The sequence below is a fragment of the Camarhynchus parvulus genome, chromosome 20, assembly GCF_901933205.1.
Source record: "Camarhynchus parvulus chromosome 20, STF_HiC, whole genome shotgun sequence".
Classification (NCBI taxonomy): domain Eukaryota; kingdom Metazoa; phylum Chordata; class Aves; order Passeriformes; family Thraupidae; genus Camarhynchus; species Camarhynchus parvulus.
The window spans coordinates 10,343,976-10,468,508 of NC_044590.1; the positions used below are offsets into that span (position 1 = coordinate 10,343,976).

The following is a 124,533-nucleotide window of genomic DNA, read 5'->3' on the forward strand; positions in this document are numbered from 1 at the left end:
GAATATTTAGCTCCTAACTCACCTATTTCTGAAGTGTGTGAAACAGAGAGATTTTGCGAGAAGATAAAAATAGTAAACAAAAGGAGCTATTCTAATTTCCAGGTTTTTCATTGCACAGATGCTCATGTGTAAGAATTATTCACTCAAAATCCACACACCTGCAAGGGAGTAGCTGGACCTGTGTCAAACCTTTAAATTGGGTATTTCCCAACAGAGAACAACCACTCAGCAACTGCACCCATTAAAAACAGGGGACGTGAAAAGACTCTCCTGATCCCTTTAACTCCAAGAAGAGAGGAGAGGGGAATTCTTTTTTAACATGCAACATCAAGACCCAAAAATAAAGTTATTCCATTCCCCCCTGTAGCCAACCACACAGCCTCATTCATCTCTCCTGGTGCCTTATTCAGGCAACACTTTTAAACACATTTGCTCTTTTTACAGCTACTTACGTCTCTCCTTTCACACCATCCTCTCACCATTAAAAGTCTTTTTGAAGTGTCTTGGAGTTGGAATATTTGGGCAGTTCCCAACCCACAGCAGTGCACAAACATCTTCTTATCCAGCTCTGGGACAAGTTTTAGTTCCTGAGGTGGTCAGGGATAGCCGCAGGTTGCACCTAACCAACAGAACAATCTGACCTGAGCCTGTTTCCAACAGGAAATGAGAGCATCAAATCCTCCAGGCACAATTTCAGGCATTTCAAGTGGGAGGAGGCAGGGAATAAACTTGTGTTAATTTAGTTATTGCTCCTATTTGAAATGCCTGTGTCCTGGCAGAGGCCTGTCCTCAGCTGCCTCCCTCAGCCAGTGCAGTTAGAGAAAAGCAAGGAGCACAAATCACCTGATCTTCCCTGTGAGAACTGATTCAGCCTTGTGCTTCGGGGTGCTGAGGCAGATGTGCACAGGTGTCACCACAGGTGACCAGACTGACCCATTTAAGGGCCATGACCCAAAGCTCAGGTGGCTTCTGCAGTGTCCTGGCAGAGCTGCTGTCCCTCCCCAGCATCACAGGCTCCTTTTTTCCTCTGCCTACAAAATCCACTCAGTTTTCAAATAACACAGCATGCCTCTCCTCTGTGCCTGCCAACAAAGCTGCTTTGTCTCCTTTGCACTTAACAAGACAAAGAAGATGGTTAACAAGAACTTTTGCAGATATGTTTTATTTTTATTTTTAAGACCTTCGGAAGCCAACTCATCTGCTCTCATGGGCTGCTTGCTGATACGTCTCACTTTATTAGTGACTTTGGCCTTGGGTGTCTCAGCTGTTTGATCAATACTGCAGGGGGTCAGTGATATTTTCTCACTTTTAGTGTCTCCCTGCCTTTAACTTTGTCACCTGATGAACAGCACTACCCCTGGAACGCTTATCTCGTATCGATTTTCTGCAGGCTCCTGCTGCATTTCCAGCTGTCCCACCATTTCCCTCCCTGTCACCACATGCCCATTTAATGTTAACTTATCCCCTTTCTCCTAGGCTTTTCATTCTGACGGGGTCTTTTGCCTCCCCCCTCCCCTGCCCAACAGCAGATTGTCAAAAAAACAATTTCCTTTTTTCACCTGACTCATTGTTATCCTTCAGCCGTTCGTTGTTTGTCAGCCCTGGCTGGGCTCAGAGAGGGGCTGAGTGGAAGCAGATGCTGGAAATTCCCCTGTTCCCAGCCACACCACCCAGCCTGGCCTGGAGGGCTCAGATTTACCATAGAAAGTTTGTCTCCCTCACCAATAGAACTTTTCCTCTCAGCTCCATAGCTGAGAAAGCAAAACAAAATTATCTTTGCACAGCGAGGTAGAACAAACAGTATAATAAAGTTTAATAAATGGTACCAATTGAAAGGCCAAAGCTGGTTTTGGGGAACACTGGAAAGCAGAGCCCTCCTTAGGGCAGGGAGTGTTTAATTCCACTGTACCTGGCCATGGGATGGAGAAGCCTCTCCAGCCATGCCTGGAAGCAGGGAGCTGCTTTCAAAACTAGCAAGGTGCTGCCTGAAAAGAATCAACTCATTCCATTCCCAGCATCTGAGAAATTTACCCACAAAGAACCACTCCTGCAAGCAGGCTGATTTCCAGAACTCTGCACTTTCTGCCCTGTGCACTTCACATTTGGTCAGGGCAGAGTATTGTTCACATCTTAAGATGAGACTGACAGAGTAATTTCTAGTGAGAGAACCTTAGAAACGTACCTCAATTCAGAAATATCTAAAAGCAAACCAAACTAACTCATCTAGAATTAAAAACAAAACGAAAAAGAACCATAAGATCTAAACCAGTATTCCTGATTTCGCATTCCAACAGAAAAATAAAAAGCAAAATAAGTTTCACCTGATGTTTGACATGTAAGAGTTCAGTTTATGAAGGAAAAAGAAAAAGGAAGCAATGATTTGCATAGCTCTGTTTTCAGTCCCATAGGTGGGAGTCCGTTGGTTTCAGCAGAGCAGATCTAACAGGTTTCCATGCGGTTTCCTGTTACCAGCTCTGATCTTCAGCCTTTCAAAGTCCTGAGCTCAGGGCTGGAGAGATGGTGAAAGACAATTGCTTACCTTGTTCTACTTTTAATGTATGTCCTTGGCTTGAATTGCTCCATTTTTAGGCAAATAGCACAGTAAATCTCAAGGAAACTATTCCACTACCTGAATTAACATAGGAACTGTCCTCTGCAGTACTTAGTCCAACATTTTCCTGATTTTTACCTTTTGAAACGTATATTTTGAATGAACACACCCCCCTTTAACGGTTGAATGTCCTACCACGGGTTCAAATGCTGCCAAGGAGATCTGGGGCACTGAGCAGTGAGTGGGGCTGGATCATCCCCACATCCAAGAATTAACCAGAAGGGAGAATTGATTTGTAGCCAAGCAGGTGAAGCCATCATTTGTAGCCCAGCCAGGTGAAGCCATCCATGTGTAGCCCACCCATCACTAAGGCAGCGGGGCTCGAGGTGGAGGAGGTGGTCACCACCATGTAGTGAAGCAGCAGAACATGCAGGAGAGCCAGGGAACGTTTTTGACCAGGAAAGGGTTTCACAGAAGCTTGTTCCCCACTGGGACTGTGGGAAAGGAACCACAGGCACGCAGCACACTCTGCCCAGCAGGACAAGCAGAGCCCAGGGATGGAGCAGGAGTGCAGTGGTGGTGCTGCTGCCATCACCTGCCACCAGTGCAAGGATGCTCCACAGGTCCTGGCCTCCCAACTCCCTGCTGCAGCAGCCACCCAGTCCCAAAGGAAGTTATGGACCGGTCTCACCCTCTCCTTTTGTCCTCTGCTGGGTGAGAACAACACACACACTCAGGACTGGGGGGCAGCTTGTCCCTGTCCTGCCCATGAGAAGATTTCAAACCCCTGGGGTCTTCCTGTGCCTTTCTCTGAGCCATCCCAGAGGATGGAGCTGCGTGGCTGAAGGGCCACCTGCCCAACACTGAGCCTGTTCTGAGCAGCTGTACCCCCTGCCCAGCCCTCTCAGCCCCTGCCATTAGCCCCTGATTTAATGTCCACGTGCTTTTTTTATTCACCTAACAGGTTTATTCCTTTGTCAGGTGCAGCCTCACGTGGGAGGGCTGCGCTGGGACGTGCACAGCAGGATTTATTGTGCTAACAGGTTTGTTCCTGGAGCAGCTTTTCGCTCCTGCAGGCTCCCAGGCAGAGGGAGGCAGGAGGCTCCTGCTCAGAGCGAGCCTGCATTGCCCTCCTGCGGCCAGCGCCCGGCTCCAGAGCCCGCACATTAATCATAGCAGCAGGAGTGTAAAATTCAATTTTACCTCTCCATTCATTCTGAGATGAGTTGAAGGCCGGCCTTGTACATATAAAGCACACTTTACTTCATCAGAGCCCTGGTAACAAATGGAGTGTCTTCTTGGGGGAGTTTAACCATCAAAAAGCAGTGCGCCGTTTAATTCCACGCGTGCCGAGGGTCAGAGCAGGAGCTCTTGGCATCAGCAAATGCTTCAGCCCTCAGCTGTGCAGTAAACTATGTTTTAGAGATTGTTCCTCAATACAAAATGATCAGTCCATTTATCTGCTAAAGCAGCCTGTCTCTTTGCTCAGTCTCCCAATATTTTTTCCGCTGACCTGATCTGGACAATAAACTAAAGTCATCTTAAGATATTCACTGTTCAATTTGTTACTTGAGTGCCTCTGGGTCTGGCTGGCTCTGCTGTCAGCATCCCGGGCTCCCCAGCCTTCCCCATTGACCCCTGGTCTGCCCCAGCTCATGGGGCCAGGCTCTGGTCCCAGCCCTTGCCATGTCCCAAACCCCCAGCAGATGTTCTGCCCTGCATCCCCCCACACCAAACACACCTCAGCACTTGTGGAAGGGTTTGGGGCTCTCTGTGAAGCTGCTTTTGCACAGCTGCAGCCACAGTTTTCCCCAGGGTGATGTGGTGCTGGTTTCCTTTTATGAGAGGAGCTGATCTGTGCTCAGGGAGTGTCCCGGTCCCCTCTTTGCACTCTGACCCCTCTCCTGGAGCTGGTGACCCACCACAGTTTGAGTGAATGCATCTGAGGCAACATGCAGGGCAGGAATTTATCACTTATCTCCTCCTGTAGCTGGAATTTTAACTGCTTTGCAGGAGTGTGGTGCAGGAGCTCACCACCCTCACACCTCTTTGCACACTCACGAGCAAAGGCAGTGAAATGGATGTGTCCCTCTCCCTCAGAAGGGGATGGAACTCGTGCACAGCCCAACCACTGCTGCCCATCAGCATCTCACTGGTGTCTGAGCTCTGGGCTTCAGTGTTAGAACTGCTTTGCCTCTCTCTACATCACTTTATGATGGAGCTCTCAGAAACTCAGTTCCACAGGAGGTTTCGCAGCACCTCAGAGAGCTGAGCTGGCTCTGGCACCACCACCTCAAACTCACTTTTCCCTGGCTTCCCTCCCTTTCCTCAGCTATCTCAGTGAGCAAACTGGGTGCCATGCACCTTATCCTTTGGCATCAGCAGTCCCTCTGCACTGCATGGAGGATCAGACACCTACACAAGGCTGTGGTGTCCCCTGTAGGAGCCAGACACCCCAAAGTGAAACCCTCACAGACACCCCAAAGTCAAACCCTCACAGACACCCCAAAGCCAAACCCTCACAGACACCCCAAAGCCAAACCCTCACAGACACCCCAAAGCCAAACCCTCACAGACACCCCAAAGCCAAACCCTCACAGACACCCCAAAGCCAAACTCTCACAGCTCCCTGACTCACACCCTGAGCCCTTTCATGCAGGGAGCTGTAAATAACTCATGCAGGTTTACACTACAGTCATGAGGGATTTAATCTTTAAAGATGTTAAAAGAGCTTCCAAACCACCAAACCATCCTGGCTGCACAGACAAGACACTGCCTGGAGAAGCTGCTCCTCATAATCATTAATTTTGATTCCCTTGCCATTTTTCATGGTGTGTTTGCCCCGTGTTGCCCATGGGGAGCTCCATATCATCTGTCCAGCATCACATAAGCAGCAAGATTTTAACAGCAGCCTGCTGACTGCAGCTTTCTCACTGCTTCCCACCTTCCCAACCCTTCAGCCAAAACAGCACCAGCCTGCAGGAGCAAATGAGAGGTGCTGGATGTCTCTAGAAGGATATTTTCATTTCACTGCAAAGGCCCAGTGAGTTGGACTCCAAAGCACAGCTTGAGGAGCCACACCTCAACAGCCAGGCAGTGGCAGACAGTGCCATAAGCTTAGTTTGTGGGTTTTTTTCACTGAAAACTTTCATTTAAAACATTTTTGATCTATTTTCCCAAGAAGGATCCTAACCCTTTATCCATGTTTTGAAGTTTCACTCTGCTTCTTTCACAGTTTTTTAAAAAGAAAGGGGTTTGAGGAAAAGCTTCCTTTGCAGATCTGCAATGGAAAAGCACAGCAAGGAGAGGGATGTGGCAAAATACTTTCTGCCACTCAGCCAGAGAGAGTGAAGTGAGGAAAAAAGTGCAACTGAAATCAAGCACAGCATTGAGAGATCAGTCAGCACTGAGAAATATCAGATGTCAGCAATCTGCTCCTTCCAGCTTTAGAAAGAAGAGTTTTCTCTCAAACCATCTCAGCCAGTTTTGGCGACAAAGCTCCAAACATGCAAACCCACTTGCCAAAACCATTTTTGCCTTCCAGAAAGCATCATGTTGGTGGGTGTCAATAAATCTGACAGACACTGCAGGCTCCTGCTGCTGCGGGAGATAAAATTTCACCCGTATTTACACTTCAGTAAAATGAACTACAAGTGGATTTACCCAGAGAGAGACAAAGTCAACAGCAAAATTCGCATGTTCCAGTTCCTTGTTTCCAACAAAAAAGTGATTCCAGAATAAAAATCTGGAGGGAGGAGGAGAATAGTCAATGTTTATCTACCAACTTCAGTAAAAACACAGCAAGCAGCCTGCTGCAAAGTGGTGGATAGAGCCTCTGGAGTCCTTGAGGGTGTTTTTCCCTGGAGAACCCACCAGGGGAAGAGCTGTGATGGTGACAGGCGCTGTGCCTGACTCTGTGGCTGTGCCCTGGGCAAAGCTCTGTCAGCTCCACTCTCCTCTCACTGCAGCTGATGCAGGAATTCTGGCAAAGCCTAAAACTCCTGTCTTGCCAGAAGTTATTGCTTGCTTAGGTACAAGGGCTCCTGGAAAGTTTCCAAGCCCTAATGGGAACTTCACTCAAATGACTGAGTGGTGGGTTCCCACATATTTCAGCCTCCCCAGTCCCTGAGATTTCCTGCTACAATACATCTTCCCTCTGTATTCCACTCCTCACTCTCACAAGACAACCCTTAAATAGACTCCAGAGGACTTTGTGACAAAGGGACAAGAGCTGGGGGTGTCTGGGAACAGCTTTTGGATGGAGAGCAGCAGGAGGACATGGAGCAGATCCAGAGCAGCAGCTGCTCCTACCAACATGCACCAGCCCGTGCTGCCTTCATTCCCTGTTCAGTTGTGAGTGCTTCCCTTGGATCTCCTCACTCATCTTCACAAACCTTCCTTGTGGCACAGCACATCCTCAGGAGGCCTCCAAATGGGGCTGAAATGGAAAGGTGGAGCAATGAATCACACCAAGGGCACAAATACCCCCAGAGTAACCTCCACACTGCTCCCCTGCTGCAAATCCTGCCCCCAGAATGGCACCAGTGGGGACATTCTGAGCAGGGGGTCACGAGGTTTGAATGGGGCCATTTGCTATTTATAGAATTCACCGGAAATTAGCCTTTTCCACACATATTTTGGGGACAGGATGAGGAACAGAACACAACATGAGTCTTGACAACCGCTTGGAAAAGCAGTGCTAGGGGATGTGGAGACCTTACAAGCATCACCATGTGGGGACCCTTGGCCAGACAAAGGGGCAGTGGCAGCCTGGTTTCTCTGCACAGCAGGAGAGATGTGTCCTGCTGCCAACAAGAAGCACACAAACACCAGCAGGACCGTCTCCTTCTCTCCATGGGGAGCCCTGCAAGGCAGCTCAGGTCTCCAAACCCTGCACTGACTCCCTGCCATGGTGGCGCTCAGCCAGGCAAGCTCTGAGGGCAGGGTTTGTGCCAGAGCCAGGAATTTCCTCCTCTGGAAATGCCCCAGTGCAGCAGCTCCCCTGCACACAGCTGCAGGGGGAACAACTTTCTGCTTCTCTAGCTAAACCAAGAAGCTTCAAGGCTTCTCTGATGGATCCCTCATTACTGTAACATGCTGCTTTCCCACCTGTGAGATGCAAAGGGTTAAACCAGCAGCAGCTGCAATTTCCAAAAAGACAGATTTTGAGTAAGACAAGACTTGTTCAGCAGTGCTGCAGCTCTGACACGTGCCCCCTCTATGTGCCAGGCTGGCCAGCATCCCCAGGGAGCTGCAAAGAGCCTTCCTGGTGTCCTGGCTGCTCTGACAGCTCCTAATGGCCACCACTATTTCACACTGCCCAGGCTGGATTTACACCCAGAGCTGCCTCTGTGATGGATGTTCCACCAGCACTGCCCCAGCCTGTGCCAGCACAGCAGGGCCAGGCAGATCCTGCTCCCTGTGGCAGGACTGAGCATGATCCTGGCTCTCCCAGGTCCCACAGAGGCCCTTCCCTGCCCTGGCTGCAGCAGGGTCTTTGCACAGCTTGTGAAACCCTGATATCTCCCCAGACACCAAAGGGAGAAGCAGCAGGAGTTCCAGAAAACCTGGCTCATGGAATATTTCCTGACATCAAAACAGAATCCTCTCTCTGCCAACAAGCATCTGCAATAAACAATCTATCTCTTGGCTGAGGGAAGCCAAGTTCTTGTGATTTGTTGCTCTCTGTCCTGCTCTCTCTCCTGTTAGCTTTGACTTTTCCAAGCAGTACAGGATGGAAACTCTACCAGGATCTGGTGGCTGATCCCTGCTCAGGTGGGAGACCTTGAAGGAAGCCCTGCAGGCAGAGGCTGCACAAGCAGAGCAGGACTCACTGCAGGGACACCCACCCACTTCCATCTGTGGGAGGACATCAGAAACAGCCCAAGGCCAGGAAACATCCTCCTCTGACTGCTTCTGCCTCAGCTTTTCCCCCCTTGTGCCTCTGCCTGCAGCACCCAGCCTGGGAGGAGAGCACAGGGAGCAACCTTGGAGAGAAGGAAGCAGCAAGGGTGGGATGTGCAGCTGCAGCAGCTCCTGATCCCACACTGAGTTCTTCAGCAGGGATTTCCTGGAGTGGTGCTCCTGATGCTCTGTGCACTCCAGAAACTGCAAGGGACAGTTCAAATAAATCTGCAAGACAAGTTAAATGCATTTGGTTATTTTAAATTCTAGCTATTATTTTAATAAGGCGAAAAGAGGGATTTTTTTTCCCTAGGAAATTTTTTATTGGTCATAATTGGCAACACAGCCAAATTCAACCCCTTCATCTCACAGCCTTGCACATCCACAGCCCTGTAAAGCCAGTTCTGGAATGGAGCAGGAAGATATTCTGCATCCTCTGAGACAAATCACATCTGCCATGCTGCCACAAACAAAACAGGGGGAGTTCTTAGTTTGGTTTGGGGTTGTGGGTGGGGGGGAGGGTTTCCTGCATGAAACTGTTAATTTTGTTTATTGCAATAGTGGCTAGAATCCAACAGAGCTCAAAGATTCCTTCGTACTGAATATGAAGTGTGGACAAACTGCCATTTTCTATGACTCAGGGTGTAAGTGAAAGAACCACTACACAACGTCCTGGTTGGGAATTTTGGGGTTTTTTTAGGGCATTTTGTTTGTTTGCTTTTAAATCAGCAGGACATTCAACCCCCTGGGTTTTTCACTCATCTCTACACCTCAAATACTGCCTTTATCCCACAGCCACCGACAGATTTGTCCTTTACCCTTTCTCATCCCACTTACTATTAAATTAATTAAATATTAAAACTGAAGAATAAGGGAAACTTTTGAAGAGTTGGCAAATTAGTTTTTCCTGAGATGCTTTTTGAAACCGGTGCCTGCCATCTACTGGCACTTTTCTCAAAATGCAGCCAAAAACTGGATAGAAGAACAGTTTCTCCACAAGCTACTTACCTCCATCTGGCAACTTTTTAATTCCAAATTCACTTACTCTAAGTGCTGAGTTGGGGTGTCGACTTTCTTTGCCAATTGTTGATTGTGTGATCACTTGATATAGATGAACATTATGAAATTAGAATAATAAATCTGTTTCTAAGACAATTACCAGAATCCTGGGATGTGCACAGTTTTCCATGACGCTGATGCTCCCAAAATTCTGAAAGGAATTCTGAAAGGCTCCCTGCTCTCTTCTCTCCCTCCTTCCCTGCAACCAAAGCTCCCAACTTTTAATTACTTGTCTCTTCAGATTAACCAGAAAGGGCTGTGACTGTTTTCCCATTAGTTTATCAGAATTACTTTTACTCCACAAAATGGGAAACATATTTCAATTAATATTTTCTTGGCTGAATCTTTTTCCAGTTTAATTTGATTTTCTTCTAGAGCTGACAATACTAAAGTCCTGAGTAGAAACATTGACAGCACTTTCTGAGGGGCTTGAGGAGTTGCACCTTTTTTTTACCCCACAATCATTTGATGTCAATAGGTAGTAAATTTACTTTTTAAAAAATCTGTCACCTTGCCAGCAATGGAATGACTTCTATTCCAAGCAGCATTTTGATTCAACAGACTGGTAACCTCATTCTCTAAAAGCCAGGGTTCCAATCCTTAAATGTTCCCTAAACTCCTGACAACCATCTTCAAATGACTCTAACCTTGCCCACAACAGCCTGTTACTGCAGCAAAGAGCCACACCAAGGCAGTGAGCCACCTCCTTACACAAAGCTATTTAAAGCAGAATGCTCTGTACTAATCTAGCAGGGAGCTGGAGGCCAAAGCTTTAGAAAATAAAGAGATTTGCAGGGGTTTTTAAAGTTTTCTGTCTTCCAACACCTTCCAAGGGCCCACATCTCTGATGTGAGCAGTGTTTTCTCTCTAAAGGTAGTCTTTAGAGAGAAGGTCTGGATCTTAATAACATTTGTTCTTAGCCTGCATCTCTAGTGTAGGGTCTGCCTGTTCTGGGTGTGGAGATACCACAATAGTTTGTAAAACTGCTAAAAAGCTTCAAATTTTTGTTTGTTTGTTTGTTTATAAAGACCTATTGCACTCATTCTTACCTAACCATGATGGTTTGCAGCGTGTGACAAAGCTGGCACATCCCTGGGTTCTGACCTCAGCAGGACTCACCATCACTCCTAGAGGAAATTCTGCAGCTGTGCAGCCAGGTAAAAAAACATCTGGACAAGACAGGTCTCCAGAGCCATCCACAATTCTCAGAGCTGGCAAATGCAGTGGCCACCCTCTGCCAGGCCAGCCCCACACACCCACCCAGCCCCCCTGGAAATCACCCCCTGCTCAGGCCCAAGTGACGCATTCCCAAGGTTCCTCAATTCAACAGTTTTATTTTTCTTAAGAATACTTCCAGAGGACAGAAAAACACAGACAATTGACAAGTCTTCATATTCAGCTCTTTCTCTGATCCTTTAAGAGGAAAAAAACCTGCAAATGAAATCTTTTTAGTGAGTTCCAGCACTGCTCTCAGCTCTGGCTAGGAGACAGTCCCTGCCCCGAGGAGCTTCCAGTCTAAGAGAGTGATTGATACAAAGGTGAGGGGCACAGGGACAACAAGGAGGAAGGAAGGTGACAGAGTTTTCATGCTGCTGGTGCCATTCCTGGAGACTGGTACATGTGTTTGTGCTGGCAGTCAGGATGGACACACTGAGGAGAACACACAGTGCACGTGGCACAATGTGTTCTCTCTGCAGGTATCTGGAAGGGACAAGGTAAAGAAGCTCTCAAGAAAGTTTTCAAGGCAGTCCTGTGATGAGGAAGGCATTTTTTCTATGTAGAAATTTTTGCCTATTTACATCCTTTTTTTTTAAGAAAATAAAACAGTTAATATGCCAAAAAACACATTCATCAAATCAGTTGAATTACAAAAATAAAATTTTCAAGCGATGTCTTTCTAAAATAAATATCAATAGGTAAAAATGGAAAACGGAAATAAATAAATATGTGTATCCAAGCTGTCTTGTTAAAACACAAACAAGCATAATTCCTTACTGAAAAGTAGCCATGGAATCCCAATTAAAGCAGCAACTGTTCAGAGCATCCTTCTCCTCAGTAACAGAGGAAAACAAGTCCCAAGCAGCAAAGAACAGATTTGTAATAAAATAAAAATAAAGGACTGTGTTCCTTATAGGAAAGTATAGAACATTTCCTTCTTTGCTGATCAACAGAGGCTAAAAACAGAGTTCCATGATATTCCCCAATGAAATTTACTGATATTTCCAGCCAGTGGAAGGTCAATATTTTTTCCCTCATAGGATAAAAAAGAAAAGCCCTGTCTGTGAACTTGATTGATTGTGAACATAGATCTTTATTCCCCTGATTGAGCAGAAAATTAATCCATCTTAAAAATACTGAGCTGCTCTTTCTCCCCCTCCCCAAAGAGCAACTCCCATGAGCAGAACCCAGACATGTGAGTCCCCAGGGACTGCTCAGCACAGCGAGCTGGGCCAGCTCAGCCTCGGGCAGGACACTTTTACTGCTTGGGAGCACAAGCTGCACCAGTTTGGGATGGTCCAACAGGAAATCCATGTTTCCATGGCAGCACCTTGCATTTCAAGGGGTAGTTGATTGCCCTGAGCTCCTGCTGGCAGGAGCCAGGCTCAGTTTGGCCGGTGTAAGTCACAGTGCTCTGGGTGACAGGAGGCAGGGTACCCTACTCCCCACGCTCATAAGGCAGTACCACTCCAGGAAATCTGTTTCTTTCTTGAAGGTTTCAGGTTTTTTTGTGGTCCTGTATGTCCTCTTACTTTTTAAGTTGTTTTTCTACCTATTTAAAAGGAGCAACATGCCCAGATTAACAAGAGAGGTCAAGTAGGCAAAGATTAAAATGTCCACAATGCAAGCTCTAGGTTTACAATGTACTGGTCATGCATAAACCCCTACAGATCCTGGCAGGCATTTAAACATTTAGGTTGATGGAAGATCAAATTGCTAATGAACTGACTGCTGAATGGACTGTAGCCAGCTTGAAATCACTGGTAGGTTCTGCTTCTGATGTCACAATAACTGAAGTTATGTCAGTGGTCATCTACTTTAGCCCTTTTTGCTTTCAAGGAAAGATGCTGCAAGAAAAGAAAAGAAGAAAAAAACTGCTTAGCAGATGCACCACAAATTAGGAAAAAAATCAACTACAATGCTTTCTATCCTTAATCACAATTTAAATAAATTCTAACACAAATATCCACACCCATCCAACCTCTGCTTGTTACTGACATGACTAAAATAAACCCATTAAATAAAAACCCACATGTACCCCAAAGTGATATTCTGGCTTGCAATAAAATAACTCCTAGTTCTTCTGTACTAGTTGCAAGCATAGGAACAATTTCCCACTGGAAGCAATTTTCCAGGTGTAAAAATGCACAGAAAGATGTGTTCCCAACAATACATCTGCAAAAAGCACCAGGAGAATGTATGTGAAGGACAAGATTTTGACAACTGTATTTGCACTGGATCTTTGGAACCTCTGTGCCCTTAAAGACCTTCAAATGTGGAATGAAATATGAAAAGGGTTCTGCAAAACTTGGAATGAGAAATAACTGAGATCAAGCTGTAGAAGAACATTTTTTAACAGAGTCCTATTCAGTGGTAATTAGTTTTTAACTTGACAAAGGAGTAAAACCTTTCCCTCCTTTTCACAAAGGATTTTCACAAAGATGCATCCTTCAGTAGAAAAAGGGTCTGAATATCTGTAAATTAACACGAACTTGTGTGATTTGCAACAGTTCACTTATTCAAATTTCACATGTATGACTGAAAGTTTTACACAAAAGAAATATTTCTAATTTTCAAACATTTTATAACGATACCCAAGACTTTTGGCTGATATGGATAACTGACCAGGCTGGAAGAGAATTTTCCTCAAAACCATCCTTGAAAGCTACCATTTATTTTAGGATGAAAGCAATGATTAGATCACACTGCAAACTGCCTTCACTTGATCAAAAGCTAAAAAATTTGGTAAAGATTGGGTTTTGATGTAATTTCCTAAAATATCTAGAGCAGTAGTAGCACTACTGTGAAAAACATGTTCCTTCATTCAAGATAAGTCCTCTTTGCTACCACCTACCTAAAGGAAAACCTCACCCCAAACTTCAGCCCATGGAGAGGTCACAACAGGATTTTGTGTGGGTGGGGGCTGCTAAATGTAAATTATGTTCAAACTGTAAATATGTGAGTCAAAGGGCTAATTATTGCAGGAGCAGATTTGATACAACATTGGCTCAGCTCCTTTTTATACCATGTCTGCAGATCATCTCCCAGCAGCTGAAGGCTCAAGGCTCTGCCCCACAGGGGAATCACTGCCATTGTCAAATGTCTTATAGGAAAAAGGCAGAAAATATTCAGCTACTTAGCAAGTCCATTTATAGATGGGAATTGTCTGCATAATTGAGATGAATTATCCAAGATGAGCATAAAAAACCCTCTCTCAAGTCAATCACATGAACAAATGCCAAACTGTTGGGAACTGTAACCACAGAGGTGTCCTAAGGCGGCCCCTGCACCACGGGATTCTCCATTTTGACAAAACTTCAAGTAAATAAAACAAACATTAGCTTCTCCAAGAAGTCAAATAGTGAAGCAGATGTATAAATTAGACACACACCACCTTTTTCATAGGTCTGTTATGTAAATGCATTTTCTCACTCAGATTTTGGAAATGTTTCATTAATGTAAAATACAAAGCTCAGTAGATATTAATGTACCAAGAGAAATTCAAACAGAAGATCAATTTGGTAATCTGTACAGTATTTATAGGCTATGTGGTACCAACAGCCCCAGCTGAACTAACATTTAGATAATATTTAATTCAGTTCTCAGAATGACCAGTGAATAAGTCTGGATTGACAGATTCACATGGGACAGTTTAGAGATTGGTAACAACAACTAAAAGATACTTATAAATAAAAGGTATCTGTGTCACACACAGCAATTTGCAATAAAGCTTTGCACAAACAGCAGCTGTTCTTTGCCATTTCATATTTGAATAGATCAGAACTGATTTTTTTGCAGTAAACATAATTAATGCTCAGGATTTTCACAAACTTTTGCAAAGCATGCAAAGGCTCTCCTAAAATTATTATGCAAAGTGTGATCACTGCCTACCTACAGTGCTGCTCAGGGAAGTGCTACCAAGGCCTATATTGAAGTGTAGAATGGCTGAAGGCTTCATTTCCCAAAGTGATACCATGGTAAATGTAACTTCACCAGCAAATAGATCTCATTTTGTAACTCTGAGATCCATTGGCTGGATCACAGGGAAAAACACTTCATGCATCAACTTATTAAGCTCTTCCTTTTTGTTAAAACCACTACAATGACCAGAGCCAACTTAATTTCTGTCCCATTAGACCAAGCAGAACATAACCCCTCAGAAAGGTCAGACACAAGAGCTGCTGAGCAGCAATGGTACCGTTTGGCCTTTATGGCGATTCCGTACCGTTCCTTGCTGGTAAAAGTGAGGGGCCAGCTCCAAGAGCCAGGAGGATTCCACAGCTGTCACATCTCTCATGTAGTATTTAGCAGTCTGTATGACTTCATTGTAGACTACCCTGGGAGAAAGGAGACAAAAATGAATAGTGTTTGCTGTCAAGCAATGAGGGAGAGATGATTAACACATATTTAGACAGTTTCACAAATATGCTGCCAGAGGTGGCACTAACAGAGTGACAAGAGAGTCCTTAAGCTGTAATTCAGCCTCCTGCCTCTTTCTCTCTGGTTGATCAGAGTTGTCCACATTAAAAAATCTTCAGATTGCCATAAAAACAACCTCACATACTACCAGACCATATGGGTGCCAGGTATACATGAAAGGTTTCTTATAATAGGGTCAAGGGGGACTCACAACTGATGCTTTGGAAGACAGAATATGAATTACTCTGTGATATCAGAAGGGAGAATGTCCAAAGCACCAAAGCCCTGCACCCACAACAAGGAGGGCACAAACCCCAGCATGACTATCCCTGGCGCCAGTCTGCAGACAGGTGAGATAAGCATCAGAGGAAGAAATCAGCTTTAACTCCTGCCAGAACATCTCCTGGGAAGAGATTTAGGAACATCCAACCATGGGACTCATCCCCACTGCCAGCACAGTCAGGTTGCCAGCATGGACAATCTATTTCTGAGGTCACCTTCAGTAGGTAAGGTCTTTTTCCCCAAGAAGTGCAAACTCCTGCACTGAAGGGGCAGCTACCAAATCCTTAAGTCACCACCTGCCTTCTACATAGAGCAGAGCTGCAAACACCTGAGGTTTGTGGTTTCTCATTAATTGGTATTTAGCTCTCAAAAGCAAAGAGGAAAGAGTCCAAAATTCTCTTTGCCAAATGCATCCTGAGACATGGCAACTAACACAGCTAAAATTAAATCAAAGGAACACAAACCAGAATGGAAACACATTTCCTATACACTTGTAGCAGAGAGAGAACTGAAGCCCTCAGTCGAGGATGGCTGCCCAGGCTGCAGCAGCACTGGAATTTAGGTTTCTGACTAAGTCCTATGTGACAGGATGACACCAGGCCAAGCTTATCCTTCTAAGTCTCAGCAGCAGGCAGTGCAGGATGGAAGTCCAAATACCCCAGGCTGATCAAGCTGACCTGAGAGCTCCACACACATTTCTGTTTCTTATCTGAGGACCTTTGACCTGCAAATGGAATGATCACATCCCAGCTAATGGGAAGCACAGCCAGTTCTTTCCTCAATCTCCACATCCATAACTTTTCACATCATGTTTTTATGTGTAAGCCCTTTCCCTGCAATCCATTTACCATTTCTGCAGCACCTGTTTGTGGTGGTGTTTGTGGGTCCCCAGGACAAGGGAAGAGATGAGAATCTTGACTCCATGTTTCAGAAGGCTGATTTATTATTTTATGATATATATTATATTAAAAGAAAATGATACACTAAAACTATACTAAAAGAATTGAAGAAAGGATTTCATCAGAAGGCTAGCAAGGAATGAATAATAAAATCTCCTGACAGACTCGGAGAGTCTGACACAGCTGGCTGTGATTGGCCATTAATTAAAAACAATTCACATGCTGGGTAAACAATTCTCCAAATCACATTCCAGAGGAGCAAAAGATTCCCAGCTTCCCAGAAGGAGAAATCCTGGCAAAGGTATTTTTCAGAAAATATGTCAGTGACACCTGTTTGATAGGATATTTCTTAATAGGCCTAATACAGTAAATTAACCTTAGCTCTGTTTAGGTACAGAGACTATTTGGAGAACAATCTGTAGTGCAAGATGTGATGCTCACTAAACAGGGTCACCTGGCTCTGCTTTCCACCCTCTGCAGGTTTCTTTGACAGTCAAACATCACTCTATTCCCCTTATTTATTTGGATACTCCCAAAAAATGTTGCAAAGGAAACACTACTTGGATTCTCCCTGTGGGAACTATGACCTTCTACATCTATTCCTCCACTGATGGAGAGAAGCAATTTAATTTGGATGCTGCAAATCCCTTAAAAAACCCCAAAGAAGAGGAAGCAGCTCTAACTTACCAGCGTGGAGGTTTCTCTGCATACAGCACTGAGCTGGGGTGGATATGGAGCTCGTGGTCATCACGGATAGTCCTTGAAAACAAGATACTATATCAGACTGTGCCTCTCTTTATTGCTTAACATTTGGTTCCTTTCTGCCCCAGCATGAAAAAATAGCTCCCCAGTTTAATAAAAGCAAGAATGAAAGGGCTGGAGTAAATTAACAACATTTGCATTTAATGAACAGATGAAACAAGGCTTAAATGCTGGCAAAAGGAACAATCAATAATTAGATGTTCTAAAAGAGTTTTATCTACATTAAATGAAAAAGTAGCATTTCAGGCCTTTACTCAGCGCTCTGAGAGTGCTATAACACTACTGCACTACAACTGTACTTGCTTAACTTAAAGCAATCTAACGACTACCAGTAGCAGCTTCCTTATTAATAATTTTAGTTATATTTGCCAAAGAGAAGAGATAAACACTTGAGGCAGTTTCCAAACACAGAACTTCAAATATTTAGTGCATTGATTGGCACATGTTCCTAATTGCAAATTAGGAGAAACATCTGCTTGTTGATTAAACTTAGATTTATTCATCAGGGGAGCTTTCCAACCAAGCACCAGTTGTAGTGAAACTGTATATAGTCACCTGTAAGCTCCTGTGGAGTGGAATTTAGCTGCATTAGCAAAGAATCCAGAAACTATGCACCTCAAAACAGGATCTGGATCACCTGGAAAAAAGAATTTTCCTGTAAGATGAGTCAATGGAAAGGCAAAAATCCCTGAAATACCACTTACACTCTGAAAAGTTGTTTGAGATTATTAGCAGGCTTTGACAGCAAAGGAAGGAGAGCAGACAAACCCTGCAATTCCTTTTGACTTCAGTTTCACAGCAAAGCAAAAATTGCTGCCTAAAAAATGAATGTTGCCACCTGTGTCTCCGTGAAGAGGTTCACAGTCCCTAAAGCAGCCCAGTGTGACAGCTGAGCACTGAAGGCTGATTTTTCAGAGCAGGTAGAGACAAGTGCTAAGAACCAGTCCCTGTACTCAGGCACACACACACCACAGCTGGAAATCACATCCCAAAGGCTGAACAGCACTTTGAACAAAAATGGCCTTTTGGAAAAGACAAAGAGGGAACAGGGTGACCTATTTATGAGTCTTTTGGAAAATCTGTCCATTAAATAGATAATCAGTGGTTAAAACTTTTGCTGGAAATCTCAACTAATGAAGACTGGACTAAAATTTATTTGTACAAATAGGCTAAAGTGCTCATCTGCAGCCATTTTTAGGAAAAAAAATCTGGTCTAAATTAACATTATTTTGAGGCCAGGATAAAAATACTTCAAAGCTTACAAGAAAAGCAGGGAGCAAACTGACAGTTTGGAAACTACCTTCACTATGTATTGGACAAGACCTTAAAAAAATCACCTTCACTGGACTTCTTTGGCACTTTAAAGCGGACGAGAAGTTTTTTCAGCTGCTCTCTTACAACAGAAGCTCTCACAAGCCCTTTGTAGTTCAGAAAGTGTTCCTGACACCACTGGGAGCTCTTGCTGTGCTGTACAGTGAGAAGAGAAAAAAATCGCAATGAGATACCATCAGCAAAGCAAACCCAACTCTTTTGGATAGCCTTGTTTTGTTTTAATTCTGGTCTCCTGCAACACATTTCTTGTGGTTTTCCTTGAAAATTACCTATTTACAGAGTAACTAACAAGGGTATGCAACACTAGTAACTAAAAACCATGTCACAACCAACTTGTAAATAGCAGCAGATCAAATGCTATGGAGTATTTTCAAACATATGCTTCATTTCTTCATATGTGGTGAAAGAGAAGAGCATCAGTCATTCCATTTAATTCTCTCAGATCATAAACTCGTCTGTTTTCAACCTCAAAATGTAAACAACCTTTTCAGTGCTGTTTTCCTTGGTCTTCTCTCTGCAAAGAACTGTTTCTCCAGAAACCAGCAGTCCCTCCAAGAGCTTTTGCATCTGGCTGGTTCTAAGAGCATTACACAGACAGAAAGTGTGAAGGGCAACACTTCAGTTGGTGCCTGCCTGGCTGCTTTGTGGCTGGGGAAAAAAAAGTCATGTTTGAACACTTGGGTGGTTGTACTGCTTCAACTCAGCACTGCTGCAAGTATTTTACTACGGAAGTGGTTTATACCAGCAAAATATACTTCTCCCAAATAGGTGTAGCAACTTCAAAACTATTAAATAAACCTCAGCTTACAGAGCAGTACTAAGGTTGGTGCTAGACCTCAGGGTATGATGATCAATGAGTTAATTTAACACCAGAAAAAAAGAATGCTAGAATTAAATGCAGATTATCATCAGTAAAACATGAGAAAATATTAATTTCATTGGAAATTTGGACATTTGTTTTCCCCAAGCCCCAAGACAAAATCCCTATCTCCTTGAAAACACAGCTGCCTACCCTTAAGATTTCCATGCTGTGCCCCAACAAAATTCTCTTTTACTCCTTATTCAGAGGAACTGTGGAAGGTCTGTGGCAAATGGTGACCAGAGAGTCATTTAATGTAGCCTTATTACTTGATAGGCTTGGTAAATCCTCAGCTTTGAGAAATTTCTGCATCCAAAACTTCCAGATTCAGAAATGAGAACCTCAAGTTCCTCCCACTCCTGCAAATCCACATCCACTTGAACTGACTTACTTTGACAAAGGCTTCATAAACATTCAGCATGGTCAGATGATCACCTTCCTCCACAGCAAACTTTCTGTGTTGCCTGGCCTGCAGAACAAGAAATACCATTATAGGCAGACTGATTATTGCTGAAATCATGTCTGACATGCCCAGTTCCCTTCAGCTCTGTATTTCCTGGGCACTGTTAAATTCTGACCATCTAGGGCAGCTCCTCTAGGCAACAGCAATAATTTACTAGCCCCCCTAAACTCAGGAACACTTCTAAAACTGAAATTGGAAAAATGAACAGATAAAGAATCTCCATTCATTAAAATTAGACTATTAGGAATTTGCTACATCTTTCCTGTTTTGTTCATCTCAAAAGGAAATGGTGTGTGGGGAGGTTTTGGGGGATTTTTTTTTTTTTGCAAACCCTTCCACTGACCAATATTAGTTTATAACCTTTCATGTTCCTGGACCTCAGAAGGAGGTTTTTAGCACTACTAAAAGACTCCAAGGTTCCCCTGTTATTTGGTTTCTCCTTTTACCTACAACAAACAGATACAATTCCAGACCTTATTTTATTTTCAAACAAAGTTGCAGTCTGTAATAGGCACCAGTAAAAAACTTGCCAGAAGTCTAGAAATGTGGAACCAACAAACAGAAGAGGAGACACAACTGAACTTACAGCTTGGTTTTTTTGATTTGGAGGGATCACAAAGATGTTTTGAATCTGCATCATGGCAGCAATTGTCAAAATCTCTTGGGAGCAGCCAAAATTTCCTGAAGAGTAAATGGAGAAATTCAGTAAAGGAAATCTTCCATTCAATTTACCACCATAGACAATAAAATTAAAAAGAGGCAGAATATGTTTTTTATAGTATTTAAAACAAAAATACATAAATTCCTAGATTTTTTTTAGTATAAGAGTGAATGTTTTCAGTGGAAAACTTAAAGAGACAAATGTTAGACTTATTAGACTGTGAAATGTCTTAGACTAATTACTTAATAGAAATTTTAACCAATTCTTTTCACTGCAGACCACACCAAGATGAAGTGTAGTTTGAGTTTAGCAAATGTCTAGCAATGCATTACTACTACATGACTGTGAAGAAACTGATCTTTTTCCTCCTACCTGATTCCAGAAGCATCTTTGCAAACATGGGATTCAAAGGAAACTCTGCTATTCTCATCCCAAGAGGCTCTGTTAACCGGCAGTGCATGTCCAAACCTGCAGCACATTCAGAAATGCAGCTGGGACACAGGCAAAACAGCACAGCAAGGCTTCTTTTACACTTAAACTGTACTAAAGAGCAGAATTCCAAGCTAAAATATAGCAAATGCACCTTAGAGTTGCTAAGTGTATGTTACACTTAGCTTAAAGGCAATCCATGATACCCATTTACTCTCCCATAGGTCACCAGATTTATTTTTCAAAAATACTTGAACACACAAGTTTTTTAATTTTGACCAAGTTTCACTCTTACTGTCAATAATTTTTAAAAAAACTGCAGTCCAAGTCAATGCCATGGCCAGATGGGATATTGGCTGTTAGACCTCTGATCCTCTTTTTAAATATTTAGTAATATCTTTGTTCATGGGGATGTAAAGCAGATGAGAATGAAAATGGGGATAAACATGGAAGAGGCATTATTGCAGAAACAGGAAGCACTGCTGATGGTAGGGTGTCATTTTTCTAAGCACATCTGTCACAGATATATTTTCTGAAAAATCCTTTTGCCAGGATTTTTTTCTCCTGAGAAGCTGAGAAGCCTCAGAGGAAAAGAAAAACAATAATTATCTGCTGCTGTGGAATGCGACAGGTGCATCTTTGATTGGTCCATGTGAGTTGTTTCTACTTGATGACCAATCACAGGTCCAGCTGTGTTGGGACTCTGGTCAGTCACAAGATTTTATTATGATTCCATTTCCATTCCCTTCTTTGCTAGCTTTCTGATGAAATCCTTTCTCTTTCTTCAGTATAGTTTTAATATATAATTTTCTTTTAATATATCATAAAATAATAAATCAGCTTTCTGAAACATGGAGTTAAGATTCTCATCTCTTCCCTCATCTTGGGACTCCTGCAAACACCACCACACACATCTACTTAGGTCAGGGAGAAAAATAATGTATTATTATGTAAACAAGAGATGCACAGCTGATGAAGCTTTCCTACAGTTAGTCTGCCTCGTGTATCATCCACTCAACTGCCAGTCATGCTCCAGCTGTAGCCTTTTCCCTGGAGATGGCACAGGAGGGAGGCCTGACAGCTTGATCTGTGATGGCCAAAGCAACCTTGAGCAGCCCTGAACATTTACTGTTTCAGAGGTTTGGCTCCCTCCAGTCAAACCCCTGCAGCAAGGGTGACCCATGCGAAGCACAGCTCACAGTCTAACTCTGAGCTTTATGCTGAGATTTCAGGGAAAGATTTAAATGGAAAAGCCTTTCCTTTGCAAGAGGACATAGAATTAAAAAAACACAATACACAGTGAACAACAGCAAGGAAAAAAAAGGTTGCTAAGAAAGGCAGCAAAGAGTAAAAACTGAAAGAGAAAACTTCAAGAGGCTAAGTTGTATGTGGCATGACAAAGAGGTAAAGCACAAGAGAAAGGCTGCACAAGCAAGGGTGAGTGAGAGCTCAATAGCAGGACTTTGGGGCACTGCAGGTTGCATAACCAACCACAGCAAAGAGACCTGAGGAAACACAACCACAGCTCTCACATTATATAAACACAATATTTGTCAGACTGTGTGGTGTAACAAAGCCACAGCTGCACTGCAGCTCTGTTTCACAGAAAAAAAGCAAAACCACAAATCAGGTCAAGGAATGAGGTCTCCTATAACTCATGTAATCATATCTGAACCCACAGATCTCCCCAGCCAGTGTTTGTTTTATTCTTTGATATGCTACCAACTGATGACAATGTAGTGATTCACTCACACACCCCTACACTGTCCAACAAAACTACCAAGCTCTTCACAAAATGTCACAGAGTTTTCCTCAGAAACAGGTACCAAAGGCAGCTTTTGTGCAATGGTGAACTAACACATTTAAACACAAAGTCACAGCACCTGCAAAAATTAAGGCATGACAGCTTTCATTTGACTAGTGCCATATGAGAAGTTTAAGTTCTACCACAACTAAGAGCTTAGATAGGTTTTCATCTACAGAAAGACAACTGCATTCCTAAGTAGGAAAAAGGAGAAATTTCCATATATTTATGCACCACTTTCTACAGGTGCACCAAGCCAAAATCCTTTGGCTTCAGCTGTATCCTACAAATGTCAATACAATTTTGCATGATCTATATACGGGTTGTGCACAGATCTATTTGTAGTAATAATCTTGAATATAGCCTGCAATGGATATTAGTCTGGAATAGGTGAAAGTTTCCTTCAAATAATCCTGGAAGCAATCACTGAATCCACATATATACAGGAAATTAAAGATCTTAAAAAAGGATATTATAAAGATTTTAATTAAATGGGCTCAGGAGAGATTATTCAAGTACCATGGCACTAAAATGTTTCAAGTAACAACTACTAGTATGTGACAGGCTGAGGGATTAAAACTATCCTTTTTAAACTTAGGTAGAGTGGCTGTTTCTGATAGGTGACAACTCTCACACAAATCTTCAACAAAGACCTCAAATAACCCTAAAAATAAAGCCACTTTTTGCCTGCTTATTTACCTCTTAAATTATGCTTAAAACCAATAAACTCCAACTGACAACTCAGACTCTCGAAATGGCATCAAAGGAGAAGGCTGAGGAGAGATATTCCTGATGTAATCAGTTTGCACCACTGTAAAAATAATCCCTCTACAAACAGTGATGTGTTTATTCAACACAGCTATCTCACCTTAGGAGCATCTCCTCTGCACAAGTTGGCACCATGCTGGCACAAGAGGGGCTGACCCCAAACTGCCTTTTTGGATGTGGCTGCAATGCCAATGATGAAATTCATGTTCCTACTTGCACAAGAGAAATTTAATCCTCACTGCACCTGCAAATGTTTGGGCAGCTTCACCTCTGCACTTTATATAAAATCTTTGCAATAAACCACCTAAAACTTAACTTCACGTTAAACTTCTGCAAAAACTGAAGAGTATCACACACATTTCCTTCCATCTGAAACACCAAGATCAGCACTTCTCTGCTCTGCTCCAAAGCTGTACAGCCAAGAGAATAAGAGCTCTTTGAAGCTACATGAGCAAGAACACTTCTGCCAAAACATCATCCAGCTAATCAGTGAGTTTATTGAACTTTCCTCTCCATTTCCCTAAGGTGGTTTTGGCTGTGAATTCATCCTTGCAACACATTCCTGAGCCACTGTGAAGGTCCTTGTTCCAAGCTTGCAGAGGTTGCCAAGAACCAAGTGTCTTAAGTGAAACCCTCCTTTGCGAGATGGAACTGAACCAGCACAGGGCAAAATCCTGGCCAAGCAGAGTTACAGCTCCATGAGAATAAAAAGAGAGCAGACTGCCACAAGTTACAGCACAGCATCTGTGAGTGGTCTAAAAACAGCCACAAACCTCTGGAAGCTTCCAAAACTTACACAATCTCCTTTATGCTGCCTCATGTTTACATTAATGGAGCAAACATTGTCAACTCTGAATTAGCTACAAACAAGGAGCTGAAGTCAAACACAGCTTAGTTTTGACTACTTGGCCTCACATCAAGTTTCTGTTTTGTTTAGTTTGTTGCATTCAAAAAGATTACACAGCTGTCAAAAAAACCTCAACAATATAACAGTTCTTTGTATAAACAAAATTAGGCAGCAGGCATCCCACTCACCACACAAAAAGGAGTTGAAAACTGTGTATAAAAACATATTACTACAGTGTGATCTGAGTGTTAAAAGTAGCCAACAGCAGCATAACGAATAAAAGCAGAATGAACACGCTTAGAATCAAAGACTATCTCAAGTTGGAAAGGACCCACCCATAAGGCTCAAATCCAAGTCCCTGCTCCTCACAGAACCACCTAAAACCAAACCATATGCCAACAGTGTTGTTCAGACTCCAATGAATTGGAGAACAAGCTGTGATTAGTAAGAGAACAGAATTTTAAAAAAGATACTTTTAAGTAACCAAATAGTAGAAAAGTACTTTGAATTACGCTCTCAAGATCTGTCAGACTAATGTCTTCTTTTCATTACAAGTTTGTGTGTATCTGTTGACCTGTCCATAACTGGCAAGTTCAATACTAAAACTAGAGCAGAGTCTTTGCAAGTGGCATGCATTTAAAAGCATGAAAAGCCAGAAAGCTGTTCACTGAACCACATACACTGCCTTGAGAAACATAGTTCCAGTTCATCCAGGAGAAAATGTGCTTGTTTTAGGGATGATCAGGGGTTTTTGTTAGTGGTTGTATCCTGTAATCACAGCTAATAGAATCAGAACAGTTTGACTTGTTGTGGGTTTGAACTTTGCCTCAGCTGCAGGACCAACAGCACAAACATGGAGAGTATTACACTACAGCAGGTGTAGCCTTTCAGCCACAGCCCATCCTGCATCCAGAGCAGAGAACAGACTAGAATTCATTTTAAAAAAATGTAATTAAATTAGCTCTTAATAACTTCTGTCAGTAAAACCTTCAAAATCATAGCAAGGAGGCAGTTTGAAAACTATCACACTCTCTCTGGGGTTTCATGCACAGCCTCCAGGGACTGAGCTCTACCAGTTTCAGGCATCACATTTGACTCACAATGCTTAGGCAGAGTTCCAGCACACACACAGCAAAATCAGATAATGACTGCAACGTGTTAACAGGAAAATTTACAAAAGACAGACTGTGCTTTTCAAAGTCCCACTAAGGAACAAAGTTGCAATTCTATCAGTCTTGATAAAGTCTGGGTTATTACAGTCAAACCTTTGCTTACAACTTTTTCTGTTTCTATCTGCAAGTGTTACATGTTTCCATTGCTGGCACAGTAACATGAAATAAAAGACCACCACACCAAGTCTTAGGTATGTAACAATTTATCTAACTGGGTGCAGGTAAAGTTAGTGTCTGACTCCTCTACTTGTCTAATTAGTGTCCAAACTCCATTTTTATCTTCATACCACCCTGTAAGGACTGAAGGAACACAAAAGGATCAGCCAGGGAAAAACCACCCTCATCAGCTCAGAGCCCTGTTCCTAGCAAGAACAAATAGGTGGTTTCCTTTCATGAAATTGCAAGGAAATACAGATGAGATATCTATAAAATACTCATTTGCCCAATTTAAATAGTTAAATTCTAGTTTAAACTCCATTGGTGCTGTTTGTTTGCTTATCCATCTGAAATAGCCAAAAGAAAAGACAGTAAATCCAGAAGAGACTGAGGTACACCCTAAAAACCCACCAACCAAAGTTTGCACCAGTCACACCTGTGTTTCTCCTTCTTTCTCACAGCACAGTTCTGAAACGCAAATTGTATTAATGTCCATCCAATCACCAAATACAAATTACAGGGTTTGTTCACAACTCCTGTAATATAGCTCCAAATAAAGCAAAGCATTAAAATCTCACCTCCTAAAGCATACAGCAACTCTAAAGCTTGCACCATCGACTGTGCAGGGGGTGGCTGTGAAGAGAAAATGTGCATTGATTGAAGTTATCAGCACAGAACATGAATTCAGACCTTCCTCTTTTGCAAAATCCTTAACTACCTACTCTCTGCTGCAAAATGAACAAAGAGCTCTCACACTCGTCCTCCTTCATAAATTCAGTGCAAAGGGACTGCAGTTAACAATTCTACAGAATCGTAGAAGTTTGTCTTTTTAAGACTTTCCTGACTTCTCAACAATTGAAACATCAAACTCTGGAATACAAATGGTTGTTTCTAAGTGGTCACACACACATTTGCACTGTTGGTTCCCAGGAACACAGTGCTGCCTGACAGGGGACAATGAGCTACACTTTCCAAACCAGCAGGGCAATGGTGAATGGTTCTGTGGCTATCCCCAAGCCATCCCCTGATCTCTCTTCAGCCCAAGGAAAGCTGGCAGCCTTCAGAGCCTGGGACTCACCGAAAGGAAGGGGAACCTGAGCACGTTGTCAATCCCCAGAGCCTTGAGCTGCAGGATGACAGGGGCCAGGTTGCTGCGCTGCATCTCCGGCACCGTGGACTTGGGCAGCTTCTCAAAGTCCTCCTCTGTGGGGGGAGAAAAACACAGCTGGGGACTGAGCTTCAGCTCCCATTCTGTGCAGTCACCACGACAGAATCGCACCCATTTCAAGTTTAAATTATCACATGTGGACAATTAACAGCTGTTTAAAGACAATCTCTATCCTAAAGATGATCTTTCTCCAATTACTTTATTTTACATTACTTTTAGTTAAGTAGAAATTCAATGGTTTTGGCTACAGTTTTGATTTTGTAGTTCACCCACACACATTTCAATTTGAAATGTTATAAATTCTTCACAGAAATCTGGAAATGTTTTGTTTCTCTTCTGTTTAATGGTTTTGTCAGAAAAGAAAAGGCAGGGTGCAATACTACAAAAAAAGCATATTTTTAAAGAGACATGGAAAAGTTTCAAAGCAGCATGCTTTCAGTACAAGAACACTATTTCTGTAACTACTCAAATAATTTAAAATATATATTTTAAATAAAGATTAAGGATGGAAAAACAATTTATTTAACAATGCCTTTTTAAAATCACATTCACTATAAAATCCAAGTCTGGAAAAATACTCCATGTAAGGATAAAACTTTCCACTAACCAACTGTTCTGCAGTAAAATAAAAGGCACATTCTACATTATTTTCACCCAAACTATTTTAATTTCTACAAAACCTTTTTCTATCTCAAACCTTTCCTAGGACAAAGACAGTGCTGTTTCTCTGCTGTTGTTCACTTTGTGCACTTTCTCCTTTTCTTTCTTATTTTTTCCTCCTTTAAAACACTTCTTAAAGCACTCCCTAGACCTTGAGCTCTTGAGCACACAAAAATATCTTCAGTGTAGTCACAGTTTCTCCAGTAAAACACTCACAAAGCTATGTAAGCTTGGGATATTCTGTAGCAGATATTGTCTCCTGATTCTTGCTGGATACATATAAATTCAGGGCATAAATCATGGCCTGGTTTAATGTGGCAATTGCTGGCAAGCACAAACACATTTTAAAGAAAAATGTTTCATCTCCAATGTCTCAGAGCTCCAGTAAAAGTAGAGGGGACATGAAGCCCATCAGCAATGGGAGTGTTCAGCTGCAAAGCCTTTTCTCATTAAGCAGCTGAGGACAGACACTTTGATTGCAGCTCTCTGGACAGTGTGAGGTAGCCAAGAGATTTATTTATAACAGCAATTTTTCTGCACTGCCAGGGTCATTGATTCAAGGGAAGAATTTGGGGTTGGCAGCTATTCCTAGGAAAAAAAGAGACACAAAGTTTTCTCTGAGTTACGTAAAGGATTTCCAGAGCCCTTTTGTTAAATGCAAGGTCTATAAAGAGAGAGAAGAGAGATTATAATACTGGTAAGTATAAAAAGCTGAAACTGCTCAGAAACCAAAATCCTTAAAGAACAAACTTAATAAGCTCACCACTTTTATGAGCTGCATCAATATTTCATGTCTGCAACTGCTGACTCTGCCCCATTTGTGCTTCTGAGTCACAAAAATATTCAGTTTCTAACACCTAGCACATAAGAACGAGGTATTTCTAAACAAGCCAGAGGAACAACTGTAGGAATCAGAAAAATAGAAATTTCTACAGATTCTGAAGAATTTTATTTACAACCTTAGAAGAAGCTTAAACTGATGTAAAAATACAATACACAGACATTAAACAGAAACATCATAAACTTATGTTTCTATAGTTGTAAGTAAGAATATGCCTTAAGTAAGTGAGAAACTGTATTGATAAGATAGTGAAGGGTTTATAATGCAGGGGTGAGGTTATATAGATTATATAGGTTATATATATGTAGTGTAGAGGTTATATAGAATAAGCTATATAAGAATAAGAATTTAGAAGTTATAATAGAAACGTGTGTGTGTATGTACAACAGCAGCCTGTTAGACAAAAGTATCTGCAGTGCAGTAGAAGTGATAAGTTAAAAAAACAAAATAAACCTTATAACATTTGTCCATTAAACTAGAAAGTATACAAATAGTTATAAATATAGAACTAGAAAGTTATATATTATATAAAATTATATAAATTATATACATATATCTAATATAAATATTGTATAAATTTATATAAATATTCTATAAATATATAACTAGAAAGTTATATATTGTAAAAATTATATAAATATAGTGTAAATATTATATAAAATTATATATTCTATAAATATATAACTAGAAAGTTCTGTATTACCTTGTAACTAAGAAACTTGTGACTACTCTTGAACTATAACCAGCTATTTAATCTCATAAATCTCGCAACCTCTAAAACTAATATTTATCTAAATAAGAAATTGTTCTTAACCCAAAAGTAATCCCATTCCTTCATTAGTAACAGCAACCATGACAAATAACAAAGGGAAATATTGTTATTTCAATGAATGAACAAGCACAGCCCTTTCTCCTTAATCTGCCACTGAATGAGCAGGCCACGCAGAGCAGGGAGCCCCGAGCTGCTGACCTGTGTAGAGCCGGTAGCACTTCCCGGAGCGGTTGCGGCCGGCCCGCCCCGCCCGCTGGTTGGCCGAGGCTTTGGACACGGGCACCACCACCAGGCACTCGATGGCCGTCTTGGGGTTGTAGGCACGCAGCTTCACAAAGCCACAGTCGATGACAAAGGCGATGCCGTGCACTGTGATGGAGGTCTCGGCAATGTTGGTGGCAACGATCACCTGCAGGCATGGGCACAGAGAGGATCCTGTGAGCTCTCAGTGAGCCCATCAGCCAAATACAGCCAGGGACATCTCAGCCATGAGTGGGCCAGAACGCACTCAGGAGCACATAAAAGCAGCAGAAGGAGCTGTCAGCTTGAAATAAGCCCAATTTCTCACAGATTCACAACCACTTTCTTATTCAAATTTATTCTCTCTTCAGAAAAAGAAGAGCTTGGCAGTGTTTGCAGAGAAAATCTTTGGCAGTGTTTGCAGAGAAAAAGATTAACTGACTGTAAATCAAGTGTTCTTGTGTAGCAAACTGTGAAAAATGTGTATTTTATGATTGGCTTTTTGCAAATATTAAAATGAATATTATATGTGTTGTGTTAGAAAGTAATGCTGTATTAATTCTCATAAGTAGTGTGTTAAATATAGTTTTAGGTTATAACAAAATGTTCAAATAGAAACTATGCTATGTAGGATACTTTTTTCCTGAAGAAAGAACTCGCACTGAGATAGCAGCCACAGGACACCTAAATCTTTCAGAGAAAGAGAATTTATTGCCCCATTATCAGAAGAAACAAACTTCTTCCTGCCTCGCTCAGCCCTGAAGGCACTGTCAGGATTCAGAGGAAGAAGCTGACACTGCCCAGACAGAATCCTGTGTTTGAATGGAATTTATGCATCATGTATGAGGTGTATGAATATGCAACAGGCTGTTGCTTTTAAGGGTTAATCCTCTGTTAACGTGGGTCCTCTCTCAGGCTGCCCAGAAAAAGGTACCTGGACATCCGTAACTCTTTGTTTCTATTGTCTCATATTGTCCTAATTCAAATTGTCCAAATTATTATTACTCTAATTGTATTACTATTTTTATAACCATTTTATTAATATTAAACTTTTAAAATTTTAAAAACAAGTGATTGGCGTTTTTCACAAAACTAAAAATGTTTTCTTTCTGTTTCTCAGTGACACTGAACTATTCTTTGTACACCCACAAAGCTATGTAAGATGAGGTGGGAAGATGTAAAGCTATGTAAGGAGTGAGGTGGGAGATAGGAGACGAACAGAACTGATTAAGAGTTCCACATACAGCATTCCTGCAGGGATTCACTTATATATGTATGCCCTAAAATAATAAAATAATTGTTCCCAGACAACAGTGGGAAATCTAATGTTTATTTCACCTGAAATTAAAAAGTAAATTTTGCAAGTGTAACTGACTAATGTCATATCCCAGAGAGAAGTATTTAAATGAAATGTTCTTCAATGGCAGATGAACAGTTTCACTTGTCAAACCCCAGCAGGTACAAGAATTACAAGTCACCTTGGTTTAGTTTTGTCAGCTTATTTCAGCCCCAACACAGGCTCTGCATAAGCAGAAAGCACTAATCACATCCAATTATATACTTCTGTGACATTAAATGTCTAAACAAGACTCACAGAAGTAAAAACAAAGCTTTTTTTTTCCACTAAAATCAAGTAAGCTTGAACTTGTTCCTTAAATGAAAATACAGCACTTACCCACTCTGTCACCAATTTTTCTACTACTGGTGGAAAACAGCCACGGACATTTAGATCACAAAAAGAAAGAAAAAGGTAAAAGCAGAGGAGTTCAGAGGGTAAGAAGACAAATACAAAGTTGTATGAAGACACTTAAAAATTGCACAGTTGATGAGGCACAGAGGAGAGCTGGAACTGACATGTGTAGAAGTGATCAAAGATGAAAAGGGAAGCCAGGGAACATGTTCTTAGTTCCCAGTTTGAAAGCTGGCAGGCACTGATGGGAGATGCAGAAAGCCCCCCTCAAAGCAGCATTTGCAATAGTCCGGTGATGTGAACCTGATAAATGCAACTTGTGTGCTGCAGACATCATTCTGGGTGGTGGAAATTGAGACAGACACAAGAGCTCACCTTCCTGACAGTGTGAGGGACTCTCTCAAACACTTTCAGCTGCTCAGGAGAAGGCAGCCCAGCATACATGGGCAGAACACGGAGGTGCTTCTTCATCCCAGTGCGAGCGAGGGCCCGAGCCTGCTCTATGAGCATGGAAACAACAGTCTCCACTTCCTCCTGCAGCCACAGCAGCACAGGGCACACAATGAGACAGGCTGCACTTTAACAGCACATTCCTGTCGCCTAGATACAAAAACTGCACCAAATAATACCATTGTAATTGTCCAAACTCCAGGATTTTGACTAGCTCACTCCATGCTGTAATATTCTTAAGATACATTGCTGTTAGTAATAAATAAAGCTTTATATACATGTTTGTGTTCACTGTTACTTGAGTCAATGTCATATCACAAGCACATGAGCAAAATCATGGGGAAGGACTGAACCAAGCTTAGGAGGAAGCAAGTTAATTTGCCTGTCTATCTCAACTGGTGAGAGCAAAATGGGAGGCCAAAATATTTTGGCAGAGCAGAATGCTGTGGGCCTGGATCAGGAATGGCACAGGAACAGCATTGATACCTCCTGCTCATCTTCATGTTTAATCTCAGCTGTAGCATCTCACTCTTAAAGACAGAAAACAAAATGTTCAAACATTGCCTCAGGAAAATGCAAATTCATTATTCCAAAGTTAAATCAATAAAGAGGATGAAGAATTGCTTTTGAAAATATGCAAGATGTTACTGAAGTTCTTCAAGGTAGCTCCTCACTGGAGAAATGAGCTGCCTCCCGTTTGCTTTCCCAGCTGCAAAGTGAGCTGACAAGCATAAATAGAGCAGAAGAGACCAGTACATTTTGATCTCATGGCAATTTGTTTTTCTGTCAAACACTTCAGATGTTAAGCCTAACAAATGGAAATTCCATTTGCCCTAACTATTAATGATGACTCACTGTCAATTTAACAACTGGGTATGTGTGACTTGCACCAGCAAACCACACAGAATTCCACTCACTAACAAGGCTGAGAAATACAGCATTAAATGACAAAAACTATCATCCATCACTACCTTTGATAAATTCAGGCCATATATTGTCTTCACATCTTTGGGACTGGCCTAGTTTTGCTCCCATCAATAGAGAAATGTTTGTCATCTTTACTGAGAATAAAGTAAGCACAACTAAGGAAAGCCTCAGGAGACTGAGGCAGCTTTGCAAAGCTCACAATACAGCACTGTAAATAAAAGAAAAAAAATTGCTTATATCTATACCTGGCCAGTTAAAAATGCCAATATATCACCATCATTCTCCATCTGGTGAATTTTCATTGTAGTTTCCACAGTTGATTTTATATAGTCAGGAACAGGGCTATGGGGAGAGAAAACAGCAGAGACATGAGCAGAAAAATAGGTTCAGACTGCTCCCCTCCAGCAGGGACAAACAGAGCAACTTTGGGACACCAGAGCTCTAACTTAGACAAAATGATAGTGGGACAGTTGCACAGTCCCACTACTGCCAAGACCAGACAGGAACACACCTCTGTAGGTAAAAGATGTCCACTGGAAACGTCCTCCCCTCAACAGTGAGGATCACACTGGTGTCTTTGCTGGGGTCACCGGTATCATTTTGATTGAAGAAATCCCTGAATTTCTACATTAAAATAAAAACAAACACTTTCAGTTTGACATTTCAAGGAATGGAGAGAAAAACCTAAAGACACAAAGAAATTAAATTACTACTACTTGAATGTTTACTTCATCAACATGAGAGTGTCAATTAAAAAATGTCCAAGTTTGATTTTGTTGCCTTCTATTCTGTCTGGGATTCAGGCATTTAGCACAAATAGTGTTGCATGTTTATTACTTTGAGAAGTAAAAATTGGAAAGGGAAATAAAATTAATTATATCAGCTGCTACAGTTGGAAAAAGAAGATAACAAAACTTGTAACTGGAAGTTAAATCTATCAAATTAGCAAAGTCAAAGCTGAGAAGAACTTAGAAATAATTGGTGCAAAAAGGTTTGGGTAGGGCCTGCATATTCTCATCTATTTTTGGGTGAGTTAGTAAATTTTACAGCCTTTACTGAACACCAAGATCTCATTTTGTAAAAGCAGAGTTAGGCATGATTTATGAAAGTTTTTGATTTATGCATTGTGAGACACCTTCATAAATTTAGATCTATTGTCATGAAGCATTTTCAATAAATAACAGCAAAAGATGGAACTTAAGAACCCATATAATTCATCTCAACTTTTATGAGCATTGTAGAGATAACCATCAACTCTCTGTATTAAAAAAATATTTATACAGTCACACCAATCATTTTGCTTGTATTAACTCAGATTAACTGTCAGCTATTTGAAATGTGGTTTCTGGCAGTTAAATTTTGCATTGTAATGTACAGAATATACAGCAGGGCAAACACTACCAAAGCACAGCACACTACCAACATTCATGGCATATGGTATTTGTCATTAAATGAAATCTCTGCGTGCCCACATCTTCAGTGCCACATGCAAGCTCTCACCACCACACCTTATTAAGGACAGAGCAGTTAGGAAAAGGGCAGAAGAGGAATGAACATGATATAGGAGATGGAATAGCTGCCGTATGAGGAGAGACTGAAATGGCTCTGCTTGGGGAGAACAAGGTTGAGAAGACACAGCTGGGGTTTACAGAATCAAAGGTGACAAATTAAATGTAAAACTGGTTTTGGGGGTGTTTTTTTTTAAACACAAATCCCCAGTACAAGAACTGGGAGATCCCTGATGAAACTAACAGGTTTGAAAGAATTAGACCAAGTACTTCATTATACAGCAGGTGGCAAACTCCTGAAAATTACTCATGGTGTCCTGGAGACTTGCAGATTCAAAGACAAATGAGCAAACAGCAGGTCCATAAACACATTGTAGAGGGAAACAGCAAGAAGGTGCTGACTAATATCTGTACTACAACTACTGCAGCTGCTGAGGCAGCTCAGACTGAACAGACCCACAGCAGGTGCACAGCCTCACGTGCTCTCCCTAAACAGCACCTCCTGTTGCTGCTGCTACAAGCAGAACACAGGGCTGGGTGAAACACTGCTCAGCTCTAAGAGAGTTTCTCTTCTCTTCCTACTCAAAATTAAATTCAGGATGTTTTTACTAAGTTTACATAAGTGTCCACAGGCCACGAGTGAATCAGGGATCTTGTAAGATCTCACTGAAATTAAATCTATTAATTTATCACTTATTTTAACTTGTCTATAGTTGCCTCAGGTTATTTCTGTCAGCAAAACTGAGCCAAATGTCCCTTAATAAATTAAGCCAAGAGAACATATTTTTATAAAGAATACAAATAGTAGGAAAAAAGATATCAATATATAAAAAGCCGATTCACATTTAAATTCACATCCAAAACAATTTGCTAATAGAACATGAAAGCCAAACAGAGCAACTGAACTACAGCAGACTTTTTCCTGCAACCACTCAAGCAGCACAGAGGATAAGCTGTACATGAATAGCAGTGGAGCTGTCACCTAATGTCACCTCATTTCAAACCAAATCTCTGAGCTGTACCTCTGCATCCAAGGTGGCTGAAGCCACAATCAAGCGAAGATCCCCACGCTTCTTCTGAACCTGGGAGAGAGACCAACAACAGCCAGAGTTAAAACTGCTTTCTGAAATACAAGACTAGAACCAAGATTTAGAGAATCCAGATTACCAGAAACCTCTCTGTAAAACTCCTTTAAACTACAAGACAGGTGATGAATGAAGCAGTCATATCACCCCACAGGGCTAAGAACTCGATGACTGTTTGGAGTTTTATGTATTTATTTTAAGGGCATTCAGTCAGTTATTTTAATTTACTCTTGACTTCTGGTGGGAGTCAGATCTTTAATAGGCTGAAAGGCAGCAACAAGCCCCAATCAGATCACTTCACATGATCAGCAGCAGCAGAATCAACAGTGTATTTTTGGAACTATCAGCTAAGGAGACATTTCACCATCAGGGGAAAGAAACAGAGGATCCTCAATGTCAGATGACCAAAGTAAATAGCTGGGTATGTACAATAGGCTGCAGGATAAATGAGGAAGCAGCAATCACATTCCCTAAATGAGGAAGCAGCAATCACACTCCCTCAATTACCAGCCATCAGGATCAGAGGTTGAATGAAAAGGATGGAAATTAAAACACCAAATTAAAATTACAGATTTACAGTGAATTAAAAAAGAATTACCTTTTTTAGTAAGCCAATGGCAATGTCTGTATAAAGAGTCCTTTCATGAGCTTCATCCAGCATGAGGACACTGTGAAAAAAGTAGAAAGATAAGGTTTCAGAAATTACTTGACTGACACTAGAATCAGTGTCTCCCTGTCTTGTAGAAACACCACTATTTGAAATCTGCTGCTGGACAATTACTGTTCACAGCCACTCACAGAACTGGGGAAGCTCAAAAAACTTGCAGAAGTGAAGCAGGGAGAAAAATGCACCTGACATCACATGGGACATACACACTGCTCTCTAATCAGGCTAGTTTTAGGAAAGGAGTAGAAGAAAACAAGTCTATGTTTCCATTGAGCATAGGTTTCCAGGATATCAGAAAAGCCTGTTTGTTGTTGGCTTGTTTTATTAGCATCAGGAAGAAAAAATAATCTAAAATTAGGAAATGAAACAATTCAGACTCCATAAGGCTCCTTTAGCTTTCATCTCAAAACTACAGGATCAAATCCTGTTGGTTTTGGTGTTGCAATGATCAACTAACAACAATATGCTGTTGCTAAAAAACAATGTCATTTTTATAACATAAAGAAGTCAGAGTTTTACAATAATTTTCACATTTTTGGTATTTAATTTTTAATAGCCACTAATAATTTATAAAAACTGCTATCATAATAGCTTGGAAAAAGTAGGTTTTTACCAACTTGCACTTCAGAAAGCACTCCTTCTATGTTTTCTTACCTGTATCTTGTTAACAAAGGATCAGCCATCATTTCCCTCACCAGCATACCATCAGTTAGAAACTAGAAGTAAATGAAAAAAAAAAAAAAAAAAAATTCTTGTTATATAGTCTCCACTAACTGTGATTTTTATAGATGCTTTTGTAGGCTTTTGCCTGAGTGTTTCCTGGCCTTTAATCTTCTAATGATCTATCAAATTAGACTGTGATTGAAACTATGGTCTTGAACTAAGTAAAAACTGATGGTAAAACCCTCCAAATTTCCAACTCTAAATGAATAATCACACTTAAAAAAATTAAATTTGGCTCTATTTAATGAACAAATATCTCCATTTCTTTCACTGTAAAAGGAACATCAGCCTCTGAAAAAAAAATCACAAAGTAAATTGTCTCATCCATCATCACTGCTAAGCAAATCCTCTTCTGCAGAACACAAGCAACACTAACATTGCTCACAGAACTGAAAAACAGCTGCAAAGTTGCTATTTAATCCACCAAATTATCTCTCAGCCTACTCATCTTGGTTTTTATCTGTGCTTTTAATCAAAATCTATTGTTAGACGAGGATACTTTTAATCTGTGATTCACTGCAGCCTTTCCCTATGACTTTGAGTGACACACAGGTCACACCAGTGCTGTACCAACAGCTGGCCATACCCTGAAATTGTCTTCTACATTTAAAATGGTGCTTGTCAGACTACCAGAATAGAACAGATACTCCTTTTATTAAGGTTTGGATTGCCACAGCCATTTCAAGCACAATTTTGGGGTACCCACTTGGGAAACCAAAATGTTACCTATTCTCTTGAGTGGGCATCACAAGGTTCTCATTAATTTTGCAAAAGAACTTGAAGAGTTTCATCTAATCCCTTTAGAGTAACCACACACTGTTGGTGTTTCACCTTAATTCTTGTAGCCTGTGGGTCTGTGCAGTCATCAAAGCGGATGCAATATCCAACCTCATGTCCCAGCACTGCTCCTCTTTCATCAGCAACTCGGCCTGCAACCTGAGAAAAGAGATCCTCATGAGCAACAAACAGCCCAGCATCCTCCAGCCTTGTGTCATTACAAACTACAAAGACATATAAAGACAATAAAACTCCACAACACATGAATTAGTCCCTGTAGAATTCCAGCCACAAGTAAGTGTCAGTCATTTGAGTGACACTCTAGCCCATACCTACAGGCAGTGAGTTCATGATTTCAGTTGGAATCTTATCATCCCATCACTTTCACCCCAAGAATTCAGGATAATTGTCAGTCTGGGTAATGCAAGCAGAAGTGCAGGAATTTCTAAATTATGCTTTATATCTTTGCAACTACCTATCTTTATTTCTAACAACCCCCATGCTCTAGATGCGAGAGCAGATAAGTCACCTATTAAAATAAAATATCATTTTCAGTTCAGGACAAAGCAATAAACCATCAGTTATATTTCTCATCTCCAGTAACAGCCACAGTCCAGGCAGGCTGCAACAACAGTCTCAAAGAAAAACCCTGCTGTGTCCATGTACTAAGCCTGAATGGAATAATCTTTCTATTTTAGGCTTAAAAATGACGCATTGAGACATGAAAGGGAAAAGAGAAGAGAGTTTGCTGTGAGAAATCATTGCAGCACTCACAACATCTCCTGTAGAACTTATGCTCTGTCAGCTGGATGCCCTATGAAGGAGAAAAGGGAGGACACTGCAGGCAGACTGCCCAAAGCACAGCATGCAGAGCACTGCTAGAGACTGTCCCCTTAACCAGGCTGGATCTAGTCAGGGAATCCTGGATTCTACACCATCTACTGAGGTAAATGCTGGTGTGCTGCAGCTACCATTTACTATATTATAGAGAACAGGAAAAATGAGGCTTATAAAATGGCACCTCAGCTCTCTGTAAAAAAAGAATGCTGCAGCAGAAACTTCACCCACATCAGAGTCTGGCAGCAGTTGTGAAGACAAAGGAGCAGTGGGTGCTTTCTGTGCACCTTGCTAACAGTGAGAAGTCATTGCCCTCAGCATCTCCTTTTCCCTCTCACAGCACATCCAGATGATGTTATGCTCTCCAACTCAAAATATGCATATGCAAAAATTTCTCACAATAAAACTGTTTCTCCTTTTGCCTGACATTTTTACAAGGGGAAACCAAAAAATCCCACACCATATAAAAACAACAAAAACCAAACACAAGAAATATTAAGGACCTAGTGATGAATTGCTAGAAAGAGGTAAACAACCTCTTGTTTCTTCCACTGGCTGCATAACTAAATGCAGATTTACATCACTGTTTCACCTTGTGGAAGAAGTTGAGGGTCACACAAGCACAGTTCTAGTCCTGAGTCAATCACAGCTCAGCCCTAAGTTCTGCACACAGTTCTGCTGACATCAGTCAGTTTTACTTCAAAGCTTCTACATCTGCAGTCCTGGAATGCTGGAATGTTTGGCCAGACCCACTAATCAGGTAGAATTCAGTGTGTAACACCAGCAGCTCTTAGAGAAAGACAAGCAGAAACATCTTTTCCTTCAGGAGCTCGTGCAGATTCCTGCTATTCAGCAAAGCCTGCTGATAAACTGGAGGTTCTAATGCCAGCAGACTGGGGAGATGGGGACACTCACTGAAACTGCAGCGACCCGACGAGGCTGTGTCACCCCAACAACTCTGCCTTCAGCTGTCCAGCCAGCTTCTGCCAGGTACTGCAAACAACAGTGGGGAGAAGAGAGACACTGTCATGCTGTGCTTACACCAAGGTGTTAGCTCCTCACACTTTGTGCTTTTACCTGGTTCTGCTCAATACTCCATGGAAAATCCCCTGATCTCACCAACCTAGACAGACACTTACTTGTGGAATCTGCGTTGATTTCCCACATCCCGTTTCTCCAATAATCACCAGGGTCTGGTAGTTCTCCACTAGGTAAAGTATGTGATTTCTTAGCTGAAAGAGAAGATGACATTTAAACATAAAAATCAGATTGTATAAAAATAAGAAAACAATTAAAACTATAATATTTACATATCTGGCATACACAGTAACTCCTTGTTACATGGAGTTCACTGCCAAAAGCTAACCAGTCCTTTAAAATCTATAAATGACATGTACAGCATACAGTAAATAACATCCATCAACAAAGCCCTTACAACTGTCAGTTACAGATGCCAAACAGGACAATAAATTCCAACAAATAGAGAGCAAAGCCATAAAATTATTATTTATGTTGCAAAGTGATTTAATACTGCTCTTTTAAAAAAAGAAACCAAGAAAAAAAACACAACCAAAACCAAACACAAGAACCAGGCATCATACAACACATTTAATATATCAAAAAGAACTCCTGTACCTTAAAAACAGGCAGCTTTTGCCTTTGCTGTTCAATGGACAGGGAAGCATAAGGGTTGTAGATGACAGTGACAGCGCTGCTCTCAGCAGGGCTCTGCCTCTCCTCCGAGACACTGACACCAGGACCTTCTGAGCCTACACAACAGGAGTGAATTTTAACTGGAACAACACACTTCTGCCTGGTGCATCACAATACAGCCAAAATAAGTATGTTTCATACAAGTAGGAATCATGGGTGGCAGCATATTAAAAAAAAAACCCTGAGTTTTCTCTGAAAGCAATCAAAATATTACCTAACAATAAACAAGGGATATGCCCCTCTCTTCAGCTCTGAATTTACCTCAGGAACTGAAACTTGATTTATTCCTGCTGCAAATTATCACAAAGCTACTGACAACTGAAACTGTGGAATCACGCAAGGGAACTAGAGACAAAACTCATCTCAGTAACAGAATGGGTCATCTCCAGCTGCAGATTCAACCAGGAAAGCCTGAGAGCAAAGAGGAGGATTCCCCTGTTTTGGAGGATTCCCCTGCCTGCACTTCTCCCACTGTTAAAAGGTTAGTCCTTTTCAGAGCTGCCAAGCGGTTCTACCACAAATCAACAATTACCAACATTATTTCCAAGTGCTTCTTTCAGAGCTGCTCTCCCTGGTGTTAACCATGGTTACTCCCACTCATGGCCAGGATTTTGCTCCTCCCTCAGAATTCCTTGGGATCCCCCTGCACACTTCACCTCCCCTGGAGACCCCGGTAAAGGGCAGCACACCCACCCCACAAACCCCCCCCCATCCCCTCCCCTGCCACCCCAACACCGGGCAGCACCCAGCCGGAGCTACAAACACCCCCTGGGCTTTGGCAGGGAGGGGACAGCCATTCCCCCACTGTCATCAAAGTTGGAAAAGACCTTCACCATCCTCCAGCCCAACCATCACCCCTGCTCCACCACTGTAATCCCTAAACCACATCACCCAGCACCATTCTCAGACTCCTCTTAAAAACCCTCACGGATGGTGACTCCACCACCTCCCCGGGCAAATTATTCCAATGCCTGACCACCCGAACAGTGAAATAAAAAATTATAATAGCTAATGGAAAAATTATACTAGCTAATGCCGTGTCTCGGTTTAATGCAATTTCCCCGGTTCTCTGACGGCAGACACGGCAGAAGGGACCGGCTCAGCACAGCCTCCCGTCAGGGAGTTGTAGGGAGCGATGAGGTCACCCCTAAGCCTCCTCTTCTGGAGAAAAGCAAACCCAGCTGCCGCTCCTCATAAGACACGTTCTCGAATCCTTCCACAGCCTTGCTGCCCTTCACTGTAAACGCGCCAGCGACCCCAAAGAGCAAGGGGGGCAGCGCCGCACTCCTCACCACGGCCAGCCCGCTCGGAGCTCTGTCCCCCACACCACACCCCTCACCACGGCCAGCAGGGCTGCATTCCCCGCACCCCTCACGGCGGGCAGCCCGCGGCGGGGCTCCGTGCCCCGCACCCCCACATCCCGCACCCCCACATTCCCTCACCCGGCTTCCAAAACTTCACCGGCCCCACGGGCGCCGCCATCTTGGGGTGAGAGGGCGGCCGGAAGCGGCGCCCACGTGACGCGGTCAGCGTTGCCATGGAGACCGCCCCCTCGTCCCGGGTCCTCCCCTCACGTGTAGGGCCCGAAGGTTCCCGCCCATGGCAGATCTGCCCTTCTTCCTGTGAAAAATGCCTATTTTATGATGGGCTTTTCGCAAATATTAAAATGAATATTATATGTGTTGTGTTAGAAAGTTATGCTGTATTAATTCTCATAAGGAGCGTGTTAAATATAGTTTTAGGTTATAACAAAATGTTCAAATAGAAACTACGCTATGTAGGATACTTTTTTTTTCCTAAAGAAAGGACTCGCACTGAGATAGCAGCCACAGGACACCTAAATCTTTCAGAGAAAGAGAATTTATTGCTCCATTATCAGGAGAAACTAATTTCTTCCTGCCTCGCTCAGCCCTGAGACGGAGTCAGGATTATGATGAAGAAGTTGACACTGCCCAGACAGAATCCTGTGTTTGAATGGAATTTATGCATCATGTATGAGGTGTATGAATATGCAACAGGCTGTTGCTTTTAAGGGTTAATCCTCTGTTAACGTGGGTCCTTTTTTGAGCTTATGCTGCCCAGAAAAAGGTACCCGGACTGTCCATAACTCTTTGTTTCTATTGTCTTATATTGTCCTAATCCAAAGTGTCCAAATTATTATTACTCCAATTGTATTCCTATTTTTATAATTTTATTTTTATAATTTTATTACTATTAAACTTTTAAAATTTTAAAAAACAAGCGATTGGCGTTTTTCACATTCCCTCTGCCTTTCTCCCCTCACAAGACAAAGACCTGCAGCCGAGAGACACCGGAGTTCCTGTTAGCACTTAGTAACAGCCAGTGCCCAGCAAACTGTGGTGCAGGTGGGTGGCTTGGCAGTGCCTGGCCAAGGAACAGTGGACTATAAAGGAATAAGGTGCAAACTGGCATCAGGTGAGGCCCTGGCACTCAGAAGCTGGGACTGCTCCATCCCTGGCAGCATCCACGGACAGGTTGAACAGGGCTTGGAGCAATCTGGGATAGTGAAATGTGTCCCTGCTCATGGCAGGGGTTGGGTTGGAAAAGACCTCAAAGCTGATCTCATCCCAACCCCTTCTGTGCTGGGGGAGCATTTAACAGGGTCGAAAGATCACTGCCGGAAAGTCCCTGCTCATTAATTAATTAATTAGAGCTGATTCCTTCTCCAGTGAAGGATGCCTCCACAGCTGCTGGACTTCACACCAGGCAAGGTGTAAAGGACAAGAAAGCCGAAGGACAAGAAAGAAAATTATCACACTAATAGTGAATAGATGCAGCTGTGCCCCACCACAGGCTGCTTACGGCCTGTTTAAACCACAAACAAACCCATGAGAGCCCATGGAAGTTAATATTGAATTAAACTTAACGTAGGCTTTGAGTTAATTAAGTAGAAGCTGAAGGAAATAAAAAAAAATAGACAGCCCAAACTGCTTCTAGTAAGTTTAGTAATACTGTCATATATTCATGCTTATGGGAAAGTAAAAATCTAATCACATCTTATATTCTTATAACTTCCCACACCAGCAGTGCAGTTATGGTGATTAACACAAACTGTACCTCACAACACTTTACCTCCATGGTCACTTGTTATGCTGAGTAACCACATGTAAAAGAGGTTATTACGTTATAATTATGACGTTCTTTAATGTTCTAAGTATATGTTTCAATGCACTTTTGATATTAAGTCCACACTATCAAAAATAAACACAACTCACAGTATTTTGTATCATCAATATATTAGTAATAGTTGAGAAAAAATCCCACATGGAAAGAGCTGCCTATTAAAGTAATGAGATTAATAACAAAGTGGAGAAGTTATGCTTGAAAAAATATATACAGATAATTATTATGAAAATAAGACTGCACAAACAGTATTTTGCATAAAGTCCAACATTATATAGGGTTTGCCTTTATGGAAAATATAGCTAAGAAAAGAAATACACATTTCAAACTTCTTTACATCTGGATGGAAGTTAATCGTATAAAGCTATGAACTATTGAATATTTACAGATTAGGAGAGCCAGAGTGATTACATTTCCATGATTGTCAGTGCAGAAAAAAGAGGGCCCAGATTAGTTGCATATTAATCAGTACATTTTTGCAATGTACATTTCTGTAAGATCCATCTGTCCAGTTTAATGTCACCTTGCTGCTGTTTAGCTGAAATTCCTCTGCCAAGTTTTAACTTTCCCCTCTGAAGCCCAGAACCCACAAGATGCTCACACAAGCACATACCTGAGTATTTTGCAGTAGAAGAGTAACAAGAACAATTGAGAAATTATAAACCTTTGTTTTGGCTAATGAATATCTGCATTGGCAGGCTGCTGGAACTTCAGTGCCTCAATGTGCAGCTGTTTGGGAGGATAGCTTATTCATTTGAGGGTGATATTTTTCCCTCCAGAAATGAATGGATTAAAAAATAATAATATAAAATTGAGCTTCCAAGAGACCTTAAAAATGGTTCTGTCACTGCCTTCTGTGTCACTGCATTTCTGGTGAAATTAGGACTTTTGTGAAGAGGCAGCAGCTTCACAGATTTCAGATCTACTCAGCTTTTCCCACTAGACCAGACAGCAGCAGCAGCCACAAAGATAACAAGAAGCCTGTCTGGTAATGCCAAGGAATTGGTCTTTGGCTCTCCTACAAACATAGTGGGTCCTTTAGAATATTATCCCTCACATTTATTGCATGATGTCCAGCAATCCAACCAGTCTAATATAAAGGCCATTTGAAATTCAGTCACACTAAAGCCTTGTTTGCTGACACATTAGCTCGTTCTGCCTGCCAGCATAGCTTTGTATGAAGAAAATGTAACATTTGAGGGGTAATAGTGTGGTACTGACCTACTGGCTTCTAGATTAGGATTATTCCTGATTTGTGTCATGAACCAGTTGGTGGAGAGTTTGTACAAGACCAAGACTAATTTCAGAGCCTGCTTTCATTTTGGAACAGACTTTCAAGCAATATGAATTCCAATACCTAGATTTCTTAACAAAAAAAAAAAAAAAAGGGTTGAGCTACTGAGCTATGACACTGCCAACCCATCAGCTTAAAACATGCACGAACAGGATGAGAAATGAAAATTTAACAGAATTGTAGAAGTCAATAATGGCTTTATAGTCAATAATGGCTTTATATATTCTTCAAACAAAGCCACAATTCCAGTTTCACTTTCTCTCAGTCTGAGGTTTCTTTCCCAGCTGCCCTCACAAACACACTGCAGGACAGTGCTGGGCAGGGATGGACAGACGTGGTTCCTGAGGTTCTGCTGCTTGCTCTGCATGGACATGCAGTTCATCTCTCTATGATCCAGTGTGGCCTCATAACCAGGGAGCCATTCCTCTTAGTCAGCGGGGGAGAGGTGTGCAGCATGTTATTTGGGGTGTACACAGCCTCCCTGGAGGCGTGCAGCCAGCTCCTCTTCCTCTTCAGCTCTCCTACAAATGCTCTCAGATACAAAAATTCCATTCTCAGGAAGTGTTCCCTGGTCATGTCTCTGGAAGCCACTGTTATCCTGAACAGCTGGTCCCACACCCTGTTCTTCTTGCAGCTAGAAAACTCTTTGAGGTTGATAGGCTTTGACCGTGAATGAAGAATCCGAAATTCCAGGTCAAAGTGTGTAACTGCTGGGCCTGACAGGATCAAAATGTTACTGCTGTTCAGCTTCCCATCTGTCCACGTAAAACTAGCAAAGGAAGAGTGAGAAAATGATGAGTTAATTCCAAATAATCAGTAAAGAAAGTATTCACTGGAAATTCTCCTTCATCACATTTAGTTATGCTCTTCTTACAACCCAACTGATGAGCAGTGGGCTCTTTTAAGGATAAATGTTGGTCATAAAATATGATCAGGAAAGCAATTCTGCAGCACTGCTGGTTTTCCTTTCCATGGAGAGAAATCATGTAAATCAAGAGAAAGAAATTGCACTTGCCTGTAGGAGCCTGTGGTCACTCTAATGCCATCAATCAACATGAACTTTTCACGGACTTTTCCAATGATTTTGGTGCCCGACCTGGTGCAGTACGTGCTCCCCGTGATAATCCGAACCCTCATCAGCTGTTAATGACACAGCAAGAGTCAGGTGCACTGAAAAGTTCAGTGATTGCATTAAAAGAGTAACACAGCAACAACCATACCTGATGAACTGGCACAAGAGTCACCCACAGGGAACCAAGTGAGGATTTTGTCTTGTTTTTGTAGGCAAAGAGGTGACATTTAGGGGCAAACCCATAAACTGACTGTGCAGAATGGGACTGTGAAAATTCCTGTCACCTAATCATCAGGATCCAAATTCCACAGACTCCTGAGAACCTGCTTCTCCCTCAGCCTTCAAAGTCTCGACAAGCCCAAGCAACTCCAGTCATGCTTTAGAACTGGACATTCCCCCTGCATTTCCTTGAACTTTCAATTAGTATTTGTGCTCAGAAAGCAGCTGTAACATCCAATTACAAAGGTTTCAGATTTTCTATTAATTACTATCTTATGTAGGAATAGTTAAATCTTCCAAGATAGAGCTGGAGCTACATAACACCCATTTTAAGTTGTGGCAGCAGGTGTAATAATTTCTTCACAGCTTAAAGATTACAGTCATTAGAGGATCAGTTCTCTACCCCTATAAATATGACAAGGCTCACCTTTTCCTGCTCAAGGTCAACTCCCAGATCCTTGCACATTTTTAGAAAGTGGGAAAATGAAGACTGGTCTAGAAGGATATACACTTTAACTTGCCGTTGGCTACAGGCTTCCAAGAGGTCTGTGAAGATATCAGTGTCTGTGAAGGAATCCATAACCAAGGCAATCATCTGAAACGAGTTTCAGAAGAAACCATTAGGCTGTTTCCACAGCATTGCAAAGGAGATAGCATATGAGAAATTTGAGTTTCAAATTAAATACTCCCCCTGCCTTTTTTTCGGGTGGTTATGGAACATGGTACAGTCTTCTGTGATAAAGAGTATTCTTCCTCACCCTGAGATAGAACTAGACTCTTGGTTTTACCCTATGTTAGGCATATTTGATCTCTTCCTAAGCAGGAGAGGGTTTTTTTTCTTTTTTTCTTTCTTTTTTCAAAAGAACAGATGTCTTTTGTCTCAAAAGCATTTCCAAAAGAAAAAGTTGAGCTTACTTCCAATACTACAGTTTTCTCATCTTCCAAATTTTCAAATATAAAAAAACAGTAAGAAAACCCAAATCCACCAGTGTCTGACTGCTCTTTATATCTCAGCTCTCTGTTTGAGATAAAAGTCAAGTTCATCTTCACCTTACTATTCAGATTCTCACATTTCAAGTCAAGATCTGAATAAAACATCCCTTGAGAGCCAGCTCCTACCCCCGCAGATCTTCCCCATGGACTGAACCCCAGGATTCGCCGTGGATCCTCTGCAGGATGGGGAAGCAACGGCTCTTTCAGAGAGCTGGGAATGGGCACTCCGGGTGCCAAATCCGAGAGAACTCAGCGGCACCCAGAGAGCCCGGGCCCGGTTTTCAGCACTGTGGGAGTGGAAAAAGCTGGCAAATGATGAACCTGATTAAAAAATAACTACAAAAGATGCTGGAAAAGACATAAAGCAATACGAAACAGCAGAGTGATTATAAACGGAAAAGTATGTAAGTAAGAGTATGTAAGAGTAAGCGGGGAAGGACGAGGCGTGCTCGGGAAGCCGCGCAGCGGCAGCGGGGCGCTGTGCGGGCAGTCAGTCACTCATTCACTCACTCACTCACTCACTGACCTGCCGGGCGGAGCGGATCTGGCGCCGCACCGCCTCCTTGCAGCCGTAGATGCTGTCCCCGCAGCCGGGCTGGAAATGCGCCTCCACCCGCGTCAGCCCGCGGAAGGCGCCGCTGGCGAAGCCCGGCCAGCCCAGTTCCAGCGCGGGCGGCTCCAGGTCCGAGCGCTCGGGGAAGTAGGTGAGCGACGAGGCGTCCAGCGAGGCTCCGGCCGAGGGCTCGGCCGCCGGCTCCGGGCCCGCGGCGGGCGGCAGCGCGGCCCGAGCGATGTCCTGCACCTCGGGCTCCGACAGGAAGGGCGGCAGCTGCTCCCGCCGCAGGAAAGCGCGCAGCGCCTCGGGGCCGCCCGCCACCAGCTCCTCCAGCGCCAGCCGCTGCGCCTCGCTGTACGGCCCGGCCGGCGGCGGCCAGCGCCCCGAGCCCTCCTCCAGACACTGCGACGCGTTGGCCATGGCCGGAGCGCCCCGGCGCTGCCCCGGCTCTTTATAGCGCTCCTTCCCCGCCCGGCTCCGCTCCTCCCGGCCGCTCGCCCACGGCACAGTCACGGGTGGCACAGCCCGCAGCCTTCCCCACGCCCAGGGAAGCGCCAACCTCGAAGGAGGAAGATCAGCCCAGCCCTGGTGCTGCTGCCCAGCCCGGATCAAAAGGCTGCTCCAAAAGTTGGAGAGGGCAAATGGCCCCAGCCGGAAAGGACCAAGCGGTGACCAAGTGACTTAGTCACCCCGATTTAAAATGCCAAATAAACAGAAAGCAAAGCTCAGCGATGATCAAGTTAAAGCCCCATGGCAAAAAAAGTTTATTTGTAAACTGTTTCTTGTTCCTGTTAGAGTACCTTAACAGCAGCACGGTATAATAAAGTTTAAAAGCACATAGAACAAACAGGGTAATTTTACATACATTCAAGAACTGCAGGACTTGGGCTCTTAAAAATACAACTCGATATTGGCTTTGAAGGTGTAATCTTGGCTCCCTCCCTGCAACTTGGTTTGGTGCCAGTGTTCCAGATCCACAAATCAAGCAATAAAGTACCTTATCATTTTGAACAAGTGCAGACAGAATTTTTTTCCCCACCTCCACCTTTAGTGAAGGAGTGGCTGCTTAGAAATCCAAGCAATAAAAGTAGCTAAGCCTTGTTGTCCTTAGAGATTTCAGACAGAAATGCCAAAGTTACTTACTCTCAACACCTGCAGCCTTTTTGAGTTATGGATATTTTTATTCATTCATTCATTCATTCAATATTCAAGCCAGCAGCTGAAATGTGCCATCTACTGGACGTACGAGCCCCTAAATAAAAAAATACATAACCCAGACTCTGATTTGATTGGGCAGAATTCAGTGTGGTTGGTCACTGAAGGACTGAGATGCAGGTCTAAAGAAAAACAGGCCAGATCTCAGGGAGAGACTGCACACACTGCTCAGGTAAGAGACCCAGCAAGCACAGACATGCACAGAAATCTGCAACCAGTCACATAAAGACTTTGCAAAGCAACCAGACCTCAGGTCCACTGAATATTGGAAGTATCTTCAAAAACTAGTGGCACTTCAGCTCCTCAAACTGAGTTAGTAGTGGAAAAATTATAGAGCAGGAAAGAGTATTTCAGACAGTAAAGTTAAAAAGAGAAAAATGTTTATTTAATTCCTACAGTTACTTGTAAATTAACATTACCTAATATAACCCATAACATTCTGTAGTGCATTTGTCAGTTTACTTTTGAACAGGGGCTTTGTCACATGCCCTCCGTGATTGTCGCACCTTGGAGCCCACTGCAAAGGAAGAACACACACATATATATTTATATATCTCTAAACAAAGGCACCTGAGCATGATCAACTAGAGGGCTAGTTAGCTCATTCTGTTTCAGAAGGCTTAAACAAAGGAAAAATAATACAGTTGAAGATAACCTGCAACTGTTTCAACACTCTTTGCAACTTTAGTGGAAGAGTAGCATATATATCACAGAAGTTAGAATAAAATCAGCTTTATGGCTCTTTGTAAAAGCTGATTCCTCTCCTGTCAAAGATAAAGTAGAAATAAAAGCCAATATTGGAAAAGAAGACTGAGAATTCCTTGATATAATTCCTTGCTATAAGATAGATCTCCATAGCTACTCTGAGCAAGTTCCGTGTGACTCAGATTTTTCCAAGTTTATATAAATTAAAACTAAGGCATTAGCAATCCTGGAAAGCAGTAACAAGTTCAGCTTTGAGGTTAAATACCCAGAATTAAAATGATCTTCACCACTAATACATACAAGAGGAACCTCTAAGTTGTTACTATATAATGTCTCTTTTTCATCACTTACATTGCATAGTATAAAACAAAGTGCTGGAGAGTGGCGTATTAAAAAAGCATCAAAGAAATAAAAGTGCCGGACAGAAGTGGAAGGATCTTTAGGTACAAAGTGACGGCAACTCGAGCCTGGGGTTTGTGTGGTGTGTGGTCAGGGCAGCAATCATTTATTGAGGGAATAGAGCGAGGCGTGGCGCAGGCTGTGCAGGCTGGCGCTGATGTCGCGCCTCTGCTTCAGGCTGCCCCCGGCATGGACCTGGCTCAGGTAGGTGGCAGGGACACGGCCCCGCCGGGACAGGATGGCCACCATGTGGCTCAGCTTCGACCTGATCGTCGAGTAGTGGAACTGCCTCTCTTTGTGCAGTTTTTGGAAATATTGTGCCCTGTGACTACTGGAATAGTCAAAGGAGCGGAGAGAGGATATTGAGCCTGTAGAGCTTGCAAGAGAGCACTGGGACGATGAGGAAGACAATGATTGCAGACTAGAATTGGATACAGCCTTTGCAGGCAGAAAATACTCTTCTTTTGAAAACTTTCTGGGAAGGAGGGGTGTTTCTGTGCCCTCCTCTTCCTTTGTCTGTGTCACTGCAGTCTTCAGCAAAATGGATGTCTGTGTGCCTGTCACTCTGGCCGTGACAGAAGCCTGAGTGCTAGTGTCTGCTGTGACAGCGCTGGCCTGAGTGCCTGCATTGCATTTGGCCACAGCTGCCATCTCTTCCCACGGGCCAGTTTGAGTTGATGCACTTCTCTGTTCCACTGTGCCCACTTGATTGCTGAACGACTCCTCTTCACACAGGCAAGAAAGCTGCAGGTTACAAAGCTTTCCTGCAGGAGTATATTCTGCTGCAGGAGTTTGATCTGCTTTTTCCAGCAATTTCTTTGGAGTACTAGACAGTCTGGCAAATTCTGCTCTCAAGTTGCCTTCCACAGTATATTCTTTGGAGGATTCTGTTCTGGTCAGCAGATGATCAAACATACCACTGTTCCTGCAGCTGGACGGTCGCTTTGGGCTGATGGGCAGTGACTGGGCATAAAGAATCCTGAACTGGAGGTCAAAGTGTTCCACCACTTGACCTGACAACACCAGCAAGTTGCTGCTGTTCAGCTTCCCATCAGACCATGTGAAACTGTTGAAAACAAACCAAGACTTACAGTTAATCTCCAGTGCATTTCAACAGCGCAGCTACAGACAGCAAGACTCAGCTTAAAAATGAAGGTAAAGTAAGAAGTCAACAGATTATTCATTTCTGCAGGAAGGACTCTATTTAGCCATGGCCAAGCTCTCTGCTAGCAACAGGTTGAGTAAATCAGTTTTCCAAAGGTGTTTTCAGATTGGTGTCAGCCCCACTTGGACTCAGCTAGTCCATGTGCCATTGGCACTCATTAACACGGGGCAAAGAGCAAAGTTAATACATCCTTTTGCAGCAAATCCCCATTTCTACAGCTTCACTGGGCACCAGCAGACCCCAATACTTGCCTGTAGGAGCCTGTTGCCACTCTAATGCCATCAATTAACATGAACTTCTCCTTGGCTTTCCCAACAATTTTGGCACCTGACCTCATGTAGTACGTGCTCCCTGTAAGAGTTCGAACTCTCATCATCTGGTTCAGAAAAGAAAGGAAAAAGGTGGCATCAAATTTAAGTTAACTTCCAAAAACTTTTGATTAGCAATTCTACTTAAAAGCAGCTAAGCACAGTATGGAAGATAGGAATGAAATGAACTTTTTTACACAGTCTGTGTATGAGTGGTTTTAGTCACACAGTGCTAAATTGCTGTTAGATTAGGTGACAACAGTCAGTTCCAATTAATTACTGCCCAGGAAGGCAGGAGTGTTTTTCCCTCTCCAGAGAAACTTACTGCACTGAACATAAGCCTATCCAAGCCATAGCACAGCCATGTCCATTTATATTCACAGCTGCTAAGCAAATCACCTGGCTCACATCATCCAAACCTTTTTAAAAGAAAGTATTAGGAAAGAAAGCAGATGGTACCAGAGCTGTACCACCCTTTAGCTTCCCACGTTCCTGTTTTGCTTAGCAAGCAGTTCCTTGAGCCAAAGAATAAAAGCTATTTAAACATTGCAAAATTAAATCCCTGAAAATTGCTGCATCCTCAGGACAGGGATCCCAGTGCACACAGCTCTGGTGCACACCATGGTTGTATCTCCTACATATGGGCAACAGACAGGTTGCTTTAGCCTTTCAAGGCAGTCTGATGCTTTATAGAAAGGTTTCTTTGATATGCATAAACTGTACCACAAAAATAAAAACAAACCACACTGACCTCAATTCAGTACTTACACTTTCCTGCTCAGGACAAACTCCCAAATTGTTGCACATTTCCAAGAAATGGGGTACAAAGTCCTGGTCAAGAAGGATGTAGACAGGGACTTGGCGGTTTTTATAGGCATCCTGAAGGTCACTGAAGATCTCAATGTCTGTGAAGGAATCCATCACAAGGGCAATCACCTGCAAGGAAAGCCACACCACTTATTTTACACAAGACCACTGCCTCCCCCAACCATTTTCTCCTGTTGTTATCATCAGGGCCTCATGCATTTCCTTGTCCTCCTGCAAAGGCTCTGGAAAGCTCTAAATGATTTCTATATTCCCACAACACTCCTGTAAATTCATTGTGCCCCAGCATGCAAAGCATAGGCCTGAAGAGGTTTTTCCTCTGTCTGTGGCTTTTGTACACTTTCACATCCTCCTTTCCTACACAACCCCCTGTAGTGTGGCCAGACTGGGGAAGCTATCACAGCAGAATCTGGACTCCAGACAAACCATCTCCACACCTGTTGTCCCTGTGTTTCAAGCAGCTACAGGAGAATTAGCTTGAATGGCCTCCTTGCTGTCAGAGCTCACAAACTCCAGCTGATTTCCAGTCTCTTCCTGGTCTTACTGAGTTTCTATCCCTTACCTTCACAGGAAATCCCTCCACTCACCCAACAGTTCTTTCAAAAAAGCAAATCCTAAAATGGGAATATCACATGGATGAACCACGTCTCCAGCTAATTCAGAGCCATGTCACACACTGATTTGGTGCTTGGGTTCTCACCCTTCCAAACCACTTCTGTGTAGGGACACAGGGCATAAAAGATTCAACTTTATGACTGAATTTTCCACTTTTCTATTAAACCAGCATAAAGAACAATGACAATACAACCACTGTGGGTACCTGGCACCTGCCCTTATCAGATGGAGGCTGCTGCAGCACACCCAAGGTGTATAAGCACGCAACACAGCTGCTCTGCGTGTGGCACAGCCTGTACTCACAGGAAACCTTTCCCACAGGAACAGGCTGAGCTCTGCATTCCCACCTCTGTCCTGCTCCCTAAGGGACTGGTTCTGTTTGGCTGAGTTCTGACATATAACATGCATAAGCACATGGGTATTTCTAGATAAAGTTACTTTATGCTGGTGCTTCTTGTGTGTGTCCTGAGCTTCTTGCCACCCAATCACTTGTCTAAGTGTTGAAGAAGATTAAAACCAATAAGATGCTTTTGACAAGACCAGACAAGTAAGAAAACCACCCCTGAAAACAAAACAATTCACACCAAATCCTTGGGAACACTTCATATGACAGCTCAATTCACAGCACGTGTGAGTTCTAGTCCCAGAATTAGCACCTGAAAAAGAAATACAGTTTTGCCCAAAATGTTTAGAGGAAAGAGAGAAAACCCTTTTCTCTACTCATCCATTCAGGATAGCAAGGACAAGATCACAGCAGTCACTTGAACTGCATTGGGTGCATTAGTTAGAGAAGAAACTATGCAGCATCTGGAGTTTTCCCAGTCTTCACATGAACTTGAGGAACTCAGAAATTATTGAGAAGTATCATACGGAATCTGACATTCAATAAACCTTAGGGTGTCAAAAATGCCCATTTATGTCCACAAAAACGCTCCCTGGATCAGGCACAGCCACAAATGGGGCAGGGGCAGCCTGCCTTGCTCTTGGCTCAGAGTGAGGAAAGGTGTTTGACAGGATGTTGCAAGAACAATATCACAAACAAGTACAGCTTTTGAGGGGAATAAATGCCTTTATGGAGTTTACTCGAGTTGCCAGACTGGTCTCACGTACCTCCAGGGATTGTTTGAGAACAGAGCTTCCTCTGGGACCGTTTCTGGCAAGGAGCCCATCGTTCATGTCATCCTCACACACTCCCTAAGCTCCTGCCCTCGCAGGGGAGTAGAGACTAAGCTCGCTTGTTCATTCAGGGTGTGCCGTGCACGTTACACAAAGAGACAGGGGTTGCTTCATCTGGCCACCCAAAAAGGAAGCTACACATTTAAATTTTAGCTGAGCCAATGGAATGGCTGCTAAGGATAAGGGTGGTTCCCGGCTGGGATTACAGTTGCAGGCTATAAACTCCGGGAATGCAATGAGTTACAGGGAACAGTTACAAGTTCCTACGCCACGTGGTTTTCAAACCATACTGTGCATCGGAACAAAAGCGTTCACTCCTGTAGGGAGAAAGTCCTGTCAAAAGCAGTTCTGTACGTCACAGTGAGCTAAGGAAGGAAAATACAATCACGGTGTTATATCTGTAGGTAACTTTCTCTTATAGAAGAGGCTTATTTTGTGTCACACCCTTTAAAGGACACTAGGAGGTTTCTGCAAGCGCACCTGTCTGGCAGAAAACATCAGTGGGGAATCTGGAATAGGAGATCTTTTGCTCCCAATGAAAGCAGGGTCAGCTGGATCCAGCGGCTGTGCTGGCCACGGCAGCAGCGCTGCGGGACGGGGAGCTCCTGGCGCATCACCCAGAGCACCCGGGAAAGGAGGTGCAGATGCAGCAGAGTGCCACTTTTTCTGTATTTTCGAGCTTGTCCTCCTTAAACCGTCTGCTCGACAAGGGTTTTAAAACCACTTGGCTTTGCTCGGTGTCCCATGGCGACGCGGAGCGGTGCCGATTCTTGATGCGCTCGCAGACCCAGGGGAGAGGGACCCCGGGCAAGGCAGGGCAGGGCAGGGCAGGGCAGGGAAAGGAAGGGAGCTCCTGGGGCACTCACTCACTGACCTGCCGGGCGGAGCGGATCTGGCGCCGCACCGCCTCCTTGCAGCCGTAGATGCTGTCCCCGCAGCCGGGCTGGAAATGCGCCTCCACCCGCGTCAGCCCGCGGAAGGCGCCGCTGGCGAAGCCCGGCCAGCCCAGCTCCAGCGCGGGCGGCTCCAGGTCCGAGCGCTCGGGGAAGTAGGTGAGCGACGAGGCGTCCAGCGAGGCTCCGGCCGAGGGCTCGGCCGCCGGCTCCGGGCCCGCGGCGGGCGGCAGCGCGGCCCGAGCGATGTCCTGCACCTCGGGCTCCGACAGGAAGGGCGGCAGCTGCTCCCGCCGCAGGAAAGCGCGCAGCGCCTCGGGGCCGCCCGCCACCAGCTCCTCCAGCGCCAGCCGCTGCGCCTCGCTGTACGGCCCGGCCGGCGGCGGCCAGCGCCCCGAGCCCTCCTCCAGACACTGCGACGCGTTGGCCATGGCCGGAGCGCGACTCCGAGCCGGCCGGGATCGCTTTGTGCAGTTTGAATACAAACAGCGCGGCCGCCGCAGGAGGAGCCTTCCCCGCCCCGCGCCGCCGTTGGCTCCGGCAGGAGGGCACCGCCTCCGCCGGGCGGGACCGGGACGGAGATTGACGCTGGGGACAGTCCTGCTGCCCTTCAACGGAGATCGCGGCTGGGGACAGCCCGGCTGCCCTTCAATGGAGCCGGGACAGCCCTGCCCCAAGCCCCGCTGCCCTTCCGTGGAGTTGCTGCCTAACCCTAACCCTGCCCGAGCCCCGCTGCCCTTCCAATGGAGCTCCCGGCCGGGGACAGCCCTGCCCGAGCCCCGCTGCCTTTCCGGGGACCGGCAGGGATCGCGGAACTTTTGCCCTGAACAGAATCCAACCCCTCTGGTCTCGCAGAGATGCGTGCTAACAAATGCTGGAGCTAAAGCCTTGAAGGCTCCCACGGAAGGCAGCCACAGCTTTGGCTGTCCAGTTTGTCTCCAGCTCCTATGCAGCCACTCCACAGAATCACGGAATATTTCTGTGCTGGAAGGGATCCCCAAGCCTCATCAAAGTCCAATTTCCGGCCAAGGGTGCCACCATGGCCCCGAGAGTATTGTTCAAACGCTTCCTGAGCTCTGCGTTTGAAATAAAGTTACACCCACCCACTGCCTAGATTTCCTCCTCTAGATATCCCCCGGCTGTAGACAGTTGAGAGGCAGAGATATTTAACAGTGCCAAAACTCAAACCAGTTAAAAACAAACAAACAAAGCAACCAACCAACCAAACAAACAAAAAAAAACCCTCAGTAGCATTTTCGTATTATTAAAAGAAATTTAATATAATTTTTAAATTAAAAAATTCAATCTCTCTATTAAAGACACTGAGTCAGGTGCTAATACTGTCAAACATATGCTTTTGGCATGAGTTTTACATAAAGTTTAAGATTTTATGCATTGCTTCAACATGTTAAGAAACCATCTTCATACTTACAGTAGCAATAAAGTCAATTCCATACAATATCAAATATCCTTTTTTTAAAAAAGTTTTAAATATATTAGACTCTGATTGCCAAAATGCCATTTTATACACAAAGCTGCTAATACAATATACAGTTCTTACATTGTTTTTTTTCTTCACATAAAATACATTTCATCAAGTTTTATCTGTACATGGTTTACTACTGATCAATGGAATTACGAGTTATTGCAGAAGGCTTGCCATCATCTCTTACTGTCCTGTACCAGGCTTATCCACACTCCTGCAACCTCACACTGCAATCTAAAGGCTGAAGACATGGTGGTGGCAATGCTAAGGCTGCATCTGCACTGTTTAAAAACCCGTGTGTCCCCTCCAGCTGTGGGTGGAGATCATTGCATTGGTGTAGCTTTGGGAACAGGTATCTCGAGCAGAGTCTCCTCTGCTACAGCTTCCATGGTTGAAATACAGCAAAATGTTCTAGGTCATAATTGTGCCGTTGATGTTGCCCGGAGAGCCCAGTGGTACTTGAATTGTGTGAGGGAACTGAGAAGTCCATTGGCAGTTTGGCCAACATGAAAAACAGAATAAAGGTGAAGAACAACCAGAGAGAACTGTTCTGTTGCACAGCAAAACAAAACAAAAAATGTACATGTGTTCTGGTATAAGAGGTGACACCTTGCTGCTGCAAGCATGTTCTGGATTCTGCCTGTAGAGAACTGACACACCAAAGCAGTCAATATGATTTGTTAAAATACAATGAAGCTCCTGTGCATTTCCTTTCTGTGTATTTAGGAAGAGAGAAGTGGCGCTCATGAGAGAAATCAAAAGAGCAAGGAATAATGTCACAATCTGGCACGCTCTGGACTGTTATCCCCTGGCAAAAGTCTCCAAGTTAAAGATCAGCAAGAACTTTATGGTCACCACAAACCTTCCAGAGACAAGTTATCTTTAGCAAATATAAGGCACAGAAATAACCCAGGTATAGGGAGAAACCTTCCAGCAGACAGACAGTTCACCCATGGCTCACTGCAGACCAGTGCTATTGCTTTCTCAGGATATTCCCTTTTCCATGGTAACTGTTTTACTTCCAGCAGGGATGATAGGGGTAATCAGAGCTCCAAGACTGAAGAAAAAAAACACTAGACAGAAGTTGTAATGTCATTTGGGAGCTTTTAAGAGATTTCAACCCCATGAAGTAAGATCCTGCTCAACAAACTCAAGAATTCACTGGCTCCACTGAGTATTGCACTGAGTCATTATTGCTATTGCCCTGCCATGCTCTTCTCCTTCCCTACCAGGAGTTCCTCATCCAGGTGGCTCTTCAACCACACCTCCAAGATGGCACAGAATCACATCAGCTAGACTCAGTTCTTCCCAAAATTGGGAGGGTTTCAAGATTCAGGAGCACCAAAGAAGTGAAATTAGGTGGGCTGAAATAGCATCATGTGGTATGTGAAACACAGATCCAGGTCTGATTTCAAACAGATCCCAGCAATGGGACTTAAGCCCTTATCTAACATTTCAGTGCTAAGCTCACTAAAGTAGAGACACTGTTTTGAAAGACACCTTTTTCCTCCATCTAACAAACTTCTTTCAACATGGAAAATAAAGCTGCTTTCATCAACCACTGGAAACAGTACAAATTCAGCACATAGGAAAATGTGAGGAGAAGGAAGGGTTATTCTCATGCAGCTCTGCCTGCAACAGACCTGTCAGTACATTCACATCCTCAGATCTTTGCACAGTCTCTACAAACAACTACAACTTTTGGCTCACTGGTAACTGAACTGGGACTCTAATCTGGCCTTGAATCTGTAATTAGATATTTATTGATCTTAAAACCATTCAGTAAATCATAAAAACCTCAAATGCTCCTCTAATAAACTAAGATATGCCAGTCACAACATGATTTCTAGGTTTTACAGATTTTCAGGCATATTAAGATCCAATGAAACAGCCAAGTGCCCTCTGCTCTGTACCTTAGAGGTCTCCTCTGGGATGGGCTTTAAAACACACAGATATCAAACCCCCACTATTGTTGTAACACTGCTGAATTTTACAGTGAAAAGCATTATTCCTAGAGGTAGGCTGCTACAATGCCCATGTACTGTATTTGTGTGTTTTTTATTCCCCCAAAAGCCTGTTTTTCTCCACAAAATAGTCCACCAGAAGCAAGTTAATTAACCACCTTACAGAATCCCTCATCCCAGACCTACAACCAACAGCTGTGCCAGTGCTGCACAGGCAGTGACCATTATATCCCAAATGCCACCACACAGAAGCATGAATCCATTCCAGGCCATTCTTCAACAGCCTTCCAGCTCACACTCTGGTGCAGCTTCAGCCACAGCCAGTGGCAGGGCTGTGAAATATATCCTGCAAGATTTATCCATTACTGCCTCTTGCCATTAATAACTCTCCTGTCTGATTAAGAATGGCTTACATTTGATCAGACACTACTAGACTTCACAGCTAGGATGATGAGTTCCCAGAGTTTTACTTATGTGCAATACCAGTGGAGGCCAAAAAGCTGTTTGTCTAAAATGGACTGGTTTCCTGCGGTTTTAATGTATTAATAGCTCTCAGTGAAAAGAAGCCTCAAACTACTTTACACTATTGCATTGTGATCTTTTAATTTCCTTGGAATTAGGCAGGGTTCAATACACTTGCTAGCACAAAGTTGCTCTGAGAAAGAAGGAAAAGGGCCCTACTCCTCCTTTGCTGGGAGGGAAGGCAACATCTGGGCCCAAATTTTGCACCATACACAACCTAGTAGGTAGCGGCACCAAAATTTGTTAGAGTGAGTTCAGAAATCTCATCAGGATGGACGTGGAGAGACAAACCTCACCACTATGGGAGAAGAGAGGCACCTGAAAGAATCATCTCCCCAGTTCTGAACAACAGCCAGGCCACACTTGGTGTTATCCCAGAATAATTTACTCAAGGTAATCAGAAGATCCACTGTTAACCACATACAGATGCAGTAAAGTCTTTCCAGTTACCAAATCATCCTCTTACTACTAGAGAATGACTTTAAAAATCCATTAAGGTCAAGCACAAGAAGCATTTTCTAGTTTTATAATTAGCTTATGTTTCAACAATGGAGGGAGCCCAACTTCTCTGAATGCTTCAAGCTCTGCCTTTAGCAGAACTGGGGGTTTAAGTGAACCAGACCAACTGCTACCACTTTCTAGTTTGCACCTAAAACTGGAGAGGAAAGTGAGTTCTATCTTACAATTCAAACCATTGAATTGTCAGCCTGGTACCTCCCAGGTCCAAAGGTGTCACCTGCACAGCGTGGCAGAGGTGGTGACACACAACAGCCACCTCTGCTGTCTCCAGGAGCCCAGAGCCCTGCATGGGAATGTGCCCAGCCCCAGAAATGGGGGGATTTGATGGGGGGCAGAGGGTAGCACTTTAACAGTCACTGGCAGCCTCAGTCAACTTTTTATAGCCTAGAAAAAAGTTAAGGCTGTGAGGATCCCCACAGAGGGAGAGTACATGTGAAAGGGAATATTGATGTCCAACAGGTGCCAGATAAAAGGAAAATGGGTGGAAGGTGCATTTGCTCTTGCTTGGCTGAAGCACAACTACACGAGCTGGATTTAATCCACTGAGGCTTACAGAGACCCAAACAGGTTCATGTCTTCAGAATTTGGAACTTAAGCTGCCCAAGAAGACACATATTCATGCAGGCAAACAGTTACGTGTGTGACAGCCCCTCTGTGCAGAGGAGTTAGAGATTTACAGTTATTTCTGAGACACAACTGAAGTGTGGCCAGTTCCTCAGAGCTGCCCACACTCTCCTCTCACCTCCCCCAGGTGCACAAAGCCTGGACTGGCTGCAAAGCCAGTGCCAAACCCCCAGGTGAGGCCGTGCCAATGTCTGCCAGGCGGGCTGTCAGAGCTCACATGAACTACACCAAGACAGTGCTGGCACTGCAGCTGCTCCACAGCACAGAGGCTTTGTTAAGTGTCAGGCAACTCCCCCAGACACAGAGGCATTTAAACCTTCCTCTGCCAGCTGCTACCCACTGCTGACAGCTTCAGCAAGGGAGCTGGAAAACAGAACAAAACATCTCCTGTCCTGCTGCAGCGTTCAGCTAACAACACAGCAATGGTCACAGTTATTTCTCAGCCAAAGACTGCGGGTTCATGCAAGTGTCGTTCACATCCACGGGATTAGAAATGCTTTCATGGCCTTCCTGGGTTAGTGTTGGCAAGCCTTTCCTTCCCATCCCTCCTGAGCCCTGTGATTCTGGAAATCCAGAAAAAAATCAGAACACAAAGCATATTGCCCCTACTATCTGTGTTGAGCATACAGAGTAAACAAACAGAATCAATAGGAAAGTGAGATCAACAAAAGTCTTTTCAGTTTTAACAAATTAAGAGTCTAAATAGTACAAATAAGTTTTTTAAATTACTTATCCCAATATAGACCTTTGTCAGTATTTTATTGCAGTAAAATTCTATTGCCAGGGCCCCTTTATTGCAACATCAGTTTTAAAGCCTATTGAGTGAAGCCTGTTCCAGGAAAAGTTCTGCTTCAAACCTGATGGCAGTCTGCAGTGACGAGCTGACAGAGCAGAACAGGACCCAGCCAGTGCACAGTTTGTGATGGTGAGCTGTCACCGCAAGGAGGTAACACCTTGCAAACTTCCTAAGCGCAGCATCTGTGCTTGCTTGTTGCTCCAGCCCAGGAAGGGCTGGATCCAGCTGTGTGGAAAACAGTTCTGTGCACTCTTGCAAAGCTCATGTGGGGGCTGACCTCCCCTCCAGGATATGTGCATCCCCCAAGAGTGACAACACAGGTCTGAACTGTCACCTTCCAGCTGCTCAGTGACTTACAGCAAGAGGCTCGGACACAAAGATTTGAATTCAGATCCTTTCTTTGTTCCAAGGCATCTCATGACTTCCCAAGGACAGGGAGGCAGCACACCATACATTCTTCCCCAGGGAGCAAGACTCAGGAGACTTTTGACATCATATTGATGTGCATCCCTCCTAAGAGCCTTGCTCCACCTGCATTACTCATCCAGCTGCAATGGAGGTAATTGGCAGGGTAAAGTACAATTTGAGATGAACAAGGCTGCCACAGTCAGGATGTCCATAACCAAATTCTCCCTTTGAAATGCAAACAACCCGGCCACTGTGATAGATCCAACCCACGTCTCCTGTCCTCTGGGGTGAGACACAGACCAGACTAGGAAATCCTGCAGCACCCATGCACCTTCTCTTCCATTTCCTCCATGGGAGCTTTGAATTTCAGGAGGGGCGGATCCCCACTGGACACTGTGTAGTACACCGAGCTCCCATTGGAGCTGTAGGGAGAAGTCCTGGATTCCATTAAGTGCGACTTGGCCTCGGCCACGTTCTCAGCAACTCCTGCCATGCCAGTGCTGAAGTGGGTGCTGAGGAAGGGGTGCTGGAGCAGCTTGGCTGCAGCTCGCTGCCTCTTCAGCTCTGACAGGGTTTGGTGGTTGTGCTCCTTGTAGGTGCCCCAGAGCTGCGGCGCCTCGGGCAGCCCGGGGCTGCTGTAGGGCAGAACGTGCCCGGGGTTGCTGTCGGGCTCAGGGTGCATGCTCCAAATGTCCCCGTTGGAAAAGGTGTACTGGTAAGGGCTGGCAGATGCCATCAGTCCATTCTGGAGAGGGATCTCGGTGTCACACTGGGTGCTTTTGTTCGCTAGCTCCGGGAGGAGGGAGGAGTTCTCCAGCACTGAGTTCTGTAACAACGAGACATGAAAGAGCATTTTCCCCCATTCCCCATAGCAGGGCTTATCCCTGTAACAACCTCCTAAGTCTGCTCACACTCAGCCTTTCTACCAGACAAACACTGAATTCCCCCACTAATGCTGTCAACCCCAACCAGGAACTGTTTCCCAAACAGGAACCTTAACTCTGGAGCCCCACACACACACAAAAATAACATGCTTATCTTCATAAAATGAGAATAACTTAATTTAAAACAAGTCACTGCAAAGCAAGTTTACAATTCTGTTGTGCTTAACAGCTTGTGAACTTTAGAATAAAAGACAGACACTATTTTTTTGGAGCATCCTGGTTCACTTTTATCTCAAAACTATGGATGCAGCTGTACGTCCAAAATAGGCTTTCCACTTGAGTGGGACATCCCAGTTTATACCAAATGAGAATTTGGTCTTTTGCTTACACCTGGTGGGTGAGGTCTGCAAATTTTTCAGCCACCTTCCACCCACTGCTACTGAAGCTGCACCACCAGCCCTCCTCAGTGACTCCCATGAAAGAGAAGAGATTCCTTACAGGGTCTGTATTCTCCTGGTCAGACCGAGTCTCCCCAATTTCTCCAATGAGAACTGAGTTTCTTCCTTCTTCTGCTGCCCCCAGCTGCTGCCACACCATGGCCTCCTTCTCACACTCCTTCCTGTAAAGGTTTGTCCTGTCCGAAAGGCTGGCCCTCCTCACCACCTTCCTGTGGGACAGGGACAAGGGGCATCAAAGCTGTGAGCAGGACATGACATTTCCTCTTAGTCTGTAGCTCTTCTCACCTCCTCCTCCTCCTCCTCACAGCCTCTCCCCCTCTGGAATGGAATGTGGATTCAGCTTCCTGGCACCCACACAAAGCAAAGGCACTGAGGTGGAAACTGAAGGTGGGAGGAATTTTAAGGAGCTCTAAACCGGCACTGCAAATTTGTTTTAGAGCTCATGCAGGTCACCTTATGGACCTATTCTGCAAGCAGTGGAGTAAATGTAGAAGGAAATGGCCCATGGGCTGTTTAGGGAGCTTTGTGGTGTGCAGGACTGCTTTGGTGTCTAGAAACATCTCACAAAGACCCCTGCAAACTGTATCTCAGCACTGCATCTTGGCCATGTGACATACTACTAAAAAGCTCAAGTTAATCCACTTGAAGCACTGATTTCCAACACCAGTTTCAGTGTTTTAACAAGGTAAATTCTCACTATTTGGTCCTGTGCTCTGGACAGTTCTTAAACCACACCGGCACAAAACCATTTCCCCCCAAGAATTAGCACCTCTTCCTAGTGAAAAAACCACTCTTCAAAGGAGCTCTGCTTTCAGCAACCAAAGTGAGCTACTGCCTTTCATTCAGAAAGGACAGGTGGGTTGTTCTCACTGACCTCAGAGTGCTCTGTAACCACACCTGGGTGGCCAGGCCAGTGGCCCAGGTGACCTGCAGGGAAGAGCAGAACTCACCCCCGGCTGCCCGTGCTGGAGGTCCTGCGGCTCAGCGAGGATTTGTGCCTCATCTGGGACTTCATGATCACATCGTGTTTGTGCTTCAGCTCCAGAAGCAGAACTTTGAATTCCTCCTCTTCACACAGATCTACGGCACACATACAGACCAAGCTCTTTGTCAGATATTCTCATTAACACCATTTTACTAATTGTGCCTTCCCAGTTAGACACTCAGGTCTTAGGGCTGCACACAACAGCAGGGACGCTCCCAAGCACAAGGGATAACAGAGGAAACACACAGCAGGAAGACTTGGTGCTTGGGATATGCCTTCTTCCTTCTTTTTATGAGCAGGAAGAAGCATTTTCTGTAGTAAAGTGGTGCTTCAAAACTTCAGTCCCAGTTACAGAAACTTTTAACTTTGATTCTAAAAGGATACCTAAAACATTAGGTTAACGCTTCTGAAAGCACCATGTGAGGACTCTAGCCATTTCTTAAACATTTATTTCTTTAAGCTTCATAAACTCACCTATTGGCATCTCATCCAAAGATGTCCTGGCACTCAAACTAGCCCCATGGGACACGAGCAATTCAGCCATCTGCATCTGAAGAATGGAAAGAAAGCCACATTGATAGAGTCATTTTAGGCAATTTAGGCTTTCCTCCCTAAAGCTGAAAGGTTGGAATAAGATGAGAGGCAGGTTCAACTTGCCTCAAATAACTCTGGTATGTGTGTGATGTTAAACACTGTTCCCACCATCCACTTGCACTGGCATGCTCTGCCTGAAATTTCTCAGCAACCAGTTCTTTTTGGAGCCCTTGGGATCTCCTCTGACGCTGTCCAGAGAGCCCAGCCCCAGTTGAGATTTATTCCATTTGCAGAGTATCCACAGTTTGTCCAGGCAGGAAGAAATGCCACCCTCACACATGACAGCAAAACCCTTACCTGTCCCCAGAAAGCAGCAGCATGCAGAGGTTCCCAGCCATCCCAGTCCTTTACATCCAGGCTTGCCCCCTGGTCAAGAAGCACTTCAGCTGCATGCAGATAACCATTGGCTGCAGCTATATGCAGCTAGGAGATAAGGAACAGAGCATGAGCTGCCTGCAAGGACCACAAATGGTTTTATACACCGAGTTTCAGCGGATTTTCTTGGATAATGTTTGAGCCTAAAGCTGGACAGGCAGCACATTTCACACTGGGCAGATGGCACCAGGTCAAAAGCAGGTTGTTCCTGTTATTAAAGCTCAGTATTGCCTGCATGTAATTCTGTTTGGAGAGGAAATTGCATAACAGTTCTCAGAATAACTTAGATATATGGATGAGAAAAATAATGTATTCACATTTTAAATCAGGGGCTTTTAAGTGCTTTCCAATCTGTAGGGAAAGCACCATCAAAACACGAGCCTGCAATGCAGAACATCATCCACTCTAAGTTCTGCATTCCTCATGCCAGAAGAACATCTCCTCTTCCCCACTGAAGTGCTGTAGATGTGATTTTTTTGAATCAAATTTACAGCCTGCTTTAGTCAGGCCTCTCTCTGTGCAATTGCACTTCCAATCACACTATAATTATTTTCACCATTTGAAAGTCAAAAACATTTTAAACCTTGGCTACTTTAGGTTAAAGGAGGATGAATTTTCAGATATTGGCTTCCAACTACAGCCACCACTTTGGAGACAATCAATAATGGTCTCTTTCAGTTCCCCAGCTTCATGTCTCTGAGGATTTTCTTAATTGCAGTCTGCTGTTGCATCTCTGAGCAAAACATTGACCCATGCACTGCTCTGAAGGGATTAACTCCACTCAGAGCTCCTCCTACTTCAGCTGTGCTAAATGAGAGAATCAAAGCTTCTTTTCAAAAAAAATTCATGAGGATGCCACCACACAGAGTTAAAACTTCATCTGGAAATAAATCCTGATGCTTTCTGGCAACTCGATTAATTTCTACAAAAATTTTATGCCACTTTCTAGAGGCCACATAAATTAATAAGGAATCAGTTGGGGGTGATACAAAAGGGGGAGCCCAGAGGTCTGGTTAAATGTATGTATATAATCCTTGTTAAAGGAAAAATGTGTTAAAAAATAAACTGCAATAAAGACTTCAATCATCCAAGCTTACCTTCGGGGGAGCCTGCCCTTCCCTTACACTTCTGGTATATGCTGAAGGTGACATTTAGATTAAGAAACTGGAATGCACTGCTGTGTCCTGGCCCTCAAACACACGAAACCAAGTGCCTGTATATCAGTTATGCCTGGACCCCAGCATTAAATAACCTTGGTTGTATGAAATTCCCAGCACATATGACCTCATTACTGAACTTTCCCTAAGCTGGGACTGCTCTAAGACACAATTTAGTAGACACATTTGTGGGGTAAAAAGAGCTGGGATTGTTCAGCCTTCCCAGTCCCTGTGCAGACAAATCAGATGCCAGCTGCTTTGTGCTGTACACTTGTCCTGGGTGCCCACCTCTGCCCAGGGCCAGGTGCCACCAGGGGGAACAAACAGTGAAACTCTGTGTGAGCCAGAGCCACACAAAGCAGAAAGGAGGCAGGAAGTCTCCAGCAGCACTGGATCCTGCTCCTGGGAAAACCAAAGGGCTCTCACATCTCCTCCACAGGACTCCAATCAGCCCATGAGAAGCAAGAGGTTACTGGGACGCCTTCCAGGCCCAGGTCCCTGCAGGTCAGCAGATGTGTTATGTTGTGTGGGACTTCTCCTCTCAGTGACTTGCACCTGTTGATTTTGTGTAACTCCTGCTCCAGCGCAGGTTTCACAGCCTCTGGGCTGAAGGAAAGCAAAACTGAAGTCGCTGCAGTTTCACTCACCAGCGTAGCACCTTGGGCATCAGTCCTGTTCAGGTCTTGGCCAGTGGCAAGTATGTCATGAATGTCACAGATCATGACCTGCTCTGGAGCAGCTCGCATCTCATTGATCCTTTCCTGGGTAATCCCTGTTAAAATTCCAGTTTAAAAAGGACAGTTGGAAAGGTTGAGTAAAATTCTCCACTGGTTGAGTAAAATAAGATTTAGGATCCTGGTTGATATGACCCCACATCCTTCACCCTCATGGTCTTTAGGAATCAAAATAACCAAAGTCAGGTCCCAAAAAATTATGCCAAGAGCAGCTCTCTGCTTTTCTCCAGAGGCCAATCAAGAGCTGAGAAACAGGGTAATTTTTAGTACCACATTGACCCATTTCTGTATTTTACATAAACTCAGTCTCCTTACCTTGATAGGCCATGCAAGTCTCAATGACATCCAGGGTTGGCTCATCCTCACAGAGGTCATATGGCATGTTGCCATCTGCATTGACTGCCAACAGGTCTGCTCCACTGCAAGGGGAAAACTGAGTTACACCAGCAAGGACCTCAGAGCAGACAGTGCCAAACTCTGGGATAAATGCTTAGGAAAAACTAACTGGGATTTGATACTTGCCCAAATGCCACCAAGGTATGAATGAGATAAGAAAGATTTGAAGCAAAGCTGTGGAGCTATAAGTGGAGAAGATTAATTCCAGAACTGGATGAAAGGCAGCACACTACACATCCTTCCTGAGTCAGTAATGCCCTGTGTTCCACATCTGCTGCATTTTTATAACCTCCAAAAATTTCCTAACCCAAGAGGGAACATCCTCCAAGGGATGCTTGACTGCATCCTCTTCTCTCCTTCATTATACAGTCAAAGAAGAGCCAAATTTTCAATGCTTATGTCCCAGATGACAGCACCACAGGGAGAAGTCTCCCTCCCCGGGAAGAAGCAGCAGGCACAGCTGTGCAGGACAGCAGGTTAACACTCCCAAAGCACCAGCACACTGGGAAAGGGCTCCACACACAGGCACAACTATCTGCTCCAGGCAGGATTCACCACAGGTGCTGATGAAACAGCCCAAAACACACCTGGTTTCCTTCTCCTTGCTGGCAAGACTTGAGCTTTAGGGACTTGGTCAAGCACCCTGTGTCACCACTGGGGATTAAATATTGCAGGAAGTTTAGTGATCACTAATTAAAACCCAGTGAGAGAGGTCACAAAGTTCACCCAGGTGCCTGAGTGACACAAGAACACTGCTGCCCTCCTACACCAATGGCTGCTTGACTGGATCTGAAGTGCTGTTTAGGAGCTTGACGGTGGATCCTGCTGGCTGCTCCTGTTTCTACCCCCACAGTGACCACAGTTCCACAGGCACACACACACACCAGAATACAGGCAAAAAGGGGCACATTTTGGCCCAGTCTCCAGAAGCTTCACAAAACTGAGCCTAGTCATCTAGGGTTTTATTGTCTCCTGAGCCTTTCTGCTCTTCCTCCTTTGTGACCGTGTTCACATGGGTCCCAGGATGAGGGAAGAGACAAGGATCTGACTCCATGTTTCAGAAGGCTGATTTATTATTTTATGATATATATTATATTATATTAAAACTATACTAAAAGAATAGAAGAAAGGATTTCATCAGAAGGCTAGCTAAGAATAGAAAAGAAAAGAATGATAACAAAGGTTTGTGTCGTGGACAGAAAGTCCGAGCCAGCTGGGCTGTGATTGGCCGTTAATTAGAAACAACCACATGAGACCAGTCACAGATGCACCTGTTGCATTCCACAGCAGCAGATAATCAATGTTTACATTTTGTTCCTGAGGCCTCTCAGCTTCTCAAGAGGAAAAACCCTAAGGAAAGGATTTTTCATAAAAGATGTCTGTGACATTCCTTCACTCCCTTCTGCCCCAAGCATGAAGGACCCCCATGAGCAGCCTGAAAGCAGGGAACCACCACCACTGCTGCAACCTCCCAAGGTCCTAAACAGCCTCAGTTTCCATCCACAGAAGCTGTGGGTAGAATGAGACCCACAGAAAGGACAGACACCAAAAGCCACCTACTGCTGGATGAGGATCTTCACCAGGTTGATGTGGCCACAGGTGGCTGCTGCATGCAGTGGAGTCCACAGCTCGTTGTCCTTGGCGTTGACGTTGGCCCCGTGGCTGAGGAGGAGCTTCACTATGTCCTCATAGTTGTCTATGCAGCACTGGGGAGGAAGAAATGCAGAAACATTGGGTTTTTTAAACCTTGGGAACATGAGGGTTCATACCTGCTCAGCTGTAAAATAATAAAGGGCACCTGCACATGGAGATCTACTTTATCCTGCACTGCTTGGCAAGGAGCATCTCCAGCAGGGTTAAACACCATATTGAGCACCAGCAGGTCAAAAAGGCAGACCAAAGGGTCACTGGTGTTTTCCAGGGCCTATTCTGGCAGAACCAGCAGGGAATAACAGCAAACACGCTCACACCTTCTATTTCACTGGGTCTTCCATATTCAAGAGCAAACATAGCAGAAATTCAATGTAACCAGTAGAACCACATGCCAAGGGATGAGCTGACAAGCTGACATTGCCTTTTCTCAGGGAGAATCCCACACACTGGCATGTGATGAGCAAAAGTCTTCTCAGGAGCTCACGCTACCTACCACAGTTATCTGGGGAGGCACAAATTGGATTCCCAGAATTATGGGGCACTTTGCAGGGCACTTTTCACTTCCTGAAAAAAAACCAGTTTCCTTCCTGCATTTAGAGGATAGCCCAGCAGGCCAGAAGGGCCTCAACCTCCTTCCTTTGGTGAAGGTGGAATTTGCTCTTTGATCCACCTCTTGTTCACCTTTAGACATGAATGTGCATGTGATAAAGACATCAAAATAAGATTTATTCTTGTGCAAGAAGGCTGTTTGTGGTCTGTGCATTGCTGCAGACCCACACAGCTCAGCACACAGTACAGGCCGTTAATGGGGCTGAATTCCAACACACAACAAACATTTCAGCAGCTGAGTGACAAGGACCTTTCAGGTATTTCTATTTTGTTCACTGTTTGTACATGGAAGTGGGGTTACAGTCATGCCTGTCACACAGCCAAGTTATCACAGAAGTGGAAGGAAGTCACATTCGCTGGAAGGAATGCTAATGTGCCCACTGAGGGGCTTCTCTGTGCTCAGGGATTCAGTTAATTCCAGTGGGTACAAAGCTCCCATCAGAACTCCCAAATGCACCTTTACAACCTCTCAGTGGGCAAGGTGGGATTCTCCAGGCTTCAGAGCCTGGCTGGGAAAGCAAGGAGGCTGTCAGTGTCTCTCTGAGTGCAGGATAACATCTCCTAGGAGAGGTGATGGTGGTGGGACCTTTTGTCCTTCCAAGAGCCAGTTTGCATTTTTAAACAAACATTCATGCAGCTTTGAAGAGAGCAGGCAACTGGCACATGAATCCAAAATCCCAAGTCAATGGGGGCATTCAGAGCAGGGAGCTCTGGCCAGAAAGCCCTGAGTGCTCGTGTGACAACCACGCCACTGTTGTTACAGGCAGTGGGGGTGGCAGCTGCCAGGCACGGCCAGTCCCACGTGCCTGAGAAAGAATAGAAAAACCCTTATGGAAACAGCACAGGGGCTCCAAGGAAGGCCACAGACCTACACACCACTATAGCAAGTCTGTATTTCACTGGTTACCAGCTACTCCCCTCTCACATAGACTTTGGAAGTCCCTGAGCCTACAGTGAGCAGCAGCGGATTCTTCAAGCATCTTGTGCATCATTTATTTAAATCACTTTCAAAACTCATGGATTGCCAAGGTATCCAAATTTGAGTTTATCTGTTATGAGAATTTAGAGCCCAGTCCTACAAAAATTAGAGTGGGGGAAATGCTGTTCACATGTGAAGTCCAGCCCTGACCCTGAGTTCTTATTATCACTGAACAAAATCTGGGATACAGCAAGAAAAGAAGAAAAGGATTTGATCTCAGTTTGCTCCCCAAGAAACCAGATCGCCAGCACAACATGGTGAGGTTTCACTGCTTTAACAGAGGGAAAAAAAGAAATCTAAGAGGTCTCCCTGTTAGACCTGGCCAGGCTGGCTGAGGGGGCAGCAGGGAGGTGTGAGCTCACCTGATGCAGCGCAGTTAATCCATCCTCATTGCACAGGTCGGGGCTGATGTTGCTCTTCAGCAGGTAACACACTGCAAGGCAAGGACAGAGGAGAGTCAGAGCAGCCACCCTGCCACATCTCGTGCTCCCAGCCAGCCCTGGACAGTTCAAGGCAATGCATTTCACACCATCAGTGTGAAATCATCAGTGCTCATTTGTCACCGCAGTGAGAGCAGAGCCTTCCTGGCTTTATCCAGCAGAGAGCACCAGCACACAATATTCCCCCAACCTCCTCCCAAAGGAGACAGCACAGTTACAATTTTCCTTCAGTTGTGCTGGAACAGTCTCCATTTTTGCCATGTGCTTCACAAAGCCTGAGTGCAACCTCTGCACTCTGCGGCCAAGGAAAGCCCAAAGGGGATTTTGGGGTCCTGAGTTACAACCATGAGAGAGATTCCTCCCACCATGAGGGGGATGAGGTTTTGCCTCAAGAAGTAATCTATGCATTCAGGGTCCTGCCACACTGAATACACCAGGGCTGCTTTGGTCACTTCACTTGAGCTGCTGAGTGTTTGGAGAAAGCTTCCCAGAGGTTTTAGTTTTTAATCACTGCTTTGGGGGGAAAGGGTAATATTTATTCCATTAAAATGCAAATTTCTGAAACACATGAAAAGTCATTAGCCCCTAGGCGAAAAACTTGCAGAGGGCAACAGCAACAAGGTTGGCAGAGGGCATAAATTAATAGCAACACCAGAAACTCTTCAAATTCAACACTGCTGACAGATCTTGATGATCCATGTCCATTTTCTGTTGTTTCCTTGCTCATTCCCTGTTTTTTCTCCAGAGATGTCACTACCTAATGCTTTTCCTACCTCACATGTCACTGAGAGCACAAGCACAAGCCAGAGGTTCATAATCACCTCCCCAGGGCCAGAGCAGCAACAGATACATCAAATCTGATTTGACGGCAAGCATGCAAGCACTGAGTGAAACCAGAGCTGCACAACCAGAACACTGACAGAGCTAAAAGGGCAATAACTTTCCTCAGAGCTGGCAATCAAAAATACTGCAAGGCTGCTCACTCCAGATCATCCTGCAGCCTCTGATCGCTGAGCTGCTGTCAGAGGGAGCTCTTTCCCCAGCACATCCACGGGGAGGACCATCTGCAGGGCTGTCCCTGGGGACAGAGCACTTCTGGCACGCAAAACAGAACATGGAAAACACACCCACCATGACATCAGGGATGATTTATGAGGCTTTGTTTAAAAGATCTGGAAAAGGCACTTGCAAGAAAGGCAAATCGAAAGCAAAGTGAAATTTTGATTGGAAGCCACTGCTCTGACGTTATCACAAAGGAAGGCAAAACTAGGCAGAAGTGAAATAAAACACTTCACATCACAGAGTTGTTTCACCCAACTCAAAATGAATGCTTGGATTTACTTTTGCTGGAAATAATTTCAAGGCATTGACACCTGCTCGATGAAACTGCTGCGAAAAAGCAGAATGCAGCAAACACAAAACTCATCCAGCACCACAGTGAATCCAAAGCCTTTTTTGTTTTTCCAGCTCAAAGGCCAGTGCAGGAAGCCCACGCCTACACTGGACTCACAGCCCCAACACTTGCATGCTGAACAGTAATAAGAGCACTGAACCTCAGCCAGTATATCCAATTTAATGACTCTGCTTCTACTGTTTCTGGCCAGCCCTGAGCTCCTGCTCTCCTAATCCAAGCTGAGTGATAGACAAGTCATCCACCAGTGAGTCTGCTTGTCTCTTATTTACCTTGGATGCTCTGCCATTAGGGTTTTAATTCAATCTCAGTCAGCTAAGTGCCATTGTGTACTAATGACACACAGCTCCGTAATCATGTTTTGCCTGATTATGGAGATTTGGACAAGTAGATGCTGGCAAATTAACCTTGTAAGTGCTGTCTCTCCATGGGAAGAAGCAGCAGCATAAATCCCAGCTTGTTACAGGGTTTGTGTCAAAGGCACTGTGATCATGGCTTGACAGAGCTTGTAAGAGGCCCTGAAGGGTTAAGATTCAGAGAAGTTTTAATCTTACCCTAAAGAAGCTTTGAATTCTTACCTAAACCCTGCAGCAGCCCTCGTGTTCCCATTGCACCTCCCCTTGGCTCCCTTCTGCCCTCCGGACAGGCTCACCTTATTTCCCAGTACCTCCCACCACATTGAGGACTGACAGCCACAAGACACCAGAAAAGGGCTCAGAAAAGTCAGATGATGCAGCCAGGTACCACTGAGTCCAGGCAAACAAGGCACGAAGAAGAGATCAGACTGCTTTCTGTCCAGTTCTAAACTGAAGATTGCATTTCAGGGCTCAGGAAATGCATTTCAGGGCTCAGGGGAGCACAGGTCAGGCAGCAGCAAGCCCTCATTCCTGCCCAGCAGCCCAAGCTCAGAGCAGAACACAGCCCCATTCCTGCCCAGGTTCAGAGCAGAACACAGCCCCATTCCTGCCCAGGTTCAGAGCAGAACACAGCCCCATTCCTGCACAGGTTCAGAGCAGAACACAGCCCCATTCCTGCCTAAGCTCACAGCAGAACACAGCCCCATTCCTGCCCAAGCTCAGAGCAGAACACAGCCCCATTCCTGCCCAAGCTCACAGCAGAACACAGCCCCATTCCTGCCCAAGCTCAGAGCAGAACACAGCCCCATTCCTGCCCAAGCTCACAGCAGAACACAGCCCCATTCCTGCCCAGGTTCAGAGCAGAACACAGCCCCATTCCTGCCCAGGTTCAGAGCAGAACACAGCCCCATTCCTGCCTAAGCTCACAGCAGAACACAGCCCCATTCCAGCCCAGGTTCAGAGCAGAACACAGCCCCATTCCTGCCCAAGCTCAGAGCAGAACACAGCCCCATTCCTGCCCAGGTTCGGAGCAGAACACAGCCCCATTCCTGCCCAAGCTCAGAGCAGAACACAGCCCCATTCCTGCCCAAGCTCAGAGCAGAACACAGCCCCATTCCTGCCCAAGCTCACAGCAGAACACAGCCCCATTCCTGCCCAAGCTCAGAGCAGAACACAGCCCCATTCCTGCCCAAGCTCACAGCAGAACACAGCCCCATTCCTGCCCAGGTTCAGAGCAGAACACAGCCCCATTCCTGCCCAGGTTCAGAGCAGAACACAGCCCCATTCCTGCCCAAGCTCAGAGCAGAATACAGCCCCATTCCTGCCCAAGCTCACAGCAGAACACAGCCCCATTCCTGCCCAGGTTCAGAGCAGAACACAGCCCCATTCCTGCCCAAGCTCAGAGCAGAACACAGCCCCATTCCTGCCCAAGCTCAGAGCAGAACACAGCCCCATTCCTGCCCAAGCTCACAGCAGAACACAGCCCCATTCCTGCCCAAGCTCACAGCAGAACACAGCCCCATTCCAGCCCAACAGCAGGGCATGGGGTGGCAAAGAGCAGCTCCATCACCCCCTCTCCCTGTGAGCTGCAGAGGCACATGGATGGAGGACTTGGACACTTTCTCCATGGCCACTCCCCAGGAACAGCCCTTCCCAAACAGCCAGGAAGAACAAGTCCTCCTTTCTGATAAACTTCAGGAGAAAATGTGCATTTGTGGGTTATCCAGTGCCCTAAGAACAGGAAAGGGGGGCTCATCTGTGCTGCTGGGACCCTCACCTGTGGCAGTACAGACCTGCTCTGCTGCTTCACACACAGCATCCGTTACAGAGACCTGAGCATGCAAAATGCCTCTCTCTTCAAGCCCTGCTGGTGTCCCACGCTTCTCTGCAGAGCCCCACACCTTCTCCCCACCTCCAGGCATGACTGATGCTGTCCAGGTAGGAAGCAAACTCTTCACTCCCAAGGACACAGATTAATCACCCAGCACCAGCTGATCGCCTTCTGTCGGCTCAAGCCTCAGCCTGCTCTGGTGGAAGGACAATCCCCCCATGCCCATGGAACAGCACAGAAATGAGCCCTCTGAGAGCCCCTGAGCCCCACAGAAGGGGCTCTTTGGGGTCACATCAGCGTGTTCAGCAGCATCAGGCTGCACACTAACACCTGATTAACTTCTTAGAGAGCTCAGGGCCAAAACTGCTGAGCCCTGTCAGAGCTGCACGTGGGCGGAGGCAGGTGGGGAGCAGGGGCTGGGTGCCTGGAGATTCTTCATTACACATCGAGCACAAGTTGTGGGAAGCAGTTCCAAAAGCATGGCAAATGAAGGAATGAAAATGATGGCAATAAGAGCTGGGTGAACAAATTGTTGTGAATAATTCATTGCAAATTGTATTAACTGAGCGATCACTCAAATGTATTTTCCATTATTCTCCTTGCTCTGCCTATAATTGAAACTCTCACACACCAAGATGGTGTACATTAATCTTCAATTTCTATTTTATCATTCACATCTGCGCTGTGTTAAATGGAAAAAGCTCCCACAACAGCTGTAAAAATACACCCTTGGTTTTAAGCCTCCCTCCATCAGGGAGGAGGGAGGCTTAAACACTGTCCTGGGGCAGCCTTAGAAAGATTCTCCTCCCCAGACATAGCAAACCACTTCTCAGGAGCTCCTTTTCCTCCCAGCCTCACTTATTCTCCCAAAAAACTAAAAAGCAGGGGAAAGGCAAAAACAACACTGCAAAGGTCTTAAGGAAAATTTAACACGGGGCAATCGACTCTCCAGCCTGAAGAGATGTTGCAGTAATATTTTTTGTTGGTGTTACTTCCCACTGAGTTTACTCTAGAAACAGCTTTTCCAGAAAAGTTCTTAAACCAGATGAAGTAAAAAAAAGGCCTCTGTTAGTGCAGTTTCCCCTAAGTCAATAAGCTACACCATAAAATCCTGGATACTGTTACACTCCCATCTATACCGAGCACTTGCATACCTCGAGCATTAATAACTCATAAGAGAAAAAGCCAGCTGGAACTGATATGGATATCATGGAGGGATTAAAAAAAAAATCCAACAGACACCTTCCTGATAGGAGGTCCTGATTCCTCCCAAAAATATACAATGGCAAACTGCCTCTCCTGGCAAGCAGGCTTACCTGTGTGCTCCAAGTTTACATACACACACAGGCCATTACTTAGCAAAAATCCAGGTTTGTCTCAATCTTTTTTACTCAACAATTTCTCTTTCAAATCATCCAAGCTCTTCAAGTTCAGCTTTTTGTGAACCAGGCACTTTTAGGCCACCTTTAAAAGGTGGGGTGTCTACGACAGTACAATAATTTCTGTGTTCACACATAATTTCACTGCATAAAATGAAGTTTCACTCGGGTTAATAAACCATTTTTACACATTGCTCCAAGTCCCTTTCACCCAAATGCAGCTTTGGTCAGAGAGCCAGTGTAGCAGAAGCAGCTCCTTGCAGCATTATTTGTAGTGACATACACGCAGGGCTGTTGGCAAATGTCTGCAAAGACTGATCCCAGCCTGCCAGGCATGGGACTGTGGAGGAGCTCAGCTACTTCAAAGCTGCATGTTTACTGCTGTGGTTGTGCAGGGATATTTATTACACAGGAGAAACAATGCCAGGAAAACAGCACTGAAGCTGTGAGTGCTCTGCCAGCTCCAGCATACAATGACACTCACATTTTACAGCATGTCTAAACTCTGAGCAATAACAGGATGAACTCACTCAGCCTTATCCTCCACTCCCTGCAATGTACAACTGATAGCCCATGCTGGCCCATTGATAAACTCCACAGCTCCCCTAAAGCTTTCTGAAAGACAGAAAAACCCCTCAGAAAGCAAAATGCCACACTCAGCTTCAAACACAGAGTACACCTAAAAATAAATATGGCCCAGTTTGCCTGCTGAGCCAGCGACCGAGACATCCCATCCTGATTGATCACTGAGCTTTCTCAGGAAGGTTCAAAGCCTGTTAAACACTTCCCACCCAGTTGATAGCCAGGCACACACACTGCTTCCAATATACCCACAAAACCTGGCAAGTCTGGAGAGAGGCCAGCAGAGCCCCATCTGCTTGGTGCCACGTTCAGGGCAGGCACTCTGCACGCAGCCACGCTCAGTCCAGGGGCTGCTTCTCTCAAGGAAAATCTATTTCTGACTTTGATGCTTCTTAGTTAAGAGGACACAGCCCTCCTCAGCCCCCAGGAGCCTGTTTTTCACAGCAGGCTCCTCCTGCATGGTTGGGGGCCTGGTTTATACAAGTTTTATTCTGACAGCAAGCCAACAAGTTGTACATTTATTTAATGCACAGAGTCCAATTCTTTCTCCCCCTGTTTGTGCATATTTCAATCCATTTGTGCTTTATGCTTTCACCCTTTATCCATCACTGCAGCACCACAGCAACAAGAGCAATGCTACAAAGGGACAACCTCTAGAGCTGCTTCTCAGATGGATGGGGACAGACTGCCCATCCCACATTTTTCTTGTTCTGCATGCAGGACTTCAAGCTCTGATAATCCACTTAGTGCTAGTGATGATAAAGCATCTTTCCTCAACGGCTGCCATCCACCTGGGATTACTGGGATAAGGAAATGTGCAAGTTACCCATCTGCAGCCACAGCGCTTGAAGGGCGTAGCAGAAGCAAAGCCAAATTTATTTTAATTGGGAAAATAAAAATTAGAGGATGCTGCCCTCTGACACAGCTTTCTAAGGATGTAGTGTCATCTTCAAAAGTATCCTGATCCTCTTCTCATGTCAGGCTAACAGTGAAATTGGTCCACACTGGAAATGTTAAATACATAGAGCAAAATTAAAGTCAAAGGTTACTTCCCTGGTTTCCCATTTGTCATCTGGTATTGGAAGAATAAATAAATCATTTTGGGATGGTTTTTAAACAGATGATGGGATTTGAAAGGGATGAGTGTTTTATATAACCTTTGGGCTCAGCTGCCTTCAGCAGGATTGCTGTGGGCAGGGAGCCAGGAAAGCAGATTCCCCAATATCACCGTGACAGAAACACCTGGGCTGCAGCACAGCCTCCTCTCCCTTTAGAGGCATTTCAGAGGAGTTACTTGAACAGTCCTGATTTAAAGAGTACTAAAAAATATATTAACTCAGACCTTGGGAGGCATGGCCCAAGCAACCCAAGGCCAAGTTTCCCAAGGATGACTCAGGAGCTTGGCACCAGCAGAGCAGTGCTGGCTTTCAGGGTGTCAGAGCTCCCAAAGGGAATGGTCCTGCTGTGGTGGAACCACACGAGTCAGTGGCCTGAGCAGGGAACAACAGCACAAAGTGAGATGCAGATGACGGACAGCCACATCCTCCAGCAGCAGCTCCAGGGGCACATGCACCCCCCATCTCCTGAGGTCACACCTGGAATTCTGGGTTTGGTGGGCCCAAGCAGGTGAGCAACACATCACATTTTAATCTGAGCTTCAGGCAAAGTGAGACAAAGGGCACCTACAGAGCCAGACATTCAACCAGCACCTCCTGTTCTCCTCATCCTCTGGCTGCTTCCAGCTTTCTCCCTACAAAAAGCACTTCTTAGAAGTCATTACAACACAAGCAAATCCATTCAGACAACACAAAATCAACACTACGTGTGCCTTTCATCTGAGCAGCACAGAGGATCTCACTTGTACACGAGTTCAGAAACAACTTTTGATGTGTTGGACCAAAATCCATCGACTGAGACACAGAGCACTCAGCACCTGTCTGTACTAATCTTATTAGAAATTAAGTCTTTCAGGGTACTAAAAAGGAAATGCATCATAAAAATTAATTGGCTTTAATGGAAATGACAGCCTGAGAAGTGTTTAGATAAAAGAGAGCAGTGGTGTCAGGAGGGAAACTTCTGCAGCTGTCTGTGAAGAGCCTCCCCAGGCACATTAACACAATAACCTAACAGGTGATCAGAGGAGCAGGATTGCAAAGCCCCTCCAACCTCCACAGAGAGCCAGACTGCCAGGATTTGCAAGAGGATACTCTGATGTGCTCTGTGTAGCAGGAAATAGCTCCTATTGCCTCTTGAAAGTGCTCTTAGGTTCCAGAGCCAACAGCCTCTGCCCCCAGCTCGAGTTTCAGGCATCCTCTGGCCTCAGCTAAGCAGCTGTATGCTGACCTGAACCACAGGAACGTTTTTAAGAGTTTCAATTATAAAACAGGAAACTTTCTACTCAGAGTAACGGAAGAGAGGTTGTGCTGGAGGGTGGGGAAATGCAGATCTGCTTCTCAAGCTGCCCTGAGCTCATGCTGAACAATTCCCTGCAGGGACAGCCTGTGACCCCATCCCAGGAGCTCCTGCCAGCCTGGGCTCTCCTCCTCTGCCCAGGACTCTCGCTCTGTGTTTCTCTAACCACACTCTGATCTTCAGAGAGCCCTGCTCTGCTCTCTCCATCTGCTCTGGCTGTTTCAGTACCTGCTCCACTCTGACCTCAATCAACCCTGCTTATTGGGGTTTTTTAACTCCCCACCTCCAAAGCTGTCTCCTTTTGGTTTAGGATGAGTACAGTGGGGATGGAGATGAGTACAGTGGGGATGGAGATGAGTACAGTGGGGATGGAGATGTTTCAGAGCTACAGATCCACATCACACCCTCAGGTCTGCTCCCATGCATGGCTGCACTCCTGCCCCAGGCGTGAGTGCCTGCACGGGCCTGGTGTGCCAGTGTGAAAAATGCCTATTTTATGATTGGCTTTTTGCAAATATAAAAATGAATATTATATGTGTTGTGTTAGAAAGTTTTGCTGTGTTAAATTTTTTAAGTAGTGTGTTAAATATAGTTTTAGGTTATAACAAAATGTTAAAATACAAACTATGTATGTGAGATATTTTTTTAAGAAAGGAATGAGGTACTTGCACTGAGATAGCAGCCACAGGACACATAAATCTTTCAGAGAAAGAGAATTTATTGCTCCATTATCAGGAGAAATGAACTTCTTCCTGCCTTGCTCAGGCTTGAAGATGCTGTCAGGATTCAGAGGAAGAAGCTGACACTGACCAGACAGAATCCTGGGTTTGAATGGAATTTATGCATCATGTATGAGGTGTATGAATATGAAAAAGACTATTGCTCTTATTAATCCTCTGTTAACGTGGGTCCTTTCTCAGGCTTATGCTGCCCAGAAAAGGTACCCAGATGTCCATAACTCTTTGTTTTTATTGTCTCGTATTGTCCTAAATCCAAATTGTCCAAATTATCTTTACTCTAATTATATTGCTATTTTTATAACCATTTTATTATCATTAAACTTTTTAAAATTTTAAAAACAAGTGATTGGCGTTTTTCACACCAGGACACATGCCCAGCCCTGTGTGACAGTGCCACAGCAGGAGCTGCTGCCAGCCCAGATGTGTCTCACACCATTACCCACCTGGGAGACCACAGGGGACATGCCAGCAGTCAAAGAGTAATCTGCTAAAACCTCAGCTCCTTGGCACTGTGTCTAACTGGAAATGCCATGCTGCTGTGCAGTGTGGGAAGGGAAATGTCTATAAAAGCAGAAAATCACCCTCCCACATCCCCTTTTCTAATATCAGATAAAGACAGAATATGGTTTCATTTTCAAAACCAAACATTACAGAAAAAACTTTCATGCAAGTTTAGCAGCAACCTGAACTTTACCAGAGAAGCACTGGCAATCCTTAGCAATGCTTTTGCAACCTGTAATTATTCAGCAGGAAATTTTACACATTTCAGAGATTTGAATTTCAACAGCACCTTCCACCCAGAGATCTCCCGAAGTGCAGCTGCCTGTAGTGGAGTGAGCTCCAGGCTATCTCCTGGATTTTACAATCAGTTTTTGCCTCGTTTCACAGCTGTGACATCACAGCCCAAGTTAGACCAAGGCTCTGGAGGCTCAGGGACCTTTCCTTGCCAAGGTGACAGTGACAGTCCATGGCACAGCTGTGACACCGCCCTTGAGCCCAGCTCTGCTCTTTAAGCACAACAAAACTCTGCTCTCCTCCATCCTTTCTGTTGTCCAGAACTGGACAAAGCAGCTGAAGCCTCAGTGCTAACAGCAATTTTTTATTCCTACTTTCACATGCCCAAGTCCAAGTTTGCAATTTTGAAGGGCTGATCAAATCTCACTATTCCCCCAGACTTTCCAACCACTTGTCTCTGAACCTTCATTTCAGCACCTGTCACACAGGACAAATCACACAGCCCACCATTTATTCTTTGTGTTAACAAAGCAGTGCTTTCAAATTTGCTCTCCAGGTCAAACACCTCCAATCCCAAAGCAATCCCCAAAGTCCAGTGTCCCTTGGTTACCAGCAAACTCTGCTCAGAGAAGCCAACTTTATCTGTAACATCATCACCAGAAGCATTCAGCACTGCAGGGAAACCAGCTCATACATGTGAGAGTGGAATCAAAAGTTAGCACCTCAGTTTGGCAGAAATGCAGGTTTTTCACAGCTACAGTGGTGCTTGCAATAAATGAGGCAGAGACTGCAAAAAAACCTTCAAATTTGGTCAAAACAAGCAGGCACACAGCCTGGCCTGGTCTACAACCTGCCTATGAGTGCTGTGCACACAGATCACCTTGTTTTAATAATTATCTCATCTGTTCCATCACACAAAGTTGAAAACTTTCTCAAACAACTTCTGCCACAAGCTCCACATGATTTCTGCTTGCCACCACTTGGAGAAGAAGATGAGCATTCCCAGGCAGGGTGATGCAGCTCTGTGATTGCTGGGAGGCCCACGGGAAGCAGCTCCAGAGCTTGACAGGTCATTCAGACCTCATAAAGGCACAAAAAAGCCCAGCTGGCTGTGTTCACCCATCCCTGCCCTCTGCACAGACACCAAAGGGAGCCTCATGTGAACCCAGGACAGCTTTTGCTGCCAGCTCTCCTCTGCTGAGCTTGCAGCACTTTGATGCAGAGAAGAAAGGAACTGAGCACGGGGCTGGCAGCACTTTCCTTTTTCACCTCACTTTCAAAAGCCATCTCCATCAGCTTCCATCTTTCATCAGCACAATACAGCCTGAACTCAGCAAACCCCTTCAGATCAGTGGTGGGCAGAGAGAGAAAAGCTCTCCGCTTCCTGGCAGGGCAACAAGGATGCTCCCTCAAGCAAGGACAGGTTTGGGGTCCAAACCTAAACATGGAGCTCTGAGCTCAGGGCTCTACCAGCTTTTGGGGCAGCCTGAGAGCCTTTTACTTAACATAAAGAGGAAAAGAACTGAAAGTTTCCTCCAGAAATTGCTTTGCCTTAGTGCTTCAGGCCAGGTCACTGATGTGAGATGAGCACTTCAGTCCCTATGCATACCCTGATTTATTTATTTTTAATTCATTGCTTTGTGTTTACACGCTGAGCTTATTATAATTATATGTATTATGCATTATCTGAATATATTGTTGTAATATATATTAACAAAACACACAGTTCAAACCACCAAATTAAAAAATTTGTCATTCCTGCAGCTCCTACACAGGTTTAAAGCACCCCACTTCTCAGAGCAGTATCTCTGAACATTGAAGCCACAGCTCCTTGATGCTGGGAACAAGGAGTTCCAGGCAACAGCAGGGAGCAGAGGCAGCACAATATATCCCACTTAGAATCATAGAATTGCTAAGGTTGGAAAAGACTTTTAAGATCATCAAGTCCAACCATCTGTTGACTTCTCTCCCTTCATCCCTGTGAGAGGACTCTTATCCTGGGATGAAAGACAAGTCTCCACGTCAGAATTGCAAGTGAAATGCCTCCCCCGGCCTCTGCAGCAAGAGGCAGCTCACAGGAGTTCTAGTTTCCCTTTCTGCACCAGAGGAGAACAGCTTCAGTTTGCAAAAGTATATCACATTTCCCAATAAAATGGCAGTTTGCAAAATAATTAACAGCCATTAAAATTCCCCATTAAGTTCTGCCACTAGCAACAGCAGGACCATTCTCCTCCCAGCAGCAGTGAAAACTCTGCTTATTTCTGTAGTAAACCCAGTGCTGTTAATGAGCCATTTCATCCCACCCTGTTTGTTTCTGAAAGCTCCCTCACCAGCAGATCCCTCTTATCAGGGAGTTTTTCATTACATATTTAACACTACAAGATCCTGAGCGCCATGGACCACCTTTGAGCTGTCACAGAGCAGGAATGGTGACATCCATCTTCTGGGCATGAATGGCAGACTGCTCTGAGCTCACTGCTCCCCTTGCACCGAGGAGTAAAGGGGGAGTAAAGGAGCCTCCTTACTCTCTCCTGCCATGCTGCTTGAGGAGAACAGACTACATGACCAAATTCACTAAAATAACCCAAATTTTGAACCTTAAGGCAAGAGGAAATCCAGGCTCCAGCTTTGCACCATCCCCCATCAATTCCACAGTTTAATATTTTGACTTGAACATTTACAGGAACAACAAAATGCTTTAGTAGCTCAACCCACCTGGGTAAGTTCATTAAAGTAATTAATGCTGAAGTGGCTGCTTACAGCTCTGCTGACAGCAGTAATTACAGGCTGCAGAGGTGACAGCAAAGGAGCTGGCATGGGGATGGGCAGATGTGCAGCCCTGTGCCATCCCTGGGCTGCACCCAGCACTGCCCTGGTTCCTCCTGCTCCTAACCCCAAAATTCAGCATCCCCAGCACTGAGTGTAACTGAGCAACTCCTGCAGCTTCTGCTGTTTTTCTGCAGACCAACACCCAGCAGAAGAGACCTGGAGCATCCTCCTAAACACCTTCTAGAGAGCAAGCCCTTCAGGAACAGGAGTAGGGCTGGCTAGCCATGGTAACAGGGCCCTTGCAGAGCAGAGCAACCCAAGCAATCCAAGTGTTCTGGTTCCTGGAGACATCATGGACCATTTAATCTCCTGTGAAATGAAGTGGGAGGGTTGTACTCTCCCCCACTAAACCAGGGGTAGAACATTCCTCACACAAGAAATCCTGGGCAGAGACCCCCACATGCTCAGTGTGACTTGTCCCAAGGGCCCCTGTGTCTCTTTTGGGACATGCAAGAGATCTGATCCTCATTGCTGGATCTGTGATCAAGCACAAGATCCCTCCCCATCTGTTTTTGGTTCACCTTTGTCTGGGAAAACACAGGCTTAAAGAAAATTATTATTTTTCCAGTCAGTTGTTTGTAAGAAATGCTTTTGATATGTTTCCCACATTTCACAGGCTGAGCTTCCATCAGCACCCAATTAGTGCTACAACAGAGGAATCCTGTTTCTTTCTGTTCATCTGATCACACAGAATCATTCCCAGGGAAAGGAGCCCACCCCACCAGGAGCATCCAACGAGGCTGGATCTCACACAAGCAGCTGCAACCAGCACAGTTGTGTAATGGAAACCTGACCTACAAACCCTGAACCAAATTCTGCCTGTCCCCCTTGGAGAAGTGAGCACGTGAAGGCGGCACACATCTTCTGCCCTGGCTGCTGCCACCTCCCACAGCTGTGATCCCAGCTTGGCTCCACATCCCAACAGGACTGCTGCCTCTCCTCCATCCAGCACAGCTGGCAGGAAGAGGACTGTCAGAATTCAGGACATCCCTCTGTCTGTCCTGCATTGCCCAAACCCTGCCATGGGGCTCAGAGACCCTGGCACAGAGCCCAAGACACCTCTGACTTTGATTATGACCCATGGAGCAAGTTACCAACCTTATATGAAGATCTGCAAGACACAAAAGTCTAAGTAGAATAATAATTAGTTTGTCACAGGGTGAAAATATAGAATTTTGGGGTTTTTAGAATGGAGGTTCAAGAGGCAAGATGGAGGGAACGCTGGAAGGCATGTCCAGCCTTTCTCCTTCTTCTTCTTGGCCTCCATCTTCTGCTGTGATGGTGGCACTTGCAGGTCGGTTTAGAGTAGAAGCTCACTGTCTAACATAGGTGATAGGTATTGGGAAGTTATGGTAAATAATGTACAGGTAGTTTTTAGTATAAAAAGATAACACTGCCATGAGGGCAGTGTTACCTGCTGAATGGACCAGTCTGTCCTGCTGAATGGACCTCGGTAGGCCAGAGAGAGAATTTTATAGATAAGAAACAATAAACAACCTTGAGAACGGGAACTGAAGAGCTCCGACTCCTTCAACAGCCAGGCTGGGAAAAGAGACTTTCTAACACATCTGGGGGTCACTGTGAGCAGCAGAAGTCCCGAGAGAGGACCAGCAGCAAAAAGTGAGTTAAAAATGGGCCCTGGTTGCATAAACTGCATCATCTGTGCCTTCTACAACTCAGGGATGGACGTGGTTTGGTGGCCAAGCTCTCCACACACCACCACCCACCCCTGGGCTGAAGGACACACAAAGGAGCAGCTGGTGAGCATGGGAGCAAGGGACATTCCCCAGCACACACACCCCTCATGGAGCCCACAGCCTGCTGGGGACAGAACTGCTGTGTGGGGATCAAGGTGACAACCAGGTGACACAGAGAGGTTTTGGGACAGACAGCATTAACCTCTGAGCTGCTGGAGCCTTGCTCACCAGTGCAACCCCAGCTCCTCAGGAGGGCTCTTTCTCTTCACAGATCCAACACCAGATTGGTTTGAGGAGTTTTGTGCCTGTGATGCAGCATCAAAGGCATTAATAAGAAGAATATATTGCACCAGAGAGTCTAACAAGTAACACACCCATAAAAGCAGAGATGAAAGCTCAGCACATGCAGGCAAATCACAGCAGCTGGGAACTGCAGAGTCACCCTGGGAAGGGGACAAGAGGCAAGGCAAAGGCATCTCCTCCTCCACGCCAGCACCAGCCAGGACAGCCCCAGTCAGGTGGGAATATGGACAGACCTGAGCCCCAGAGCAGCTCTGCAAGGGGCACAAACCTTCCCTAGCGTTTCTGTTCTGCAGTAAAATTCCAAAAAGCATTAAAAGGACTGTGAAAGGAGAGGAGCTCTCACAAGGAGGTCCTTACACTGTCAGCAGTTTTGAGATGCTTTGCAACCATCTGATCCCTCCTTCCCCATGCAGCACATTTAAATCAAGGAGTTTTTTCAGAGAGTGGACTAGATTTGAATGACAAGGTTTCCCAGCTCCCTGGCTGGAAATCCCTTCTTTTCCCACAGTCTTGCTGAAAATAAGGAGAAATGTGCCCATTGCCAGGCTGTGCTGACCCCCTGACCAGCCCTGCTTGGCCACACTCCTGGGCCAGCCCCACGTGTGCAGGGACACAGGGTACAGCACCTCCCCTCACAGGGGACGCTGCCTCCTCACAGCTGGATAAACGCTGCCCTGCTGGACTGATCCCAAGAGAAAAACCCGCCCAGACTGCACTCAGGAAGGGGCTACACGAGCCAGTGGGGAGGATGAGTTAGGAAGATGCTGCTTCATCCCCAGTGGGCAGTTTGAGTGTTTCACACACACCAGGAGCACAGGGAGAGAGGTTTTAGCCATCACATGTAACCCCAGTGGATAACAACTCACTGAACACCTGATTTAACTTAATGACTGTAGCAGCAGCTTCACAAAACGTGGGTGATTCCAGAAGGACTCAGGGCTTTGCTGCTGCCATCCCATTTGCAGCCAAGCCCCAGAGCAAGGCAGGGACACTGAGATTTCCCCCAGCTGCTCTTATCTTGTCTCACAGCATTGGAAACTGAGGCCTACTGAGAGCAAACAAACAAGGCATGGCATTCACTGAGCACTGCTGTAAATCACTGCAGGGACAGGCTCTTCGTGCAGGAGTGACAAGGAAGATGTGTCTGTAATGGTTTTATGGCACATCAGCCCAGAAAATGGTTTTATGTCCCTAAAAGCAGGTGATTAAAATTCCAAGATGTCACAGATTTTAATCCTCAGCTAATTTTTTCCTCTCTTCTATGCTGTATCATACATCAGCACGATCAAGAGAGCGGAACTCTCAAAAATCAGATTTCCTGAAGCTAGAGAACAAGAAAATTATGTTTTCTACAGCAAATCAGTTCAACAGAGGCTCAATAAAACATGATTGATAATCAGTGTTTTCTTTTTGGCAGCTAGTAGCAATTGTCTTCTCCTTAAGCCTAGTGCATTTGCCAATTTAAAACTAATCTGTCCAAAAATGAAACAAAACATCTGCCAAAAAAATGCCCAGTGAATATTGGTTAAGATTTACGAAGTTCCACAGCAGAGTGTCACCTGCTACAGCATCAGACAACTCATCAGTAATTAGGGTAGAGTTGAGACAGCCTCGTGGAAAGAGCCATCAGGCAAATGGAAAATGGATGGGAATAGCTAAATCAGTTTAGATTTCCTCAACAGAGGTAGATCAAAAGGAAACTAACCCGATTAGGAGGGAGAGAGACACTGATCCAGATTCATGGAGCAAAGCAGAACAGCTATAAAGTGATATTTACGCCTGTTTTCCTTTCTAGGGCTGCATAAAGCATCAGCATGTACCAGTAGATCTGGCCCAGATTTATGGGCTAAGGGTAGACCCTTTTAAACCAGGCCAGCTTCTCTTCTCCAGTTTACTTTCCCAGTTAAGCAACTGTCTAAAAAAAGGAAAAAAAATTAAAATAGGCCATCAAAAAAGCCTCCCAAATTCAATTAAACAGAGTGGGTGACAGTGACAGTCAGTGCCTGCTGGCAGTGCCATTCTCCCGCTCAGGGCACCTTGTCCTGCTTGCAGCAGGGCAGGGATGCACTGCCAGAGCCCAGCTTTGGGCACAGCCCATTTCAGAGAGCCCAGCTCTGCTGCCAGCACAGGCACAGGTCTCTGAGGATGCCAGTGTGGCTCCGTGGTCCCTGACACCAGGCAGGGCACCTCAGTGCTGCTGGTGGGATGCTGCAGCACTGCACATTGCAGAATATAACACGCCCAATCCCCCAGGAGCACTGTGCTGCCTTCCCAAGGAATAACTGACACAGACCCTGCTCCCTGCACCAGCCACCACCTCCTGCAGCAAACCCTCTGCTGCTCAGAGCTGCCACCACTGCTGGCCAGGGCTCATCTCAGCTGAAGGCAGCTGCTCAGTGACTTTGGGCTCCTCATCAGCCACCCCCAGCACCCTGAGCCCTGCCCAGCACAGCCACAGCCTCCTCCTCAGCCCCAGGGCAGGTGCCCTTGCAGCAACACCACCCTCTGCCAGGGTAAAAAGCTCCATGGAGCCGCTCCTGCTGTCCCCAAAGCCGCTCCTGCTGTCCCCAAACCCCCGGGGAAGGACTCACTGCCCAGAGATAAGGACAGCACAAAAGCTCCCTGCCACCAGCAGGCTCAGAGAAGGCCACCCTGGCAGTGTCCCCACGTGCTCTTGGCAGCCCTGCTGCTTTCCAGAGCTGGGAGTGTCCCAGGGGATGTGTGAGCACAGGTGCACAGCATTTTCCCAAAGCAGTGTTTACAGCTCTACACCACAATCGTGCCCAATCTAAAGAGGTTTTTGTTGCTGAGGAGGCTGTGCCAGAGCCAGGGCAGGCTGCAGCACTCCCCCTGCTCTGACAGGGACACCTCCAGCTCCCTCTCACCTCCTCCATGAGCGCTTCCCCAGCAAATCCTCTCACAGCTCAGTGCTTCATCCCCATGCTGGCTTCTACCCCAGCTGTGCAGAATTCAGACACCCCAACAAGAGCAAAGGGATGCCCAAAATAAGAGCCCAAAGTCCCCTCATAGTTTAGTGAGATTGTGGTATTTGCTGGATCCCCAGGATGAAGCATGACTTGAGACTCTGACTCCATGTTCTTAGAAGGCTGATTTATATTATATTATATTATATTATATTATATTATATTATATTATATTATATTATATTATATTATATTATATTATATTATATTATATTATATTATATTATATTATATTATATTATATTAATTATGCTATTCTAAACTATACTAAAGAAAGAGAAAGGATACAGAGAGAAGGCTACAAAGAATGATAATAAAAACTCGTGACTGACTCCTCAGAGCGTGACACAGCTGGCTGTGATTGGTCATTAAGTAAAAACAATTCACATGAACCCAATCAATCAATGACCAGTTGGTAAACAATCTCCAGATCACATTCCAAAGCACCAAAACACAGGAGGAGCAATCAGATAATTATTGTTTTCATTTTTCTTTGAGGCTTCTCATCTTCCCAGGAGAAGAAAGCCTGGCAAAAGGATTTTTCAGAAAATGTGACAGTGACAAGAGATAAACATGGCTGAGACTTTGCATGAGTCCCACCTTCCTCCACCCTCCTGCATGTGCCAGATGCCACCTGGCATCTCCCAAGGAGCTGATATTGATTGGATGTTTTTAGGATCTAACAGAGAAGCTGTTGTGGGACAGGGCAGAAACGACTTTGCCCACTGCAGTGCCAGCAAACGCCCTTCTTGTGCCCTCCAGTCCCAGGATCCTGGGTGACCAAGCTGCTCTTGTCATGTCCCAGTCACACAGGAAGCAGGGCTGGGTTTGGTGAGCCTGTCTGGCTGTGGCACCTCAGGATGCTCCGTGCAGAGCTCCAGGACAGCTGCCAAATGAAGCCACAGCCATGGGACAAGGAGCAGCTTTAAACAGATGTGAGCAGCTCAGTGGGCAGGTAAACAGGATCCCCACTTCTTTCCTGTTCCACAGCTGGAAAACCCACAGGCCCTTCCTGCAGGAAGGGAAGGAGGAGGGTGGGGAGCCCACAGCACTGGGGACAGCTTCCAAAACTGGGAACTGGCTGTCCCAGGGAACCTCTCCTGCCCATGGCACACACAGGATGCTCCCAGGGAACTGTCCCAGCCACTGCTGCTGGGAACTCCTGGCTCTGATCAGGGTGATCCCTGAGGACCCAAAATGCCATGTCAACATATTTTAATACCATGGGGCAGTGATTAATGGAGTGGTCTGAACAGCAGCACCCAGCAGGAAGGAGCTGAGTGGACTCTGGATCCTATGGAGCTTTAGGATGCTTGCACCAGCCCTGTTCTGGCCTGGCTGGCAGCTGATGGTGTCCATGGCAGAGTTACCTGCACGCAGCTTCTGTTTTGGCCTTTGTGGCACTTCAAAGCATTTCCATGTGAGCAGCAAGGGTTAGAGGTGAGGTGCTGCCACTGCCATGGTTCTGGTTGCAATGATGAGGGCTGAGACACCATGGCTTGGTGTATTCATGGTCTTTTAAATTATCTGAGCTGAAGGATTCTCTGTGTCAACAGACCCAACCAAACTGATTGCAATAAAGGCAAAACACCCAAATATCTTCAGAGGTCTGTGCCAAAATGCTCAGGGATCCCCAGGAAGTCCCAGTCAGTGGCAGCTGCAGGTGCTCCTATGAGTGCACCCAGAACAGCTGGGTGAGGAAGGTGTTTGTGGGAGCTTTGAACCCCATGAGAATGACACAAGGTGGCCACACCTCTAGCTCAGCACCCTCACCCTGCTCTGAGCACAGCTCCTTCCACCTCCACCTGCAATCCAAGCTGTCAGTCCCACCTCACAGGAGAAAAATCAGCCAACAAATATTGCCCTTGAGCTACAAGACAAGTCTCTGGATGTAAGCAAAGCAAGAAATATTTCCTGTTCACTTGTTCCCCACAGGGTAACTGAGAGATCAGTGCTGCAAACATTCCCATTACTGAGCACATGGCAAATCCTACAGCACTGATTGAGACAGTGCAATGATGAGCCAAGCCTTGAATTATTGCTACAGATCCAGTGCTGACCTGTACTCAGATGAACCTTTCCTGGCTCTGAAGAGTGCTAGAAAATTGCCACAAATGAGAGTAATTTGGGTCAGGGGGCAGAGCAGCAGCTTTTTCATAGCTATTTCACAACTGCATGATTGAAGTTACAAGAAATAAATTTCCTATGGAAGCACAAGGAATCCTGCTTAGGCGCCTTTTCAGATGAAATTTTAAACCCATTTGCCCTTCCAATAAAAGCAAAATGGACTTCCAGCACCTCTCCATGACCCACTGCCACCTCCCAAAGCAGACATGCTGTGGTTTTGGCACAGCATCCAGCAGCAGGTTGGAAGCTGGCTGGTCACAGCCTAGACTGGAACTTCACATCACACTCAGGCCTTGCATCACTGCTGTGACAGCAGCAGCTTTAGGAGGAAGGAAAGCCCTGTGCTAACAACCCTGACAGGCAGGAGGATGTCACTGCAGATCCACGGGCACTGTCCTCCTTCTCTGGAGCTCTGGCTCTTTCTAACTCCTGCTATTTCAGGCTGTTACACCAAAATTTTAATTAAAACAAGAGGCCCATTTAAGCTCCCGTGGAGCCCTGCTCTAGCCTTGCTAATTAAAGACCAACAGACAGGGTCTGAAATGGTAAAATAAACCAGGTCTGAAAAGTTTGAGGGGCACAGGACGAGCCTGAGCTCTAAGTAGGTTGAAGCTGGCTCTCTGTGGGAGCACTGTGTGCTGTCCAGCCCCGGGCTCCTGAGGGAGGTCCTGCTCTCTGTGGGGCTGATGGGCTCTCCAGAGGGTGAATCACAGCACCCCAGGTCACATCTCACCTGTTTTCCCTGACAGCACACAGGATCTGGAGCCAATGTTGGTTTCAGACAGATAGGGGCCCTAAGTTCTCTCCAGGTCCCTAACACCAGTGGAATGTTCTTTACTGCAGGGCTCCTGCTCCTCTCCAGCTGAGCTGGGATGCATTTCAGGCTGAATTCCTTGACCCAAGTCATTGGGCAAACCACAAACACCCTGCAGCAATGAAACCTTGGTGCTCCATTCCTGTGCAAGGACTTTCTACTTTTCATTCAACATTATTGAAGAGGGTAAAACTTTGCTGTTATTGATAAGGATGGGCTTGACACAGAGAATCCTTCAGACCAGATAATTTCAAAGACCATGAATACACCAAGCCATGGTGTCTCAGCCCTCATCATTGCAACCAGAACCATGGCAGTGGCAGCACCTCACCTCTAACCCTTGCTGCTCACATGGAAATGCTTTGAAGGTGCCACAAAGGACAGAACAGAAGCTGTGTGCAGGTAACTCTGCCATGGACACCATCAGCTGCCAGCCAGGCCAGAACAGGGCTGGTGCAAGCAAGGAGAAGGTTTGGCAGTGCCTTAGAGGTTAATTCCTGCTCTAGTCTCCCCCTTTTGTGGAGCTGAACTCTATAGCAATAGCCCTTAGGACAAAAAAATGTGAGTGTTGTTTTGTTTGGTGGGTGGGTTGCTTGGGGTTTTATTATGGAAGAGGAGTGTGGTTAACATTTATTTTTACTATTGGGATTTCTCTTGTCAGCCCAGGTGAAGGCAGACAAAGATAAATGAGGCTTTGGAAGTTTCCCACTACATTTCAGAGCTTGATGCTCGTACACTCAAGGCAGGGACCTTTTTGCTGCTTTGAAAGCAAAGCCCAGCACAGCAGCTCAAACACCAAGGAAATGAGAATTAAGGCCTGGCTTGAAAACCTTGGCCAAACTGAGAAATGCTGTGAACTGCTATAAAAAGGTATTCAGAGCAGGAGAAACACCCCAGAACAACTAAAGCCCATTTCCCACATGAGTGGCACTTGCAGCCAGCCTCCCTCATGCTATCCAGGGAATCCAGAGGCCAAATGCAGCAACAAACAGTTGCAAATTGCAGGGACCTCAGTGGAAACTGCATCCACTGGCTCAGAGCTGCACATGGGCTCTTGTTCCCCGAATTAAAAGGGAGTGCAAGGTGCTTGATTGCATCTTGGCTCCTGATTACAAATGTACCAGTAGCCAGAATTAAACAGTTGGCTTCCTGGCCTATTTAGCATCCTTTAGTGCTGGGTTAGAGGGTGGGCAAGGCTTAGGGGGTGTTTTTATATACCAGCATCTGATTTTTTTAATTTTTTTTTTTCTCAAGACACTCTCAGCGAATGGTAACGTTTCCCAAAGACCTGGCCAAGCTCCAGAGGAAAAAACAAGCAGTGGAAGTGTCTGTAGAAGCAGCTCTGCACTAGGCTATAAGGCACTGCCTGAACCAGCTGCCATAGCAACTGCTATTAAAGAAAGAATTAGAGCATTCTTCACGGAAGTAGGAAAACTCCCAGTCAGTAAGGGTAAGGATGAGATGCAAAGCAAAAAAAAAAAAGAAAAAAAAAAAAAGGAGAATAAATATAAGCAAGTAGGAAAAATATGCACAAATGAATGAGAAGCAGGGCTCCTTGCACAGGTAGATGTGCTCTGGTGATGTGGAGATGCCTATAAATACACTAAGATACCTAACTCCACCCTCATTAGCAAGCATTTTAGATACAGTTGATCCTGCCTTGGGGCAGGAGGTGGATTACATGACCTCCTGAGGCCTTCTCAACCTCTATTTTCCATGATTCTAGGAGGGAGAAATCTACACCAGCTGAGCTGAGCTGGCCTCGCTCCAGAAAGGCAGGAATTTAAATCTGGAAAAAAAAAATAGATTTAATCCACTTTTCAAGTTCTCCTTGACCAGGAGAAAGGGGCAGAAAGCAGAGCCTGCAACCACAGCTTAGAGGCAAGGAAATGCATTTTCAGCTGTACCGGGGTACAGCAGCAACATCAGGTTTCACCCTGCAAGAAGGATTCACCCCCAAAAGTATTCATTTCCCCACCAACACTAATTTGCAAAGAACGATCAGACAGGTGGCTGCAGACCTGTGGTTTTGGTTGTGGGATGCTGTACAAAATACACTTGAAAAGAGAATGATGCTGCAAAAAGCCAGTGAGCTCCCTGGAGCAATCAGGCTCATGTCCCACATCCCCTGGATCAGACCCCACAGCACAGTCCCAGAGCAGGACAGAGCCTTGGCTCCAGAGCTCACAGCCAAGCACAGAAAACACAAAATTCCCCTCTGGGTTGTGCTGCTTACTACAGAGAAGACACCAGGGTCCCCAGTGGAGCTGCTGTTTATGCTCTCTGATTCCTCACTACTGAAGTGGGACAAAATATCAGAATAAATCATGTGAGACTCCATTTTCTTCATGTGGAAAGCCTATTCTTTATTCACACAACTCCTTTTATACTGTTTTACGGAACTCATGTGCAACTGTAATTGGTTTATAGTTTTGGTTAGTAAAAGGTATTTTACTTGTCCATCAAATCTCTCTATTCTTAAATTGTTTACATATTTCCTTCACTGATTTTCGTGGGACAGATTTAATGTTTATGTAGGTGCTAGCTGTTTTTCACCTAGGAATAGACTGTTATGTTAACAAACTCTTCACAACAAGATTGTTTTCACATGGGAACTTGCAAAGTACTAGCTGCACTTAAAAGAAATGACAAGCCAGCCATCAATCTAACAGAGCAGGCCTGATTTTATGAAGCCTTTCTTTGATAATTTTTCTACCTGACTGCAACAACAAAACACACCATGAATCACAGCACAGGAAACAACACTCACCTGGGTCAGAGCAGACCCTACTAGCTTGGCAGAAGGGGTCCAAAGACGAGTTTTTAGGGTTTAAAATGTAACACAGTATGGTAATGTAGTGATTCTTATAGGCTGTATGTAAATGCTGTAGGATTTGTATCTTGTATTAGATTGGTTGGTGAGAATTAGAATATTCAACACAGAGAAGATTTATTGTATTGGAACGGGAACCTCGCTCTCTTACGCTCTTATCCTCTTTTACTCTTCCTTGCTCTCTCATTTTCTCTTTACCATGCTCTTGCCTTCTCTCTCTTTACCACTTTCTTTACCTCTCCCTCTCTCAGACCTGCTCCAGCTGTGGCTGTCAGCTCCCAGCAGGGCCCTGCACCCAGGCCCTTTGCAATAAACCCCAAGTTCCAGACCTGGCTGCAGAGATCTCTCGTCTCCGTCCATCCCCACCGTCCTACCCCCGACACTCCTACAGCCACTGACACATCAGCAAGTGGTAGCAGACTTGGAAGTGCTGGTTTTGACATTTGGCAGCCCTGAAGACACCAGAAAACAAGATGCATGCAGGGCTGCCTCCACATCACAAGAAGCAGAGCAGCCAGGACAGGGAAGGGAAGGGAAGGGTTAAATGGCACCGATTTAGCACCTGCGGGCAGGGACATCTCCAGGCACCTGGTTGAATTAAGGTCCAACTGATAATCTGCCTTGAGCTCACTAAAGTCTGACATTCCTGTTCTGAGCCCTCCTGTGGTATTTTCAAGGTCCCCCATGGCAGGAAGGAAATGATTGAGAATCTGACTCCACGTTCTTAGAAGGCTAATTTATTATTTTAAGATGTTATGTTTTATGTTATGTTATAGAACGCTATACTAAACTATGCTAAAGAATACAGAAAGGATACTTACAGAAGGCTACAAAGAATGATAATGAAAACTCGTGACTCTCTATCCAGAGTCTGACACAGCCTGACCCTGATTGGTCATTAAGTTGAAACAATTCACATGAAACCAATCAAACAACCACCTGTTGGATAAACAATCCAATCAAACCCATCAAACAACCACTTGTTGGATAAACAATCTGCAAACCACATTCCAAGCAGCAAAACACAGGAGAAGCAAATGACATCATATTGTTTTCCTTTTTCTCTGAGGCTTCCTGGCTTCCCAGAGAAGAATCCTGGGCAAGGGGACTTTTCAGAAAATGTGAATGTGACACTCTCCCTGCTGTGGTTTGGCCGGGCAGGGTTGGAGAGCAGATGGTGACCTGACATATCCTACCTGCTGCACCTTGCAGCACCACCTGAGCACGTCCAGCCTCTCCTCCCTGTTATTTCAGGATATGAAACAGAAAAATGTGGATATTGGATTTTTTAAGGTAAAAAAAAAGAGAAGTTTAATTTTGACTTTAATATTTATAGATTTTTAAAAATGACAGTGGATTGGAGGGTGACAGTGTCACCTCTCCAATGACACTGGACAAACTAACAGTTTATTAAATTTTTTCTTTTCTTATAAAAGAATGTAAAACAATAAGATATTTATATAAAGCGTGTGAGAAAGATTGTTACAAAAATATAAACATCAAAAACTTTAAAAAACTTAAAAAAATCAAGACAACACCTCCCTATTGCCCAAATCTCCTTGGGAGGCAGAACCCTCCTCACACACAGCCACATTAACGCCACTAACAACACCAATAAACCAAGGAAATGTCCAGTTTGTATTTAGGTGCACATGCAACCAAGGAGACACTGAGTTTCTCCTCCAAAACACACTTCAGCCAAATGCTGGAAGATGATTAAGTGGTTTAAGCTACCTCTTGTAAGAAACAAAATCTTAACAACAGCGATTGGCCAATCCCTGTTTGATTAAAAACCCCCTAAAACCAAACAGAATTCTTACTGCAGTTTGAATCCAATGTTTATTCATTACCCTGTAATCCTGTTACAAAATACACCAGAAATATTTTCAGTGGAAGGCAGCACATGTGTAAATGCCAGAAAATGAAATGATGTGGAAATGACCAACTTTTGGGAAATAAAAGAAGTATTTCTGATCAAACTTTTTTGTTTAAAGAAAAATTGTTAAATGAATTGTGGAAGTTGACTCCAGCTTTGGGGAGGGAGAGGGCCTCATCCCAGGAAAACCTTAGGTAAACTTTCAGTGTTAATTTGGAGACAGGAAAGTTGCCATTTGAAGCTCTTATAGATATCATTTCCCCATTTGACTGAATTTCAGAGAGTAGGGGGAAAAAAATTAAAAATATTTACTTGTTATGCCAACAGAGAAAGTTGCTGATTCAATATTGCTCATGCTCCCAGATGCCTCTAGTTAGCTGCCATATGCAAATCACCCCACGCTGGCATCACATCCAAACTGCATGAAAAAGCCAAGTTAAAATGTGGCCAAATAGATGAATCTGCTTTTGGAAGACATACCAACCCCCATTAACAAAATTAACAAAATTCATCATTGCCAAGGGCTCCCACATGCAGCTTCCTAAAGAGGACAGCTCTCATTTCCACACTCAGCGAGTTTAAAATTCAAGAAACACCTTTGTTATTAAAAAGAAACTTCTCATTTCTGACTCAAACCATCCCCAAACACCCAGATAGACACTCAGACTGATGGTGATAAGAGATCTTTTCTTTTCAGAGCCCTTCAAAGGGCACAAAACCCAGGGGAAAAACCTTCTCAGACAGATAAATGCACTTACTCACAGACCTGGACACAGGAACCCCACGAAAAAAAGCTTCAGGAGATTAATAACGTGGGTGGAAAATTAAGGCACCTCATAAAGGGTTTGAAGTAACAAGGGAACAGATCACATCAGCTTGGAAAGGTTAAAGAAAGCAATTTATAGACACTAATTAGGGCCTCTTTTAAAAGTGCCTTTGCAAATGACAAGGTTGGGTTTATTCCAGAGGTGCAAAGGGAGCGTGGTCGGGGATGCTCCCAGAAGGTGCCTGAACCATGCTGAGCACCACAGCACAGGAACAGGAGATTTGGGATGGCACAAAGGGAAGCAGGAGGGATGTGCTGATAGGAATAAGCTGCTTTCTCCCCAAGGAAATCTTCCCCACACAGTGAGCTCCAAGTTGATGCCCTCTGCTCTGTCAGTGTTTCACCGAATGCCAAATCCAAGGTCACCAAAGCTGAGCTTTCCTTCACTTGCAGGCTCACCAGCCATGAGGATCTGCACAATTAAACTCCTGCAGAAGGAGGTTAACTGTGCAGATCCTCATGGATCTGCTGCTTTATGCAATATTCTGGCTTTGATAAGGTTTGCTTGCAGGATGAAGTGCCAGGAGGTGGGAGCTGAAGGATTCTGCAGCGGGTGCCCGTGGGAGGCAGCTCTCAACCAAGAGCAGGAGAAACCAGGGCACCTCTGGTGCTGCAGGAAGGTGAATCAATCCTTGGGGTCTCTGTTTCTCTGCTGGCTCCTTGAAGGAGCCCAGCTCACCCTGAAGCCAATGCCAACACCTGCAGTTTGTGTCATTCAAGCAGGAGCTCCCACCACAAACAGCCCAGGTGTGCAAAGGGAGCTCCAGACAGCAAATGCCACATGTTTGTACAAGCAGCCTCTTTACCCACCTCTGGGATCTGGTTGGTTTTTTTTTCCATGCTCTGGGGCTACTTTTAGAAAAGCTCAGTGATGTGGAAAGACCTGGACATGACAGCCCCGGCTGCTTTTGGGGCCGAGGTGCTGCCCTGGGAATGGCAGGACCAGCCCTCTCTCCACGGTTTCAGTCCATCACCTCATCCAGCAGCCTCAGAGAGACACAGCCCCCAGCAATTTCTTACCTTCTCAAATCCTTTGCCATCACTAGAGCAGCTCATAAAGCATTCCTTTATTGCATTATAAAGCAACTCTGCAGCCTTCGGAACAGCCCAGAGGCTGCATCCAGCACCACACCCCCTGGAAGCTCTGTGTGGGCTGGGGGTCCTCCCTTTGCACCATCCCTTTGAACCCAGCTGGGATTGAGCCCAGAGCTGGGTGAGGATGGAGCATATTTCCCAATAAAATGGAGATGGTGTGGGATGCCCCTCCCCAGCATTCCCATTCCCAGGTCTGGTCTGGCAGCTGGGAGTGCTCTGGGCTCCCACCTCAGGCTCACCCAGGAGCTGTCTGGAGCTATCCCAGCTCACCAAACTGAAGGCGCAGGCAGCCTCCTGCAGCCCAGGGGCACTGCTGCCCTCAGCCTGGGGTCACTCACTGCCTGTCATCCCGCTGTCCCCAGCCTGGCTGCCCGCTCACATCTGCCACCAGCGTGTTTGCAGCGTGCTCCCTGCCCCTCTCCTGCCAGCAGACATTCAAGGGAGCTTTAAATAGCAGCTTGTTTGTAAAGCTGGGATGTCTTGACAGATCTGTTGCAGAGGATCAGAGGAACAGGCAGACAGGAGCCATCACCCCATCTCAGCTCCTGCCCATGCTGATGGTCTGCAGGAGCCCCTGCCTTCAGTCCTGCTTGGCCGCCACACTGAGAGCATGGAGCCACAGAGCAGCTGAGGCTGGAAAAGCCCTCCAGGACCAGAGCCCAGCCATTCTCCCAGCACTGCCAAGGCCACCACTAAACCATGGCCCCAGGTGCCACATGGATGCATCTTTGAAATCCCTCCAGGGATGGCTGCTCAACCACTGCACTGGGCAGCCTGTGCCAGGGCTGGACAGCCCTTTGGGTGAAGAAATCTTTCCTAAATACCAATCTAAACCTACCCCTTGAGGCCATTTCCTCTTGCCTTTCACATGTCACCTGGCACACAGTAGCTCTCTCAACAACACCTGGGCAAGAGGCAGGCAAAGGAAAGAAAGAAAATAAAGCAGCATGTCCAGGACCTTGGGACCCCTGAAGGGCAAGGCTGGGTTCTGCACCCACCAGCTCCATCCTACACCTACTCAATTACCACCTCAGGAGGTGTCATACACACCACAGCCTCAGACACCATGTGGACAAAGAGCCAACCCAGCACCCAACTCCACTTTCTCCTCCCTGATTCCATTGCACAGCACCCACCACACCATCCCCCTCCCACTTTGGGGGTGAGAATGACAAAAATGAGCAGAGAAGTCACAAGGGATGGGAATGGCACAGCCACCCAGAGGTGCCACGTGCCAGCTGCGCCCCCAGCTCCAACCCTCCTCACTCTGACTTATCAACTCCTTCATCATTTATATTTCACCTCCCCCCTCCACATCCCACATGGAAACAAAAGATGATTCATATATCAAAATAATCACCTGGGACCTCCAAAAGCCCACGAGTTTCCACACTTTCTTGATAAAGAATTTTGCCAGTTTGGCACCTGGGTTTGACTCTGTCCCCTCCTCCCTTTATACTGGTCCCACACCACAGAGGGGGCAGAGCTGGCACAGAACCTGCCCACACTCTTCTTTCAGGACTTAAGTTAATTGAGAACAAAACAAGTTCATTGTAAAAACTTGAGGCATCTGAAAAATCCAGCTACTTGGGAAGCACCTGTGCCCAGGCAATACTGTCCCTTGTCCGCTCATAGGGTGAGGAAATTGATTTTCTGTCGGAGGGAAGTGGCTGTGTAACATTTGGGTTTTATCTCCAGCAGCACATTGGAAAGACCAGCTGCTGGTTCAAGCCCACAACCTGGGCTTGCCCACAGGAAGAGGTGAACAGGATTATGGTGCCAAAAGAGACCTGCAGCGATGGATTTTCCCTCACAGGAGGAAAAGAGTGAAGCTGGGAGCGGAAAGATCAACTCTGCAGCTTCAGCAGTGAAGGATCCATGTCCACATGTGGTGCAAGAACACTGTCCCCAGGACCCTTCCCCAGAACACTGGTGTCACAGCCTGGACACAGGCCAGCCCTGCCTGCTCAGTGCCCTCAGGGAGCACAGCCACCCTTCACCAGGGCCCTGACCTCAAACACCTCCACCATTCCTGCCTCCCTCACAAAATGACAAAGCATCTGTAGGACAGACAGTGAGGAGCTTTCCTCCTTCCAAACAGCCCAGATCCCAAACCAGAGAGAGCTGAAAGCAAAACTGCAGGGCTGGGCCGCTTGCAGGGCCATCACACCCCCAGGCACCGTGCTGAGCACAGGCACCAGCACCAACAGGAATAAAATGAAACTCTCATCATCTGTCCCAGTGCTGTGACCTGTGTCACTGGCAGCTGAACAGCTGGGTGTGAAACCCAAACCACAACGTGCCAGCACAGGCAGAGGTGATACAAGACCCAGACCTGTCCCTCAGGCAATGCCAGCAGTCACAGCTGGCTTCACTGCTGGAGCCCTCCTAGAAAACCACAGCAGCTCAGAGACACAGGGCCACTGAGGCAGAGAGCTGAGAGAGCTATGAAACCTCTAAAGCAAGGAAGGAACAGATAAAAGCCAGCAGTTCCAGGGCATTATCACAGGTCTGCTGTCCCAGGGAGGTCACAAAGGCACAAAGAACCAGAGCCACAGCAGGGCTGGGCAAATGCAGTGACAATGCCCAGGCAGGGCCACCACTGTCCATGCTCTATTTGCAAACAGGAGCAAAACACACACACACAAGGACAGAAAGGGCAGAAAAGGCTTGCTCAGAAACAGGGACATGACTTTGGGGAGATCCTTCACCAGACCAGACAAGGTCCTTGCCTTCCACCCAGGAACCAGGCAAGGATTCACTGCCTCTTGTAGAGGGTGCTGGAAACTAGAGCAGCATTCTCTGGCAGAGATGCTCAGCTGGCCAGGTCTCCTAAGCACCCTCCTCTGCCATGCCAAGGGATCAGGGAGATCACACCAATTGTGCTGCCTTGCAGAGCACCAACCCCAAAGGCTGTTCCAGCTCTCCTGCAGGAGATATTTTCACTCCTCTGCAGAGAAGCACTCTCTGGCTCCCCAGAGCTCACAGGTTTTCCCCCGTGCTCTGCTGAGGCTAATGGTTATTGACTTTTAGACATATTTTTTCCTCCTCCCTTCAGATTTTGTAGCAGAAGCACTTTCATCCATTTGAAATGGTGCAATTAAACCAATTTGGGAACGATTTGCAGGTCTGTTCTGCAGGAAGCACTAAGCAAAGCTGTGCTTCCCAGCATTTTGGGAAAAGACTCATACACTCAAGTAGCTCTGAATGCATGCCCTCAAGCAGGGAAAGTGAAGAGCTTCACACTGACATGTAAATCCCTGCGACAGACTCCTCTAAAACCAAGGAGAGGCACACCCAGAAGCCAAGGAAGTGTTTCACACCTCCTGTAAGTAGGAAGTGTGAGAAGAGATGAAAACTGCCTTCCTTCACCCAAACCTCAGTCACAACTCCTATCCTGGCACTCACACACCCACTCCTGATGCCATCCAAGGTAACGCTGGTGTCACACAGGGCTCTGGGCACCTCAGAGCTGTGTCAGCGATGGCAATGCTTTAGAGCCCAACACCACAGCAAGGGCAGCCCATGGATGACAGCACAGATGCCTCTGCACACCACAGATGCCTTCACACCACCTGGAGCTCACGGGCAGCCAGGCAGAACCTGCCAGGCACCAGGGCCATACCTTCCTCCACGTCATTCCTCAGGGAAGCCTCCAGCAGAGCAACGCTGGCCTCAAAAGACACTTTCTTCCTGTTCACAGCATTTCTCTTCTTTTCATGCTTCCTCTTCTTGTGCTGCATCTCCTTCTCGTACTGGGCCCATTTTTTCAGCTGCTGGGCCCTGCGTTTCTGGGCTGCCCTCAGCCTCTCCAGCGTGGGCACCTTGTCCAGCAGCTGCAGCTCGGTCAGCAGGTCCACGTGGGCATCCATGGCTCCTGCCCAGGCAGGGGAGGGGGAGGATGGCCCAGGGGGAAGGGATGTCCCAGCACAGCTCCTCGGGATGGCAGCCTCCTGCTGCTATACCAGCATGCTGAGGCCGAGCTGGGGAGGGCCCATGGCAGAGCCCGGCGGGAAGGTGGTGGGAACCTGAAAGGAGGAGAACAGCAGAGAGATCAGGTGTCAGCAAGCACGTGAGTTCAGCCTGCTGGAAAACGCAACAGGCAACACCTACCACCTCAAAATGCAGCTGAGTTAACTGTGCTCTAATTGCTTTAATTGTTCTTACCAGCATTGGTGATTTCCTCCTTCCCTCACTCCAAACCCTCTTAATCAAGAGGGTTTTGCACATCCCAGCAAAACCCTCTTGATTAACCAGAAGTTCCACTGTGCAGCTTGTTCATGTCTATTGCTCACATTAACCCTATCCTACGACCAGAATAAAGTCTTAATGAGCAAAGACCTTCCACATGTTGGATATCATTTGTCAGAGAGCCTGGGAGCAGTTTGAGTACTGAGACTCCCATCCTTCATCGGGCTGGTCCTTTGTCATGGACATATTCTATGAAAAATCCTTTTGCTAGGATTTTTTCTGCTGATAAGCTGAGAGGCCTCAGAAAAGAAATGTAAACAATGATTATCTGCTGCTGTGGAATGCAACAGGTGCATCTTTGATGGGTCTCATGTGGTTGTTTTCAATTCATGGGCAATCACAGTCCAGCTGTCTTGGACTCTCTGGTCAGTCACAAGATTTTATTATCATTCCATTCCTTGCTAGCCTTCTGATGAAATCCTTCCTTCTGTTCTTTTAGTATAGCTTTAATATAATATATATCATAAAATAATAAATCAAGCCTTCTGAAACATGGAGTCAAGATTCTCATCTCTTCCCTCATCCTGGGACCCCTGCAAACACCACCACATTGGTGACCCCGAGTGAAGACAAATCCCACATTTGGTGAGCCCCCAGAGGAACACAACCAGAGTCCTGCCCCCCACCCCTGTTCCAGGTGTCCCCTCCCCACAGTCCTGCTCTGATGCACACCAGCAGCCACCTCCCTGGGGCATTTCAGTCTGAGCAGGCAGGCACAGGTCAGGGGGGACCAGGCTGCAGTGCCCAGGGCAGCCACAGACACCAGGCAGGGCCATTCCAGCACAAATAACCCAGAAACCAGGGGCTGGACATACTGGGGCTACCTGCCAGGTGCCACGAGGCCAGGCAGAACTCCACCCACCAGGAGAATCATCTGTGCTGCTCTGCCTCACCCATGCAGCCCCAGCTGAGGACAGATGGATAGACCTGGCTCTCAGGTATAAATAACACTTAAACCACCTGAGCTCTTAAAAAACAAGGGTTGTGTTCATTTCTCTGTTCCCTCAGGTTTTCTCTTCGCCACACACTAAATCACTCTGGTTTTGCTGTTCAGGGTCCACAAGCAATGAGAGCAGTCAAGTTCACAGCTCCTGACCCTTGGTGTGACCACAACAGAAACCTCTGAGCAGGGCCACCCACAGTGACCAACCAGTCACCTGCTGCACAGGAGGAGGAAACACAGCCCAGATTTCAGGAGATGGCCATTTGAAATAAAGCTGAAATCACAAGCAAATTGAATTTATCCTTTCCAATCAGCCCTGTGCAAAGCACATTGAATGGCTCATGCAAAATCCAGGTAAGCAGCAAGTAATCAGGTATGAGAGCTCGTGTGGTTCAGCCAGCTTGGAGGGGACAAAGAAAAAAGAAAAATAAAGTGTTGATGGGAAAGGGTGACTGAAGTATTGACAAGCACCTGAGAAAGACTTAATAAGATAGCTGAAGCTCAACCCTGCTGCTGCAAAAGAGAGGAAGCAACAGCTTTGTAAGCACTGGATACAGAGAATCTATGGGAAAAGGAGCAGAGGAGAGGCAGCTGGACCCAGCTGAGAGCCAAGGTGAGGACACCAAACCTCACCCAGGAGCCATGGTGACAATACCAAACCTTCCCCAGCTGCCATGGTGAGGATATCAAACCTTACCCAGCTGAGAGCCATGGTGAGGACACCCAACCTCACCCAGCTGCCATGGTGCAAACACCAAACCTCACCCAGCTGCCATGGTGAGGACACCAAACCTCACCCAGCTGCCATGGTGAGGACACCAAACCTTCCCCTGCTGAGAGCCATGGTGAGGACACCAAACCTCACCCAGCTGAGAGCCATGGTGAGGATATCAAACCTTACCCACCTGCCATGGCGAGGACACCAAACCTCACCCAGCTGAGAGCCAAGGTGAGGACACCAAACCTCACCCAGCTGCCATGGTGAAAACACCAAACCTCACCCAGCTGCCATGGTGAGGACACCAAACCTTACCCTGCTGAGAGCCATGGTGAGGATACCAAACCTCACCCAGCTGCCATGGTGAGGATACCAAACCTTCCCCTGCTGAGAGCCATGGTGAGGATACCAAACCTCACCCAGCTGCCATGGTGAGGACACCCAACCTCACCCAGCTGCCATGGTGAGGACACCCAACCTCACCCAGCTGCCATGGTGAGGATACCAAACCTTCCCCAGCTGCCATGGTGAGGACACCAAACCTCACGCATCCAGGGGAGGCAGGAAAAGCCACGGCTCATCCCTGTCAGAGGGTGAAGCAGCCCATCAAGGAGACTCTGAGGGGCTGCAGGGCAGTGTCCACAGCACACAGCACATCCACCACATCCCAGGGAATCCTGGCTGAGCCATCCACACCTACTAAACACTGCTGCAGACCTTCCACAGGGCTTTGACCTTACCTATAAATATCTGGGCAGACTGAGAGTGAGACAGGCCATTTCCTCCAACAGATAATTGGTCTGGGAACTGAAAACAAACAAACTCAGCCAGAGCACACAGGCAGGTCCAGGCAGCTGTTTTATCCAGCAAATGGTCAAGGACAGCTTCAGCAGCACCTGCAAACCTTATTCTGAAAATTTCAGGATAGACCTGAACAGGAAAAAAAAAAAAAACCAAACCTGCTTAATTCCACAAGAATTTAAGAATGCAAAAAATTGCTTTAGTTCCACACAGGAACAAACCCAAATCCTTGCAAAGTTTTTCATAAGGGAGCTACTAACTCAAAATTCAAACTCAATTCACTTGCTTGAGGTGGAAAATACCAATCTGTGGCTTTAGCACGGCACTGAAAAGCAAGGGCAGGTTGCCATGGCTCCTCCACAGCACTCCCAGCTCTCCCTGACCCCCGCCCACAGCCCCCACAGGCTGGGACTCGCCACAGTCCCCAGCAACCCTGCAGAAAATGCATGAATGCACTCGCCAAGAAGCTTCTCTTTTGGGACAGACATTTCCCCACGCAGGCACTCAGCTGGAAAGCTCTTCAGCACCTCTGGTGAACTCAGCTCCTGCCCCTGGCAAGCATTCCTGGGCAGTATCTCTGTTGGCAATCTCAGCCTCTGCTGCAGCAGCACAGCCTGCAGATCTGAGGGCCCAGTCACAATACCTCGAAGGAGGGGAGATAAGGGCAGGAAATGCCTCTCAGAACACTGCACAGGCACTCCCACCTCGCTCCTTTTCCAGGCCACTTCTGCCATTGTTTGCTCAAAGATGAACAAATATTTTCCAAAACATACCTGGAGTAGAAATGGGGACCTCATTCTGCAGGATTGTTAAAGCAGGAAACTTTATTTCGGCATTTCACAAGAGAGGCTGGAAGCTTTCTCGTGGGTTTAGTACTGCGCCTTAGAAAGTGCAATTTATAAGTAAAGGACAAGTGTGCCATGTTTCAGCTTTCCTGCATGCAGCTTATCCTCCACTAGCTCTCACAACAGCAGAAATGGGAGATTCAGGTGGTCTGCAAATGGGATTGAAATGGAGAGAGGAGATCCACAGACATCAAGACGTGTCTGGAATGCCAGCATGTCCTCGATCCAACCAGAAAATGAACCTCTAAAGGAGCTAAAAGGTCACCCTGACAGCTCTTCCTGAAGTGGACACAGCTCAATTTCTCCCAGACATAATTCCCTATCACTCTCACAGACCCCAGAGCTCCAAAAAAGACTCTGCCCCCATATCTGCCTGTTTTCCAGTGCCCTGGTTCCTTCCCTGCTCCTAAAGAAATGGCACATTGACTTGTGGCACAAACAGGTCAGGCTAACTATAGCACAGGTTCAGGCCCCAGCACTTGTTTACCTGCAAAGTGACACAGAAGTGGCTGTGTGGGTGTCTGTGGCTTGCAAGGCATCACACTTTGGGCTCTGTTTTATTTAAAGAAGCAGAGGGGGCAGGAAAAAAAGCACTTTCCTCGTGTGGGACCGAGCTGAGCAGTTTCCATGAGCTCAGCAGAAGTGGTGCCACCACTCTGAGCACATCCTGCCACAGACACACACACACAGACACACACACAGCCCCCGGCCCTGCAGGGACCAAAAGGAAGGCAAGGCACTGGTGCCATCCCCCTCCTCCTGCTATGGCACCAGGGAAAGGCTCACTCTGACCAAAGATCGGCTCCTCAGAAGGGCGCACGAGTGTTGGCCAACACTATCGTGGGGGTTTTTTGGTAAATTTGCATTTCCTGTGAGTTTTGTATCACCTGACTCAGCCCAAAAGGATTCTCAAGGCAAGGTTAGTCAGCGCCAATGCAAGAAGAGACAGCAGTTCTGTGAAGTGGGGGTTCACTGAGTCAGGGGTTGCAGATTGTGCCACCAACCCTGTCTCGCACACAAACTCCTTCCCATCTCCCTCTCTGAGGTTGGAACCTGCCTCCCTCAAAGGTCAAAACCAAAGGTACTCATTTCCTCCACAGCACACTCTCAGAGCTGCCCCCTGACCCTCCCACTAAGCATTCAACTTGCAGCTTGCCCTAACACTGCTGAGACTGGAGCTGGTCTGCTAAAGCAGCCATGAGGCTGGAGAGGCTCCTCATCTCCCCATCTGGTGATGAAGCTGGAGCTGAGACCTGCACATCCTCTGTCACATCTTCCCAAGGCAGCACTTAGAGCACAGCAAGACACTTAGCAGAACCCAAACACTCACAGAAGCCCTTCACTTAAGTGTCATCAACTGATTTCAGTTGTATTCCACTTTAAAAAAAAAAAAACCAAAACCAAAAAACACCCACAAACCATGGAAGAGCAACCCTTGAACGGTACACTTTGAAGTGAAAGAGATTTTTTTTAAGTTTTCAAGCAAAGGGAAAGAAGAAAACTTCAGAAGTGGCTACTCTGGGCCTAAGGAGATTGTTTCCAGCCACTGGATTGCTCGTGGTGAGGCACCTGCAGGATGGGCCTGGATGGTCAGGTGAGGTGTCTGCAGCACAAAGTCCAGCCGGTGCTATGAGCAGACAGAAATAGCCCTCTCCTCCCCACACCAAGCTAATCTCTCCACTGGAATTGGAAACCCAGCACCAAAGCCTCCAGCAGGGATCTGAGTGCATAAGCAGGCAGCAGAGGAGGTGGTGCCTGATTTATTTATTTCATTAACATCAATTCCTGCACCATGGCGAGGTGAGCAGTTGCCAAATTCACCTTTTCTGCTCCCTGTGAGGGCCAAGGCCAATCTGTGTGCTCCTGTCCCATGAAATACAAGGTGCCCAGCCCACTGCAGCCATTCTGCTGAGCCCATCCTGTGGAGCAGGCACCAATGAAGAATTCACAGGCTTTTCCTTTGGCCATCACCTTCAGCACTGTCCCTGCTGAGGGACACAGGCCAGCCAGAGATGTGTGTTCTGCATGGGTGCAGAACTGCTGGCCAGGATCTTCCCAGGGTCTGGAGGAAGCAGCAGAGCAGCTCTTCACCCCTTGGTCCCCAATGAGGCACGAAAAAAGCCAAACAGAGCCAGCCAGAAAGCCCCAGAGAGGAGGAGGAGACAGCCCAAGGGTCAGGCAGGAGCAGCAGGGAAAGGCAGGGGCTCAGCCATCCCCAGGGAGGACAAGGCTCAGGGGATGTGCCCTGGGGCTGAGCACACACCAGGAGCTCAGGTCCTTTCCCTCCTTCCCACAGCCCAGCAGTGTCCCCCTCCCACCCTTCCCAGGGGGGGGGGAACACCTGCAGGTCATTTCCATGTCCCACAGAGCGCAGACCCACAGCAGCTCTGCCCACCCCACCAGGCACTGCCACTGACATCTTTTATGAAAATCCTTTCCTTAAGATTTTTTCCTCCTGAGAAGCTGAGAGGCCTCAGGAACAAAATGTAAACATTGATTATCTGCTGCTGTGGAATGCAACAGGTGCATCTGTGATTGGTCTCATGGAGTTGTTTCTAATTAATGGCCAATCACAGTCAGCTGGCTTGGACAGAGAGTCTGAGGCAGCTGCCTTTGTTATCATTCTTTCTTTTCTATTCTTAGCTTAGCTAGCCTTCTGAGATGAAACTTTTCCTTCTATTCTTTTAGTGTAGTTTTAATGTAATATATATAATAAAATAATAAATCAAACCTTCTGAAACATGGAGTCAGATCTACATCTCTTCCCTCATCCTAAGACCCCTATGAACACGGTCACAAGGCACACCTGAGCTGCTCTCACCTGCAGCACCTCCAGGAAAATGGGAAAAAGAAACACCTCCCTTGCCCTGCTGAGGGGAACAGGAGCCCTGTGCTGGCAGGAGCTCTTGGGGTTTGAATGGTTTATTTGGTTAATTCATAGAGAGTGCATCAAATCATGTGGGTCCTTCATGCTTACACCACCACAGCCTAAAACTGGTTTTTTTTAATAAAACTTCCTCTGTCACTTCCTGCCTTTGGGGAAAACATTTCATGAAAGGACACTGCCCTGAGCCCCACCTGGCACAGCCTCACACACCCACAACTGGGGACTGACCACTGGGTTTTCATACACACAGGGGTGACACCAACAGCGACCACATGGCAAACTGGGAAGGGTTTCAAACCACAAGAGCAATTCCTGCACAGAATCAGAGCCCCAAACCACTCATTTTCACCTGCAATGCCACAGGACACAGTCCCATTTCCTTCAGAGCCATGTTTCCTACCTCCTGAAGGCTTTCCTTTTTTCCTGAAGCCCAAATGTTTATTTCTCCAGTACCACCCTGCCAGGCAGGTTGTACCATCCCCCTTTTCTGGGTGTCTGTGCATGGAGTGTGACACAGGTGGGCACTGACACCATCTCCTCTGGCCATCAGGGCTGGTGGCAAGGCTGAAACCTACCCACAGCCCGAGGGCACATCAAACCACAGCTGGACACACACCTGAGCCAGCACCTCACAGTCATCTCCACCAAACCCTTCTCCAGAGCATCCACAGGGGAGCAGATGGACACAGATCAAAGTCACTGCAAGAGCCACATCACCACCTCAGGACTGGTATTTCCAGCCCTGTGCTCCTGCCACAAGGTGCTGGTGGAACCCACAAGCCCCTCAGTGCTGCTCTGAGAGCTCTGGCTATTGCTTCTGGTGGCAAATCCTTCTTGCACACTGTGTGAGTCTGTGAGCTCCACAGCACCCACAGGTGAACCACATGGAGGAGTGAAAATTATGAAAATTGTTGCTGCCTGATTTAATTTCACTGGTATCTTAGAAGTAAACAGCTCCTTTCCTCACTCGGGGCTTCAGCTACACTTTAAGCAGCAGATGCTCAGCACTACCAGAAGAATGGTTCCTCCTGAGGGAATGACAGGGAAAGTGGCAGGAAACATCACTTTTAAAAATATATAAATATATACATAAAAATAAATATATATTTATAAAATTATATAAATAAATATAAAAATATATAACTATATATTAATTATATAAATATATAATATATAAATATATTAAAACATATCTATAAATATATCTATAAATATATCTAAAATATATATAAAAAATATATAAATATATAATATATATATAATATATATGAAAATATATATAAATATATATAAAGATATATAATATATAAAGATATATATAAAAATACATATAAATATATATATGAATGTATATAAAAATATATATAAAAATATATATGTATTTCAGGCAGGACCCCTTAGGGAACACAACTCCTACATCTGCCCTGGAGTGTTGGTGGGGAAGAGCAGGTACAGAAATATTCTGGGTGAGAGATCTCATCAGAAATTGGGAGAGATTCTTGGCTTTCCCACAGGTTTCTTGTATGCAAAGTAAGTAACTTAATCTGTGCCCCAATTACCTTCTTAAAGGGAAGATACTGTCTTACCATCTGCAGCAAAGGAACTTGCGTTGCTGCCTGCTGCAAAGGTGCATCATTGTAAAATATTTTTCTAGCTTGATGGAAAGCTCAAAATTTCAAGCTAAATTCTGCTCCAGAGAATTAAAAAGATTTTGGTTTGGCTGCTTTATCTCTAATTCCAGATAATCTCTCTGTCTTCAATGAGCTCCTTCCCAGCAGAGGGAATAAAATACAAGCAACAGAAAAAAAGTGAAGAAGAAAGTCGAAAAAATCTCACTGGAGCCAACACTGGTAATAGAAAAATTTAAGTGCCTCTTTCTTTTCTCCTCCCAACTGTTCCACTCCTAACAATACTGGCAGTTGTTTGAGGAAAGCCCCTCAGTATTTTCACCATATATTTCCTGTAAACACCCAACATGGCACAATATACATTCTTTTTCCTATCAATATTTCAATGCGGGCTTCCTTAAAAGAATAAAAAAAAAAAAAAAAACCCTAAAAATCCCTTCTCTGCCAAGCAGCCCTCCCCCAGATCAGTGTGCAGCGAGGAGTGACCCAAACCTGGTGGTGGTGCATAGACACAGAGGGCTGGGGAGCTCAGCAAACACAGCAGGGCAGGGCTTTGAGCACAGCTCTCACCCAGGATTTAGGAGCACACCAGAGCATTAAAGCTAAACCAGCTCAGATCTCACCTCCCTCCATGTGGCTCCTGTGCAGAGCAGCTCCTATAAATGAATTTATCTATAAATTTTGGCTTGTTATTATGGCAACACCTGACCTCCAGTCAAGGTGTAGGAGATGTCCACCACTGAACAGTCAAGAAGGAGTTGATGGGCAGAACTTTGGGAGGGGCTAAAGGGTTAAAAGGTGGAACATCAATTTTTTGGATGAGCACATGGTGGGAAAAATCCTTTGGCCCCCAGTCCTGTAATATTTTCTCTATTCAGTCTTCTGTTATATTTTTGATAAGGTTTTAATAAACATTCTAAATTTTTTGAACCTTTCTGCATTAAGCTGCTCTTGCCTGGGGATATTTTCAAATCTATAACTTCCATGTGGATGGTTTTCCCACCCACTAATAGTTGGGGGTTTCTTCTCCCCTCTCTATTTTTATTCCCTGTCATCTTCCTCACCAGCCAAGCTCCACTCTCACTGGCTCTTCCTGCACATCCATGGGCAGAATGGGCTTTTCCAGTCCCAGTTTGAGGTGTGGCTCTACTCCAGGCAGTGGGAACAACTTGAAGGATGCTCTGGAGCTGTAAGAACTGCTCAGCCCCCTTGGACTTCCCCAGGGGGACACCTTGGGTTCCCCTCTGCTTTCAGGTCTATCAGTGGATCAGTAAAAACAGACACCCTGGGCTCTTACCTATGAAATTCCACAAGAAGAAGGGAGGGGGGCATTTCTGCCAGCTTGAACGTGAAAATCTCAACGGCGATTTTGAGTCGAGTTAAAAATCAGAAAGTTCAGGGCTCAATTTCAAACTACAGCAGAACAAGGCACTCCCCTTTAACCCAGTGCACAGAGAAACCCCACTCAACAGCACTCACTAATTGTCCTGATTGCTTTTCTCCCTGAGCTGAGGGCTCAGCACGTGGAACCAGAGCAGAGCTCTCCCCTCTGACCGTGCCCCAGACAGCTCCAGGGAAGGTGATGCTTGAAGACAAGGAAATTTTATTCCTTCAAGAATCCAGCACACACCACTCCCCTCTCCCCTTTGCTCCCCTTAGCAGAAAAGTGTCTGCTAACAAAATTTATCTGCAGCATCAGAGGAGCAGCAGGATCCCTGCCCTTGGGCAAAGAAAGAAGGATCAGAATGGGATTTCTGTGCAAACACGAAGAGAATCCCAACTTGCCTCGCACGAGAGCAGCCCCATCCTCTGAGCCAGGCAGTTAAATATTGAAGGAAAGGCATGCAGCAGCTCTGATTATGTGGAACAAAAATTAATTGAGGGCATAAGTCTCCGATTGGGCTCTCAATTTATTTTTTTCCACAGCACATTATATGGGAGTGGGGATTGCAGTGCAGACACCTGCAGGGAAAGCAGCCCGACCCATCTGTGACAGTGATATTACCTCTTTTTATTTGTTTTTCTGGTTAGACCTTCCATTTTTTATCAACCCTGCCACAGACAGATGTGTGGAGGCTTCCAAAACTGCATCCCTCTTCCTGACATTTTCAGCTACACATTGAGAGATCTGTAATTTGGAAAACAACAATTTTCCCTCAAAACAGGCTTGAAAATAAGACGTGGGGAAAATTAAAAAAAAAAAAAAAAAAAAAAAAACCCCAAGCTAATTTCCAACAGAATCTCAAAAACACCACTGGAAGAGCCCACACCCTTCCCTCAAGATATAAATTACAACCCTATTCACACCCGCACCCCACTCTTTTTAACAGAAATCCTTCCATTGTTTAAAGCCATTTACACATATTTTGGCCCACCGAATAAAAAATAATCCTAGGAACAGCCCTATTCTGGCACAGCAACAAGCTAGATAAGTGCCTGGATTTTCCAATTGCAGCTCCTGGGCACCTCAGGCCGTGCCAGGGGGATGTGCCAGCAGCAGGGCTCCTGCAGGGTCCCAGCTATGGACAGGGATGGGCCTTTCCCTGGGAATTCCCACTCCAGGCAGCCCCCGTGCAGATGTGCACCCCCAGGGCTGTGCCTTCTTACAGGGAGTTACCATCCAGTGGGGCTGCATTCCACAATTTTTATTGATTTTCTGAGGTTTTTGCCACCAAAAGAAAGCCCTGCCTCGCTGGTCCCTTTCCAAGGAAAGGTGTGATTCTGTCAGCTTTGTGGCAGCACGGTGACAAAGCCAGTGATTGGCAGAATTTAAAAGCATTTGCTACACACCTGACAGCAGGAATATTGATTTTGTGGGAGATTTATGAGAGGATTCTCTTCCCAACCATCTGATCCATCCATTTTAACCAGCAGTTGCATTTAATTACCACTAACAAAATGCTTTCAACTCTAAAGCTTATGGACATTATTGAACGCATCTATAACAATTCCAATAATCCTCAAAAGGCCTTAACAAAATAACATACAAAGACACCCTCTGACCCATCCTGCATCCATCAGGGAGCCCGTACAGCTGCTCAGGATGGTGTTACCCTCCTGCCTCTGCTGTGCAGGGACCAGCAGGGCGCCCACAGGCTCTGCTGGGAGAGTAAAGAGGTGAGACTTTGGGAGAAATTAATTATCCATGTGACAGTGTGGGCTGCTTTGTTCCAGACAGCTCAAACATCTGGATTTGTTGTCTAGGCTTTAGCCCTTATACCTTGGTGAACTCCACGATGACTTCTTGACCTAAACCACACACGGGTCACCAAAAAATTCATCCTCCAGTTCCCCCAGATTCTGCAGGTCAAGGTTGGCCCCCAGCATGCAAGAAGGGGGCCCTGAGGCTGCTGATCCAACACTTACAGACCCCCCCTGCAGCACCCTACAGCTGCTATAGGGTGCCAGGCCCAGCCCACTCCCAGCAGCGCCCACCATCAGCACGCCTGCACCAGGGCAACCCAGGCTGCTTTCCCTGGAGGCCTGCAGGATATTACAAGAGCATCTTCTAGAAAGTGGAAGCACAATACTTGAAGAGGACAAAGGCTCCTTAAGATGCAGATGAGCAGAAAGCTGCACGGGAAAAGCAGCACCGCCTCTCCCTGCCACCCCTGCCCGCCCGCTCCGGAGGAACTCGCCTTATCTCACATGCAAGCCAGGAGATGGAAACGAAATGTTTTGCTAGCAGAATGCTAACAAAACCTTAGCACGGCTCTCTGCGGTGCCAACATTGCCAGTTTGAGTCTGAAATCAGACTCTGGGAGCAGCTTGCCACTGCCTTGCTTGCGAGGCAGATTTTCTGTTGCTGAAGAACCTTATTTTTATCGAGCCGCACGTCACCATACGTGCCCTACTTTCTGTGCTTTCTGCATCTCCTCTTGGCCACAGTCAGGGTAGTTGTTGGCTTGACTTGCTGCTCTGACAATACAATTGCTCTGACATCTAGTTTAAGCAAATATTTACCACTTACTCTGTTGAAAATAGGATTTCTGATACTTTAGATTAACTTGACTTGCGAGCATAAAACCAGAATTGCTGGTGCAGATCTCCTCCTCACCAGTCCAGTTCTTACTTTGCTTCTGCCATTCCTGGGATTACCAGCACAAGGGCTCTGCTGCCACAGGCCAAGGAGGACCAAGGAAAATCTCAGCCACTGGTGAGCCCAACTTTCAAGCATTCTTCTCTGCTGTCCCAAGGTGCAATAGTCAGAGCTGTCCAGAAGAGACTCTTTCCAAAGATATCAAGATTTAAAGGCCTCAGCTGGGAAGAATGGCTGCTCTTAGGTGTGGTGGTGTTCACAGGGTCCCAGGAAGAGGGAAGAGATGAGGATCTGACTCCATGTTTCAGAAGGCTTGATTTATTATTTTATTATATAATATTAAAACTATACTAAAAAATAGAAGAAAGGATTTCTTCAGAAGGCTTGCAAGAAAAGGAAAAGAATGCAATGATAACAAAAGCTTGTGACTCAGAGAGTCTGAGACAGCTGGACTGTGATTGGGCATTAATTAAAAACAACCACATGAGACCAATCACAGATGCACCTGTTGCATTCCACAGCAGCAGATAACCATTGTTTACATTTTGTTCCTGAGGCCTCTCAGCTTCTCAGGAGAAAAAATCCTAAGGAAAGGATTTTCCATAAAACGTGTCTGTGACACTTAGGGAAGACTTTCTGCAGGGCTTGATGGGCAGAGGTGCCAACCCTGCCATTTGGAGGTACTTCACTTGAATGTTTGTTCTTAGAAGAGATGTTCTTTGGATGGCAGAAAAACCAGTGCAGAAGTCAAATTCAGGTAACAGAGGCACCTTAAAGCCTGAAATCTGATCTGCTCCAGCAGATGGTGGGGATGACCCTTCTGCATCCCACTGACAGCCCTACAGCCCTGCTCCCACCCACTGCTTTGCTTAACCCCCCAAAGCCCACCCAGTACAAAACCCACTTAACTTCACATGGCAGATGAACTCTTGCTCAAGATCTCACTAGTAAAAAGCCAAGTCCTACACAAATCCCTAAATCTCATCTTAGCCCCACCAAGGAGAGAAAATGAAGGTAGTACTGGACACCTCACAGCCAGCACAGGGTTCTCCTCCTGCCTTCCTTCATCCTTCTCCTTGGAGGAGTATTTGACCTTTGAGCTGCTGTGCCAGTCACCAAGCAGAATCTGTGCCCATGAAATGCTGCCAAACTCCAGCATCACCACATGGAGCACCTCAGAGCAAGGTCTGATACTTGGGGTTTTCCCATATGGATCATTAAGGATGCCATAACATCATATGGAGCAGCTGGGATAAAATTAAGGCAACTGGTCCTGATGAATGAAGCTGTGCATCTCCATCCTTCCCTCCTAGGCTCTCCTCTCTTCCAGAAACACCCAACCTGCAACTCCTGCCCCTCCCAGCTCAAGGGCAGAGCAGCAAGACATGGCAGACCCTCACTCACAAAGCAGGGACAAGAGCAAACTCCCAAGGAAGGTCTCTTGGCAGCTCAGGGTGAGAGAAAAGGAGGGGGGAGTTGCTGCCAGCTTGTTTGTGTGCACTTAGGGTGGCATTCCCAACCCTGTAATTGTTGCATAATGAATTTAGCAATGGAGTTCAAGAGCTATGAATCACTCAGGCCAAGAAAGCATGAGTCAGCCCCCGAAGAATCAGGAGATGGTAAAATTACATACATTTAACTTGAGCTTGACAAATCCAGAGGAGCAATGTCCCAGCACAACTCAAACCATCATGCCAACACCCTCACTGCTCCTCCTGATGGCTACCAGACCACAGCAGCACAAGAGCAGAGCCTTTGGCCACTGCAATAATTTACACCTTTCACCCCTGGCCAGCCCAAATTATCAGCCCCAGCTCTGGAAAACCACCTGATGCTGCCTCTCAGCTGCTGCTCACACTGACTCACTGAGAAAGGTGGCGAGCCTGAGAAAAGCTCTTTGCACAATCCTGACAGGGACTGAGCACTCAGGATGCTCATTTCACGGTGTGTCACCTGCTCAGGAGCTGGATGGGGACAGGGAAGGACAGCAGAGGTGGCTGTTGGAGCAAAGCAGAGCTGGGGAGGGAAAGGAGCACAGCTCTCTGTGGGGGATTGAGAATGAAACAGAGCACATTCATGACAGAGAAGGGTGCCCGAGTTAAGGAGTGTGTGTGGATGCTGAGAAGATCTCAGGAAAAAGAAGGTGTTTTCCTGGCTCTGGTGGGGATCCTGCTCAAGCCATGCCCTGTATTTTGCATTTACAGGGCCTGCATAGATGGAAGGAAAGTTATCTTGAAGTGAGATAGGGCGCAAATTCAAAGCAGAACAACTATTCTGGGTTAACTCCCCAGGTGGCTTCTTATTCTAGAGTGGCAGTACCTTTTTCTAGTTTAATTCACTGCAAAAATAGATTAGGCCAATGGTTCTCATCTGCAAGGCCATGGTAGCTGGCCTGCTGCTTTTAGAGCATCCTTAATTGGAGCCTGGCTATGGGGACACGGGGGGCTCTGGGATGCAGGTGTGGTACTCTCAATTTGGGAACATCACTTTAACTTAAACCAGGAGAAAAACAACCACCTGCAGGAGTGTCTGCACAGCCACAGGGCTGTCCCTCAGCAGGTGCACGGGACACACAAGGCAGGGGACAGAGCCTGCAGTACTCTCTGCCCACCATAACCAAACAGCACTGCAGCAGACCCACAGCCTGCCCTTTACAGCTCCCCAAGGCCTCCTTGTAATGCCATTTCTGTTTGAGGTTCCTTTGAATTTACCATTTATCAAGCTTCCATTTAGCCCCGTTAATCACAGCCTATCAAGCTCTTTCAAATGCAAACACGGAAATGTACCCAGCAACTGCACTTCTCCCGTTTATCCTTCTCCTGCTGGAATTATGGAGGGCGGCAAGGAAGGAATGCCAACCCACCTGTCTCATGCTTTTCAACCACTTCCCATGGGATGAAATCAGCTGACTATCCTGGGAAAAAACAGGCTGATCTCTTTCCCTGCCAGCTAGCAACATTCAAGGAGAGCAAACAATGTGTTGTGCAGGAGAAAGAGCATCCCTGTGAAAGTCAAGGGGAGAGGCAGACGGGCGGCTCCAGCAGCTCAGCACCTGCATCAGCACATGGATGCTGGCTCTGGGAGCAGGGACAGCCAAGCCACCTTTGTCACAGGCTGTGCATTTCCTAGCTGGGCCTCTAGAGCCAGGCATCTCACAGCTCACTTAATCCCCATCAAACGATACACCATTTTTTTTTTTGCTTTGTTTGGGTATTAAGGCTTAGCCTTCCTCAAGCTATTCATTCCTTTTCCTCAGTGCCTACGTGGCTGTTAACCCCAGTGCTGACATGCTTCTGAGAGCTGCAAGGAAAAGCTCTGTCAGGAAGAGCCACATCACTCTGCAGGTGTCGTGTGTCCCACACAGCAGCGCCGAGCCCTGACTCAGTCCCGTGTCAGAGCCCCACTGACAAACCCTTGCCCACTGCTGTGAGACCCGGGGTGCTGCATTCATTCCTCTCCCCTCCCCAAGTCTCACAGCTTTTCTGCTGCTCTTTGCTCAAGCCAAGCCCAGCAAACTATCCTGATTTCACCCCTGGGAGCTATCCTGATTTCAGGGGCGAGGTGCAGGTGATTCCCACCCACCATCACCTGCCCCTGGTGCTGCTGCCGTGGCCAAGCACCCTGTGCTCCATTCTGAGCTTGCAGCTGAGCAGAACCTGACCTAGGAGGGGGCTTTGCCCTAATCAGAGCTGGACTCAGCTTGCTGCTGGTACCACCCTGCACCTCCACCCAGCCAGCAAAGTATCCAGGCTCCACTGTCCTTTCGGGAGCAGCACCTTCAGAGAAAACCTTTAAAAATATAATATCGCTCTATATATAAAGAAAAAAACATGTTGGATGGTAAAAAGTGACAGTTCACAATTGTGCAAGCCCTAGACAAGGCTCTGGCAAGCAGCAGAGCTGGTGTGGGGCTGTGCAGGTGAATGTGCAGGGGAGCGCTCGGGAAGGAGACAAGGAGAGACAAGCAGCTTAATAGAAGACGACAGATTTCTAGTAAGATTGTGATAAGCCTCTTGAAACTTCCCTAAAGGATGAGCCAGCTGGCAAGCCCATCCTAGGAGGTGGTGTAAGTCGACTAACAGCCTTGTAAAAAGCCACCAGCTGACCCCTTTCACACATCCCTGCTCACTCCTGCAGCTGCTTAAGCAAGGAAAGCTGAGCAGGCCACACCTGGATGCTTCTACCCTGGCACTCACCTGCAGTTCCAGCTCTCCATGCAGAGAAACCACTGGCCCTGAACTGTTTAGAACAAGCAGCGAGGTCGGGCTGACCGCAGCATGGCACAGCTCACTGCCCTGCTCTGCTGGCACCCAGCACTGCCCACAAGGGGTTAATCCTGACTCCTGTCCCCAGCATGGAGCCACGAAGCTGCCAGGCATCTTTGGAAGTGGCACACGGCTCCTGGAAAGGGCTTTGCCAAAGCAGGGATGGGAATGAGGAGGTGATGAGCGGGACTCCTGCATTATGCTTTGCTTTCCTTCCCAAATTCAGCTCTGCTGGGATCCCCCCAGAGCCAAGTCCTCCAAAAACACCACAGCCCAATGAGCACCCTCTGAGGAGGAAGAGGAGAGGGCTATCCACAGGGGAAGGCAAGCTGGAAGTGTTAAGATTTTCAAAGGACAATACCTTCAAAACCTGCTGGAGGTGGAGTGGACACCACACCCAGGTATGGCCAAAACAAGGAGCTCACTGAGTCCCCTTGCCAGTGCCACAACAAAACCCTGTCACTGCTTGAAACTGGAGCTTTCACCTGGAGCATCTTCCTCAGGATAATGAACAGCAGCAGCCAGTTTATTTGGTATCAGGCAAGTTTTTCTTCTTAGGCCAATTAGCTGCTGATATAATTTGCCCACCGAGGTCACTGAATCATCATTTAGCAGTTTCAAAGGAGATGAGATGAACTGCAGGCCAATTTCCCCCCTCCAGCTCAATGAGTGATTCAAAATGCAGTTAATGATAGTGGCTCATAAGTATCTGGCAGAGGATTTGAGAGAGCAATTTATTGCCCAAAAAGAGGTTGATCTCTTTCAGCCAAAGCAGCTCAGCTGGTGAAGATGGAGGATCTGATTTTGCCACCTTACTTGACATTTGTTAAATACTCAAGAGCTGCTAAACTTAAGTCAGACACAAGTAAAAGGAAAAAGGAGAAGACCCAAAATTAGGCTAAGGAAGGTCACAGTTAAAACCCACTTTGTCACCAGCAGGCAAGAGACCTTTGAAAGGATGGGGAAAAGAACCAAGTAATAACCAACAAGACTTTCAGCACAAATCCTGCATTTTTGTGAGTTTATATAAGATAAAAATGAGACACCCCCTCATCCACAAAAGCTTCATTATTTGTCAACCTCAGGCTTTGTAACCAGTAAACACTGGTTGATGTTTTTCTTCTTGCTGGATGAAATGTGCCTAGAGGCAACAGGCATTTTATAAATTATTAAACCAAGGGAAAATAAGGTTCCAACAAAGTGACTGCAGAAGCACTGAGGAGCTGGTACAATTGGTACCAGCACATTTACACAGAGTCATTTTTCCTGCAACAACTGACTCAACAACGAGACATTGTTAGAAATGCACATCCTGGACACGTGGTCTTGATGGCAAAAAGAAGATGTGATATCTCAGCATTTCATCACATCCATCACACATATCTGCAGTTCAACACTTTAAACCTTATTTTTCTTATGAAATAGTCACTTATGTTTTTCAGTCAGAGGGAAAATTAGCTTTTTTTAAAAAAATCCAACCTCATGAGAGATCTCAGGACATAAAGCAAAACCCATGAAAATACTATAATAAGAGTATTTTAATGTCATCCAGTTTTTTATCCAACCTATAGCATTGAGAAGGAAAGGAAGGAAAAACATGAATGAAAAAGTATGCACTATTAGGGTTTAATACATTACATCTTTCACAACAAACACAACCCACCTCCAGACTAAGTTCTGTTCCAGCCAGAAAAAACCCTTCTGCTTTCTGCCATAACAGCACTTGGCCCTTCCATCTGTGAAAAACCACTTAACAGTAATGGCAGGGCTCAGGACAGCAGGTCAGGGGAGGCTGGGTCAAGGTGACAGCGAGGGCAGCCCAGGCAGCCGCTGCTCCCGAGCTTCCCTGAGGGTTTGTTAGGGAACAGGAGGGCTCAGAGACGGGTTTGGGTTTATTTTGGGTTTTTTTTTCCCAGGCTTGTGAACCCTCTCCTTTCTCTGACAATTTGTGAAAAAACACTTTTCCAGCTAATACTCTACTGCAGCTTGAAGCATCTTCCTCCTCCTCCTCGAGCTCTTTTCACCGTGCAGAACAGATCTTTCCACGATAAGCAAGCAGAGAGATAAACCAAAATTTGGTGGCTTGTCAGTCAACCGAAAGCATCTCTACCACCAGCGTCACCTCAGGCCCTGGAGCTGGAGAAGGGGCTGAAGTTCAGACTGAAGTTCCCCGGGTCTGCCAGAGCCTGAAGGAGACCGTCCCCAAAAGCCCTTCACCTCACCTGAAATTAGCACTTGCAATGCCAATTTCAGCAATTACGGTTGCTTGTATTTAAGCTACCTCGAGTCCATTTCTCCCACACCCCTTTCGTGCCAGAACGGCTCGGAATTCCACACGCACCGAGCAAAACCCACCCACGAACATCCCAGAACATCCCCATCCCCAGCGCACGGCGACCCGCGCTGCACACACCGCTTCAACCCGAGCCACAAAGCTGCGCGGAGAGACGGGGAAGGAACATGTGCCAGGGAAGGGGCCGGGCTGAGCCGAGCCGGGCTGAGCCGAGCCGGGCTGAGCCGTGCCGGGCTGGGCCGTGCCGGGCTGAGCCGTGCCGGGCTGAGCCGTGCCGGGCTCCCAGGCTGGAGTTACCCAAACTCCGCCGTGCCTGCGGCGGGGACCGCGCCCGCCCGCGCTCGCCAGCACCGCGGCACCCCCGCAGCATCCCCGGCCGGACCGAGCCGAGCCGGGCCAGCCCCGATCCCCGCCGCTCCCCCCGCCCGGCCCCGGCCCCGCACTCACCGCGGAGCCCCGCGCAGCAGCCCGGCCCCGCAGCACGGCGGGCGGAGGGAAGCGGAGGGAAGCGGAGGGAAGCGCAGGGAGGCAGCGGCGCCGCGCAGAGCCGCTCCCCGCCCGCCTCCGGCCCCGGCTGCGGCCGCAGCTCCGCCCCGAGGAGGGGCCGGGGCCGGAGGCGGGCGGGGAGCGGCGCCCGCCCCGCAGGTGAAGGCGCGGGGCATCCCCGGGGATGCTGCGGGAGCGGCCGCTGCGGGCTCCGGGCAGAGAGGGATCGTCCGCATGGGGCGGGCGGGGAGGTTTCTGTCGCCGGGAGGGGTAATTAGGATAAATAAATAATAATAAAAAAACCTCTTTGAATTTCGGTGTGGAAGGTCGCGCCCCTGCCTGCCTGCCCAGCTGCCTATGGTTAAGATTTACCCCGACTTTCGGCTTAGCACAAGGATGCTGCTGCCGCCACTGAGACTGGAAGGTGGATATGTGGTTTAGAAACTGTTTTGCCACGGTTTTTGGCATAAATATCTGAGCCTGGCAGCAGGTTCCTATTTGCTGGGATATGTTCCTATATGATGGGGTCACAGAGGATTTTTTAGGAGGAACCAAAATCCCCCCCAATGCAGTGTAACATTGCTATAAACACAGCGACTGATACAAAACCCAAATGCCATTCCTGAAGTGTGCCTTATGCCAATTTTATAGGCAGATAAGAGCCATTGCCAGGAGTCAAACCAGTCACTGGAGCTGGGAGAGAAGCCAAGAAGCCTCCTGGGCCAGGGAGTGGCACTGGGGAGCCCACACTCACCCACTGGGAGCAGAGCAGATTCCTCATGCTGCTGTCAGATACTGTGTCTGGGATCAGTTGCCTTTTCCAGGGTGAAATGGGTTTCAGAAGGTTTGGAGGATTAATCACCATTTAGGACTCTATTTCTCCTTGGGAAAGAGCCTCCTCCCAGGATGAACAGATCCACAGGGAGCAGCTCTGACACCGAGCTGTGAGGTTTCACTGAAACCCTTCTAGCCCAAGAGAGGCATTTAGGTTCGAAATGTGAGTCACTCCCTGAAACAGGACAAGGTGTAGGTAAGTGTTCACAGGTAACAAACCTGAATCTTTGCAACTGTACAGGAATGTGAGACACCACAAGGTGAAGGTCTGGCTAAGGTGGGAGCTTTCTCTGACATGTGATTGAGAGCTCTGTCCAGAATTCACTTATTACTACTGCAACATGGCAGAACCCCTGTTTAGGAGTCAGCAAGTGACCCACAGAGACATGGCTTAACTGTGAAACTTGTTTATTGCTGCCTCTGTGTGTGCAAAAATCTGAAAACAAAGCTGATGAGAAGAAAGTTCATCTGTGTTCCCCTCCTCTCTGTCTCCACAGAGATATAGGTGCAGGATGGATGGAATGGGAAAAGCTTTGGCCACGTTAGAGGTTAATTACAGCTCTGGGACTAGACTTAGATCAGCAGCCAGGACCTTGGCAGCCCTGGGCTGCGCAGGGTGGAGGCGGCTTTCCAAAGCCCGAGTCTGGCAGCAGGAGCCTTAGCCCAGGGCACTGGAGAGCTCAGCAACTTTGCATCAGTCTCTGAAGTCCATAATTCAGTTGTCTGTTTATTGAAATTGTGTTGTAAGCACAGCTGCTTTCTGAGGCACGTATGGAAATGAAGGGGGAGTCTCATAAATGCCCTGGCTCTGCGCCAGACCGGTGAGTCAGCGTAAAGAGCTGAAATGCAGCTTAACAGCTACATGAGAAAAAAACCCCTAAAATGTCCTCAAAATTGCTCTCCCACCCCCCTTTTCTGTTCAAATTTGGGTATCAACATCGTTATTGGGAAGATAAGGACAGCTACAGCCTCAGCAGGATCTTGCAGTGCCCAGGGCCTGGGACAGGAGAAGGTGGAGACCTTCAGGGCAGAGGGAGGGCTGAGCTCATCTCAGAGCCTGCAGGCATCTGCATCATCCTCCTTTCTGCTGGCAAATCAAAGCCTTTGCTTCAGTTGCCAATGCAAAGATTTGGAGCTAGAAGAGAAATGCAATGTTTGTTTACTAATATAGTCAAAATTCATGGCATCAAGTTTTCTTTTTTTTTTTTCCCAGTACAAATAAAATTTTGCAGAGACCAAAGCTAAGGAAAAAAAAAAGACATTTCAAAGGTGAACTTGCACAAAAAGCACCACTAAAGCAACCAGCAGTTTCAAAGACTCAGTTCCTAGATTCCTCTTCCTCATGCAGCATTCAATCCAATTTCACAGGTAGCTTTGGTATCTCAAACTCCTTTCTTCAGGAAGCTCACTATTTGCTGGAAAGATTTCACCCAGGTCTAAGAAGGGGATTTTTCTCCTTTTCTCCTCCTGTGCTTTCATAGTACATAAGTTGCTCAGTGGTCAGAGGAGCCTCCTGGATTAAACAAGCAGGTGGAAAGCTGCAGAGACTGAAGGACACTGAGCAGTCCCTGTGCCTTGGATGCACAGAAGGAGCTGCCACAGGCTGTGCTGGGAGTTTAAAGTGAAGAAGTGAGGTGACAGCAGAGCTCCTGCCCTGCTCTGCAGGCATGCAGGACAGTGGTGCAGGCTGTGGTCTCTGCTCCTGCATGCAGTGCTGCTGTCCGCCTGTCAAACACACAGCTGGGCACAGCTGGGCTGCAGCCCCACATAGGGCTGGGGGTGCTGCTGTGTTTTCCTCTCCCCTCCTCAATTTGTGCTTCCAATCTCTGCAGTTTTAGTGCCCTGGCAAAGTTCTCCTTTCGTGGTGTTTCAAGGTCTCCTGGTGTGTTTATTTGACTCCAGCTCAGAGCTGCTGTCAGATGGAGAGCGAGCAGCCCATGTCCTCACTTAAACCTGCTGCGAAGGAGCAAGAGCTCTGCAGAGCAGAGGAACGTGTCCTCTCCCTGCCTGCACATCCAAACACCCCTGGGAAAGCCCATGGGCACTCTGGCAGCACAGTGAGGGCTGGGCAGGAGGAACAAGGCATGAGACAACAAATGAAGGCAGAAGTTGGCCACGGCTGCTCCGAGCACTGGGGCTCACCCAGGGCAGGAGGTGAAGCCAAGGGAGGCACAGAAAGCCCTGGGAGGGTGCTAGGAAGGAAGGTGGGTAAAACAGAGATGGGGAAACAGAAGGAAATGGGCAAACTTGCAGGTGAGGGCAGGTTTTGAATGGAGATAGTGGGAGGAAATCAGTGGTGCAGCACAAGGGGAACTGCGGGGTGGTGGGAGGGGAGGAGTGATCCAGCTGTGGGGTGTGGGTTCTCCAGAAGGCAACAGCAAGGGACAAGAAAAGGAAATGATATTCAGGCCAGACTGTTGCCAGTGGTGGAACAATATCCTAGAGAAAGATTCGTGAGTAAGAGCACTGACATTGATTATTCTCTGTTAAACAAACAAACAAACAAACAAACAAACAATGGATTCAAGGGCCTGAAAAGTGCTGATGTCATTGGAAAGCTCTCAAATGTCTTACACGTGGAATAAAAACCAAAGTCTGACCTAAAAAGGAAAATTAGATTAAGGAAATCAGTAAGAGAAGAGAGGACACAGGAGGGCACCAAGGGAAAGGTGAAAGTAGCAGCAGAATTGAGGGACTAAAAGAGACAGAGGGGTAGATCTGGGATATTCATGCTGATTTCAGTAGAAGGTCGGGAGAGGATATAAGAGATTAGCTGAGAATAAACCAGAATGCAAAAACAAGGTGCATTCATCTGGCACAGCTGAATTAAAAAGTGCTGTAGCAAGAAAAGTCAAAGGTAACTGATATTTCATGCTCCAGCTTCAGATCAGTAAAAGACATCGCAAAGGTTGGTGGGAGGGGCTGTGACCTTGAGGACATCACCTGCACCAGGAAAGTCCACTCCAAACTGGGCAGTGAACTGGCACCAGGAATTCCCAGCACACCAAGAAGCTCTCCAAGTGTATCCTCACCACTGCAGGAAAATTGAGACGTGGGATGGTGCCAGTGGCAGTTTGTACCTTGTAAATAGACCAAAAGAAGATAAAGGATTAATTAATCAATCCCCAATATTTGTACAACACACCCTTATCACAGGCTGCCACTCACTCCTCCTCTTCTGCAGGCACAAAGGCCAAGTCCCAGCAGGCAGAACATTCAGTGCCAGCCCCAGCACTCACCGAGGCGGTGGAAGCTGCACTGTCACACCAGGACTTTCCCAGCATGGTCACCTGCAGATGTAAGAGCCAGGAGCAGGTCTGGAGAGGAAAACCTCTCTAAATCCACAAAGAACCAGGACCAGGCTGACCTATGAAGGATTCCAAGCCTTGGCAGGAAGGAGAAATTACAGGCTGGTGGGCAAAGATCCACAGCTTGCAAGGTCACAAGTCAAAATCCCTGTGGTCAGGAGCTGCCTGCTCACCCAGGGTGAAGCTGTGTCCCAGCTGCTCCTCCTCATCCTCGGGCTGAAGGAATGGGCACTGCCTGCCCCTCCTGGCCAGGGATGCCTGCAGCCAGAGCAGTGCCCTGGTGTCAGGTGAGCACATCTGTGGGGTCACCCGAGTGCCTGGCATGGAATCCTCTGGGGTTTGCTTTGAGGGGATTTGCTCTGGAGGTGATTTCCTCCCCCCACTGTGCACAGGAGCCGCAGTGACAAGCGGGAATTGCACTGCAGCACAGCACAGCCCTGCAGCAGCCCTGGTTTTATCTCACATCTAACCCCTACACCTTCTCCAGCATCTCCAATCCCTCCTGGGGCCTCCCTCCTGCTGCAGCATGTGGGGTGAGTGCCATCTCCAGAACTTTCTGGGGAGACCACCCAGACAGCTCCAAGCATTTCTCTCTGTCCA

At 46.0% G+C, this 124,533-nt stretch overlaps 4 protein-coding genes across 5 annotated transcripts; all 4 read right to left on the bottom strand.

Moving 5' to 3' along the window:
- Positions 1 to 11,764: 11,764 nt before the first annotated feature.
- DHX35 (DEAH-box helicase 35) lies at positions 11,765 to 41,146 on the bottom strand. Of its 2 annotated transcripts, none has more exons than XM_030963536.1 (22): positions 41,086 to 41,146; positions 39,566 to 39,699; positions 39,070 to 39,162; positions 38,846 to 38,923; positions 37,148 to 37,252; positions 36,248 to 36,309; positions 35,525 to 35,594; positions 34,864 to 34,923; positions 32,845 to 32,957; positions 32,579 to 32,675; positions 31,332 to 31,490; positions 29,225 to 29,435; positions 26,664 to 26,788; positions 26,164 to 26,218; positions 20,782 to 20,877; positions 20,335 to 20,429; positions 19,677 to 19,754; positions 18,432 to 18,561; positions 17,650 to 17,731; positions 17,020 to 17,091; positions 14,958 to 15,069; positions 11,765 to 12,579 (listed from the first exon to the last, which is right to left on the bottom strand). In XM_030963536.1, the coding sequence occupies exons 1-22, from the start codon at positions 41,123 to 41,125 to the stop codon at positions 12,535 to 12,537; spliced, it is 2,112 nt and encodes a 703-aa protein (XP_030819396.1). In that variant the 5' UTR covers positions 41,126 to 41,146; the 3' UTR covers positions 11,765 to 12,534. The 2 variants fall into 2 exon arrangements, with proteins under 2 accessions (XP_030819396.1, XP_030819394.1); XM_030963534.1 differs by having other exon boundaries at positions 14,931 to 15,069.
- Positions 41,147 to 44,459: 3,313 nt separating this feature from the next.
- Positions 44,460 to 47,467, bottom strand: LOC115912172 (protein FAM83D-B-like). The gene is made up of 4 exons (XM_030963582.1): positions 46,892 to 47,467; positions 45,800 to 45,967; positions 45,097 to 45,221; positions 44,460 to 44,850 (listed from the first exon to the last, which is right to left on the bottom strand). The coding sequence occupies exons 1-4, from the start codon at positions 47,339 to 47,341 to the stop codon at positions 44,460 to 44,462; spliced, it is 1,134 nt and encodes a 377-aa protein (XP_030819442.1). The 5' UTR covers positions 47,342 to 47,467.
- A 210-nt stretch (positions 47,468 to 47,677) lies between these two features.
- LOC115912133 (protein FAM83D-B-like) lies at positions 47,678 to 54,691 on the bottom strand. Its single transcript, XM_030963539.1, has 4 exons — positions 54,204 to 54,691; positions 51,482 to 51,649; positions 50,657 to 50,781; positions 47,678 to 50,306 (listed from the first exon to the last, which is right to left on the bottom strand). The coding sequence occupies exons 1-4, from the start codon at positions 54,651 to 54,653 to the stop codon at positions 49,343 to 49,345; spliced, it is 1,707 nt and encodes a 568-aa protein (XP_030819399.1). The 5' UTR covers positions 54,654 to 54,691; the 3' UTR covers positions 47,678 to 49,342.
- Positions 54,692 to 60,079: 5,388 nt separating this feature from the next.
- On the bottom strand, positions 60,080 to 119,877 carry PPP1R16B (protein phosphatase 1 regulatory subunit 16B). Its single transcript, XM_030963271.1, has 11 exons — positions 119,753 to 119,877; positions 100,261 to 100,663; positions 69,728 to 69,798; positions 67,685 to 67,830; positions 66,044 to 66,147; positions 65,642 to 65,766; positions 63,760 to 63,885; positions 63,343 to 63,418; positions 62,834 to 62,963; positions 61,924 to 62,092; positions 60,080 to 61,367 (listed from the first exon to the last, which is right to left on the bottom strand). The coding sequence occupies exons 2-11, from the start codon at positions 100,505 to 100,507 to the stop codon at positions 60,846 to 60,848; spliced, it is 1,716 nt and encodes a 571-aa protein (XP_030819131.1). The 5' UTR covers positions 100,508 to 100,663; positions 119,753 to 119,877; the 3' UTR covers positions 60,080 to 60,845.
- Between the last annotated feature and the right edge of the window lie 4,656 nt (positions 119,878 to 124,533).

What these genes read in the sequence shown, in the direction of transcription:
- LOC115912133 (XM_030963539.1), bottom strand. Translation starts at nt 54,653, where the DNA reads ATGGCCAACGCGTCGCAGTGTCTGGAGGAGGGCTCGGGGCGCTGGCCG. An exon ending in AGATCCGCTCCGCCCGGCAG is followed by an intron (nt 51,650 to 54,203) that starts GTCAGTGAGTGA and finishes CTTTCCTTGCAG; the next exon opens with GTGATTGCCCTTGTGATGGA. An exon ending in GTGGCAACAGGCTCCTACAG is followed by an intron (nt 50,307 to 50,656) that starts GCAAGTATTGGG and finishes TGTTTTCAACAG; the next exon opens with TTTCACATGGTCTGATGGGA.
- DHX35 (XM_030963534.1), bottom strand. Translation starts at nt 41,125, where the DNA reads ATGGCGGCGCCCGTGGGGCCGGTGAAGTTTTGGAAGCCGG. An exon ending in GGTGAAGTTTTGGAAGCCGG is followed by an intron (nt 39,700 to 41,085) that starts GTGAGGGAATGT and finishes CCTGTTGTGTAG; the next exon opens with GCTCAGAAGGTCCTGGTGTC. An exon ending in GACATCTTTTACCTACAGAG is followed by an intron (nt 32,676 to 32,844) that starts GTGTGTTCCTGT and finishes CTCTCCCCATAG; the next exon opens with CCCTGTTCCTGACTATATAA.
- LOC115912172 (XM_030963582.1), bottom strand. Translation starts at nt 47,341, where the DNA reads ATGGCCAACGCGTCGCAGTGTCTGGAGGAGGGCTCGGGGCGCTGGCCG. An exon ending in TTGACCTTGAGCAGGAAAAG is followed by an intron (nt 45,222 to 45,799) that starts GTGAGCCTTGTC and finishes TGTCATTAACAG; the next exon opens with CTGATGAGGGTTCGGATTAT. An exon ending in GTGACCACAGGCTCCTACAG is followed by an intron (nt 44,851 to 45,096) that starts GCAAGTGCAATT and finishes TTCCTTTGCTAG; the next exon opens with TTTTACGTGGACAGATGGGA.
- PPP1R16B (XM_030963271.1), bottom strand. Translation starts at nt 100,507, where the DNA reads ATGGATGCCCACGTGGACCTGCTGACCGAGCTGCAGCTGCTGGACAAG. An exon ending in GACTTGCATGGCCTATCAAG is followed by an intron (nt 65,767 to 66,043) that starts GTAAGGAGACTG and finishes GAATTTTAACAG; the next exon opens with GGATTACCCAGGAAAGGATC. An exon ending in CTGCTGCTTTCTGGGGACAG is followed by an intron (nt 63,419 to 63,759) that starts GTAAGGGTTTTG and finishes TCCATTCTTCAG; the next exon opens with ATGCAGATGGCTGAATTGCT.